General features: G+C 43.5%; 3 protein-coding genes and 2 long non-coding RNA genes across 16 annotated transcripts; 3 read left to right on the forward strand and 2 right to left on the reverse strand.

Annotated features, from left to right (window-relative positions):
• Positions 1-9,008: 9,008 nt before the first annotated feature.
• Positions 9,009-36,068, forward strand: SAMD13 (sterile alpha motif domain containing 13). 11 transcript variants are annotated; one of them, XM_081008835.1, is made up of 5 exons: positions 9,009-9,165; positions 11,181-11,268; positions 18,034-18,118; positions 27,133-27,244; positions 35,865-36,068. In XM_081008835.1, exons 2-5 carry the CDS (start codon positions 11,250-11,252, stop codon positions 36,006-36,008), a joined length of 360 nt encoding a protein of 119 aa, XP_080864961.1. In that variant the 5' UTR covers positions 9,009-9,165; positions 11,181-11,249; the 3' UTR covers positions 36,009-36,068. The 11 variants fall into 11 exon arrangements, with proteins under 11 accessions (XP_080864961.1, XP_080864962.1, XP_080864963.1 ...); XM_081008836.1 differs by lacking the exon at positions 11,181-11,268 and having other exon boundaries at positions 9,010-9,165; XM_081008837.1 differs by lacking the exons at positions 9,009-9,165; positions 11,181-11,268 and adding an exon at positions 9,986-10,100.
• Positions 28,173-30,915, reverse strand: LOC308478794. The gene is made up of 2 exons (XR_013987283.1): positions 29,779-30,915; positions 28,173-28,708 (listed from the first exon to the last, which is right to left on the reverse strand). It is a non-coding gene; the product is annotated as an uncharacterized lncRNA (long non-coding RNA).
• Positions 36,069-43,391: 7,323 nt separating the features above from the next.
• Positions 43,392-79,920, reverse strand: LOC308478729 (uricase-like). Its single transcript, XM_081008789.1, has 8 exons — positions 79,337-79,920; positions 50,738-50,956; positions 49,614-49,730; positions 49,286-49,364; positions 48,768-48,957; positions 47,822-47,945; positions 46,292-46,375; positions 43,392-45,103 (listed from the first exon to the last, which is right to left on the reverse strand). Exons 1-8 carry the CDS (start codon positions 79,382-79,384, stop codon positions 44,957-44,959), a joined length of 1,008 nt encoding a protein of 335 aa, XP_080864915.1. The 5' UTR covers positions 79,385-79,920; the 3' UTR covers positions 43,392-44,956.
• On the forward strand, positions 43,458-45,670 carry LOC308478771. Its single transcript, XR_013987249.1, has 2 exons — positions 43,458-43,598; positions 45,314-45,670. It is a non-coding gene; the product is annotated as an uncharacterized lncRNA (long non-coding RNA).
• On the forward strand, positions 58,634-75,014 carry DNASE2B (deoxyribonuclease 2 beta). 2 transcript variants are annotated; one of them, XM_081008772.1, is made up of 6 exons: positions 58,634-58,916; positions 62,506-62,683; positions 67,900-67,981; positions 69,240-69,401; positions 71,498-71,698; positions 72,414-75,014. In XM_081008772.1, the coding sequence occupies exons 2-6, from the start codon at positions 62,534-62,536 to the stop codon at positions 72,791-72,793; spliced, it is 975 nt and encodes a 324-aa protein (XP_080864898.1). In that variant the 5' UTR covers positions 58,634-58,916; positions 62,506-62,533; the 3' UTR covers positions 72,794-75,014. The 2 variants fall into 2 exon arrangements, with proteins under 2 accessions (XP_080864898.1, XP_080864897.1); XM_081008771.1 differs by having other exon boundaries at positions 58,761-58,903.
• Positions 79,921-122,587: the final 42,667 nt, after the last annotated feature.

Genomic DNA, 122,587 nt, shown 5'->3' on the forward strand with positions numbered 1-122,587 from the left:
TGGCCACCCAGCTATTCCAGCAATGTATTGTTACAAAGGGTGCAGTAAGCATTCTTCCTTTAGAAAGGGAGTAGAAGCAGGTGCACCAGATACTACAAAGGGGGAATCTTCACCTTGGATTTTGCCAGGTGGGTTAAACTACCTTTGATCACAAGCTGAATCATTGTCACCACATGTTTTTGCCATGAAGAAAGGATTCCTAAGGCGATTTCCTGCCACAGGACAGAAGCAGGTTTTCCTCCTGTAGCTATTCCTATGGATCAGCATAGCTCTAGGAGAGAGCTGTTGAGCTACCTTCCCTCTCCTGCTCCACTACGGCCATAGAAAGCCAGACAATAATGCCCCTCAGGCCATTGTAGCTTGCGAGCTCCTAGGTACACATCATTTCAACATTTCTCCAATGAAAATAGGGACGTCCTAAGGAAAAGTGGGACATTCCAGGATCAAATCGGAAACCGGGATGGCTTCTGTAAATCTCGGACTCTCCCTGGAAAATAGGGGCACTTGGAGGGTTTGAACTTGGACTTTCAACACTTTCAAAGGAATAGGTCCCATTGAACACAGAGGTATTTACATCTAAATAAGTATGCACAAGACTGGAGTGTGACAGTGCTTCAATTTTAAGTGCTTCTACTTAGAAGTATCAGTGGGTTCATGATCCTGACCTTTTCCCTCAATCCTAGGCAAACTTGCTTGCTAGGAACTTACACTGAGGTCACTAGCGCTTTGTTGTTGTTGTTTAGTCGTGTCTGACTCTTCGTGACCCCATGAACCAGAGCACGCCAGGCACTCTGTCTTCCACTGCCTCCTGCAGTTTGGTCAGACTCATGCTGGTAGCTTCGAGAACACTGTCCAACCATCTCGTCCTCTGTTGTCCCCTTCTCCTTGTGCCCTCCATCTTTCCCAACATCAGGGTATTTTCCAGGGAGTCTTCTCATGAGGTGGCCAAAGTATTGGAGCCTCAGCTTCAGGATCTGTCCTTCCAGTGAGCTCTCAGGGCTGATTTCCTTAAGAATGGATAGGTTTGATCTTGCAGTCCATGGGACTCTCAAGAGTCTCCTCCAGCACCATAATTCAAAAGCATCAATTCTTCGGCGATCAGCCTTCTTTATGGTCCAGCTCTCACTTCTATACATCACTACTGGGAAAACCATAGCTTCAACTATACGGACCTTTGTCGGCAAGGTGATGTCTCTGCTTTGTAAGATGCTGTCTAGGTTTATAATCGCTTTTCTCCAAAGAAGCAGGCGTCTTTTAATTTTGTGGCTGCTGTCACCATCTGCAGTGATCATGGAGCCCAAGAAAGTACCGTATTTTTCGCTCTATTGGACGCAGTTTTTCCTCTCCAAAAATTGAGAGGAAATGTGTGTGCGTCCTATAGAGCGAATGCAGGCTTGTGCCATAGCCGCGCGCAACCCCTCCGGCAGGGAGAGGCTGCACGGGGCTATGGCTTCTTTAGCCCTGCGCAGCGTCTCCCGGCAAGGAGAGGCTGCACGGGGCTAAAGGGGAAGCCAAAACAGCGAGTGGGATGGATCCCGCTCGCTGCCTTGCCTGCTTCCATAGCTGCGCGCAACCCCTCCGGCAAGGAGAGGCTGCACGGGGCTAAAGGGGAAGCCAAAGCAGTGAGCGGGATGGATCCCGCTCGCTGTCTTGCCTTCTTCCATAGCTGCGCGCAACCCCTCCGCAAGGAGAGGCTGCACGGGGCTATGGCTTCTTTAGCCCCACGCAGCCTCTCCCGGCAAGGAGAGGCTGCATGGGGCTAAAGGGGAAGGCAAAACAGCGAGCGGGATCCATCCCGCTTGCTGCCTTGCCTTCTTCCATAGCTGCGCGCAACCCCTCCACAAGGAGAGGCTGCACGGGGCTATGGCTTCTTTAGCCCCACGCAGCCTCTCCCGGCAAGGAGAGGCTGCATGGGGCTAAAGGGGAAGGCAAAACAGCGAGCGGGATCCATCCCGCTTGCTGCCTTGCCTTCTTCTTTAGCCCCACACAGCCTCTCCCTGCAAGGAGAGGCTGCACGGGGCTATGGCTTCTTTAGCCCCACGCAGCCTCTCCCGGCAAGGAGAGGCTGCACGGGGCTAAAGGGGAAGGCAAAACAGCGAGCGGGATCCATCCCGCTCGCTGCCTTGCCTTCTTCCATAGCTGCGCGCAACCCCTCCGCAAGGAGAGGCTGCACGGGGCTATGGCTTCTTTAGCCCCACGCAGCCTCTCCCGGCAAAGAGAGGCTGCATGGGGCTAAAGGGGAAGGCAAAACAGCGAGCGGGATCCATCCCGCTTGCTGCCTTGCCTTCTTCCATAGCTGCGCGCAACCCCTCCGCAAGGAGAGGCTGCACGGGGCTATGGCTTCTTTAGCCCCACGCAGCCTCTCCCTGCAAGGAGAGGCTGCACGGGGCTAAAGGGGAAGGCAAAACAGCGAGCGGGATCCATCCCGCTCGCTGCCTTGCCTTCTTCCATAGCTGCGCGCAACCCCTCCGCAAGGAGAGGCTGCACGGGGCTATGGCTTCTTTAGCCCCACGCAGCCTCTCCCGGCAAAGAGAGGCTGCATGGGGCTAAAGGGGAAGGCAAAACAGCGAGCGGGATCCATCCCGCTTGCTGCCTTGCCTTCTTCCATAGCTGCGCGCAACCCCTCCACAAGGAGAGGCTGCTCGGGGCTATGGCTTCTTTAGCCCCACGCAGCCTCTCCCGGCAAGGAGAGGCTGCATGGGGCTAAAGGGGAAGGCAAAACAGCGAGCGGGATCCATCCCGCTTGCTGCCTTGCCTTCTTCCATAGCTGCGCGCAACCCCTCCGCAAGGAGAGGCTGCACGGGGCTATGGCTTCTTTAGCCCCACGCAGCCTCTCCCTGCAAGGAGAGGCTGCACGGGGCTAAAGGGGAAGGCAAAACAGCGAGCGGGATCCATCCCGCTTGCTGCCTTGCCTTCTTCCATAGCTGCGCGCAACCCCACTGGCAGGGAGAGGTTGTGTGCAGCCTGTACGCTGCTCTTTGGGGCTGGGGGGGAAAAATATTTTTTTCCTTGATTTCCCCCCCTAAAAACTGGGTGCGCCCTATGGTCCGGTGCGCCCTATGGTGCGAAAAATACGGTAAAATGTCTCTCACTGCCTCCATTTCTTCCCCTTCTTTTTGCCAGGAGGTGATGGGACCAGTGGCCATGATCTTAGTTTATTTGATGTTGAGCTTCAGACCATATTTTGCGCTCTCCTCTTTCACCCTCATTAAAAGGTTCTTTAATTCCTCCTCACTTTCTGCCATCAAGGTTGTGTCATCTGCATATCTGAGGTTTACTAGGGCTTACTCCCTAGTAAAACTGAGTAGAACTGCAGCCGTAACCCCTGAATCCAAGCCAAAATATTTATTGCTCCACTAACTTTTTTCCCTGCATTCAGAATGGAATTCTGTTTGGTTTTTGCTTTATGCTTGAACCTTGCTCTTAGGCTTCTCTGCCTTAAATCTCTTACCTTTATCTGCCATGCTGCTGTTCAACATTACTTGTAATTATGGTCTGAACATCTGATGCATGGAAGGAACCCAGGCTTGTAGTTCCACCTTGTGGCTGTTGTACAGCATTGAGCAAAAACATCAAGGATGCTTCTGTCTTCCTCTGGTGCTTTGATCCGAAGCTGTTTTTCAGAAGCACTTTTGACGCTGATTGTTATATTAAAACTACACACTGCAATGAAAGTCCTAATGTTTTTCTGCAATTATATGAGAGGTTACTCCAGCACGTTCCCTGACTTCCAGGTCAGTTTGTCAGGTACAATAGCCTGGAAGTGGATGGAAGGCAGAGAGGAAGCTCATGCTTCAGCCAGGCACACAACTTCTGTGCATAGCGCATCTCTTTTTCATAAGAAGATTCTATTGAAGCTTTTCCATAAAACAGTACAATTAAAAAAACCAATCCAAAGGAAAACAATAACAAAGGAAAGGAAAAAAGAAAATGCAAAGTCCTCTCTCAAAGGTAGATCTTAAACCCTTCATCTCACACAGAAAGGGATGGAGCCATCATCACCTTCATGTTTGTATAATCCCAACAGTGACCCAGCGTAAAGGAGACACACACATAAGCAAAGAAATAAGATAAAAATAATACAAGTATTAAAGAAGAGATGAAAAAAGAGTGAGAGAAATAAAAGGGACTTCTGATTCTCCATCTATCAGTTACACTTAAAAAAAGATTTTTTCAAAGTATTCACTCCAACTTTTCCTCCTCCTGCTAAGCAATATTTTCTCCAAACTTCAGACCCAAACATCTCCAAATTCATTCATTTTCCCTTCCACACAAAAAGTCCAAAAGAGGTTCTCCAATTATCATTATCAATAAATGTCTGCAATAATCTTCCTCCAGTCCAACATAACAACTTTATCTCCAATAACTTCAACAACCATTCCTCCATGTTGAAGAATATTAAATCCTTTCATCTTTGCTCAAACAAGAGTCTCTCTACTGCAGTCATATATTATAAAACAATATTCTGTAGTTATTTGCTTATTATATATTCCTTCATTCACAACCCAGTTCCATATCTTCCAGTTCCATTACCTAAATAAAAAAATTCCTTCCTGTAGCACCTTAAAGACCAACTAAGTTAGTTCTTGGTGTAAGCTTTCGTGTGCATGCACACTTCTTCAGATACACTCTTCAGATACACTTTCGTGTGCATGCACACTTCTTCAGATACACTTCTTCAGATACACTTCTTCCATTACCTGTTGGCTGTGATTTCCAATTTCTTTAGATTCTGCCTAGGGTTAAGGCATTGCAGTGGATAACAATTACCTACTATCATTAGGAATATAAAAGACGTAGGATAGTCACCAATACTTTTGCTTAGGGTGGAGTTTTCAAAGGGTAAAGCGCTTGCATAGAAAACCATTGGCTGCTTCTCCCAACCCATGAACAGTATACTATTAGCACTTTCTAACCATGGCCTGCAACAGGGCTGGGAGGCCTTTTCTGGCATGGCAGTCCAGATCTAACATTGAAATGATGTTGTGTCCCACTCCCATGTCAAAGTTGACCTGTGGGTGTATGGCAAGTGGCGATTGAACTCTCAAATCATCAGCTGATGAGCAGAGAGTTCAATCCTGCTCTCTGTAGGGGCCTGAGCAGGATTAAAACCCCATGCTCATCAACTGAAAAACTGGGAGTTAAACAGTGTTGCTTTGGATGCATGTACAAGTTCCCTGCAAAATCGAACCCCCTGCTCATCAGCTGATGAAACCCATCAGAGTGACACCAGCTGATTTACAGGTAGCTGTGGTTTGGGGGAAATGGACACAGAAAGAACAACTGGAGGTTTCTCATTTGTTACATGAACACAGTGGTATTAGTACTATGTCCTGGGTCTGAATCTGATTGGCCATCTATTTGGGTTTTGGAAGAATCTTTGCTGAAGTCAGTAGCGTCTGGGGTTCCATAGCAGCTTTTTCTCACCTCCGTGAGACATTTGGAACTAATCTGCAGAAACTCTGGCTGAATACCAATGACCAATTTTATCACTGGGGAAGTGTTAGGAAGCATTACTATTTGACAAGACTCCTGTTTTTGCCACGACATGTTAGAATCTGTGGCAAGGAGAAGGAAATAATGCCATGACTGCAATAATGAAGACCACCAAAGAACCACAGGATAGAAAACCTTGACATGGGGGCAAGCTTTCTTGCCTGTACTCACTCTTGGTTTGAAATACAAACAACTTTCCAATTATGACACTCATTCTGATCTAGACTGCATAGGTGCATAAGTGTATCTTTTTTAAAAACTGTTTTAATTAAAGATTTTCTTGAGTTACAAACGTACATACAGTACACTGTCTCTGTTTTCAGATAATAAAGTTATTTCAACAGGTCAGTTATATTCAACGTCTACAACATTAATGTTGTAGACAGACAGTATAAGGTTGGGGGAGAAGGGAGGTGGGGAGAGAGATATCTGTGGGCATTGCAGCCTTTCCTTTAGGCAAAGAAAACCTCTGTGATACGGTTGATAGCAGTGTCTAGTGCCCATTGGGACTGGTAGGGCAGAAAGCAGGGAGGCCAACAGTAAGTGGCGCCATAACCAATGACGGTCTAATTCTAGTTTTGCCTCTCCCATAGGAGCCAACTCCTAGGGGCCAACGGGTCTTCTCCCCCCCCCCATAAAATATTTGAGGGGGGCTCAAAGCTGATGGGCATTGCCATTCAAATGGTGTGTGTGCACCGCATCATATGATTGATTACACAGGGCAGGGCTTCCCTGGGCACCCTAGGCTAGGGTTGCCATATTTCAAAAATTGACTTGCGTAAGATCCAGGACAAAGCACCATCTTTCAGAAATTCCCTCCAGACGTCAATTCTGCCTTTGAAATCCCAGTAATGTCTGGAAAAATCTGGATGTATGGCAGCCCTGACCCAGGGCCCTTCCTTGATGAGTTCTACAAAGGCAACGCTGAGACTTAAGCTATGTACAGTTTTGTGGAAAGTCCTCCCCAGGGAGGTTCGGCTAGTGCAGGGGTGCCCAAACTTTTTTCAAAGAGGGCCAGATTTGATGAAGTGAACATGCGTGAGGGCCAACTGCCACAGGGGCCGGATTAAACCGACCAGTGGGCTAAATTAGGCCCCCGAAATGGACTTTGTACATGCCTGGGCTAGTGCCTTCATTATGCACCTTTAGGCACCAGACAAAAACATTCTTCTTTAGCTAGGCCTTTGGCTGATTGACAGCTAATGCCCTTTTAAAATGTGTTGGGGGATTATTGGGTGGTTCTTGTTTTTATTTTTGTTATGTATCTTGTGATTTTATCTTGTGAACTGCCCTGAGACCTGCAGGTCTAGGGCAGTATACAATGTTAAACAGCAACAACAACAGCAACAACACAGTTAGCAGCATAGGGCTGCCATATATCCAGATCCCATTACTCGGATTTCAAAGGCAGAATTGAAATATAGCAACCCTAACTAACACATGAGGCTCCTCCTGCTGTGTTTCAAGTCACATTTTTACGTTTCCGGTGTACACAGTAGAATAAATGGGGATGTCTTTACTCAATGCACATTACCCGATTCTCTGCCCCCACCTATGCTGCTCCCTTGAACTACGATCCAATGAAGTTGTCATCTGCACATGCGCAATGGCTGTCTCATACGTACACACCTCAGTTTAGCAGCGGCTTACATTTTCAAATGAGATGGAAGCTGGTTTGAGAGAAAATGCCCCAAACAGCAGTATTTCTCAAGAAACTGCAGGATGCAGATGAATTGTGGCAAGCCAGTGGTGGAAGCGCACTGAAACTGGAGTAAGAAGAAACGTGTACACCGCCTAAGGAGGAGAACTCTGACAGACCTGGGGAATGGTTCTAAATAAAAAGGAAACTGGTCAGAGGAGACTGAGGCTGGTGAGGCAGTGTCCCATTTGCCCTAATGGAGCAGTCTCCTTTGGATAATAGTGTTATGATTCAGCTAAAGGTACCTGGACCAAATCCCCATTTAGCAATACAGTGGTACCTCGGTTTTCAAACAGCTTAGTTCCTGAACAGCTTGGAACTTGAACGCTGCAAACCCGGAAGTCAGTGTTCCAGTTTGCGAACTTTGCTTCGAAAGCAGAACATGCTCCGTTTTGAGTCCTCAGCTTCCGTTTTTTAGTGTTGCGCTTCTAATTTGCGCCCCCACATTGTAATTCAAGCCTTCCGTTTCTGATTGCAGTGCTCTGAGATGATATTTGGAGCTTATATTTGGTGCTTTTGTTTTTGCTATTTATTTTGTATTTTTTGTTTTTGAGGCTTTTTTGCTTAATTTGTTTTTGTGACTGTGTGGAACCCAGTTCAGCTACTGAGTGAGTGAGTGAGTGAGTGACTGTGGAAATGGATAAATGCCCCCCATCCAAACAATGACTATCATCAGTGCAGGTTAAGAAAAAATAATAATTTTAATTTTTATCATCTACAATACTGTTTTGTTTATTTTATAGTACAGTACATTGATTATTGCTTTCATTTTATGGATGAATAGTCTCGTTAGATAGTAAAATCCATGTTAAATTGCTGTTTTAGGGGTTGTTTTTAAAAGTCTGGAACGGATTAATCCATTTTGTATTACTTCCTATGGAAAAGCACGCCTTGGTTTTGGAATGGACTTCTGGAACGGATTAAGTTTGAGAACCAAGGTACCATTGTAAAGATAACTTTACTGTTTGAATCTATGAGTTGGATGTTTGCTGGGTTAGTTGCACTTCGTTCCTATTGAAGTCAATAGGGCTAAAGTTCATCACTACAAATATTCTGAACTGATTTCAGTGGGATTCAAGTACAAATTCATATGGACCCAATGCACTAGCTCAGCATTTTAGGCCTCTTTGATTCTATAAAACAGTAATAAACACTGATATATAATGGTAGCATACATGCGGGGGGGCAGACTCATGAAGACTTGTGCCAGCTCAGTAACCTACCATAAATTATTAGAATTGGTTGATACCACCCTTCAAGTCATGTGTTAACCTGGAGTTGGAAAATTCCTGCCCCAATTTGCAAAAGAACAAAGTTGGATATTTACATCTGATTAAAAAAAAACACAAAAGGTGTTGTTGTGGCTCAAAAAATAATTTCAAACTAAGAGGAAATATGTGACTCTTCTCTGATGGGTGGTGGACATAATAAAGGTTTGTAAGATTATTAACAGTGGAGACAAATGAGTTTTTCTTTCTCTGATAATACGATAAACCCAGCTCACCCAGTTAAATCGATTGGCTCAAGGCAAATCAATTTAATCAAGGCATATAAAATACAGGTTTTACTAACACACCTTTTCAAAATGGCCAAATTAGGTAGGAAAGTTAGTGGTTTTTTAAGTCAGGATAGCCCAACAGACCCTCCTAATAAAGGATCGTAGTGGGGACTGCACCCAGTGGGCAAGATCTGTAATTTCTACTTTTTGGCTCCCAGACAGGAGGAAATTACCGTAATTGGCTGGCGACTGTTGTGGCACAATGATAGGCAAGACAGAACCATCAGGCATCTCCTTCGATTCTTATGACCCCTCTTGGCCACTTTAGGAAGAGCAGCTCTGATTTTGGGGCAGAAGGACAGCGGCCTACCTGGTTTGAGAGAGGCAGGTGGCTGATTGTAATTCCGGGCGACGAAATTCCTTATGTCTTGAGCTGCTTGAAGCTGAAGCTTCGTGTAATCCATGGAGCCAGGTAAGGAGCAGGCTTCTGCTGACCTTAGGAGGCAGGTGGACGAGGAGAAAACGCCTTCTCCAGATTGGGTTTGGTTTGTCACGACTTCTCCCGGGTTTCCCTGGGATTTGCCTTCTATGGAGACCTTAGGGGTAAAGGGCGAGTAATGCATAACCACAGCATTTTTCTTTCTTTCTTTCACTTTCCAAAAAAGCAATGGTTCCTTAACTTCATTGCTTTCAAGTGTTTAGATAGAGCTCTACTTTATTTCTCACTCCTCCTTCAATGAGCTTTGAGCGCCCCCCCCCCCATTGCAGCAAAAGCAACGCCTCTTTTTAAGACATTCACAATGTTTTGTCCTCCAATTAAGTAGGTCATTAAAATCATGTTTTCAGACGTCCTAATAAGCAGGCTAGCAATGTTAAGAGTAGGAAAAGTTGTTTCAGGATAAATACTTTTTAAGTTCCTTGCTCAAGCCCAAACTTGCTTTCATTCAGCGCCCCCACCCATTTCACTTTTTCCACCCACCCACCCTCATTCCAGCGTTTAGCGTATTTATAAATGCGTGGTTTGTATATGTTGGATCACAAGCAACGGGTTTGCAGACTTTTTCCCTTTTCTTTTTAACGTCCTCGCTCTCAGCACGTTTATTTGGAAGCCGCTTCCACTGATTTCAGTGGAGCTTACTCCCGAGGAAGCGCGCTCAGCAGCTCCAAAGGCTCCCTCTCCTTATATAGCTCAAGAACCTTCGCATCGGGTCTATAAATACGATTCATTCCCCCAAAGCGGCAGGTTTCTGGAGTTCTGAACTACGGTTCCCAGCATGCCTCCCTCCATGACAGCTTCTTTCTGATTCGCTGCCCCGTGTTCTAGTTGGAACTCTGCATGTGGCTGCCGCTGTGCTGGGAGGAAGGCAGCCTTTTGCTGGCTATGTATGCATGTATAAATGAAAAAAGGTAAGTGAGCTCTGCTGTGTGCTCCGTTTGCAATGGGGTGTTGTTGTTGTTGTTTGGCCCACTCCTTTTAATTATTGCCTCCCCCTCTACCCCCAGTTCTTTGTTCCTGACCCAGTTAATGGTGAGCGCTTCCCTAAAAGCAGCTGCTTTTCAAAAAGGCATGTTTGATATTGGAATGTGTGTTTAGGAAGATTTAGCCAATCGAAAACTGGAAAAGCAAGACTTGGGGATGCACTGAGTATGATCCCGAAGGGATAAAGAAAATATGTTCAGGGAGGATTACTACACACTCGAGAGCTGTGAAAACACAAGTACTGTAGTGATTTCTACCCCCTCCCGTTTTATGGAAACACCAGCTATTTCTGTTCCTCCTTGAGAAGCTTTGATGTAGCCGAGCAGAAAAGTGGAGGAGCCCTGATGTGCGATATATATATATATATATATATATATATATAATCTTTCATTAAATGTTTCCTTTCAGGCAACTGATCCCCTCCAAAATCATTGCAGAGAGAAAGAAAGAAATGTTAGCGTTTGGTTTATTCCAAATCCCTTTTGAATTCTAGTTGCATTGCTGCATTATTTTTAAAGTTTGTTTTGCATGGTGTGTGGGAAGCTTCTTTTTCTTCCTCTCATCATAACATGGTGTTGGCACTTTGAAGGATGTTAAAAGCTTTGTAGCTTCTTGGTTAAAAGCTGTTTAGGGATTTAGGACTACACATTAGGTGAATGACTTCTTAGCAGGCTTACTTCTCTATCTGTGTGGGTTTTTGTTTTTTTTAAGAATAAAATAAAAACATTGTTTTGCTTGATTTTACTTCCAATTCTCACAACATTTCTGAGGATAGACTAGAGACAGAAAGCTTTTTTGGCACTAAAAGTTATGACACACCTACAAAAGCACCATGCCCAAACTTTACTCCCTTCCCACTCAGCTGTGTTTTTCAAAAGTATAAATTAAACAGCCTATGTTCAGGTGCACAATATAAAACAAGGAAAGTGACACTAAATTCTCCCTGTGCCTACTACGTACATTCATATTGCTGCTTTTAAGCGGTTGTTGTTGTTGTTGCATTAAAGGTAGAACACCCAGGCAGTCAGGGAACTTACTGGAAGGAAATTCACGGAGGATAATTGAGCAGCTTCAGAATGGAAAGAATGAGGGGGTGTGAGTAAAAAAGATGAATTCTCTTTATATCTAAAACAAACACATTAGATGCACCTAATATGGAAAACTTCTGAGATCCTGTTTTAAAACTCTGAACTCTTCTGTGTGGCAGTTGAGAATGAGGATTGTGTTAAGCTTGCTTGAGGTTATGACCACTTTGGAACGTGGGTCATGGTATTTCAGTGTTCTTTCTATACTAAAAAAGTTTATTTTTTAAAAAAAATACTTTTTAGGAAGTGTTCTGTGAATTCCAGGAAAGTGTAGTTAGGTTAAGAGCTTTAAGCCAATAGTTGTGTTCACTGACCATTCTCTTCCTGTAGGTATCTTCTGTTGCTCTTAAGTAGATATGTGTTTCTTTAGATACCTGTTTAGAAGGTTTATAGCCCACTATTTGATTAAATGAACCTCAAGGTGGCTTACAACATATTGTAATAACATGCACACGAGCACACAGGCACACACACCCCAACCAACCAACCCTGGGACTCTAGAGCTGAAAACCTTTGACCAGGACACCAAGATTTCACTTCATGCCTCTCAGGAAGAATGCCATGGCAATGGGGAAACCATCCTATCCAGTGCTTTTTCCCTAGAAAAATAGGTGCCGGTACTCACCATGAAGTTGTTACTATAAGTGCCACACCTTTTAACAACAACAAAAGAGGTGCTGGTACTGCGTATCTTTGAATACCCCCTGGGGGGGGGGAAGCACTGATCCTATCCCCATCCACCAGCTGGAGAAGGAGCAGCTGCACACAGTTTGCTCCCCACTCAGTGATGTAGGGCGAAAAGTTTTCCACTGCTAATTTACAGTGGTGCCCCGCAAGACGAATGCCTCGCAAGACGAAAAACTCGCTAGACGAAAGAGTTTTCCGTTTTTTGAGTCGTTCCGCAAGACGAATTTCCCTATGGGCTTGCTTCGCAAGACGAAACGTCTTGCGAGTTCTTGCGAGTTTGTTTCCTTTTTCTTAAAGCCGCTGAGCCGTTAATAGCCGCTAAGCTGCTAAGCCGCTAATAGCCGTGCTTCGCAAGACGAAAAAACCGCAAGACGAAGAGACTCGTGGAACGGATTAATTTCGTCTTGCGAGGCACCACTGTATTATTTGTGTGGAAAATGTTATGTTTAAGAAGAATGAATGGGTGCCAATTGCAGATACAGTATCAGGAAAACTTGGCAGTTTCAAGATTTTTAAGATACCGTAAGTGTGCTAAATCAGATTGTTTTCTGGTGCATCACAGTTCCCCCTCTCCCCGTCACTCTAGCCAGCAAGACTCTGAACTTCAGGGAAGTGCAAACTGCACCCCATCCATTGACCAGGGGACTTAAGGCTGCTGGGCTGTCTGGTTTTTAGGTGTATGCATAGGATCATACCCAAAGATGAGAGCCAGAATGGTGTAGTGGTTAGAATCTCAGACCAGCACTTGGGAGAACAAAGGTTCAAATCCCTACTCAGTCACAAACTCTAGGTGACCTTAGGCATGTCACCATCTGTCAATCCTCACATAAGTCAGGGTTGTTGTGAAGGTGAGATGGAGGTGGTTTGTGTGGAGAACCACATGTGCCACCTTGGAACTCCTCAGAGGAAAGCTGTGATATCTTGCCAGTTCCCTTGAGGATATAAAACCTATTAGTATATAAAGCCCTTAAGAAGTCGGGACCAGTTTACCTACGTGATCATAGAACTGGAAGGGGACCATAAGAGTCATCTAGTCCAGCCCTCTACAGTGCAGGAATCTTTTGCTTCACCACATTGCTCCACGTGTGTCCACTTGACTGCGTCAATTGATGGAATTAGCGCTGCTTACCCATTCCACATTTGTGAGAACTTGATCATTTTAATTTGGTAGCACTTACACTTTGGAACTCCCTGCCTATTGAGATCGAGCAGGTGCGTTCACTGTACTCTTTTTGGCACCTCCTTAAACGCTCATATTTAGATAAGCCTGCCCAGATGCTGAGGAAGCCGAGGTAATTTTAATCTGTTTTAATATTTTCACTTTTGTAAAGTACTGTTGTAATTTTCATTTTCTTGTTTTATCATTTCGTAAACTGCCTTGAAGGTTGTTTTCCCCCTCATTCAAGTGGTGTATACATTTTATGAAATAAAAATAAATCTGTGCTTCAAGATGCTGGCAAAATGAATTTCTCAGACAGAAGTAGACTTGGGGTCTTCTCCCATTTCATCAGTATATGCATACCCATAGAATTCCGTGTTCCTTGTCTCCCATTTTCTAAATGCATAGTCCTTTCCATACCTCAGCCTTTTGAACCCTCTTTTCCATATTACTCTGTTAAAAAGAAACCCAAAAAACCCAGTGCTTACTTCTCTAAATTTAACATAGTACAGCCAGAATTGACCCTGGGATTGCTCTCAAGAACAATTCACAACTGTTGGTGCATGGGAGCAAGGGGGAATGTGGAGTGTGTTTATATGTGCCTGTGTGTGTGTCTCAGGAGTTGAGCAGTTTGGGCAAATGCAGAGTTACTTACCTGCTTATTTATAAAGCTGAAGTTGAGATATTTCTCAGGATGGCTCCTGCTAATCAAAACAAATAAGAAGCAGACACTGAAAAATACAATCATACCTCAGGTTATGAACGCTGCGGGTTGTGCATTTTCGGGCTGCGGACCGCGCCGAACTCAGAAGTCCCGGAATGGGTTACTTCCAGGTTTCTGCGCTCGCGCATGTGTAGAAGCACAAAATAAAATCATGCGTGTGCGCAGACGCGACTCTTCAGGCTGCAAACGCTGCAGGTTGCGAACGTGCCTCCTGCACGGATCACGTTCGCAACCCGAGGTACGACTGCATATTGATAACCAGCAGGAAAGCAGTTTGAAAAAGAAAAGACCCCCAGAAAACTCCAAGCAGCATCAAATTTACTAAGACAAAAAGGCTTGGGCAAATTAAAAACCATTTTTAACCCTGCACCTTAAACCGGTGTTAAATTTGGTGCCCAGTGGGGAGCTCTGGGCAGAACATTCCAGAGTTTGGGTGTTACCACGGCAAAGATCTGGTTACCTCTAATGGTGAGATTACCTGTAAGAAGGACCTCTGATGAATGATCCTAACAAACCAACAGTCCCCTGCAGGAGCAGACAGCACTTTCAAAGCTTTGGAATCGCCACCAAGAAACCTCTGCTTTTCAATTCACACACCCGCCATAACAGCTTAGCTTCAATAAAGTCACAAGTGGCATTTAAACAGGTGTCGGTCATGCTAAGCCATGTTTTGAACAAGCTAAAAATGTTACCTTTCCCTAGGCTACAGCTATATAAATCTGCAAAACTATACAGAAGGGCTGGCCATGATTCTTGCTAATTTGGGGCCCTATGTCCAGTAATGTGTTTGAGCCTACAGAGAGCTGGGTAGAATCTCATATAGAATCTCATGCATCCTGCAAATCCAAACATATCCTGACCAGCTGTGGTGAGTTGAGTGGGTGGCAAATAACATCTCATAAGTACCCAAAGCACTGTCTGACCTGGTTGTTTAGGCATGCTTATGTCACAGAGTGTGACCTTGGTCAGTCAGTAGTGACCTGCTTCCCCAGCCGGACACCTCACTACTTCTTAGCTCGGGCCTCATTCTTAACATGTAATTTTGGTGCAATAAATGAATAAGAGAAAAGAAACATTTGATGTTAAACCATATGAGGAATGTGTATACAGTCATGGCTAACGGCCCATAGGGATGCCTGGACATGACTGGATTTCAAATCTTGTGGCAGGGAGGCAAATCTGTACCGAGGGACAATTACCCCGTACCTCTATAAAAACTAACAATTCATAATTGCCTTTTTTATTATTTTGCATCTGGCCATGGCTGGCTGGCTGGGAGTACTAATGGAATTCTGCACTGCCTTCATGAGGGAAAAGTAATCATTTGGTTTTATTTCATGCCCACAACAGCAAACGTTTGGTTATATCCTTAAATGAGAGATCTATCCAAATAAGCTGGTTTGGGATTAGACGTCTCTCCTGAGTTGCATAAACATATGCAAATCTTAAATACCTGGGGCTTCGTGCCTACTTTGAAAATACTGTACAGATGTAGAGAACCATGAAAAATGGTACCTTGAGTTTTCTCACTTCTATGAAAACCTTTTATTCTGTTCACAACGGTGGTAGTAGTAGTAGTAGTAGTAGTAGTAATATGGTCACAGCAAATATTTTTAAATGTTGTTTTCAAGATAAATCCGTCGTCACCTCTCTCTCCAAAGAGACTTAAAGGCAATCAAGAAACAACAAATAATCCTTAAGAAAAACCCAACATACACTCACATTAATAAGTTAACAATATCCCTAACTAATATTTCTGCCTTTGTCATAAAATCAGCGACTCAAAACAAACTCGCAGGTTTGAATTTCTCTCTCTGCTTTTTCAGTCAGGTTAACGATGGATAGCATTACTTGACCTCCCCACTTGCCAGGAAAACGTTTCCTTTTGCCTGTTTTTTTGTTGTTGTTTTTTTACATCACAGGAGTGGAGTAGCTATTTCTTCTTTCCTCAGCTGCCTTCTCTTGCCTTTTTACTGACCTCCCACCTAGAAAGGCTAGAAAACCCAGCTGCAAAACTTGCAAATCAGCCTTTCTGTGCTACAGCTCTGAGCAAGCTAGAAGGTCCCCCTTATCCTGACTTTTCCAGGCTTGCTAAAATGGCGGGAAAAGTGTCTTGTTTCTGCAGAGCTGCCAAGAAGCAGTCCATGTATACGCTTCTCCCTCACTTTAGAACTAATTGCCCCGATACCATCATGAGGACAAATCATCATGAAAGCTCAATGGAAAAAGACGTTTGAAGGAGCCCTGAGTGAATAAAGGATAGCAATTTCTGGCAAGGCAGCCAGTGTTGAAGGAATTGATTCCCTGATGAAATTGCCCCAGCTTCACTTCCCCCTCAGATGAGCCCCTCACTACTGCTGCCTTGAAGCAAAGAAGTCAGCTGTGAATCTCCATTTTTGTGTCTGTTTCAACTTAGTGTCCTTCCCTACCAGCCGTCTCCTCCTCTGGCATGGCCACAAAGAGGAACTGGAAGTGATTGCTTATATTTTTCATTAACCACAGCTTACTGTTCTGTCTGAACCCAAGAAACTGTGGATAACCTTAAGTATTGTTAATGTAAACATACCAAATTCAAACCACATTTTTTAAAAAAAGTAAAAGGCAGTTATACCAGAGGCCATAAATGAAGTCAGTTCTAAAGTCCACCCCCTGCTTTTTAAAAATTTAGCAAGGATGGTGTTCAGTGACACGAAAGGTCTTCTAGCTTGCAGTCATTGCTACCAAGATCATTTTGGCAGGAATGGGCAGAGAGAACATCTTTAAAAAGTTGGCTATAGCCCTGAAGACAGTTGCTGCAGCTTGTGTGTGTATTTCTTTTCCACAAATGTTGACATGGATAGAAATAAACACATGGATAAATTAAAATTACCTCACTAACTGGATCCCAAGAGAAATAACTTAATTGATATTCTATTCATTACTGATTAAAAAAAATAATTGCCCTAGAACTCCGGGAGATCCCAAAGAGTGTTTATGGAAAAGGTATTGGTCCTGGTTCAGTTGTACATAATAACATCACTGTGGAGGTGAGATGAATATTCCCATGCAAACCCAGCCAATTTCGTGGGGCCATAAGTATTGCCATACTGATAGGGATGTATATTGTCATATGTGTTGCTGATGCCAACTGTGAGAAACCTACCGTATTTTTCCATGTATAAGACTAGGTTTTCCCCCTAAAAAATAATGTCAAAAATTAGGGGGGCGTCTTATACACAAATATATCTCTCCTCCCCCCCATTTTCTTAAATCTGAGTCCCCCAAAATAGGGGGCGTCTTATACATGGGGGTGTCTTAGAGACGGGAAAATGTGATACTTTTCTCACAAGAGTTACCCAGCTGGGTTGAAGCAGTTGAAATTGGACTCAGTACACTATATTGATGCTTCACTTGTTGCATAAAGAACTCTATGATGTTTGGGAGTCAGGTTATTTGTGCTTCACCTGTGGAATGAGAAAAATACAGAGGATACTGTTTTTACACTTTTTTAATGTGAGGGTGGCAAGTAACTTGACTGGTGTTGGGGAGAAGAAATAGTGTAGCTGAGTATCATTTTTACTTTAGCAATTTGGTAGATTGTATCACACATTTCATTCCTCTCTGCACAACAATGATATTGTTTGTATTTCCACATTATTTATTACTGCATTTATATCCCACCTTCCCCCCACCCCCAGGAGCTCAAGGTGGTGTACATGATTCTTCCCCTCATTTAATCCCTACAACTCTATGAGGTACATTAGGCTGAGAGGCATCAACTGACCCAAGATCACCCAATGAGCCAAATGGGAATTTGAACTCTGGTCTCCCAGGTCCTATTCCGATGCTCTAACCACTATATCATACTGGGTCTTTGTAGATGGGGAACTGTGTCTGAGGGGAAACGTCTTACCCAAAGGCTGCCAAGTGCCCTTCTGAGCAAGCGGACCTAAAGTCTTTGTGCACAGTCCACGGCCAGAGGAACACACTTCATGCCGATTGACAATATGGCAATCTCATTTGTTGAAGCTTCAAACAGAATTTACCAAGTTTTCTTTTAGAGATAATGTAATTTGAAGACTCATGGGTGGGTGATGCTTCCCCACCACTTTTATCTGATTTTTTTCAAGGGAAAAATCAAAGTTTGATCTCCTCTGTTGAGGTACTCTTTAGCTATAGCTTCCAAGTCAGTGTAGCTTTCTTCTTTCTCATCTTTATTAATCTAGCTCCTGACATAAAAGACACTCCCGGCCTCCCCATGCTGTCCATTGACATGGAGAACAAAGAAAATGGATCTCTCGACACAGAAAAGTAAGTGGTTCCCTTGGGACAGTCATTTTGAGAACAGTCAGTGCCATTTCTTTCGAGAAAAGAGGTGCCGGAATTCACCACAAACACCTCCCTCATTCTCTTAGAGTGGCAATGGTGCCCACCTGAGAAGTGCCAGAACCCACCTGAAAGGGGCTCTAGTTAGAGAAAACATCCATCAATATAGCATCCCTCTTTTGTTGGGATTGAGGTCAGTGTATTGGCCCCTCATCTAGTCTGTCAGTAATCTCCAGGCACTTGATTCAGTATTTCTACCCACCACCAGCTGAACTGGATGAAAATGAGAAGTATAGTTTGGTGTAATCTGTTCAACTGACGGCATCTCATGCCAAATTACCTGGATGACCTCATTAAGTGGCTTCATGTAGATGTTTAGATACCATGGGGTAGGAAATATGACCCCTGCAGAAATGCATAGCCCCACAGCTGTGGGACTGCAGGAATCAACTCTCCTGGCAGGAGCAGAGCCACCTCAATCAGCTGTCTGAAAGGACACCATGTTTGTGGTTATTGAAAGACACAGAGGAGAATTAATAGGGTCACACACACACACACAGTTTCTTAGTTCATGAACCTGGTCCAAAATTGCGCCTAGCAACCCAGTTGGCATTAAAATGCCAGTATTTGCCCTCTGTGGTTTGTGTGTTGTGTCGTTTATCCATATCTTACTAGCAAAGCACATGCCATAGTGATTGTTCTTTCCTTTGATGTCTTAAATGCTTCAATGCAATAGTGTTGTTGTTATTTTAAGGCATTCTGCAGTGCAGATCGACAGTAATTCATAGTGTTAACTGTGGAAGACACGGAATATATCAAGAGAATGGTGGGAACTCATTTATTCCTCTTCTCTTCGCCATCCTTCTTGGTTTGAGAAGCCATTGGAGGATGAAATTTTGAATAAGGAATTGGCTCCTTTGAGTGCATTTGGAACTGCCTGCCGGTAGGTGGCACTGTAGCAACAGTCTCAGGGTGGAAGTCCCATCTGCAGCTTCATGAGCAGATTCCTGAAAGGGACATCAGATTGCATCTTGTAATCCTTGTTGGTAGTTTATCCAGATGCCACTTCTGTTGGTAAATGAGAAGTTTCTTTTGCATCGTGGACCTAGAAACAATAGGTTCATACTAGACAGAGACAAAATATTTTTGTCCTATAGTAAACAGTTGAGAGTTCGTCAGCAAGGATACAGTAGATGGTATTCCTTTGCTGACTCCCACAACCTGCTGATATTAAGACCACTGAGCTGTAGTTCAGTGGTGGAGTCCATACCTTGAAATAATCCAATCGGTTGCACTTGCTGCTAAAGGGTTTATATATAATATTTCGTAAGTGTTCTAATGTTCTTTGAAAGTGGCAGCTGAAGCTTTTCACAATCTCTGGCATAGCCAGGAGGAGGAGTTTGCAAGCTGCTTACTGGATAGCCATGCTGCACACACACTCCCAACAGAATTACGCTGGCTACTAATTAGCTGTCAAACCAGGTTTTTTGGATCTGACCTATAAAACCCTGAAAAGCTTAGGAGCAGGTTACTTGAAAGAGCACCTCTCCTTTACTGCTCTGCTCACCCTTTGTAATTAGCTGAGGAGGCTGCCCTAGTGGTGCTGCATTTTGGGGCCTTCTCTGTGGTGGCACCGTCTCAGTCGAAACATCTCTACCTTGAGCTCAGATAGGTGCCAACATTATTAGTATTTCAGCACCTGTTGAAGACATACTTACATACCGAGACTTTAGCCAGTGCTCAGTTCCAGAATTCAACGTCAATGTTTTGCTTTGTCTTGATCATTGCTGCCTTATGTCCTCTATTGTTGTAGAGGCTGTTGATATTTTAACGGTTTTTTCTTTTGTATTTTGCACTGCTTTTTGCTGCCATATGAAAGGTGGTATAAAAATGCTTAGTTCAATTAAACACTGTTTGAGGTTGCATCCAAACTTAATCTTAACTATGGTTTGTGAAAGAAGCTGGCTCCCTAAACCGCAACTTGCGAAGTTGCTTTGTATCAAACCAACTATAGTTACGATTAACAGTTTGTGAGGTCCAGGTGCCTGGATAGGCTGTGGTTAATCAAAAACAGAAGACAAACTTCCAAACTCTTTACAGTCACATCGGAGAAACAAGGGGGGTGCATACACACATTGGGGGAGCTGGTCTTATTCCTATCTGAACACACCTTGAAGTGAAGGCCCAAGACAGGTGTTGATCATCATGTGAGCTGCGCACAGGTGGTCTGAAGCGAGCTACCACCATTCCTGTGGAGCCTCCTTTTATTGAGACAAACATGCAAGCTAGGCAAATACATTTTGGGCTGTGACCTTTACACATCTTCCGTCCCGCGATTGTGGGGTGATACAAAACTATTTTGGCACCTGTTCCACAGCGTCATTTCCCCCTTGCACAGTGTATGACGTAGGAGACAAAAGGTCTCGGGGGAAAACTTACAGACAGGACACCGCTGACTTCTGAGACCGCAAAAGGTCAGACATAGGTGGAACGATGTACCAGACAGCTGTGGCTTGTCTGGGGGGGGGGAGGGTTTCCCTGCACCCCAAGGTCACACGTGCAGGCAGACTGTGGCTGCCTGCTGGCGGGGAAGTGTGCTCCCTCCGGACCCCACTCCCCGCTCTGCGATATCCCTACACACCTCGTATTTGCACATCAACATGATTTCTATTTGCTGGACTAATTTTTTTAGATATTAGCTTATAATACGATAGCATAGGTGGAAATTACATGTTGCATAATTTAAGCATCCATCAACCTTGGGGAAGGGGAACCTGTGGCCCTCCATATGTTCTTGGACTACAACTCCCATAATCCTTGACCACTGGCCATGCTCCGTGGGGCTGAAGGGAATTGTAGTTCAACAGCTCAGCTGGTTAAAGCATAGTGCTGAAATAATGCCAAGGTTGCAGTTTCGATCCCCGTATGGGACAACTGCATTGCAGGGGGTTGGACAAGACGATCCTCACGGTCCCTTCCAACTCCACAATCCTATGATTTTACGATTGGGACCCACCCCTTAAGGTTGATAAATGCATAACATAATGTATGGGCATAACCCTTGTTGGCTGTCATCCTGATGCTTGGGTTGCCAGTTTAGATGCACATGTTTTTCTGTCTTAGCTCTCTAGGCATTATGTTGATGAAGCTATGTTGTAATACCTAAGTACATATCTACATAGATGAAAAGGGTGGGTGGAAGCCACTTACTTCATGTAGTTACCACAAGATGGTGAAAGAGCATGTTCTCATTCCACCACGTTGTTTCGTAGGCTCCAGTCTTGGCAAGCATCTTCCATTAATTTTTAACTCCTGCTTGGAGATAACCAATGCAATCTGCTAATATGCAGTAAGTATCCATGTATTACAATTCTAAACACCCTCTTATAAATCCCTTTCAATTAGTAGCCTTGTATCAGGTTCACAGCAGAGGAAATCAAAACCAGACCAGCTTAGATTAAATCCTTTGCCCTTCGGCTCTTATGATTAGGAGTTGGATGCTAATGGAGTCATTTCTTTATTTTTATTTTTAAAAAAAGAAACTATGGGGAAGCATAATTAGCTAGTGCAGAAACTGAGTTTTAGATGTCTACATGTGATGTATGTCTTCCTCTATTAAGTATTTGTCACTTTGTGGCATGGATTACAAGTAGGATTTTAAAATGTTCTCAGTCCATGGTGGGGCGGATTGGGCTGTTGTTGTTTGAACGCTGCATTCACATGGCTGCTTTTTCCATTTCCCTTTCCCCTCAACTGTTAAGCTGCTCTGCATTATATTTGAGCTTTCACACGGCATAGAAGCCACTTCTGGAACTAGAGTTCCAAGTTCAGTGCTCATCTATGTGTTATTTGCTTCCGTGGGGTGTGTGTGTGTGTGTGTGTGTGTGTGTTTGTGTGTGTGTGTGTAGGGAATCCATGTGGAATCAACTGCTAAACTTGTGCTATTTTCCACTATAGTTCTAGAAGTGGCTTTTTATATCCTGTGAAAGCTGAAATATAATGTGAAAATTGAATAAACTGTCATGTGAATGCAGCCTAAGCAAGACTATTTACTACTGCAATGTGATGGCAATAGATGAGATGGAAGGAGAAGAAACTAGCAGGGTCCCCCGCCCGCCATGATTGCAGTTCTAACCAGCATAACAGCAGCATTGCATAAAGTTAATGTACTTGAACCGCCCCTTGCCAGGGTTTTGCTGAGGTTGCTGCTGCTGCTTCTGAAGCAACGAATCCCACCAGTGATTGCAAACCTATTCAACAGAACAGGCATAAAGCCCTGAGGAGAAGTCAGCAGTTCAGGGTTCCCTTCTCAATCCCGTGGCTGGTGCTCAGAGTGCCTTTTGCAAAGGTTGGGCTGTGGCTTTCAACTGTGCTAGAACAGAGGTTTTCAACCTTTTTGAGTCCACGGCTCCCATGACCAAGTACATTCTTTCTGCGGCACCCCTGTGGGGCTCAGGAGCCCAGTTATGTCACCCCTTGCTTGCAGAGCTGGCAGCTTCTCACCCTTTTTTGAACACCCTCCTTTGTGGAGTGTTCCCTCAGCCTCTTCTCCTCTCCCCTCTCCTCTCCTTGGGAGTCCTGCGGGCAACCGCTGCTGCCACCCCTGGTCTCTGACCTGCCCCAAAGAGAGGTGCCTCCTCACACTGCTCCACAGGGGCCTGGAAAGAGGATGCCCCCAGTATGAATGGCCAAGCGGAGACTGGCCAAAGGTGAATGTGAGGCCAGCACCTTACTCATCTTGGGTGGCAGCAGCGGGCGCTGCAGGGCCTGCATGGATAGGCTCCCTTTCCGCACTGGGCACTCGGCTCCCAAGCAGACATTGCACAACAAGCACAAGAAAGGCCAGCGTGGTGTCTGCCGGCCTGGCCTCCTACTTGTCTGTCCATTCCCAACAGCAAGGGCTGGTAGACTGGCCTGCTGGGTTCCCTTGCCCTCTTGCTTGCTTATTCCTGGCAGCCAGCACCCCTGGCCAGCCCCAGAGGCACCATTCACTTGCAGAGCTTTTAGCAGGGCTGCTGCAAGAAACAGCTGTGCAAGCCTTTGTGAGGCAGAGACGTGAGAGGGCATCAGAGGGAAGGGAGGGAAGGAAAGAGGGACAGAGGCCAGTGTTGGCCTGCGGCATCCCTGACCATCATTCAAGGCACCCCAGGGTGCCACAACACATTGGTTGAAAACCACTGAGCTGGGACAAAGTCCCTCTCTTTGGCATAATGGTTGTGGGCTGCTGCTGCTGCTGTTTTCCCAGGCAGTTTTGACTGGCTGGTTTCATCTCTCTCTCTCTCTCTCGACTGATTCTCGGCTTTGTGAGCACTCTCACAGCCACCGCAAGTATAGCATATACTGGGGGTGTGAACAACGTGTGTGTGTGTGTGTGTGTGTGTGTGTGTCTCCCCAAGTGTCCAATTTGCTGCATGTGTGAAAAGTTTCCAGTTTCCCTCAAGCTTCGCCTTCTTTGGTTTGTTTTATTTTATTTAAATGCCTCTGCAAACCATTTAATGGTTTAGAAATCCCCCTAAGTGCTGCACAACATAAAAACAATAAATAATTCCATTAAAACAAAAAAATGCAATATAAAACTAGTAAAACAGTAATATAAAAGCAGGATATTTTATGGAAAAGCATTTATAAACTGCCCTGCATCCACATAAGCATGAATGTGTGGGCCAGTTTAGCACGTCAGGAAATTGATATTTAGCTCGCCCATTCCATCTGCAGGGACCAGACTGATAATCTACAATATTTAATGTGCAACCATGGAGCGTGGAATGGTGCAGCCACCAACCCCATGATTATGCTAGACTGGCATCTACAGTATTTAGGATTGCAGCCGCTCCATGGGATTGACACATTCCTGCTTTCATGGGTGTGCTTTTGAGCTCTTCCCCCCAGGTCCCTGCAGCAGGAAAAGAAGATACTGTACAGCTTGCCAGTTTATGGTTCCGGTTCTGTTTGTTTCCTGTTGCATGCCGTTCTCAGTGCAAAATGACAAGGCTGAGGATGGGTAACTCAGCAGACCAGCCTTATTGCATTCCTGTAGTAGCTGGCTCATGTACATAAAGGACTGCATTTCAGATATAAGCATATACACAGTAGCGGAGTCAACAGGTTTGTGTAGTAATCTTTGTTACGCTTTTCCAAATTGCACTGAACATGCTACACTTGCATAGCCAGAACCTCCAGAACTCTGTCATGCCCTTCTGCTCATCTAGGTCAAGGCAGCGGCGTAGTGTGGGTTGTCAGCACCCGGGGCAAGGCAAGTAATTTGCGCCCCCTAACCCGGGGCAAGGCAAGTAATTTGCGCCCCCTAACCCCTAACCTGCCGCCGCTGCCAGCTTCTTCTTGATGCTGCCTGGTCTGGTCTGGTGTGGTTCTCTCCCGCGCTCAGCGCTGCGCTGGGCGGCCGCTGCACTGTCCCTCCCCCAGATAGTCCCTCGCCCTCTCTCCGCACCGCACACCTGGCACCCACCCCCTCCACAGTGGGCGGCGACCCAGCGGCTCAGATCGGATTCGCACAGCCAGCACTGCAGTGAGAGAGAGTGAGTGAGCCAGGTAGGGGCAGAGAGCTGCAAGTGCGAGCGCGCGCCCCCCCAGATGTTGCGCCCGGTGCGGACGGCCCCCCCTGCACCCCCCACGCTACGCCACTGGCTCAAGGGACCAGGCTGGCAATATTGCCTTTCCTTAACAGTGCCTGCGACTGAGGTCATGTGCGCCAAGTGTTTTTAATACTGAAAAGTGCTATAGAAATGCTAATGTACTATTACTTCATGGAGAGCCAGTGAGGCGTAGTGATTAGAGCATGGGTAGGCAAACTAAGGCGCGGGGGCCAGATCCGGCCCAATCGCCTTCCAAATCCAGCCCGCGGACGGTCCAGGAATCAGCATGTTTTTACATGAGTAGAATGTGTCCTTTTATTTAAAATGCATCTCTGGGTTATTTGTGGGGCCTGCCTGGTGTTTTTACATAAGTAAAATGTGTGCTTTTATTTAAAATTCATCTCTGGGTTATTTGTGGGGCATAGGACTTCATTCATATTTTTTTTTCAAAATATAGTCAGGCCCCCCCACAAGGTCTGAGCGACAGTGAACCGGCCCCCTGCTGAAAAAGTTTGCTGACCCCTGGATTAGAGTCTTGCCTTAAAAAAAATCAAATGGGTTTCCACTCCTTATGACTGTGACAATACTTGAAAGGGTGTGGTGAATCTCGGAGACTAAAGGAATGATGGATTAAAATTTCCAAGAAGCAGGAGCTCATTGATCCACACATCTCCTTAGTGAAGCAGATTAAATTATGCAGAATAATAAACATTGTACAACAAAGCATGCAAATTAACTCACACACAAATATTTGGTTGGGTATATAATTCAGCTTTTTGAGGTGCACAGTTTGGGTTAGCTTGGCATAAAACATCCATCTTAAAAAAAGAAACAAAAAATACCACTGTAAGCGACACTGTTTCTGCGATTGCAAGAGCCATGCACAGAAAATGGCTATTTTCATCATGAAGTTACGCAGGAAATGCCTTAGTTAAGCCCCTGGAGCCGCTTACTTGGGAAGAACGCTAAGAAGCCCCATATTTTGCCCAGCTGATATTCTCCCTAGAACCTCAGGATGGCTCCTGGATAATGTAAACAAGCCCTAGGTTGATGCATGTTCAGGGACACCTGCCTCAAGATAAGATCCCACGTACACAAGCTTGTTTATTGTTTATTTAAACAATTATATAATTCATTATACAGCTTTAGGTGCCAGGAAAAAATGTTCATTTTTAACTAGGCCTTTGGTTGATTTGATTGACATCCTATGCCCATTTAAAAGGTAGGTTTTTGGGGGAGCGGGTTATTGGGTTGCTGTTTTTATTTTGGTTATGTATTTTGTAGTTTTATATTTTGATTTTATTCTGTGAACCACCCTGAGATCTCCAGGTATAGGGCGGTATATAAATTCAATAAATAAGAAATAATAATAATAATTTATATACCACTTCACTACAATGAGTCTAAGTGGTTTAACAAAGATACTGTGTGTGTGTGTGTGTGTGTGTGTGTGTGTGTGTGTGTGTGTCATTTAAAACTATAACATCAGGCATCAATTGAAATAGCTGCTGGATTTTTTATTTTTTTTAAAGTCTTCATTAGGTGCTGGAAGTTCAACGGGATGAAAGCGCCTGTCTGACCTGAACTGGAATAGAGTTCCACAAATTCCAAAACCTTTAAATGTTATTGTAAGCCGTTCTTGAAAGAAGACCAAGACACTGTGCTTGCATTCTGCAAAGTAGCTGCAGGGGCATCTGCGTAGCGAGAACGAATCTTCACAGGAAATTTGACCACATGTCTCACATACGACTTCTGTACATAGTTTACATGTGCTGGGTGTGGCAGCTCTGTAGTGGGAAACCTGCGGCCCATGTGGTCCTGGGCCTAATTTCATGCAGCCCAAATTTCATGTGGCTTGCAAAGATGGGTTGGCATAGCAGGCATGGCCAAACTTGGCCCTCCAGCTGTTTTAGGACTACAACCCCCATCATTCCTAGCTAACAGGACCAGTGGTCAGGGATGATGGGAGTTGTAGTCCCAAAACATCTGGAGGGCCTAGTTTGCCTGTGCCTGGTCAACAGTGTGTTTGCTTTTGTTTGTGGAGGGACAGCAGTTGATTTTTTTGTATGGATCTCCTTCGCAAAGAGAAATGCTCTCTATCCCACTTGTAACGTAAGCCCAGCTGACTTTGGGTCTTTGGTGGAAAATCCCCTGACTTTGGGCCTTGGAAGCACAAGAAAGAAATCAGTTTGTTGGTTTAACCCAAGAAGAGCACAGGCTTAAATTCAGACCGGGTCTCTTGACTCAGCAAGGCATTTGTGAGGGTTAGAACGCAGGTGAGCTTGCCTTTCCTTCCTTAAGGTGAGTTTCCCTTCTCTCTTAGGGAGCATTAAGTTACTCAGCACCTGGTACATGTGTGCGATGCACAAATATTAACATTTGCTTGCATTTTTTAAAATTTCGTAGCTTGGTAGAGAATGGAAGACCACCTGATCCTGCTGACTGGGCGGTTACAGATGTGGTGAATTATTTCAGAACAGTGGGCTTTGAAGAACAGGCTCATGCTTTTCAAGAGCAGGTAAATCTGTTTGGACAATCCATCTTGTAACTGTTTGCCTATGCGCCTGGGGACACTCCTAAGAAGCAGTGTAGGCAATTGTCACAGAAGGATTAATTAGTTGAATTCTTTGCTTCTGTTCTAGAAGACCAACATGGCATAGTTGGAGGGGAGGGGCGTGTTTGTATGATTACACCTGTAAGGCTATGCACACTGTTTCTAAGAGTAAGCCCCAGTAAACGTAGCTGGACTTAACTTCTGAGCAGGCATGTCTAGGATTGCTTATTGGCAAAACTGCCTGGCTCTACCACATTTGTGAACTTGGGCATAACACTTAAGGCTGCAATTCCACCCAATTTAACAGTCTCAAACTTGCTGGCAGATCAAAACACAGCTCCCAATCTGATTACTCATTTTGCAATGCAGTTTAGGTGCGCAAAAGTATTGGGTGCAGAAAAATATGTGTTTTACCGTCTGGATGCTCATAAAATGCATGGGAAAGCATGGGGAAATGTGTATTTTGAGGGAAATGCATACAATATAAATGCAAATATTTTGGGCGTTCTTTTTTTAGAACAAAAAATCACACCAAACAGGATGGAACGGAGTGCCAACAAAAATGAAATGGGTGCATTTACAGTATAATCCAAACCCAAGATCCACCCGGATATTACTAAGCAAGTTAGTAATAGATGGGTCGTGAGCTGTCCCAGCTGAGCTGGTCTAGTTCCCTCCTTCTGGTTCAGCCAGGGATATGCTAGCATAAGTCCTTCATCCTGGCTGAGGTGAAGCTATGCTGGCTCAGCCAGGGCTCAGGTAGCAAATCTTTCACTGGTGTAACTCCCCAAGGATGACCGTGTTTCAGTTCGTGTACTGTTCTGTCAAGCAAGCACAAATTACATAGGCTTACCTTTAAACGTGAGCTGAATCACATTATTATTATTACTGTTTATTATTTTTATTTATTTTGTGCAGTCCTTGCATTTGCCAAATCCAACCCATGTGTGACTTCTGGTTTGTGGAAGAAACCCAGCAAGCTTCATTTGCTGCACTACCGCTCTGTTAGCAGTTCAACCTCCGCACATCCTTTTCATCTTCACTCTCAGTTGTAGTATGGATTTGGAGTTGTGCATGTGTTTGTTTCTGTGTGGAAGAAAACGATGGGCGGCTGGATTTCTCCAGCACCCAGGTGTGGGTAGGTGAGAGTGCTGAGCCTTTTATCCGAAATGGAGATTTAGAAAGGAATGAAGATCTTCTCGTAGGCAGGAGACTAGCCTTTCCCAGCCAAACGGACCCCCAGCCAAACTGGCGGGGCTGATGTGAATTGTGGTTGTTCGAAAACAAGTGGAGGATACCTGGTTAGGGGAAGCTGCGTCAAAACAACCACTCTCCTCCCTCCTGTTCGCTGGCCCAAAAGGAGATTGCTTCAAGCTGTAGCTGGGGACATCAGAAAGCCTGGCTGCCCCTATCCCCTATCCTCAGTTTCTAAAAAAAGAGAGGGGATAGGGTGTTGATTTGAAATCACATCCTCCGACCCCTGATGCTGGATGGATGAGGATGTTGTTACCTGAAATGTGTTCTGCCCGCGCTCAGCAGTGCACTTGGAATCTCCTGGGGCTTAAGTCCTGGTACCCAAAAATTGTTTGGGGCCGACCTAAACCCTGCCGCCAGCATGATGGCTGGGGTCGATCCACAGACCTGCTTTCAGACTGACTCTGTGATGCAGCTCACATTAAGTAATAACTTGGGGCGGGCGCTGCCAATAGGTTTTGCGTAACCATAGTACTACAGTTGTAAGTTGGTTAATTGTCGTGTTTGGATTAGCTGCCATGGCCGGGTGATGAAAACCCTGCTTACCCAGCAGGGTTTATTTACTCATCCGGACCTCTTATGTAAGGCATCCTCCAAGTTCTCCTGCCAAGGAAGCTTGGCTGGGAAGGCACAGCAGGACCATCAATTAGACTGGCATCAACTGCTAGCCTTGAAATCGCAGAGACCCTGGAGAGAGCTAGTGCTTGATTGGTGGTGTGTGCAGTTCCTTGAGAGAGCACTGCCCTGGCATGGGAGGATGTTCTGGCAGCAGCAATGATGAAGGTGACCTGAGGATGCCACAGTGATGAGGCCAGAGAGAGCGTTGGGGCCCATCCCTGTTTAGATCCGTGTCCTCGGCTCTGAAGCCCATTAGCTTCTTCTGGGCCAAATGTGCACAGCTACCTAGAGGGAGAGGGGGCAAGCAATGGGAAAGGCAGTGCTTTCCCTCCTTGGTGCTTGCATGTTCCGAGAGGACAGTGGAAACGGGCAATTGGAGCACAGCAAGGAGCAGGAGCCCAAGAGGCTCAGGGGTCAAGAGGGGGAGGGCCCTAGCAGAATTTTGAGCTTTGGCAAGGTGCCCAGAAATTCCTCCCTCTGGTGCAGAGGTGGGGAAAATACGGCATCTTCAGGAATTGCTGGTAGGAAGGCAGCTTTTAGCAATCCAGAACTCCCAGTTGAGGTTGCCAGCCTGTAACAGCAGCCTTACAAAGACAAAACATAACCCACACCATTCAGCCACACACCCTTTGCTGACTCTCTCAGGGCATACTCGTACTCCTGCCTTTTCCTTCAGGGGCTCTTCATTCATTACTGCAACGGTGTAGGAGTTGCTTTTCTACAACTTCATCTTACTTTGCTGCAGTAGTATTTTTACAAGACTGGCACAAACATGGCTGGGTTGATTGTGTTGGCTCATTCCGCCCAGTTGCTTCCCTCCCTTTCCGGCTGGGCACTAATTAGATGGGAAGGTCTGTTCTTTTATTACATTTATTTGCTGACCTTTTGTTTACCAATCACTTTGCCTTATTGCCATCACTGCAACCTAGCAACCCTGCTGAGTCAGTCAATGAACTTTCTGGATCCTCGTGACCTCGCTGGCAAGGAGGTCAAGCATAGGGAAATCAGCTACAAGACTATACACGAGGTTGAGGCAGGAGAGCAATTTCCCATGATCCTTCGCTTTAGCCAAACTTACCCTTTCTTCACTCCTGAAAATGAAATGGAGGTGAAAACCTCGTAACCAGGGGTTTGAACCTGGGTCTCCCTACTCTTAGTCCTAGAAAACTTAGTCCTACAAAACTTTGCAGCTGTTTAAATAGCCAGTCACTTTAATGGTTACTTGCATTTTCAGTTGTCTTCACCCCACCGCCCTGATATTTTTATGATACGGCTGTACAAAAATATTCTTAATAAGTAAACAAAACTGAAACAACACAGCACAGTTTAATAGTGAATTAATTTCAAAACGGCAAAATATCAACAAGGGTTTTTTTTTGAAAGGCTAGAGGGGATATTTACAACACCAAGAGCAAAAGCAATGAGCCCGGCTATCAAGGAACACTTGGTGATAAATAATGATTTTTAACATCTGTCTGAAGGAGTAAACAGAAATCGGCTACTCCCACAATGCTTGTGGGGTATGAAGTCTTCTCCCTATATATGGCTGGTTTGCGAGCAGTGTGTAGTCACCACAGCCGTAGAAAAACCGTGGGTGGAAGATTGTACCTTCCACTAGTAGTTGGTGAACAGATTCAGTGGGAGTGGAATCCATGTTGCTAAAGGGAGGTCCTGTAGGGAGGAGAATAAAGAGGAACGCAATTCAGGTGCTTGTTTATTGTGGATGAGTATAAGCACTTCTAACCCTGAGTTGTTCGCTAAAGCTCAAGATGCTGTTGGGATTCTGAATATGCAGGCAAGAAAAGTTCCCTGTTAATAGTCAAAGTGAAAATCAGCAAACCAGAAGATGTCAAAACTTTACTAAACAGCAGCAGAAGCCAGCCAGATACAAATGCAGGAGCCATTCATACTTGAAACATTCCTTTCAGATACCATCTGCTCTGCATGCTTCTAAAAACACCCCAACAACCTCAAAGGAAATTATACAATTTTAATTTTCATTATCTGAAGATAGTTCTTTCATTAAAATTATCCCAACAAGTTGCTAACATGCTGTGTTTACAGCTTTGCTATTATGTCTATTATGCCTATGAAAAACATATATCTTGGCAATGCAGCTGGCTACGTGGGTATATGAATAAATGCAGATCTTTTCATATCTTGTACTTTAGCAGAAAGTATAATCCCCTGGCCACTTTCCAAAATCAAAGTGCCTTACATCTGTGCTCATCCTTATATTGCCGTTATTCTCTGATGTCATCAAATTCTGAAGGGCAGGCATCCCACCCTCATAGCCAATGAAATTGCAATATGCAAATAAAAATGGCTGAAACCTAGCAGTTGGCTGATGTCATAGCGATGTCACAATTTCTCCCTGACAGTGGACTGTTTGAACCATTTTGAAATCAGTCGTTGGATGTTGAAGCAGCTTTCCCCCTGCCCCCAACCTGTTTGGCAGTGCCTCGGATATCGTTGTTAAAACCCTAAGCAACGCTGGTGCACACAAAGATATGTAGCGCTTCGTGTTATTTCAGGCCTGCCTTCTTTTGGAATGTGTACTAATAACCTTTCAACTCTGAGACTGACAAGGTGCCAGGACATAATCAGGATATTGTTCAGATATTTGCCAGGAACAGACGAAGCGGATATTTATGCTTAAGACGGTTGGAAAAAGATGGTGAATTATTACGAGGTTCTGGGAGTGCAAAAAACCGCGTCTGCGGATAACATTAAGAAAGCCTACCGGCAGTTGGCCTTAAAGGTGCACCCAGATAAAAACCCAGGGAACAGGGAAGCAGCAGAAAAGAAATTCATAGAGCTCTCTAAAGCGTACGAGGTCTTGTCTGATACTAAAAAGAGGGATGCCTATGACCGATCCCGCAAAGGAGACGGACATGAGAGAGGGTGGCATGAAAGAGGCAGAGGTACATGCAGACATGGTGGGTCTGGAGACAAGGAGAGAGACAAAGGGCATCTCGACGCCAAACCAAGTTTCCACAGATCCCCCCTGGATGTGCGCAAGGGGGTGGACACCTTTTCCCTAAATATCTTTGACGACCTGCTTGACGACATTTCCGGCGACCAGCGAGGCCACCATGGAAGAAGAAGAACCAGAAGCGACAGCAGCTTTTCTGTCTCTATCAGTGGGGTGTCCCCCATTGCAGGAACCGGCTTCACTTCCTTTGGCTCCGAGATCACCGGTGGCTGTTCCTGCACTGCTCTCCACAGTGGCAGGAAAGGAAGGTTCAAGTCCATCATTACCACCAGCAAGGTTGTGGACGGCAAAAAGGTTGTAACCAAGAGAATTGTGGTGGACGGCAAGGAACGCGTTGAAATTGAGGAGCAGCCCATCTGTTACTGAAGGGCTCCCAGCTGTAAATTGGTAAGGGGCAGCTGCTACGCTTGGGTACTGAGCCTATTAGGAACTTGTGCTGTGTTTCGCATTGTGTGATGGGCTGGTGGAAATGCTTTGTGGTGCTTGGTGGTTCGGGCAAACCTTTGGGCAGGCAACAGCTTATTAGAAAAGCTTCCCCCAGTCTCATTATGAGCTTTATTTAGGCATGCGTGAGGAGACTTCAGCCCACAAGTCACACTTGGCCTGCAAAGCTCTTTTTCTCTAGCCATGTCTACTGGCCCCGCTCATGACATCATATGAACCCCAACGGTTGCAGAAGTGCCAAAAAATAAAATAAAATAAAATTCAGGATTGGGGGATCCCTACTATGCAATGAGAACTGAGCATTCTCAGTGGCGATAGAATGCTGACTGACTGTTGGCCAGGGAACTGAAAACTCGGGAGGGAGGAGGAAGTGGAATGGAATTGGCTGGAATCCTGAATGGTACTACCCGGGCTGCAACATTTTGTTGTAGATCCCACTTGTATATACAGTGGTACCTTGTGTTAAGAACTCAATTCGTTCTGGCGGTCTGTTCTTAACCTGAAACTGTTCTTAACCTGAAACACCACTTTAGCTAATGGGGCCTCCTGCTGCTGCTGTGCCGCCGCTGCACGATTTCTGTTCTCATCCTGAAGCAAAGTTCTTAAGCCGAGGTAATATTTCTGGGTTAGCAGAGTCTGTAACCTAAGCATATGTAACCCGAGGTACCACTGTGTTTAAATGCGGTCTGGACACTCAGCCTCACAACAATGCATGTCTACAGCCCCTTTTTGTTGAATTCAATCTGAGGCCTGAGAATCTCACCCAATGAAAGCTCAGGTTTCCAAGTGGAGAGGTGAAGGTGTCTATAAAGTGCAATGGTGCCCACCTGAGAGGTGCTGGAACTGTGCTCTGGCAGAGAGAAAAAAACAAAGCACTGAGGATTAGTAACGATGTCTCCTGGTGAATACACCACCTGGTTCCCTAAGTCTGCATCCTTTCGTTTTTGTGAGATCAAACACAGGCACCTGCATGTGATCAGGCTTATGATGTTGACTCAGCATCATAAAATGGCACATCACTCTGTTGTGTCGCTTCTGCCCAAACCAAAAGGGTATGTATGAGGATTAGCTTATGCTAAAAGCTGAAAATTGTGTGCTGCTTGTGGACTAGCCAACAGGGTCAGAAGAGAGAGAAACATTGCAGGTGTCTGTCCACTAAGTGCTGGGAAGATGAAGTGCTTGCTTCCCAGCTCAAAAGTGGTACCTCATGTTTTTGGTTCAGTCAGCATTTTTCCCTGAATAAGTATTTGGGCAGCAGCTTCTGTGGCAGTAAGTTGTTATTATTCAGACCTTATTCAGCCTGCATTCTCCGCAGAAACAAATTGTGAATACCTATTCTTCCTAGAATGTTTTTGCATCTCCAGTCAACAAGCATTGATTGAATGGACCCAGAGATCTTTCATTCTCATTGAGTGGCAGCATTTGTGACCTCTATAGCTAAAAGCCATACATATTTATAATTGAAAAGGGTTCTGCGTATAGAATTTTTGTGGGTTATTGTAATTACAAATGTGGACATGCTTGTGGCTTTACTAATACTGGTTACATCTTCATGTATTTTGTTTGTAATGGCCTGAGAGCTTGAACAATAAATTTTATTCAATCGCAAGAATCTGACCACAGCAGAACAGGCAGGGAGGGATCCTAATTGGCATGTTAGACTCATAAAATACTGAATTCATAGATGCAAGTTTAGCTTGTCAACATCATTTTTGCCATGTGTGATTTATGCAAAGCGTAGTCTGTTAAAGTTAATTGAAAATAAAGTCAGGTATGTGTCATTAGTTACATTTTGAATGCTAAACTCTTATCAAGATTAAGTTTTATTTTAATATTAGCTGATGAATATTAACTTTCAGTCTAAGGTGTTGGGGATTGGGAACAAGTAACAGCACGGCCTTTTAATTAGCAGACCAATATAAGATGTAAATCACAAGTGTAAGGAATCTCAGATTGGTACAAATTGGCCAGTCAGTATACTGCCACTCCACACAGAATCTCATGGTGTGCCTTCCTCAAGCAAGCTATACACACAGCTTTTTGGTGTGACAGCTTTTTGGTGTGACAGTACTCACTGGTATCTAGTACCCTCACTGGTTTTTGACTGCCCACGGCAGCCATTTTGTGCTTGCACAGAGACCACACTTTTACCAAGATATGAGTATTGCAACCTCATTAAAAAAAAAAAAAGCACTTATATATGATTCTTTCTCATAACACTGCCCCTATACTTATATACTATACAGGCTGTCCAGGGGTAAGTGTTGTAAGTAAAGACACCATAGCAGTTTGAGGTTTGAGGCAGGTAAGAAAACTATACCCAATCCAATAACTGCCCTTAACAGTCACGTGTTTGGCTGCTCTCTGACAGCTGCTGTACCATAAGAGTAAATTTGGGTCAATCAAGGTTTCCTGCATGTGGCATCACCCGCTCCCAGTTCACTAGAGCTGCTTGTACACCAACTGGAGGTGCACAAGAGACAAGATTTTTTTATTAAAAAAGCTACCAGAAAGAAGCGTTCAGGAAATGGGCATATAAGAATGGAGGTGGTGAGGACTTTGGGGGAGTTGTGTGGAATGTGAGGGAGAATGGTGGTTGGAGACCAGTGGAAGGTTTTTTGTTTTCTTGGAGTTCCCATCCACTAAGGCAGACTATACCAAAAGAAAGAAGCTGGCAGGTGAAAGACCAGAAGCTACTGTTATACATGGGTTGCCCACTCACAGGAAGCTCTTCCTTTATGTGATTTCTCTCTTACTTTACACATTCTGGTCCTCTCTGAGAACCACCAGACCCATGATGGTTCCTCAGTGTGACGTAAGCCCAGGAATGACCTGGAAGTATTTGGACAGGAAGTGGAACTGTTTCTCAGGGACCACACTCATTCTCACATAATTCCTCTGGCTGGCATGGAACCTTAGTCTTGGTTTAGACCTAGCCCAGGCTTCCTCAAACTCGGCCCTCCAGATGTTTTTGGACTACAACTCCCATGATCCCTAGCTAGCAGGACCAGTGGTCATGGATGATGGGAATTGTAGTCTCAAAACATCTGGAGAGCTGAGTTTGAGGAAGCCTGACCTAGCCTGTTCAGAGGAAGGGGAAGTAGCATTTTCTGGATCTGAAGACCATGCTGGCCCCTTTGGCCACAGTACAGACCTGGGCTTGGTGATGACTCTGCAAGCTGTTCCAGTTTCCGGGTGCATTACTTTCTTGAGGTTTTGACACCCTTTTGCTTTCATAAATTGTCTGACATATTTATTGATTTCCACCCTTAGGAAATTGATGGGAAATCTTTACTGTTGATGACGAGGAATGATGTGCTGACTGGACTTTCATTAAAACTGGGACCTGCACTGAAGATCTATGAATATCACGTAAAGCCTCTACAGACACAGCATCTCAAGAACACTTCCCTATAGTGGACTGTCAGATGGGGACCATGTTGTGTCTCTGGTATTCAGAATAAATAAGCAACTTTGGTTTCTTGTTGATGGAACTTTGTAAAAAAAAAAAAAAAAGACTGTATGTGTACATAAAGAGTTTAAACCAAAATGGCACTGATATAAATATATATAAATATATATTTATAGATATATCCTATTGGATAGCTTTAGCAATATGCTGTATGGTGATTATTGAACTGATGGGAGGGATGAGTTTCTCACTGTTCCATCAAGTATACGACCAGCTCAATAGTTTTTCTTCAGTGAGATAAAAGGTAAGTAAAAACGGAAAAGGTACTTCTTAATGTGAAAGCTCGACAAAAAAAACACTGATTCTTAGAATTACTGTTTGAAAGGTAAGGATGCTATTCACCATAATTTTCTCTTGCATGTGACTCATTGGGCATAGCTTAGAGGGATGGAGCAAGCCTAGGTGAACCTCAAGCTTGTACGCTTCCTTCTTCCTAGTGCACCCACAAGAAGAAGCTGGGAAGCTTCCACTTTTGCTTTAACCACAGCCTGTTCTGTTTTCCCAGCTGACAAACTTTGGTTAATGTTGGCTATGGTTTGTGCCAGCTTGATCCAACCATAGTTAAGATTAACCACAGTTTCTCAGTTAGGAGTATGCAATAGGCTGCTGTGAAAAAAATGGAAGAAGAAGCTTTCCAACTCCTTGTGGCTGCACCAGAACAGGAGAGGGTTGGAGAAAGTTTGGTGCTTGGGCTCATATTAAGCTCTAGTTGCTGTGGCATCAAAACGTAGCCACTGAACCTCAGTAGTGCTGTTGCACAATTCCCTCTTGCTTCAGTGGTGCTTGCACAAAATTATTTCACGATGGATTGTGCTCGGATTTGAAAGTGGATCGGGAGGGTGTGGATCAGCGGAAGTTGACATTTCTTTTTAGAGTCACAGCTTCTTTGTAACACTAGCAAGAGGTTCCAAATTTGCCAAAACCACCCTTTTTTTGCAGAGGGGTCCTATTTTTGACCTTATTAAGGTTTGTTCATAGCATATTGTAATGTTTAACGCTGTGCATACCAGTAGCCTAGCACCTTTTGAGAGCGGAAGCAGCTGCGCAGAGGTGAAACTGGGTTGTAAAATTTCCTCTGTTGTTTCTCGTTTGTGCTAATGTTATTTGAATTTTAAAAGATGTTTTGTGAAAAGCAGGGTTTTTCCCCCAAAAAGAAATAACAGCAGTTTGTGTTGCTCTGTAAGACATACTTTGTTTTGTTCTTGTTCTAATTTATAACTTATTAACAGTTCTGCTGGGAAAGTGTTAAAAGCGACATCTCTTTCATATTTTTAAATATTGTATTCTGATGGTGCTGTAAAAAAAAAATTTGGCAACATGACTGGATTTATGAGCTGAACACCTCTATTTCCGAAAAGCAAAAGGATGTTGTCTTATTATTGTGAATTTCTGTTGAAGGACAACACTGTAGTTCAGTCTGTTTTGATCAGTTCCTTATTTTAACTGCAGACTTGTTAAGTCAACAAAGATGTTGCTTGTGTTTTGATTCAGTTTGGTGTTGAGCTTTCTTTTATTTCAAAGGGTTTATCTCTCATTGTGAACCACCACAATCCCTGGCTCCATATTGAAAGAAACCTTAATACTGCAACTTTCAGAACTGCAACCAACCTCACTTCAGCAAATGAAGATTTTCTATCTGCTGTTCTTCCATGTTGGGAGAAACTTCCGCTTCTGTGAAATCCATATTGGGATTTCTTCTACTTAGCATAGGAACTCCCAACAACAAAAAAGTGAGAGTGCTGCATCTTGATCCATCATGAAGATTTCCCAAAAAGTTTGATCAATGGATTATTGAGGACCTTCAGAGTATTACCTGAAGCCCCAACTGCTTACAGTTGCCAGCATTCAAATTGTGCAGAGCTATGAACTGCGGGTGGCACTGTGGATTAAACCACAGAGCCTAGGGCTTGCTGATCAGAAGGTTGGCGGTTCGGATCCCTGCGATGGGGTGAGCTCCTATTGCTCGGTCCCTGCTCCTGCCAACCTAGCAGTTCGAAAACACGTCAAAGTGCAAGTAGATAAATAGGTACCGCTCCGGCGGGAAGGAAAATGGCGTTTCCGTGCGCTGCTCTGGTTCGCGAGAAGCGGCTTAGTCACGCTGGACACATGACCTGGAAGGTGTACGCTGGCTCCCTCGGCCAGTAAAGTGAGATGAGCGCTGCAACCCCAGAGTCGTCCGCGACTGGACCTAATGGTCAGGGGTCCCTGTACCTTTTTTTAATGAACTGAGAAGGGCAATGGATTTCTGGTTTTGTTTCTGTGTAGTGGGGGGCGGAATCTATCCATTGGTTCTAGTCTAGTACTGCTACGAGACAATGGCTCTCAAACAGCTCTGCTGCTTGAGATAACAAGGGATTCACCCAACCTGCCCCACCAGCAGAAGCCCTATAGATGAACTTCTTCTTGCCCAACAGGGCCTTCCTCCCTCCTTCCATGCCCACACTGGAAATTGGCAGAGGTGTGTGTGTCAAGAAAACTCCCAGAACAGTGTGTAGGGTAGGGGAAGGGGGTATCATTCTGTCTAGCAAGCTGAAATGCGCAGATGCAACGATTGGAAGATCGGATTCCACTCAGCCTGAGACTTTGTACTCGGCTGAGCAAAATTGCATCATTCTGAAATGTATTCAAATTCATTCACAAGGGAGGTGAATAGATTTGTAATTGCAGCACCATATCAGTAATTTATCTATTCCTGTTTCTTCAGGAGTGTCCATACAATATAAAGGAAGGAGGGCGGTTGAAATTTGGATGTCTACCGTACTTTGATGAATTGCAGAAACGTGCCTGGCTGAGATGGAGCAATTCAGATATGACATGTTCCTCATTGATTGATTAAGGGTGCTGCTGCATCTTTTATAAATTAATTAACCGGTTGCCACATACTACATAGCAGCACTGCGTCACATTTCCAGAATTTTGAAAGTTCCCTTTGGAACGAGCAAACCACATTTCAAGAATGGGATTGAATTGCCTTAATAGAGAGATACCGATTTAACTACGCTTGTTGTGATGTTTAAATGGGCAATTAACCGGCTTCTAAGTAACACAGTAGTTACCCGAAGGCAGCAGCCTTTATGGGCTGCAGATCCATTTCCGGCCCTGTCAATCTAGGATTGTCCACCAAGGCTGAGGGTGTCTGTGTGGAGGAGCCATGTTTCAGAGGAATGCTGCAAGACCATCTTCCTGAAAAGCTGGATGTTTGGCAACCAAATGGTTTGGCATGTTATTTCTTAAAGGTTCCCAGTCTCTGCACAGAGCCTAAATTTTATTGATGTTCAGCTCCAGCCCTGTGCCCCATCTGGCTGCGCTCATTCCATTGCAGGAGGGGGCTGTGGATTTCAAGGAGGAAGACAGAAAATGCGGAAGTTTTTTTCTGCCCCAAACTGCAGCAGGGTTTTATGAATAACCGCCACCCCTGGTGGAGGAGACCCACCGGCTTTCCCGTCGCAAGACCCTGACACCGCAGGGCAATCGCTGCCAAAGCACATCTGGATGGCAACTGCCAAACTCAAACAGCATTTTAGGCATCTGATTTCCATACATGTCCAGAATTTTCAGATTTGTGCTTGCATAACACCAGTACAGAGAGAGAAAGTACCATGTGTCTGCCGTTTCCCCTTAGATAGCAGCAGGTTCTCGTGTTGATATATTCCACAGATACCTTCATTGTACAGTTTTTGATGTCTGCTTCAGGCAAACCTGCCCAGACATGTGATTTTATTATGTACCTTCTTCTGTTTTTTCCTGTTGATTTTCATCCATATTTTGATAAATTTTCTTACTGTTTTAAAGGCGGTTTTCATTGCTATTTTTTAAAATGATTTTACCATTTTGTGTAAACCACTTAGAGATTTATTTATTTTCCATTAACCAGTATATAAGCTAAGGGTTAGGATACATAAGTGTGACTGCAACAAAATGCCGCAGCGTGGAGCATGGGCCTGTTCCAGGATGCTGGTAACCCTAACCTTGTTTTTCTCCCCACCCGCAATAATCAGGCAGCGTTTTGTACCCACTGAGCCTATTTGGTCCCCATTGAGATGTTTGGGGAGGAAGTTCCCTTTATGGCTTTTAATTTGGGGTCGTTCTGCAAACCTTGGGGTTTCCCCTAGCCTGCTGATGCCTTCCTCTTGTGTGCAAAGTCCACTTACCCCCTTTTAGGGGCGCGGCGGCTTTGCGGGACGGCCAGCGCCTCCCCTCCTGCCGACGATGCAGGGCTGGGCTTCGGGGCCTGATCCTTGCCGGAGCGCGAGCTTCAGCTTGAAATCCTGCTCTGTGTCAGCCTGCCGAATTGGCCAATGGCAGGCTGGCGCGGAGAGCTGGGCTTGAGGGAACAATCAGGCTTCCCTGTCCTGTCAGCCCAGAAATAAATGCTTACCCAATGCCTATGCCAAACCACTGCATCTGTAGCCAATAAAGTTGTGGCCTGATTCAATCCCATTCAGCTGTGTTGGTCTCCTTTATTGGTAGCTCACCTGAGCCTGGCCCTGCAACAGTACTGCTTTGAGTACATAAGGACCCACGCTTGGATAATGACTTTGCTATTAACATACAGAGTAAGGTTGATAGGAGCACCAGGGCTGTGTCTTGGCTGCCACAGATTCAGTTCAACAAGAAGTGTTCTTAGGTGCACACAGACTTCGAAAACCACATGTGCAGTTCTTGGGTCAGCATACAATGTTGGGGGCCTTGGACTGAGTCAAGCTCTTGGTAACCCTGGAGACTGAAGTGATATGTTGTAGGCTTTTGCCCCTCGTAGACTTGTAACCCAGACTGCAGCTCAATTCACTCAAGGCCACACAATTTAATGGGTGTCACTGAGAACCAAGCCTGTGCCTACCTTGGATTCCATTTGCTGGTCACGTAAGAGTCCGATGACAAATTTGGAATCGGGATGCTATTATGACTCGTAAAACGCACAACACAATGATAGGAGCTGATGCAGCACAGGGCCTAAGATCAGAGAGCCCTGAACTGACATCTGTAAAATGGGGGATAATTATACTGACTTACAGGGTTGTTGCAAGGATTGCAATAGTACAGGGCATGTGAACTTCTTTGATCATTTAAAAACACTACACAGTGGTTAAGTAATGCCCTCATTATTATTAATAGTATCTGTGTGTGAGAGTACGTGCATAGAGGGCTTTCATTTGAGGCTGGAGTTGGGGTGTGTGCCTCTCAAAAGGGCAGAGTTCAAAGGAATGAATGGCACCAGCTTAACTTGTATTAAGTTGAATCCCATCGCCTCACTTTGTCATCGGTAAATATAATGTCTGCCACCCTGCATTCCATTAAGTGCACTTCCTTCCGTTGAAGTAAATGGTCTTGAGCTCATATTATTGGATTGATGTTGTGACTTGTACTAATAACACCATCTTGCCCTTCAGAGTTAGTGGGAGGCGGGTGGCGCTGTGGTCTAAACCACAGAGCCTAGGGCTTGCTGATCAGAAGGTCGGCGGTTCGAATCCCCATGACGGGGTGAGCTCGTGTTACTCAGTCCCTGCTCCTGCCAACCCAGCAGTTCAAAAACATGTCAAAGTGCAAGTAGATAAGTAGGTACCGCTCCAGCGGGAAGGTAAACTGCATTTCTGTGTGCTGCTCTGGTTCTCCAGAAGCAGCTTAGCCATGCTGGCCACATGACCCGGAAGCTGTACGCCGGCTCCCTCGGCCAATAAAGCGAGATGAGTGCCGCAACCCCAGAGTCGGCCACGACTGGACCTAACGGTCAGGGGTCCCTTTACCCTTCAGAGTTATATTTACATACAGCACCAGCATAAGGAAAGGTTGTGGCAAGACCATGCCCAGATGCAGATGCAGTCAGGGGTGGGGAACCACTGGCGTTCCAGTTGTTATAGAAATATGGAATTGTAGAGTTGGAAGGGACCGCAGGGGTCACCTAGTCCAACCCCCTGCAATGTAGGAATCTTTCACCCAAAGTGGGGCTCAAACTCATAACCCTGAAATTAAGAGTCTATCCACCTTTCCTGACATTGGCCGTGCTTGGCTTGGGCTGGTGGAAGTTGGACATCCACCAGCACTTGCAGGACCACAGGCTAGTCACCTCTGAAGTAAACTCCCTAAGTAGAAGGGACTAGTCCAAAGATGCTGGGGCCAGGTTAGACTGTAGTACTTCTCTAGGACTAGAGACATGGGTGGCGCTGTGGTTTAAACCACTGATCCTCTTGGTCTTGCCAATCAGAAGGTCAGTGGTTTGAATCCCTGCGATGGGGTGAGCTACTGTTACTCTGTCCCAGCTCCTGCCAACCTAGCAGTTCAAAAGCACACCAATGTGAGTAAATAGGTACTGCTGCGGCGGGAAGGTAAACAGCATTTCCGCGTGCTCTGGTTTCTGTCATGGTGTTCTGTTGTGCCAGAAGCAGTTTAGTCATGCTGGCCACATGACCCAGAAAGCTCGCTGTGGACAAATGCCAGCTCCCTCGGCCTTTCATTGGACTTAACCGTCCAGATGACCTTTACCTTTTACCTCTCTAGACCACGGCTGGGAACTTCAGTACAGGCCCAGATGTCCCACTGCATCCCTCCAAATGTGCACTACAACTCCCATAATCCCTAACAATTGACAGCGCTGGCTGTGGCTGAAGGGAGTTGCAGTCCACAATGTCTAGAAGTGTCCCAGCACGGCAGCTTTCCCTGGGTACTCCATGTCTCCTCTCATTTGTCCCTTCCTACTTTTTGACTTTTTGGGATGCGAATGGCGCTGTGGCTTAAATCACAGAGCCGAGGGCTTGCCAATCAGAAGGTCGGCGGTTTGAATCCCCGTGATGGGGTGAGCTCCCGTTGCTCAGTCCTTGCTCCTGCCACCCTAGCAGTTCAGAAGCACGTCAAAGTGCAAGTAGATAAATAGGTACTGCTCCGGCGGGAAGGTAAACGGCGTTTCCGTGCTCTGCTCTGGTTCGCCAGAAGCAGCTTAGTCATGCTGGCCACATGACCCGGAAGCTGTCTGCGGACAAACTCCGGCTCCCTCGGCCAATAAAGCGAGATGAGCGCTGCAACCCCAGAGTCGGCCACGACTGGACCTAATGGTCAGGGGTCCCTTTACCTTTATTACTTCTTGACTGAGGATCCCTCAAACCTTTGAGCTGACATTAAATGCTTGCAGCTCAGATGAATTGTGCACTACTGTGTGGCATCTTTTGCATTTTAAAAACCAATTCAGTACATCAGCCCAACCCCTGTTTGTTGTTGTTTTCACCTTTACAACACACGTAATGAAATACACGGGTCCAAAGTGGGGTATAATAATATAAGTTTTTATATTTTGACACCAACAAGGTTTCATGTTTCGTTCAATAAACAGATCAAACTGTTTTGTCGTTGCTCTTTATTCACCCATAATACAGATACATACTGAAACCTTGCAACCCATGAAGGCATAATATTTAAAGAAAAAGGAAATCTACAACTCCCTCAAGTGTTAGCAAGCAGCTTTCTGCATGGAAGACAGGATGGGACAAAGAATAAAAAAAATGCTGAAGTCCAAATTACTTAGTCAACTTTTGGCTAACATAAAGGTAAGTAACACCAGGTGATGTGAAGGAATCAATCTCTAGGTATAGTATTTCCAAGGCAGGACAAGTGCAGAGTCCCACTATACTTTTTTACGGGCGAAAGCCAAGGCTGTTTTCAAACTTTTTCCACCAGTATGTCAAATTTCCCCGCACATTGGAAATGTCCAAGGCTGCAAAGCAACCATCAAGTTTTTCATAAAGCTTGACTTGTAGCAAAAACCTGCCTCCTTGAAGGACCACAACAATGGCTGCTGAGGTAGTAACATCAGGGCAGCACTAGATTTAGGCTGGTGCATCCGGTCCCCCCCCCCCCCCGCAGGGTGCCAAGCCAAGAGGGCACAAAATAATAATAATAATAATAATAATAATAATAATAATAATAATAATGTTTTAAAACCAATTTTTATAAGGGCAAATACATGGATAAACTGAAGCAGAAGGAATTATTGTGAAATAATAAATATGGGGGGGGGAGGGGAGCAAATTGGGTCCTCTCTTAGGGTACCACATTGCCAAAGTCTGCCGCTGATCAGGGTAACCGTTCTTCAACTCCCCTCCTTTCCTCATGCGTGCAAACTGCTTGCTCAGAAATCAAAGCACTATCAGGAGAAGAAACCCAAAGACTGAGGATTATTAAAGATCTACATAACTCTATAAAGGTAGCTCAAGCATGTCTTAGGATTATATAAATAGACATAGTTATTTTCCTACTCACACATGTCCCAGGCTTTGTGTATCAGAGGAGCAAAATACAGCAGTAGGGGACTCAACATGTTACATGACTGCATCAATTAGTCAATGCTGACTTTGATACTTCTATGGCCAAACTAAGCGATATATGTCGGATGCAGTGTTTTTGCTTTATTTGCCGCATTTATGGGCTAAATTTATATAGCGAATGCAAACTTTGCTAAGTTGGGGGAAAGACGTCCAAATCTTCGGTTCGTGCAGCTTAGTGTCATGTGGCACCATTGGAAGTCAAGGGACCTGGCATGTAAGCTTGCACTTGTCTTGTTAATATAAAGGAAAAAAGAATATCTTAGTAGTTACTGCTTCGAAGTATCTACCAGCAGGCTTCCCACCTGTGAAATAAGCCCAGATTGTCTAATTCATATGGGAGGCCTGAAAATTCCTTGAACTCTAGGGGGCTGCTTTGAAAATTTTTGTTTTGATGTGATTTGATTTTCAAAAGAAGCAAAAAAGAAAATCATGGTGGTTTCAGCATTCAATTTCCTTTAGGCCACCTTGAAAATGTTGATCGCGTGTACACACACAAAGCTATGGAAAGTGTGGAGTAAATTAAGCAAGCTGATAGGAGATCAATTTTGCCGGATGTGATGATCTAGGAAGCCGCCGGCTGCTTAGTTCATCCCAACGCAGGACTTAAATCCAACGGAGTAACGAGGTTTACATGCGACAGGGCGTTGCTGGTATGTCCCTGGGCAGTCCTTCTTCCTGCGCAGCGTAGATGCACAAGCCCCAAAGGGTGTATCCTGAGGTGTCAAGATCTGTACATGGAAGACACTTGTGTTAATGGGTTTGCCTCCAGCAGGAGTACCTACTACTCGCTTGAGAGTCTATACACCACATGTTCATAGGAGTTTTCAGCAAAGAAATTGCTTCTACTAATAAGAACCATTAGTGGTTGGTGGGGTGGTCTCAGGGACTGGACTGAAGAGGAGCAGGAGTGGTGAAGATCACCTCCCCTTCTCCTGTAGCTTCCAGAGAAGGGGGACACAGTATTGAATTACAGCCGAACTTGGAAGGAGATAGCAGATCAGAGACAGGCGAACAGATGAGTTATGAGGTGTTTGAAGAGGAACGAGGGGAGGCAGAGCAGCCAGCTGAAACGTCTCTGGACAGCATCGATGAACCACCACCACCCCTAAAACTCAGCGTTAAGAATGCAAGAGCAATGGGACACAGAGGCATTTGATCTCGTGGGTCACCGTGGAGTCGGATGCTGTTGCAAAGAGAGGGGAGGGGGAGGAGCCCAGAGTGAGCAACTCCATCCTTGAGGGATGTCTGGATTCTTTGTCTCTCACCACGAGGACTAAATAAAAGCATAAGCAAAACCTTTCGTGTTTCCTCCCTGCTCCTTGAAGCCATCAAAGGAGGGAGAGAATTCCTCAAGCCTGACAGGTGGAGGTGCTCACCTGACCAGCTACTGGTGTTGCTTTTGCTGACTAGGAGGAAGAGGGGGTGGGGATGGGGAGCTTGGTGTGGTGCAAACACAAGCAGGACCACTGCTGGAGGTACGTTTGTACACCACCTTGCCCCTTCCTCTCCCAGTCAGTCACAGCTATCATGCCATAGCTCAGGGGCAGAGCATCTGCCTTACGTACAGAGGGTCCCAGGTTCAATTCTCAGCATCTCCAGGTAGGATGGGGAATGTTCCCCTTCTGAAAACCAAACCCAGGAGAGCAACAGCCAATCACTGAGGACAATACTGAGCTAGTTGGACCAATGATCTGACTTCTTATAAGGCAACTTTCTAAGTTTCTAAGAATCCTCTGTTGGAGAGCCCCAAGCCCAGCCTTTCCTCTCTGCGGAGAGGGAATGTCTTTGTAAATGGCTTCAATCTCCAGGGCGGATATGCTCGAAGACTCTGTTAAATTATCCTTCCTAGCCCTACCTCACTCCCATACAGCTCCACAGCAATTTATCCTGAAAAGAAGAAAAACACATTTCCTCACCTCCTTGTCGTTGCACAGTCCCAGTTTTTCTAGATCCGCCACAGAATAGTGGATGTTGGACATGATCACTTCCACTTCCTCAATCTGAAAGCATAAAAACATACGCATATTAGACCACAGGATGACCCTGTGCACTACAACTGCATTCACTCAAGTCTCCTTCCCCTGTTCTTGGCAGTGAGAGCAGAAGTCCGAGGTAACGGGAGCCAGGTATGTCATGGCCAGCCTGCCAATACTGTGAGAGGGGCTGAAGTCATTGGTAGACGGAGCCAGATCTTTCTTCCCGACACGCCCTTCTCTCTCCTCCTGTCTCACTCACCCTTTTCCTCCCTGCCCAGCAGGCTGCAAGAGGAACAAATTGCTTTTGTCGGAAATCTGAACGGATTGATTACACAAACGGGATTTGAATTGAGGTTGTGGGCCACAGGCATTCCTGGTCTTGTAAACAATGCATAACAGCTACATCTCCCTGTCTAAACTATGCATCTGCATGGGACACGGGTGGCACTGTGGTTTAAACCACTGAGCCTCTTTGGCTTGCCGATCAGAAGTTCAGCAGTTCGAATTCCAGTGACAGGATGAGCTCCCATTGCTCTGTCCCAGCTCCTGCCAACCTAGCAGTTTGAAAGCATGCCAGTGCAAGTAGATAAATAGGTACCACTGCGGTGGGAAAGTAAATGGCGTTTCTGTGCGCTCTGGTTTCCACCAGGGTGTTCCATTGCACCAGAAGCGGTTTAGTCATGCTGGCCACATGACCCGGAAAGCTCTCTGTGGTCAAACGCCAGCTCCCTCGGCCTGAAAGTGAGATGAGAGCCACAACCCCATAGTCACCTTTGACTGGATTTAATTGTCCAGGGGTCCTTTACCTTTTACCTTTACTATGTGTCATGGCCCTTGGCTACAAGAGCAGAGCAAGGCACTGCATGGTCATGTCACATCACGTGTTGGGTTTACAAGTACCAAAAAAAGGTACTGTTTTCACACGGAGAACCATACATTTGTCTCATCATTCCCTAACAGCGGGAATATGGAGAGGGGTTATTGCTGAGCGGTAGAAAGCCCTGTGCATTCCATATAGAAAACACACACACACACACACACACACACACACGAGTTTACATTCAGGGCAGCTCCAGTCATACTGGATCTGAAGTAGCAGGGCTAGAAAACACATCTCCCTGAAGCCAGAATTCCCAGATTCCATCCTTGGCAATTGCAGGTAAAGCTGAGAGAAAACGCTATCTAAAATCCTAGACGGCCACCCTGCCAGTCCTTGTAGACAACACTGGCTTGGTGTAAGGCTTCCTATGCTTTTAATTTCTTTATCTATCCACCTTATATTTATAATAGCCCAAGAGAAAGCAAAATATAAGCTTACATGATGATCCGTACATTGCCCCTCAAGTCTGAGTCACGGGCGTCCGAATTGGATTGGATTTGTGTTTTTGATGTAAAGCTCGGTTTCGTGAGACTATGGTTATTTGAAGCATATCGCATGTCGTGAGGACAAAGAGATACGACGAGACTGACCTGGGGGAGTCTATCCAGGATGTAGGTCTGGATGCAATTGACCGTCTTCTGGTAAGATGGCGAGTAGTGGCCTGTTTCAGGCGGCCCGGCAAAGGCATCGAGGGTACACTCGTGGGCAGTTCTCCTTCAAAGCAACATGTAGCCATTAGAATCAAATCTGTACTCTCTCTATAATTCAGCTCATGTGTGAACTTGCAAGGCCAATGTCCTGTGTTCAGCTTGCTTAGCTCTGTCCCTTGTTAAAGGTAAGGTCATAAATTTTAACAGTGCAGTCAGGAAAAGAAGAGGGAGAGAGAGAGAAAGAAAGAAATTTCCAATGTGGGGTGTGTGTCTAGGAATGAAGGGCTTTCCATGTGGTCGCATTAAGCCTGGCACAGGTGGTACCCAGAGAATGGTCTGGGACTGTGTGATGCTGCGACACTGCTAAAGGGACACATGGGTGCATCTGATCAATTCCTTGGATCAGTGGAGTAAGAGTGAGACAGAAGCAAAATAAATATTCCCCCCAATTAATAATACTCCATCCATCTGGCTGCGTTTTCCCAGCCACTGTAGGCGGCTTCCAGCATATACAGAAACATAATAAAACATCGAACATTAAAAACTTCCCTATACAGGGCTGTCTTCAGGTGTCTTCTAAAGGTTATATCTTCTAAAGGTTATCTCCTTGACATCTGGTGGGAGGGCATCACTACTGAGAAGGCCCTCTACCTGGTTCCCTGTAACTTCACTTCTCACTGTGAGGAAACAGGAGCTTGTTTCCACTGTAAATTGACAATGCACACACCCTTCCCCAATTTGGATATTTCTGATCGAAATATTTCCTTTTTTTCATCCATCACAGGGCTGTAATCATACTCAATATCAGCCATCTCTTCTACTGTGGACAAATTTCATGCGCCGTTAGACAAAAATGGGGTTGGTTTGGTTTGGTTTTTTACAGTACCATATGCAGTCGTAGTCAAGACAGTCTGCGCCTTCTCCATAACACCACTTGATCAGTGTTTCTATTGACAGCACTCGATCTCTTCTTTCTGGAAGTGTGGTGTATTTATCCTTGAAGAAGCCTTGAAATCCAGACTGGGTTGTTTTCATAAGCTTCAGATCCTTAATGCCAGAAAAAACAATCGGACTACCTGCAAGAGAGAGAGAATGGAAGAGAGAAAAAGTCAGTTCTTTTTACAATGAAATAATGAAATAATTTAAAATGAGAAAATCGATATATGCAGATAAATTAAAAAGCACCTTTTAACAGGGAAATCGAGTGGGGGCTCAGTGTGAATACCGTATTTCTCTTGCCTTCCGGGGCAAGGAAAACAGAAACACAAGAAATCCCACCTCTGTTTCTAACACCCACAAACGCTTCAATGGCCTTGACTGCTCCTACTTCTCTTCAACAGAGAATAATAAAAGGTGTTACGTTTCTGAGGATTTCTGTCAAAAGAATGAAATTTCGTGTCTTACCTTCCAGAGTCCGTTCCACTTCACAAAACCGAACCCCTTCTGAGCTATAGAGAAAAGCATGGACATGGGGGACACCATCCTAGAGATTGAAGAATATGGAAAATGCGTAAATAAATGTAGGCAAATTTAAAACACATGGGGAAGTAATAGAGCTGGTTTGGGAGGGAGGGAGTCTTATAAATGTTAAGGTGATTCAGTGCCCTATGAACCCTGCCCACATTTGGTCGCCCCTCCCTGCCTCCTTCTGACAACACCACTTTTCACTTGTTCCCACCTGTGTGCAGGGAGCAACCTAGTCAGATGGGTGGGGTGTATAAGCTCAGTATACCTTTTCTAGGCGTTGCCATGGTACTTCTTGGATGAAGGCATTGCAGTATATCACGTGGCAAAACGATGTAAGGAAGTGTTCACAGATGTCAAGGCCAAACTCCTCTATTGTTCTGATCTAGTAAGACAAACAGGGTCGTCAGACACCATCAGTTTCTGCCCTTAGATAAATATCGAGACACAACACTGTATTTTATTTTATTTTTTGCAATACGTTCATGTCATTGCAAACCTCTTGATTAAATGGGTGAAGCAGTCAAGCAGGCATTATGAAATGTATAGTTTATAAAATAAATGTCTTTATTGAGCCAATTGCCCGTAATACTCTGGAAAAAGGAAACCTGTGATTCTTCCAACTGCTAGCAAAAGTTAAAGACAAAATAAATCCCTGGGTTAGCTCATGACATTCAGCAGAAGATTCCTGCATTGATGACCTTCATGTTCCATCTCTGCAATTCTGGGAGTTTATGATTCTATGAAATAGATCTCTTCTGGCTTGTGCAAGATGCTTCCACTCAGTGGAAGCTTAGTGGAATCTGTTGGACTACAGTTCCCATCATCCTTGACCATGGACCATGCTGGCTGGGGCTGATGGGATTTGGAGCCAACAAATCTGGAGGACCACAGCTTCGCTATCCCTGCTGTACATGAATAATAGCTGTGCCAATCTTCATCGACTGAAAGGATTGTAAGACTGCACACTTACCACAATAATACTAGCAATCTTGTGTTTCCTCTTTGGAAAAAGCTTTTCTTAAGAATTTTGTTGTTCTTTTCCTTTGGAAAGGTGTTTACATTTACCTTTGCATCCAGATAAATCTGCCAGTCGTTGTTGGCTGACACTCCTAGCTCTCTTTAATAGTTATAATACCAAAAAGGAAAGGAAAGAGAAAGAGATTTGGCCACAGATGGGTCGTATCACATGATACGATCCATCTGTGGCCAAATCTCTCTCTCTCTCTGTTCCTTGCTCTTTGAATTGTCACAGACTCTCATTATTATTTTTGCCCGAGGACTGATTTTGCAATAGGAATGCAATTCATAAAAATGCAATTCATTAAGACAATATCTAGCTACACAAAGATTAAATAAAAAACAGTTGGAAGAGTGCTTTGCAAAACATACCCCTCGGCATTTGGCCAAAGCTTGGATTGTATTCTTTATGGTGTCTGTGGGGATCACTTGACTGTTGTCAGAATTCAAGAATTCGTTGACGGTGTTCAGCCTTATATGCACAGAGACTTCCAGTTCTTTGATACAGTGAGTCGTGCCCTCTCGTCTAATGTACAGCAGTCTCACTGCGTTCTTCCCATATTCAGAATTCACATATTCCACATCCTTATTCTGTAACGGGAGGAGAAAAGCAATTTTGCACAGCATAAGTCAGGGCTAGAAGTCTGAGGATGTGTTGGTTGGTACAAATGCCCTCGTGTGTATCCAAACCTGGTTAGAATTATCATATTGCTTTAACATGAATGTTTGCATGGGATGCGGGTGGCACTGTGGGTTAAACCACAGAGCCTAGGACTTGCCGATCAGAAGGTCGGTGGTTCGAATCCCCATGACAGGGTGAGCTCCCGTTGCTCGGTCCCTGCTCCTGCCAACCTAGCAGTTCGAAAGCACGTCAAAAGTGCAAGTAGATAAATAGGTACCACTCTGGCGGGAAGGTAAATGGTGTTTCTGTGCGCTGCTCTGGTTTGCCAGAAGCGGCTTAGCCATGCTGGCCACATGACCCGGAAGCTGTACGCCGGCTCCCTCGGCCAGTAAAGCGAGATGAGCGCCACAACCCCAGAGTCGGTCATGACTGGACCTAATGGTCAGGGGTCCCTTTACCTTTACCTTGCATGCAAAATGCACCAGATCTATAGACATCTATAGCATAGTGTTCCGTATGTCACCACCTTGAGTGCACTTTACCTACACATTCAGAATTTACTCTCATCTGTCTCGCACCTTGAGTTAGGCATATGGCACTGCAGGAAAACTACTCAATGCATACAGGTTTCCTGAATATTCTTTAGTAGGTCAAGCTCCCTGGGAAATAGTGGCTCACAGTGTTTATAGCACCTCACTGAACTTGTTTCTTGGTGAGACAACCTACCCCCCCAAAAAAACCACACGAAAGCTACATCCAGATGAAACTGATATAGTAACTTTTACTAAATCAAATGCCCAGGAAGGAGTGGAACATCTACCAGTGATAAGAATCAAATTTCCATAAGTCATTTTTCCACTGTCCGTCATCGCTATTAATGCTTTTCTTTCAGTTGTTAATTGTTTTTCAGCTGCAATGCTCAAAGAGATAAGCATCAGACACAACAACAAGGCAGTTAATGCATTAATGATCTATGCACAAAGGTAGCTTGCCTCCTAATAATTTTTGCACAATTGAATGTTGCCTGGCCTCCAGGCAGAATCATAGTTTAAAAAAAAACAACCCGCAGCATCAAATGTTGAGGAGTGACATGAAGCATCAACCTCATGCAAAAACGGAGCCCTTTCTTCCTTTTCAACAACTCTTTAAAATGTCAGATCTTGTCTGACAGGAGCATTTTAAAGGGACATTTTCATTACTCATCGTTTTTGCATCTATTGACAAAGAGAATGCTGGGAAAGTTCAATAGGGATTTTTGGGGATCTTTTTTTTTCCTTGATGAGAAATTCCTGAGGGAAATTTATTTTTCCACAAACCTCCATAATATAAAATTTCTTTTGAAGCCTTGAATGAATTTACCTTCACCCAGAGGAAATATTTGATTTAGTTTGTTTGTAGTCCAAGCAAACAACTAAAGTGTACCGGTTAGAGATTACCCTGAGTCTCTAGGATAGGATTAAAAATCAAATGAATGGATCAAATTAAATAACCCAAGAAGTTTAGATGAAATATATTGTTATTATCTTCTGATTACCAAGAATAAACAATGGACCACTTGGAGATTCTTTACTGATGTGAATTTTGTTGTTTTTGTTTAGTCGTTTAGTCGTGTCCGACTCTTCGTGACCCCATGGACCAGAGCACACCAGGCACACCTGTCTTCCACTGCCTCCCGCAGTTTGGTCAGATGTGAATTTAGGCTCGTTTTAAAAACACCTGCTTTATTAGAACTATTTTATTTTATTTTTGTCACTTGAAAAGTTGCTTCATCCTCATGAGCACTGGAGTTATCTTACTTTAGTGAGTGACTTTAGAGGCAAATTAATGGACGACAAGGCCATCAATGGCTACTTGCCACGATAGCTATATTCTACCTCCACTGTTAAAGGAATTTAGACAGGAGAGGATGGGTGGATGGCATCAGAACTACAACTGGAGACCCCTTGAATAGTTGGTAGCAAAGCTGCCAGGAAATCTTTTGTCAGGGAGATTTCTGGCTGGACCTCCCTTAAGTCTTCTGAAGGGCGCAAATCTCCTCTCCGCCCCTCAGCACTCTATGGCTGCCTGCAAAAGGAAATGAAAGACCAGGCAGGCCACCATTTTTGAGTGGGAAGCAGAAGAAGAGGTAGAGATTTGTGTTTGGGCTCTGTAAACATTGTTGGGAGCGAACTGTAGTTTACACCCTCACATAACTACAATTCCCAGAACCCTTAAAGTACAGTTCCCAGGATTCTTGAGGGGAAGCCGTGTGCACGTTGTGACCTTTGCCTCCAGTGATCTCCTTCCAAAAGAAAGCTGGATCTTCCCTCTGCCGAGAGAAACAGGGTGTAATTTGTGCCTATTTATAACCTGAAATATAAAGCGATGCTATTACTAAGATAACCAACTAGGGAAAAATAAAATAAAAGTCTGCTTTATGTTTTACAGATGCCTTCCTTTCCCGTTGTGTATACACACCAATAAAATCAGAAACCCTGTGCATCAGTATTGAACACTTCTGCCCAACTTAATTTAATTACCCATCTTAGTGAAATTTTACACAATACAGTGGACGCTCAGGTTGCGAACGTGATCCGTGTAGGAGGGACATTCACAACGCACAGCGTTCGTAACCCACAGCACTGTATCTACACACTCACGTGTTGTGATTTGGCGCTTCTGTGCATGCACAAAGCGCAATTTAGTGCTTCTGTGCATGCGCAAGCGCCGGAACCCGGAAGTAACCCGTTCCAGTACTTCCGGGTTCAGCGTGGTGCACAACCTGAAAACGTGCAAGCTGAAGCCTCTGTAACCCGAGGTATCACTGTATGTGTAAATGTGTGTTTTGTTTACATGAGCAGCTGCATTTGTCAGTGGCACACTCTGAAGAGGTTATTCGAGAGCTCCTTTTAGCTTTGTCGTTAAGTCCTATATATGTCAGCTCAGTTTCTTATAAAATGCTGACGATGCGCATAAAGGTCTCCAGGCAAGAATCATCATCTCTTGTACTACAGGTTTCTCTTCGAAAATTACATTGTGCCTCACCTGCCGGTCTAGCAGCTTCCCAAAGGCGACTTACCTCCCGAGGAGGCTGGACGGGGCTGACACCTCACCTTCAAGTAAGCTGGATTTCTTGGGATGCAGCCTCTGAGGTGACATTAAATGTTACAACTCTCTCCTGTGACAGCAGCCAAATTCTCATGGAGGTTGTAATTCAGGGATGAGGAACCTTTTTCATCCCGGGGGCCACATTCCTGGGTAAGTTTCCAGGACCACATGCCAGTGGCAGGCAAAGTAGGCACAGCGACTAAGGTGAATGTTACTTTTGTACGGTAATCTAGTTTCCACACACTTGTCCATCCCTCTCTATCTCCCATCTAAGTCAGCAAGAAACATGATTGGTATACAAAATATATGCCACACTTTCCAGTTCATGTGGGTTCAAGGACATGTTCCAGCAGAACAAAAAAAGTCTAGGAGGGTGCAAAGCATGGCCATTTGAGGGGTGTGATGGAAGGGGGTGTGGCCTGTGGAAGACTTCTGTGGGCCAGTTGCAGGAACCTGGAGGGTCATATTTAGGCTCTGGGTCTGAGGTTCCCCGTTCTTGTTGTAAATCTATGATTGGGCTGTACCACTTAAAACTGAAGGAGGTGGCGTTCATGGAAGTCATCTGGGGAAATTCTACTTGTAGCACCACACCCTACAGAATGTCAAAGGGCACTCAGCCAACGATGGTCTCTTGCCCGTTTACTATGGACAGCCCTTCCCTCTGCCTTTGCGAAGCTGCAACCATCAATTGCTTCAGACATCTTGTAAAGACATATCCCTGGCCCATGTTTTCTCTAGTCCCCGCTTTATGTGTTTGAATCCCCCTAATTACTGTTTTAATCAATTTTTATATGTGCCTATACTTTACCGCCTTTATATTGTGTTTTCATTTTTTCCATTTGTATTTAGTGAAAGATTTTCATGGATAACAAGGGCACCTACAACACCTCTGCTTCCAGTTCATAGAGCCTTTTCTACAGGTCAGCAACATTCGGTATGATGATATTGTCTTTTTATGTTGTGCACCACTTACAGATTGTGCAGTTTATAAATGCTTTTATATAAGGAAGGAAGGAAGAGGAAGGAGGGAAGGCATATCCTGTATTTATAACAACCAACAAAAATGGTGGTTTGATTCCTTGCTAGCCTTCACTAAGCTCAAGCTCAAAATCATATTTGGATTAATTATCCTTTAGCATGACATGCCATATTTACCATCAGGGTGTATGTAAAGTGTGGGTGAATCGCCTTTTCCACAGTTGGGTCAACCTATAGAACTCACTGGCAATAGAAATCCATTGGGCTGCTTCTCAGCCTTCTTCTCATGCACCTGAGATTCTTCATTCATTCATTCACTTATTTCTCAAAGCTTCTCAGAGCTATTTTCAGAACTAGCACACGATAGCCTTATGCAGAATAGGATCTTCCCATAATAGCAGGTGCAAAACCTGCCGACACATCACCTCCATAATAACTATTAAAATGCACATATAGCAACCATTTGAAATGCATGAAACTGAGACGTGGCCATCATACCATATAATCAAGCCTGCCAAATGCATTACAACAAAGACTTAAAAGCAGGTGTGAAGAAAAATTAGCCTGAAACAGAATGACCTCTCACTTCTCTCAAGATGAATCCCCTACCATTCGTCGGTTGGTGCATAAGCAGGTCCTACAAGGGACTTAGTACAATACCATTACAATATGTGGTTGAGATCTCGAATATAAAACCATATAAAACTTTTACACTGCAAAAGTAGGGGATGAAACAGAACCGACATTCGCATACGGTGGTCAGCCAAAAATCCTGGCTGGGGCTCCATTGTAGCCACTTTCCTTCTCAATTTGTCTGAGCAGCTGAACAAGCCAGGATTCAGCACATAGCTTCTCATTACATGCAGATTGAGAAGTCTTCTTCTTCTTCTTCAGAGATCACTCATAGCCAAGTAAGATTGTCTTACATGAATATGGTCTTAACAGTGAGTCCGTAAATGACTGTGGAGGCCAATTCTGGATCTGCACATCCTTCCACAGTGGGGACATAGGTTTCTGGGCAGGAGTTGATCACGGGAGGGTTTGCCTCCCTTTCTCTTAGCTCGTTTCTCCCTTTCGTCCTGAGTTTGTGCTTCTTCAAAGTCCATGACACTTATTGTAGAGGCTATTCTCCAATTGGAGCGCTCACAGGCCAGCGATTCCCAGTTGCTGGTGATTATACTACATTTTTAAAGATTTGCCTTGAGAGCATCTTTAAACCTCTTTTGTTGTCCACCAGCATTACGCTTTCCATTCTTAAGTTTGGAATAGAGTAGTTGCTTTGGAAGACAATAATCAGGCATCCAAACAACATGACCAGTCCAACGAAGTTGATGTTGAAGAATCACTGCTTCGACACTGGTGATCTTTGCTTCTTTCTATATGCTGGCATTAGTTCGCCTGTCTTCCCAAGTGATATGTACAATTTTTCGGAGACACAGTTGATAGAATCCTTCAAGAAGTTGGCATTTATAAGTGGTCCATGTTTCACAAGCATACAGTAAAGTTGGTAGTACAATAGCTTTGTAAACAAGCATTTTGGTTTCCCTGCAATTGAAGTCCTTAAACACTCATCACTTCAATTGGGAGAAAGCTTCACTTGACTGGGAAGTATGGTCAATGTCTTCCAACCAAGCCAGGACATTAAGCAGCCTCTAAACCATATGGCTTTGTATCCTGGCTTTTTGGAAGACAGGAACCATGGTTTCTGGCTTTGCATGTAATGGGAAGCTAAGGTTACGGGCTTCATCCTGGTTCTCCCAAAAAGGGAAGAATGAAGTGTCTGCAAAAGGGGTTGCATACCTTATTCATCCAAGATCTTTGGCTCAGTGTTGCTTGCAATCATGGCTGAAAACTCTAGGCTGATTCACGCACCCAAATCCATCACTCAACGCTAAGTGGTAGCAAGCACTTGTGATCCAACGCAGAAGTCACATATTACCTCACCCCCCAAAAAATACAGTGCCTTCTGTAAGAATGAGTTTGCACATTCAAATATGAGTCATCGAGCATTGAATATCGAAATAATGAGATATCAAAGGGTGGACTGGGCTCTCCAGGAACACCATGAGGTCCTGTCACCCTATGTGCGCTATTGTCAGCAGTGATGCCTTGATATGCTAATGTTTGTTTTTCTTTCCAGGAGTCTCAGACTGAAGACATTGCCTACTTCCTAGCACAGTCAGTCACGCTTTGTTCTGTATGCAAGCATAGAATTAACTCTACTGGAAGGTGAGCTCTAGGAATTTCAAAAGCAAACATGCTTTTTAAAAATAAAATAAGGTGGTCTAATAAAAAGTGTCACATTGCCTACTTTGTGAGCACAAAAAGGGTAAAGGACCCCTGGACAGTTAGGTCCAGTCGAATCTGACTATGGGGTGCGGTGCTCATCCCTGCTTTCAGGCCAAGGGAGCCAGTGTTTGTCTGCAGACAGCTTTCCAGGTCATGTGGCCAGCATGACTAAACAGCTTCTGGAGCAACGGGGCACCGTGACGAAAGCCAGAGTGCACAGAAATGCTGTTTACCTTCCCACTGCAGTGGTACCTATTTATCTACTCACGCTGGTATGCTTTCGAAGTGCTATGTTAGCAGGAGCTGGGACAAAGCAATGGGAGCTCACTCCATCACGGGGATTCAAACTTCTGACCTTATGATCAGCAAGCTCAGGAGGCTCAGTGGTTTAGACCACAGCACCACCCACATCCCTCTGTCAGCTACAAAGCTTTTTGAGTGACCTTGGAGGCTGGTCACTATCTCTCAGCCAAGCCTTCCTCACAGGGCTTTTGCAAGGATAAACAGATGTGGCTAAGATTCCCAGCTCCTAGGGTGAAATTCAGGTTATTAATGTAAAAAAATAAAATAATTTTCAATGCATTTTTGCTTTTCCCTTTCTGCTTCTATGCTCTAAATCAGGGATAGGGAAACGGGTTTGCCCAGTTGATCTCAGAATGGCTTGCAATGGATCAACAAGACCACCTGTCTTCCAACTCTTTAACGTTAGTTACAACTCAGATAATTCGTTAATCAGCTATAAGTGGCACTGGCTTGTTTATTTAAAGTACTGTACTCAGTTTGACCTTCTAGGCCAGTGTTGAATGTTAAATTTGTCACGGGTCTCGCTTTATTATTATTATTATTATTATTATTATTATTATTTACTGCACTCTTCTCCCAAAGAAGTCTGGGAACTGCAGTTTTCTGTTGCAGAACTATAACTCCCAGCAGCCTTAAGCAACAGTTCCTGGGATTACATGGGGGACATCATGTACTGTAAACATGTGTTGGATATGCATTAAATGGATGGTCTGAGTGTGCCCTACATCTCTTTATTTTTTTTCAGATGAAAACTTGAGGATTGGAAAACGAGGATTAGAGTTTTGTGTGAAAAGGCTGAGAGCACTCATTTCTGGTAATGGCGGGGAAATCCTGGACTAAGCATGACCCTTCTTTAATTCTAAGTGTATATCTCTATATACAAACACTTGGTCCCATTGGGTGGATCTTAGAGATCTAGTTAAAAAACGAACGAAAAGGTCGTTCGTTCTCACAAGCCTGCAGTCTGCCCGCTCATACTATATACTATACAGTGAGTGACAGTGTGCCAATTTTTGCTGTGGTAGTTTCACTGCTCTGGCGGCTGACTGTAAAACGAAACTGAATTGAATGGAAGGAGACCAGCGAGCTTCAGATAAGCTTAAATCGTCTTGCCAGCTTCCCCTTTTGCGATCTGCTGATGGAGCCAAGATGACTGTCAGAATTTTATGGAGCATATCTTTGCTGTTCTTTGGTACTGCCCTGCCCCTGTGGGCATCTCAAATTTCCTGCATAAATGATGACGGCAAGCCAGTGGACTGGTAAGTAAAACAGGTGGGTTTGAAGGAAGCCGAGGCAAGTCCATATTGTGTGTGTGTGTGTGTGTGTGTGTGTGTGTATGGGACAACACGAAGCTCCAACACTCAACTCTAAGAGAAAATAATTAGCAAATTAATATCAGAGGCTGTTAAAGTTGCCTTTGAACTATACCTCCAGAAAATGAAATGTAAGCTACTGAAATCTGATTAGTTTTCTGCGCAATTTATGCACATCATCGCATTATGACTAATTGCAAAACAGCCATTGATTCACAGAGGGCTTGTTTCTTTTGATCAAGAGAGAAAATGATTATGCATTACAATTCCAAGCCTCAGGGAAACATGAGCAGTAAGAATAGCACGTATGCCAAACTTGCATCTCATCGTGGAAGTGTTTCTCTTCCTTCTCCCTCCCTCTCTTACCCGGCAGTGCAGGGCTGACGAGGGAGGAGGCAGCAGGTAGCTATTTCATAATGTCTTCATTTCAATCTTGTTCTTCAGAAATATCTCTCGCATAACTATCTTGGGGAGTGAGCTGTCTCCTCGTATGACAGCCTTAGCACGGTGACACAATCTGGATCCCTGAAGCACATCATCTGCTTTGTTAATCAAGGCTCATTTTGCAGCTAGGCATATCAGTATGTGAAAGCTGACAGATAGGAGAAACGAGTTGCTTGTTCTACACCTGTGGAGACGGTACTGTCAACTGGTGCAGAAAGTCTTTCAGCAATGATTGCATGTGCTATTGAAATTCAGTCTCCAACGTTCATTTAAATCTGCTGACTCTAGGTCCACATTTGCAGATCCTTTTTTTTAAAAGACATGTTGTTACTCATACAGAGCCCAACTGGCAATGGGGGGATTTTCCTAACACAGTGGTACCTTGGTTCTCTAACTCCCTGGTACTCAAACAACTTGGAACCCAAACACTGCAAACCCGGAAATAAGTGTTTGCAAACCTTTTTTGGAAGCCAAACATGCTCCATTTTGAGTGTTACGCTTCTGATTTGAGTGCCGCACTTCCGTTTTGAGTGTTACACTGAGGTCTGTTCTGTTGTTACTATTTATTTTGCGTTTTTGTTTTTGCTGCTCTTTTTGTTTTGTTTTTGTGAGTGTGTGGAACCCAGTTCAGCTACTTATTGATTGATTGTGTGACTGCAGTACATTGTTTATTGCTTTCATTTTATGGATCAATGGTCTCGTTAGATAGTAAAATTCATGTTAAATGGCTGTTTTAGGGGTTGTTTTTAAAAGTCTGGAACGGATTAATCCATTTTGCATTACTTTCTATGGGAAAGCTCGCCTTGGTTTTGGAATGCTTTGGTTTTGGAACTGACTTCTGGAACAGATTAATTTTGAGAACCAAGGTACCACTGCACTAATTGAAATATGCAGGGGGTGGGAGTACCAGGATTGCTGTTGGAGAGGGAAGGTTTAACACTAAGCTCCCTGCACACCGCAGTGCCCACCCACCCCCCGGCCTAGTATTTAATATTTGAGAGCTCACAGTCTCATTGCTAACCAGGCATTGTAGTTAGGTTCTCAGCTAAGCTCCACTGACTTTGTGTACATCTATGCAAAGTAGGAGGACGAAACGGCCAAATTTTCTTTCAGTGTGACTTTTAAGTTTTGTAAAAACAAGAACAACCCACCACCACCATCTTGCAAAACAAAACACAATTAAAAATCCCAAGCCAGCTGTTTTAAACTGACAGTATTTATGGCTTCCACATTTGTGTGGTTTGAAGTAACGAGGGGCAGAGCAGAAGTGAAACTCTTGCATGAAAAACTACTGCTCCTTGCAGAAAAGCAAAGGGTGCATTCATTTCTGATGACAACTCTTAGCAGAAAGGTGAAATAAGTTTCAGCAGGTGCATTTCATAACTGCACTAATTATTCATCTGCTTGCATCCTCATTTAAAGCACGAACTATTGTGATGGGACATTGTTGTGATCCGGTAGGGTAGATTAAAAAAGAATGTTTCTCTGAGACCCATGAAAATTACAAGGTGAATTGACACGAACTCATTTTTATATACTGTATAAGAAATTGGTTCTTTAAAAATCTCAGAAATATTTAATGCACAATGTGATCTTGGTAGTTTTTAGTTTGCGTTCACAAAACAGCCTTGCAAATAAGTATACTATATACTAGCCCACACAAAAGTCTAACTCTCCTAACATGCCTAAATGCCCGTGGTATATAATTTTTTTAAAAAACAGCTACTGTAAAGAGTTTCTCTCTGGTCACTTGGAGATGACACTTACTTGCCACAGAACAAACAAGCTGCTATATATAGGCCACTTCTGGCCTAGAAAAGGTTTACTAGACTATTTGCTCATACACATCTGCATTAGGTATTTCTGATGTAGCCTTTAAAAGAAGGTATCTCTGCTTTACAAAAGCAACCTGGTAGCTTGGATGAATTTCTCATTTTCCATAGGTGACCAGTCTAGTGAATATTATGAAGGAGCTGACATAGCTTACTTGTACTCATAGGAGCCAACTCCTAGGGGCTGAAGAGACCTCTCTAAAATATTTAAGGGGGCCAGGCTCCCGCAAAGTTGATGGGCCTTGCCATTCAAATGGTGTGTGCCATGTCTTGTGATGGATTATGTGGGGTGGGGCTTACCTGCCCCACCCCAATATTTTATTAAAGTTGGCTTGTACTTCATATTATATTGAAACAAAGACAACTTTTATTTAGGCAAGTATTAAGTTTGGAAAGATAGGGTGCTTGCTGTCAGCTCTCTCCACTGCTCCCCACTTCCCCCATACTTAGCTGGAGAGACAGCAGCACATGGTTGGGAGATGTTTAGCAAAGACCACACCTTTTCAGCACCCTGATTCTTCTAATAATGCTCAGGTATTTGGGTTCTATTCAGCCAATGCAATTTATTCATCATGGCTAAATTAGTCATGTTGGTTCATTTCAATGGGTCTACTTTGAGTAGAATTTGCATCGAATTCCACCCACAGGGTAATGTTATTCCCAGTGGATCCCAGGTCATTTAATTAAGCAGAGGGGCATTTGGAACTGCATTTCCCTTGCTCTCTGGTGGCAGCTGGCACTTCTGACCTTTCTTGGAGTAATTCAGGAGTGTCTGAGACTTTTGCTGCAGTTAAAGCATCTCACACAAGCCCTCTGTGGTCCCTTCAAGGTCATAATTGGAATCAACTATATATAATAGCATGTAATGAAGGCACAACATAGCTATAATGGCCAGAGCACAACACAATTTTAATCTAACTGCGTGCAAACCAGGATGTCAAAATATAGGTCCGAACTTCCAGGGAAAATATAATTAATAGAAAAATAGGAAATATTGTAAGAACTGGCTTTCAACAGGCATTCAGACCATTAACTTGTCATCTGAATTTTAGCCATTCCCTTTCAAATGCAGTGATATACCTGAAGTTCAAGCAAGGTGCATCTGAAAAACTCATTTCAAGCTGGCGCGTTTACATAATTAGCTACTGACAATTTCCAGAGCTGACCATGTTTGCATCATTAGCTACAATTTGTTTTTAAGGTATAATTTTGATGCATAACAAACCTTTTCTTAAAGCACTCCCTATTTAACCCTACACATTTTTTCCCTAGGTATGTTCTTTACAAATTCCCTAAGCACATGAGTCACGATGTGGCTGGAACTGGGCTGGAATACATGTTTATGGATTCTTTGGCTCTGATTTGGAAACCAAGCAAATATTTCGTCAACATGACAGAAAGTGCTCTGGGGCAAACGCTGCAGCAGCTCTACCAAACGTACAAGTCCGAGGCAAGTGATAACTACAAAAGCAAATGAAGCAGACAGAAAGGCCCTAAAAAAAGTATTGAGGGAAATCTCAGTAAGAGTATTTAGGGCAGGGGTGTGGACCACAAGCAATATACCATATTTTTCGCTCTATAAGACGCACCAGACCACAAGACGCACCTAGTTGTTGGAGGAGGAAAACAAGAAAAAAAATATATTATTAATCTCAGAAGCCAGAACAGCAAGAGGAATCGCTACGCAGTGAAAGCAGCAATCCCTCTTGCTGTTCTGGCTTCTGGGATAGCTGTGCAGCCTGCATTCGCTCCATAAGACGCACACACATTTCCCCTTACTTTTTAGGAGGGAAAAAGTGAGTCTTATAGAGCAAAAAATACGGTATTTACTATAACCATTCTACAACCAACGAGAACCGAGCAAATAAGTTACAAAACAGGAAACACACATAAAAAATATCCATAATACATACTGCAACATTAAAATACACCAGTTAAAATTAACTTGAATCTTCATAATCCACATAGATTCTTGATAAACAGCCAGCAACTTTATTAGCACTTCCTTTTATATGAACTATGTCAAAATCAAAATCCAGAAGAGTGAGACTCCACCTTAAAAGGTTTTGGTTAGAATTTTTTACTCTGTCTAACCAACATAACGGGGAGTGATCTGTTTCGATCGTAAACCATTGACCCCAGAGGTAAGAGCATAATTTATCAAGGGCCTATACTACAGCCAAACACTCCTTCTCAACCGCAGCGTAATTGCGTTCTCTGGGCAATAACTTCTTACTGGTAAATACAACAGGACGTAGTTCACCTTCAACATCTTGTTGAAGCAGGACGGCACTAAGACCAGCTTCTGAAGCGTCAATCTGAACTATGAAAGGCTTATTTTGATCAGGTGCCGTTAACAACTGAGACTGCAGCAAAGCTTGCTTTAAGGCATTAAAAGCCTTAAAGGAGATATCGTTCCATACAATTGTCAGGTTGATATTTTTAACACAAATCAGCAAGTGGTATTGCAAAGTCAGTAATGAATCACCTATAAAACCCAATTAAGCCTAGGAAAGACAGGATTTGACATTTGGCCTTAGGTACTGACCAATCCTGAATACTTTGGGCTTTAGCCTCTAAAGGCTTAATATGACCTCTCCCCACAAGGTGTCCAAGATATCCCACCTCTCCTCAGGCAGATTGGCACTTCGAAACATTTGAAATTAGACTGGCATGTTGAATCTTGACCAAAACACTCTGTGCATGCTTCAAATGATCATCCCAGGAGTTACTAAAGACTGCAATATCATCTAAATAGGCACAAGCAAAGTTAGACATGCCATTGAGCAGAGAATTAATCAAGTCCCAGGAGCATTCCATAATCCAAAAGGCATGTTAATGAACTCATACAAGCCCATATGTGTAATAAATGCTGATTCAAAAGGTGTATCTTGATCCATATTAATTTGCCAATATCCTTGCCGTAGTCTGTGGCACTATCAACTGTCTTCTTGGCTCACACTCTGGGGCAGATTTCTTTGGAAAGAATTGTCTATAAAGCAACTCTTTCTCCCGCACTTCTACATACTTCCAAAGTTGGGTCCTTTCTTAAAGTCACAATCATGAAGGGGTGAAGGAGAAGGAGAACTCATGGTATTCTCACCAGACTTTGCCAAAGAAATTTCTGTTGACTCACAACCTTCATCAAACTGATTTGCATTTCCAGTGACAGTCTCCTCAACACATTGGCTAGCCAGCCTTTCTCAACCTGTGGGTCCCCAGACGTTGTTGAACTACAACTCCCATCAGCCCTAGCTAGCAACAACATCTGGGGACCCACAGGTTGAGAACCACTGGGCTAGACGATTCACTAGCCTGCTGAGCTAAATGCTGTCTAAAATGAGATTGTTGTCTATAAGGCAAGGTGTAAACATACCATTTTCATGTGCTAAAACTGGTAAGGACACTTTAAAATCTTTGTATTCACAATCCACCTGGGCTAGACTGGTTTTTACTGCTTGGCCCCCATAGGGAGTTACAATCAACTCTTTACCTCTTTACCTGAAGGAGCAGGAGCACAGCTTGGGAGTCATTTTGAACTCACAGCTCTCCAATGGAGGCACAGATCAATTCTATGTCCAGGGCAGCTGTCACCAGCTCCATCTGGTACGCAGGCTGAGATCCTATCTGCCCGTGGACTGTCTCGCCAGAGTGGTGCATGCTCTAGTTATCTCCTGCTTGGATTACTGCAATGCGCTCTACGTGGGGCTACCTTTGAAGGTGACCTGGAAACCACAACTAATCCAGAATGGCCTCGGCCCAGTATACCTGAAGGAGCGACTCCACCCCCATCGTTCAACCCAGATACTGAGATCCAGCACTGAGGGCCTTCTGGGGGTTCCCTCACTGTGAGAAGCGAAGTTACAGGGAACCAGGCAGAGGGCCTTCTCAGTAGTGGCGCCCGCCCTGTGTAACATCCTCCCATCAAATGTCAAGGAAATAAACAACTATCTGACTTTTAGAAGACATCTGAAGGCAGTCCTGTTTAGGGAAGTTTTTAATGACTGATGTTTTAATGTATTTTTAATCTTTTGTTGGAAGCCACCCAGAGTGGCTGGGGAAACCCAGCCAGATGGGTGGGGTATAAATAATAATAATAATAATAATAATAATAATAATAATAATAGTTTATTATTAACCTTCTAAAATTTGGCCAGGTTGTAATAGCCTCTTGGATGCTGAGGTAATATCAGCCCCTGTGTCCCATAACCCAACTAATAAGAAGTTATTAATTTTAATTTCCTCACTGAATTGCACCTGAGCCCATCTAGATTTACGTGGGTCAATTAATGCCATTCTCACAGTCTGTTGAACCGCATTCAACGCCTCTTCTGATGAACCATTTTCTGTTGAAGCACCTCTCCCCCAAAATGGAAATGTGACACACCCACACACGGTCAAAAGAGGACATATTTTTGCATAAGTTGTTCACATGCTAATTTACAGGTTATAGGTGCTAATTTAGAAATGATTGTAAAATAGAAATAGAAACGCAATATCTCACCGTAGTAGAGAAGAGTGTCCTTAAGTGACCTGTGTGCCTCTACTCCATCCTTGAAGTTCATTGCTGGACAACCAGATGGTCATTCAGTAGATGATGACCAAACAGAGGGTTGTCCTCTGAAATTGGTGCATATGGGTACCCTAGGTACTGTATAAGGGTGACTTGAGTGGCCATAGAAAAAAAACACCACACAGGTGAGTCCTCATTAGGGATTGCCAAATTTGTCCATTTTAGTTTCTCATCTTAAATCCTTCATTCATCATGTTTTTCTATCTTAAATTCAGTTCTCGGGATTTCTGCAGCAATTGGCGCACGCGGAGGGAGAGGAATTAAACCCTCGTGAAAATTTGTCAATTTTTTTTGGTACAGATTTCTCCTAATAAACTTATTTTTGTATGCCATTTTGACAAATATGCACATTTTTTGCAAGCAGTTTCCCCAAATATTTTTTGTATGTATGCATCTAATGAACATTCTCCCATAATACGTATGCATTGTTTGGTTGGAGAACTGTACTGGAAAAATTGTAGAAGTGCAAATTTTGAAGAATAACTCTGTTTTGGTTTGTGCATTGACTCGAGAAGTGCAAATTAGTTAGTGTTACATTAAAACACAAGCAAAACTGAATCCCCCCCCCCTTTAGTCTTCATATTTTTTAGATTCTTTAGGAGACCTTTTGCTATGAAAGAGCACTGAGAAGGCTAGGTTTGTGGTTGTCCTCCCAGAAACCTATGTCTACAGGCATTTAGCTATAGTATACCAGGTTTCTTTTTAATAATTAACAGGAAGGATTAGCATCACAGCTAATTTCCACTTTGTTTCGTCCCAAATCTGTGAGTGCTACTAAACCCTGAAACACACAGATGCACACACAAGTATCCATGTGTCAAAAAGAAGCTTTTCCTCTGGTCGAAATAGAAAAATTCCTTCCTGTAGCACCTTAAAGACCAACTAAGTTAGTTCTTGGTATAAGCTTTCGTGTGCAAGCACACTTCTTCAGATACACAGATAAACTTTTCCTCTGGTGTGTTGGGTGTGAGACAGAGAATTCACTCATCTTGGGGAGAATGCTGTCTGAAATGCTTAATGCAACTATGCTTGTTTCTCTAGCTTGGTAACTTTCTCAAAGAGCCAGGTGCAAGCTCTCTTTTGATTATCATAGGCAATGATTCTGCAAAATGTAAAGTCAGACAGACTACTAACTTGGTCTTTTGATGTGCACTTTGTTGAATGAGTTAATTTTCTTATCTGTTCTGATTTCAAGAACCGAATCTATGATTTTTTAAAAAGTGACCAATAAGCTATTAAATTTGCATTCTCTTAGGAGCTGTTTTCTAAATAGTGTGTATATTTAAATACGTAGTTAATGATTGATTGTTAGTATTCATTACAAATAACATCTTTTATTAAGAGTTTTTAATTATATTGAAATAAGTAGGCATTAATATATATTTTAAAAAGTTGGCCAGACTGCCAAGATTGTATTAGCTTCTTGCCATCTTTCCAGCAGCTACATTTAAATACAATTAAGTTTTTTTAAAACTAGAGCTATGCATCCACTTATAACACACAGGAGAAAATGCAATGTGAAAAGTTCACTCTGTACAAAGGGTAATTTTGTAGGAGGGTAATTTTAATAACATAGGCTATGGGCCAATGTGACTGCTCGCTAGGGGTGTAAGAATTTCTGCTTCAATTTCTGTTTTCTTTGATATTTCCCAGCATTGAGAGCCAGTGTGGTGCAGTGGTTAAGAGCGGTAGTCTCGTTATCTGGGGAACCGGGTTCGCGTCTCCGCTCCTCCACATGCAGCTGCTGGGTGACCTTGGGCTAGTCACACTTCTCTGAAGTCTCTCAGCCCCACTCACCTCACAGAGTGTTTGTTGCGGGGGAGGAAGGGAAAGGAGAATGTTAGCCGCTTTGAGACTCCTTCGGGTAGTGATAAAGCAGGATATCAAAGCCAAACTCTTCTTCTTCTTCTTCATCCCTACTTTTTACAGCACTAGAGGTGATTTAAAGCTGTGTATCTAGATTATGCCTTTGGCTTCAGACCAGTGGCGAAGGACCCTCTTGTTTCAATGATAAGGAGAGTGTTGCTTTTTAGAATCATGTTTCCTTAAATAACATATTTAATAGACTGGTGTCTGTTTGTCTGTCTGTTTAGGAAAACAGCACTGCCTATGTGATATATAATGATGGACCACCTAACAAAATGAATTACAGCTGGACACATGGACATTCTAAAGGTATTATCAAGTGACTTTGGGGCCTGTTTCCACCTGCTACAGATGAGTATGGGTCCAGAAAACCACACAATGCCCTGCACAACCTTCCTTGCTATGTGAGGGAGTTGAAGTGGGAAAGCAGTGTAATGGCCATTCTGAATGGGAAAGCACTTTCAAGGATGAAAACCTTCATCTCTACCACCCAAAAAATTATAAAAATTATATTCTTCTATTTTGTTCAACCTCCTGAACAAAATAGAAGAATATAAGCAAATGATTTGGTCATACTAAATGGGTAGGTGATCGATATCGCCCGAATATGAAATATGAATTTCTGGGCAGAGAGGGACTTCTGCACCCTCGTATCTGGGTGACCCCAGAGCAGAACTTGCCATCCATATGCCATTCTGGCGCTGAACTCTTTTGGGAAGCTGTTTGGCGGTAGCAGAAAGTTAAGTGTGCAGAATTTGGCAATCTGAACCTACACTGAGGAAATGGCTATTTCCCCACAGATTTAGTCTTGATGACTCCACGTCTAATTGCTCTATATCTAGCAACCCACATTTCTCCACATTTAAAAGGTCACACAAATCCTCCCCTTAAGGCACATGCTGAAATGCTTTCTGCAGTGAGGAAAGAAGATTTTTTAAAAAAACTATTCTAGAGAGGGATAATCAACTTCTGCAAAGTCATACGCTGGGATCTTGGCACCTGAAGGCCAAACTAGTCACAAAATGTGGAGAAATCCATGATTACAATGGCCAGTAGGCTGTTGCGGGTAGATTTTCAACTAATTAGTAGCTTCAACTATCAGGAGAGTAGCCCTTGGGAAGAAGGTGTTTAATGCATTCCTCTTTGAAGTTTTCTTGCTATTAGCTTTGGCCAGAAGTACAGGAGGAAAGGGTTAAGCACCCCTTTCCCCATTGGCCACTTCCCCAGTTAGAGATCCTGGTTGCTGAACTTTCACATCATGTCTAGTTTGACCCCAGAACTTTCAGGATCTGCTGAGAAAATGAGTGAGTTGCTGATCATGTACCCTTTTTCTAGGCAGACACTGTCACCGTTGACTGTGTGGAAGACATGTATGAGGCTGTGCTGGGTGAATAGAAGGATCCCGTGCTGGGAAAAGTGATTCCAAGCTACATTCCTGTGTATTAGTCAGACCATTAAATTATTTAACTGGGATAATGCAAATGGAGGGAGGCTTTTGACTTTTATGTTCACGAAAATTCCCACGATGACACAATTCCTTGCATTTTTCTTCCTTTATTAATGACAGGGTTTTTGCTCTTGGACCAGTCCCAAGGTTTCTGGGTTATACACAGTATTCCCGAATTCCCTCCATTTCCCGAGGACGGCTATGGATATCCACGCACGGGAAAGTACAATGGACAGATAGCAATCTGCATAACATTCCAATATGAGCAGTTTGCGGAAATAGGTAATGATAGCTTACTGTCTAGAAAGTGAGCGCAAACATGTCTAGATGAGTTTCTGGCTGCCGGTGTTTGTTACCTTAGATGTGTCTTATGTATGTATGGCTTGTTTTGAAACTTACAGGTCGGTCATCTTAAATCATAATTGGTAGCACTTCAAGTTTTGAATCAAGAATGTGAAACTTGCTAAGTGCCAAGGCTCATGTGCCGACACACATTGACCGCAGGCCTCAACGAATTTGGCATACCATTTTCATGCATGTGGCAAATTATAATTGTTAGCTGGGCATGCTGACTTGGAAGTAAGTCCCATTATATCAAATGGGCCTTGTCCCCTAGGAAGAGCTTTTGGAATGGCAGTCTGAATCTCAGGTCCAATGAAAAGAGTTACAAAATGGTTGTTCTAGGGCTGGAAAAAGTTTACAAAGGCTTAACGCTAAGAGCAATAATTGCTGTATGTCCAGAAATATAGATCTATTCAATGGTTGTGATTCATAGAATTGTACAGTTAGAAGGCACCCTGAGCATCATCTAGTCCAATCCGCTGCAAAGCAGAAATATACAGTTGACCTATACGGGGATCAAACCTGCAACCTTGGCATTATCAGTACCACGTTCTAACCAACTGAGTTATCCAGGCATAAGAACAAAGGGACACCCGGATATAAGGATGTAAGTCGAAGCACGCATATTAAGTGTCCCAGAAATGGAATGTTTTGCAACTGAATGTGTTTAGAGTTCAGAGATAAGCCGTTACCTTGATTTTTGAAGGACTAATGTGACTAATACACATCTGAACTGTAAGTGTGAGATTAAGGCTGCAATCCTAAAAGTTCAAGTATTGCCTTTTCTCTCAACTCAAAAACATATTCAGCTACAAAGAAACAGATTTCAGCAACGTAGCCACACTTAATATGTTTGCTTACGATTGCAACCTTTATCACAAACATTGAAATCATATGCGTTTCTGTTACATTGTTTTTGGCTTTAGGGACATAGACCTATTGCTCATTGGGTTTTCAAACTAGCCTTGGCAACCATAAAAGCTAGAACCTTTTTCAAGTCCCAGAGCAGCCATTGCAACACCGTTTTCTTATTTCCAGCATGCATGCATGCGTGCAGTTACTTTAAAAGGTGACTTTTTGAAAGGAAAGTTTTTCAGTGTTTTATATTTGCTGCTTCTCAATTCTGCATGGAATAAGGTGCATTTCTGCAAATCTAAGGTGTCTGTCTCAAACTGTTAACAGTTTTCCACTCAGATTCCTAAGTATGGAGATGTTATATTATTATTGTTATCATATAGATACCTACTGAGAAGTGAATAAGACTTACTCCCAGGTCAGTGTGTATGGAATTGCAGCTCAAAATTTGGTCTACATCTTTTCCAAGTTTATTCTGAATGAACATGCCTATGATTGGGCAACACAATCACCTGATCCTGGGTGAAGCACAGACCAGAAGCAGGATTTATGGCTAAAGATGAACCATATCTGCTCAAAGACTCTCAAGAGCATCAACTTTCACACAAGCACTAAGCAGGGGATGAGGAGAAATTTCCTTGATGTACCTGGGACAATGTCAGGGGAGAGGTCCATGTTGACATTTCTGCTAGGAGAGGTATAAGACTATGCTAGCTGTATGGGTTGCATGATCACACGAATCCGCTGTGCACAGGAACAAGGAATCAGTGGGCTGAAACTAGTGTTCACCCATGGAATATGATATGTTTATTTAAGTCTGCAAAGGATACATGATTGATTATACCCTTCTCTCAGTTTGCACCATGTTTTCGGTGCATTGAAGTGTATGGAGTGGAAAAAAGGAAAGACAAGGGAACAATAAGACAAATAACGTAGTTTTTGGCAGAGGACGAACTGCAGCAATGTGGAAACAGTGCTGCATGCAAAAATGTAAAGCAGAAAACAATTCCTTCTAGAAACTCAGGAATCAGATGGGTGTGTAATAGATCCTGCCTACCTCCTCTCACAAAAATTGCTTGTACCAATGCTGCTTACATATGTTCTTCAAAACTAGGACAGCATTTAGCACTTTCCCTGATTTTTTCTTTTAAACATAGCTTTTGTTTTTCCATTTTCTTCAGATAAACAATTGTTATTCTACAACCCAAATGTCTACAACTGTTCCATCCCAAAGCTCTTTCAAGCAGAGCTCCTCAACTTGCAAACAATGTGTGCAGGAGCCCAACTGCCTTCAGTTCCTTCAAATCAAAGCCTTGTCAAGCTTCAGTCAGCCCAGGGAGAAATTCTATTCAACTTTGCTAAAACACAGTATGATCACGAAGGTAAGAATATCTATCATGAAGTTATTACTTTTGTGGAAATGGGGGAGGAGGGGGCTTTGAGGGGATTCGTGACAGGAAACCTGATGCATCAACTACTGGAGGTCTTAGACACACTTAGCAGTATATCTATATATTTGCATATCCGTAATAACAAAGGGATGGATAATAATTCACCTCCCGTTGAGGGCAGAAAAATTGTGATAATGGCAATGAGGATGCAACCCAAACTCTGAACACTGAAACACCTCAATCAAAACTGAAAACCCGGCCCCTTAATCATTACAAACATCTAGGGGTCCTTCAAAAAATGTAATTCCCTCTAACAGGAAACTCCAGGGTCCCCTTGCGGACAAGACTGGAGCCACTGAGAATAAAACGGAACGAAACAAAATGAAATTGAAACCAAAGTGGGGTGGGGGTGACCTTTCTTCAAACTAGCCTAATGAGTACTGAGCATGCCCAATTCTCACAGAAAGCCATAAGATACTGAATGTCAGCTGAAGAAGAAAAAGAGACAGAGAAGCAGAGAGAGTTTATTTGCCACTTAAAAACTACAAAGCCATGCTGGATCAGACCAGAGGCCTGCCTAGTCCAGCATTCTCTTCCCTCAGTGGCAAACTAAAATGAAGTATACAAACATTAGCCCTAATGGAGTCAATTTAAGAAGCAAAGCCAATGATAATTTCTCATTTGCCCCCAACCCCTGATTTGCCAGATATCTACATAGCCTGGATGGCTCAGAAACTGCAAACAAACTTCCTGGTGGAATCCTGGCAGCGCAAGGGACACCGACTGCTCTCCAACTGCTCCCTTCCTTACCACGTCTACAATGTAAACCTTGTTGGCACACCATGGAACTCCTCATTCTCATCCTATTACGACCATTCTAAGTGGTGCGTTTCTTCACGGCCTGCAGACCGATGGACATGTGTCGGAGACCTAAATTATTCCCCTCAACAGGCTAAGAGAAGTGGTGGCTTCGTTTGCACCCAGAATCAGCATATTTACATGGCTTTCAGGGTGCTGGTTCTCCATTATTATGATTGCCGTGAGTTTCAGGAATTTACACATGCAGCACAGACCTCTGGCCTCTAGGTCCTTCCTGAAAAGTGCAATTTTCCCTTCTTTCTTAAGAAATGTTTCTGGTCCTCATGGCTTTGGAGAAACAAAAAGAGGCTTGGGCATGATTTCAGGAAACAGGATGGTTCATCGTGCCTGACCTGGAAGATCATATCTACTTTCTTTTTTTACTCCTACATTCTCCAGTCTTTTCTAAGGACTTTGTATTCTGTAAAATCCCCTAATATCAGAATTACAGATATTATGTAACTGCAAGCAGGCCTGCATGATTTAGGTAATTGGTTCTTAGCGTAAAATTGGAGGGATACTGTTAGTGAAGCATGTGGGCTTCCTTGGTATATAATTTGGGTTTGTTTTTAAGCTTGAAGTGACTAAAAACACAGGTTGGGTTCATGAACCTATCATGCCTACCAGTTATGTAAAAAAAAAGGAGGACAGCATTGTTTTAAGTGCAGTTTCAGAACTGCTTCTCACTCCTGAAAGAGAAAACCCGCTGAATAGGAAAGGGGGATAAAATTTGATTCAGTTTGCATTTAAAGGCCAAACTACCACATCCACACTTCCTGAAACAATACGAAAACTGAAACACAGCCATCTTTTGCAATTAGTAAGCGCCTGGATTTTGCAACACAGTTTCCCAGCCATATACTAGTGGGGGTGGGGAACGTACATGAATGCTTTATATCTGGCAAAATTACTTTGCAAAAATGTATGTATTCAGAGAAATCTACACTGAGGTGCTGATGAATTTTCAGGGTATATATATATGTATATGTATATGTATATGTATATGTATATGTATATGTATATCACAAACCGATGTGGAGATGTAGAAAACTGAATTTATATTGGAAAAATAAGAAACTGAGAGTGCTCAGAATTAACAGATTCTTCCACCCTTAAAGTGTATTTTAAAGGGGAATGTGGCCTAGTACCTATACTTAATAGTTCTTTTGTACCTGGGTCTTAGTACCCGTATTCTCAAGATGACTGAGGGGACCAAACGCAATGTCTTGAGGTAACATATGTGACGTCGCATGGAGCCAGGGGAGCGGGGCCAAACACCTTCTGAACACTGAGGGGGGCCAGACCCCTAAAAAACCAGGGTTGTGAAAGTACCTCAGCCCCTAAGAGCTGGTGCATGGTACCCCATATGATTTAGCAAAATGTTTTCTCAGTCTGGATGTTTGTCATCAATCAGAAGCAGGGCTTTTTCAGTGGTTTCCCCCGCAAATGATGGAATTATCTCCCCCTATAGGTCAAATTGGCACATTCTGGCCCTCTTCTGCTTTCTCGTCTGCTGTTTCCTCTTCTGCTTTCTCTTGTTGTGTAGTGTTAGTTGCAGCTTTCAAAGTAATTGTTGTTTTGACTGATATTACAACTGCTTTGTTATGATTATTGCGAGACACTTTATGAGCCACTAGGGTTGAAAAGCGATTTTTTAAAATCCAAACCAATAACGAAGATTGTAAGCCTATCTATACCTACTTAGCTGGGAGTAAGACTCATTAGATGTCTGATCAGGCGGGTAAAGGATTGCACTGAAAGAATCAGCACTCAGAAGATCTAGGTTCAACCAAGTCAACAGTTTGGGCTTCTGCTTCTAATATTGCAAATCACAAAGTATTAAGATGCCTGTAAATTTGGGTTAGCATATCCCCTGCAGCTGTGTCATGGATAAACTTGGGTTCCAATAGTTGCGCTGTACAGCATGTGCATGAATTAATTTCCTCTTGACAATGTCTCTACTTGGCGGGGGCAGGGGTGCTGGCAGGGTGGGAGAGAGGGAATTACAACAAAGTTGCACTCAGCAACTGCAAGGATTGAGCAAAGGCTTCCTCTTCCACTTTCAGAAATATTAAAGCAAGAGCAGAAAAGCATATCAGGAAGTTTTTAAGCTGAAGGTCTTCTTTGTATTGAGAGGTGGGATATCAGGGCTTATAACCACATCCCTGTATAATGTCCATATCCCTGTATAATGGGAAAGTATGGGTGGTTACTCTTGCTTCCCAATTAGTGATGAGGAAGATGATTCAATTCAGTTTGCATTGAAAGGCGATCCTGTCATTATCACATTTTCAGAAACATCCACTCTTTCTGAAATGCGAGAACTTAAACGCAGCCTGATCTTTGCACTGGAAGTTGGTTTTGGTAAACCACTCAGAAGCTTTCTTATAATCAAGTGGCATATATACGTTTTGTTAAATAAATTTTAAAAAAGATTGATCCTTTGGCATTTTGGTTGCATTTGTGTCTTATTGGTTTCAAACTTGGGAACTGCTAAGAGGACAAGCTTCAGTATGTGACGGTGATTGCTCTTTCCTTGGAGAAGCTGGTGGATGACTAATTGCAACCGTGATTAAGGTCCAGATCGTAGCTCCAAACTGGCTTCCGCAAAGAACAAAGCTTGGAGAGACAGGGTGAAAGGGATGAAATATTTGTTCCTAGAGTCAAGCAGCACATACAAACAGCTAACCTGAAGATTTGGTCAAAAACCTGGATGGAAATAAGCACTTTAGATAGGTTACGTTGACTCAAGCTAAGGTCACCAGGAGGCAACCCAGAGAATATTTGCCCTGTTGCAGGGAGGGCAGACAAGACCATAGGGGGAAGAACAGCAGCCTCACCTTCTGTTTGATCTGCATCTTTAAAGGTGGCTTCACGTTTTCCAATTGCAACGTGGCAGCCCCCACCCCAACTGAATCAGAGCAATGAACAAAGTAGACCATTGCAATAAAACAAAGGCTAGTAATTAGTAAAGATCTGAAGGCAGCGCTCTTGTTTGTTGCGCAATGTGTTTCAGAATAAATGCATCCTTGCCATAACTGTAAGTGGCAGGGAAGGAGGAGTCTGGCAGAATTCCTGCTTCCTCATTCACACCAGACTAATCTTGGCAAATTTTGAATAGGACGTGTAGCAAAAAGGCACAACTGAAGAGAACTTCTTGCCACTGCAAGTAGGCAGGTTATTTTGTCCACCCGTTTGGTTCCCTCTCTGGCAGTAGGCATTTAAGCAATGTCTTTCAGGAAAACAAAAAAGCAGCATCTGCACCCCTAATCCAACACACCAGCAGATGTTGGGCTTTTTGCTGTCTGTGATATATCCTCCTCTACAAACCAAAGAACATCTGCTTAAGAGTCTAGTGCTGCCACACTGGGTTAACTGTAGAATACAGTAGTACCTCTGGATGTGAATGGGATCCGTTCCAGAGCCCCGTTCGCATCCTGAGCAGAATGCAACCCACGTCTGCATGTGTTCGTGGGTTGTGATTCGCCGCTTCTGCACATGCGCATGGCATCATTTTGAGCGTCTGCGCATGTGCAAACGGTGAAACCCAGAAGTAACCCATTCCATTACTTCCGGGTCGCCGCGGAACGCAACCTGAAAACGCTCAACCTGAAGCGTATTTAACCCGAGGTATGACTATATTGCAAAGCAATGTCAACCATTCTCAGAATGACTACTACAAACAAGCATACAAAGCTAGATTTTCAAGGAAAAACTCATACCATATGCACAGTTTAAGAACTAAATTTCTGGTTAAGGTTGCAATTTTCAGAAAATGTTCCTGGCAGTAGATTCCCCCTGGCATGAGGACTAGGCTGTTAGGAGCTATAAATGACAATTGTGTGGTGTAATAAATTATTAGATTTACTTCTGGGATAATCCCTTTCCTGCCTGTCATGACAATCCCTGCTTCAGCCATAAACTCAGTGCATGATGTTGGACTGAGTTTGGACATTGTGATAAACAATGGTCTATCATGATGGAAATTAATCTAGTCTCTCTAGGACTCAGACACCCTCCTTCTCTGATCAGGCCATACAGAATTTAGGAGCATTTGTTTCCATTTTTGATTAGCCACAGTTTGTCCTATTGTTTAGCCTTGACAAACTGTGTTGTTGTTGCTTTCTTATCTTGAAACAAGACAGCTTCAAACCATCGTTTATGAAGGTGGGTTTAAATTAACCACAGTATAGGGTTTGGAAGTGGCCACGCACAAAACTGCTGTTCTGCTGTACTTGGTCAATCTGTCTATCTCTTAAAATAAAACCTGTAATACATGTTTCTTACAACTGATAACTTACCACTTTTACTGCAGCTTATACCTACACTTTTGAAACCAACACGCAGGTGAGGGTTCTATCAACATTTTATGCTGTAAAATTTGGAAGACTTACTGGAATTTTAAACAGCAAAAGGGGTGAGGAATTGGGCTTCGGCAAAGATTCCCCACATCTGGAAACTGTATTTACACAGAGGCCTTTCTCTTGCAGAGACCAGGTGAGACCGAGGACTGAATATGGTTCTACAAGTTTAGAAAATTACTAGATATTTCACAGGCACACCCTACATTCCAAAATCCATTTCATTTGAGGGCAACTCTTTTCCGTGCTTCCTTACCATCTTTCATAACAACAAATCTTGAGTCATATGCTAAACACCAGTTCCATTTTACACAGCTAAAATGTGATAGCTTATAGTCTCATAGCACATCTGACTTGGAGATTTGGAAATAAAACAGGGAGGGGAGGATCAACACACAGTGATACACAAAGCCTTCAACAAAATATTGAAATGAAGAGGGAGATTCTTGAACAGAAGCAGACAAAGATGTCTAAGAGGCAATGCCACATGCTTTTTTGCTGTGTATTCGATGGGAAAGCACACATTTTTAAATCTCTTCCAATCTCTGGGAAATGTCCGTGACATTCGCCTTTACTTATGCTTACCACTTGAGATCAACAGGACAATTACTGCTGAGTAAATGTGCTGAGGACGGCAACCTTAGAGAATGAAGAAATAACTCGGATAGCATATGATGATTGGAATTTTTTCCTGGTAGACTTGCATAACAGGAGTTGTACTGGATCAGATAATCTTACTACAGAAAGTTCCCCCAGTTGCTGCCCAGATTCTCTCAAGAAGCCCTTACAAGCTTTCCCGTTGTATGCACCCATCCTCTGATTTTCATAATTACACTGCCTCTGCTTTTGTACATAATAGTCATGGACAGACTTGTCCTCTGTGAAATAATTTAACCTGTTTTAAAATCAATCTAGTGTGGTGGCCAGCACCAAAAGTTAATTATACACTGAATGATACAGTACCCCCATTTGTCCTTTCTGAATCTACTCCCAATCCACTTCATTGGGTGACCCTGAGTTCTAGTACTAAGAGAAAGGGAGAAAAATATATCTGTCCCCTCAATCCATTGAATGCATAATTCTATTAACCATGTTGTCTTTTCCTCCCAAACATCATACACTGATCAAAATTTCACCATAGCTCAAACACTTAAATCTGTTCCAGAGAGCATTAGAGATAAAACACCTTGAAACTCATCCACCACAGTCCCTATTGCTATTCTGACATTTGTTATGTCTACAAAACACATCCTCCTTGCTGCGGATCACAATATAAAGTGAAAATTTCCCTCTGTCATGCACATCAGAGTGATGAGGTAGTTGCCTAGTTCTCCGAACACCATTTTACTCCAAAAACGGAAGTCAAAATATGCTCCCTGTCTCACTCCAAGCTTTCTCTTCTGACTGCATTTGACAATAAAAAGAAGGATCTCTTCTATCAAGTGTGTACTAATTCATAGCTGCTTGCAATGAACTAGACCACCAGTGGAAATTACCAGAATCAGTGCAGTCTTAGTACCTAACAATTAATGTTGTTAGAAAAGAGAACACGGCAAATGTTCCTATCCCATAGATTTGGTCAGAGCAGATTCCTCTCTGTCACATTTCACAGGTCAGTAAAGACTCTTTCCATACACATACTATCTAGCTAGTATGTTCGATATGCTTCAAACAAGTCTTAAAAACTCCTGCTGTGATCCTAACTTACTATGTTTCATCAAGATCTTTCAGTTGGTTACAGTTTTGTTTACACCGTCTTTGTAATCATGCTAAAAACGTTCAATAGAAACATTTTTAAGAAATATATCCGAAACTCCAGTGCATAGAAGCCAAACATTATGAACACAGAACATGAAACTAACACTGTTTTCATTAATTATCATGGTGTAAAAATACACTAGGTAAGAGATTGACAAGCTAGATAATCCATTAAAACCTCTGTAGTGTGAATTTAATTTCACAGGCATCTGTGGAACTTGAATGGAGAGTGTTCCAGTATAAGCAGTTTGGCATCATTAAGAAAGTACTACTCCAAACACTCTGCCTATGAAAGGCTCGGTCACTTGAAGACTAGGAAATAGAATTTTAGACATCAAGGAAATGTGTGTTTGGTGCCATAGCCTTTTTTCAAGCTGATGGCTACATTCACACATCTTTCATTTAGAACTTTCCTCAGTGGCATAAACAGAATTTCCCTTTTATTTAGAACTCCCCATTATCCCCAGTGCTTTCCCCAAAGATGTTTACATCCACACACACAAACACCACACACCACACACACCCCGTGATTCAAACACTGACTGTAAAATCTGCCTGCAATAGCATGTTCATCTATGTTCATCTGAGATGCCCGTCCTTAGCAATGTGCTAAGGCACAAAGCTTTATTTTTAAGAACGAGATCCGACTTACAGTAAGGTGGCACGAAGCAGGTCTCTGACACACTGTAGGTCTCTGCATTTTCGACTCTTGGAGATGGCTCAGGAAAGTAATAGCAACTCAAATTATCTTCTGGCTGCGGCAGCTGCTGCCGGTGCTTTATAAAAAGTGTCATCTTCATAATATGTAAGGTGGAGCGATGATTGAGGGGTTGGCTTGACAGATGTAAATATTGCAGCACTTATTCACTACCGCTGCATTTCTTCTTTTTTTCTGCCTCGGGCAGAAATTTTAATGAAGGAATCTATCCGTGACAACAAAGGGAGCAGAGAGGCAAAGGGTTGAATCCTGCTGCTTGTAGTTAAAACAATGGGAGTTTACCTTCAAACTTAATGGTAACAGGACTTCAAAGACTGAGCAATTCCGGATTGAAATAAATAAATAAATCCAAGGGCAAAATGCTAATTTAAAATCAATTGGCACTATACAACATAGCTAAAAGAAGGCCAATTTCCATATTATCGAGTCTAGGGTTGCCATGTTTTCTCAACAGTGGTTATGGGGCTGGGAGTGTCTTTTGCTACAGAAATTACCTTTACAAAAAAGTTGGTGCCAAGTAGCAGTGAGGGGTATATGGGTATGGAGCATAAGCAGTCTATCCATCAGTGTATATGCAGATCCTTCAAGTGCCCCTATTTTCCAGGGACAATCCCAGATCTACAGAAGCTGTCCTGGTTTCTGATTTGATCACAGAATGTCCCTATTTTCATCAGATAAATGTTGGAGGGTATGGAGTTATGTGTGACACACTCACACACACACAACCGAGCCAAGGAGATAAGTAACTACACAGCCTTTAGAAGACATCCGAAGGCAACCCTGTATAGGTAAGTTTTTAAATGTTTAATGTTTTATTATATTTTTATATATGTTGAAAACTGCCTGGAGTGACTGGGGCAACCCAGTCTGATGGATGGGGTATAAAAAAAGTTGTTATTATTATTATTATGGAACAGAACGTCCCTATTTTCACCAGAGAAATGTTGGAGGGTATGGCATGACACTTTACAAAATACCAAAGGAGAAGTCTGTGGCCTGAGACGCAGTATGACAGGATTAAGGCAGGATAAAAACCATCCTATATACTAATTCTTTCTTTCGGTAATGTGGCTTTAATTCATTTTCATATTTAAACTGTTTAACATAGTTGCATTGAGATATATCTTTGTTTACATTATAGCATATGGCATGCAAAAATTACATAAAAATAAAACAACAATAAACACTCAGATAAATGTCTCTGAATATATTCACAAAGTTGTGTCAAATTATATATACCCAAATGATTAGAGTCATTACAGATAGGAAATGATGTAAGTTGCATGTGTATTGCTCAAATTGGTGATCATAAGTAAAATGTATTTTGTGTTAATAACAATTAGAACATACAGGAATTTATAGGATGTGGGGAAGGAGGGGGGAGGAAAAAAATTATCACCTGTACTTCATGCACACCAGATTGTGCTGTAAACTATGAGTTCTGTTCTACTATATGACTCAATATTTGTGTAATCACTAAAGTCACACCAGTCTGCACAAAAAGTGTCGTGTTTCTTTTGACCTCTTGCAACTTTTAATTTATGTGTCAGTTTTTACAATTACGCTGTTTGCCATTACATCATTATGCCATTGCTCCATAGTTAATAAATGCAGTGATTTCCATGCCCTGCAATAGTTGCACTTGCAGCTGTTAATAGATGTGATATGATGCAAATTAGAAACAAAGAACTCATAACACGAATACAAGTTAAGTAGAGACAGTGCTGGGGGTCATGGGCACTGTCTGCCTTGTAATCAAAGATATATTTTTTGTAAATACATTTCCCCAGAACCTTTCTATTTTTGGACACTCCCACCACAGATGCTGATATTTCCCTATATACCAATTCTGAGTGTGGTTCCTTGTACAGTCAAAACAACAGCCCAAACACAAAAGGGAGGTATCAGTAGGCTTGAGGGAACCCAAAGTTTCGTCCACCTCCCAAACAAAATATTGGGAAGGGGACTAAGGGAATTTGGGGGCGGGGAGCCCAGTGCAGAAATGAGATTCCGACTAAACATTAGGAAGAACTTACTGACAGTAAGAGCTGTCTCTGTTATCAGAGCTTTTTAAACAGAGGGTGGATGGCCATCTGTCAGGGATTCTTTAGTTGTGATTCCTGTATTGCAGGGGATTGAATTATATGATCTTTGATGTCTCTTCCAGCTGTCCAATTCTATGATTCTACAATCATGCACCTCAGTGTAGGAGGAAATGTGGGCTAAGCGAGTGATTAACGGGAAGTCGTGTAAACACCCCGCAATATCAGGATGAATGCTCATCACCTTGTAAGTAAATCAGAATGCATGTTCAGTAAAGACCAGACATAGCCCAACCATGGTGTAAGCTTTGTGTATGCAGATCAGGATGAATGCTGAATAAACAGCTCACCTGGAGGAACCCATATACTAATATCGCCCACACACAAGAGAAGCGTATCAGCAGACTCAGGGAAATCTTGAGGGTGGTTTTTTTAGATAGTTCTGAGGTTTGCAGAAGTACAGTGGTACCTCAGGTTAAGTACTTAATTCGTTCCGGAGGTCTGTTCTTAACCTGAAACTGTTCTTAACCTGAAGCACCACTTTAGCTAATAGGGCCTCCCGCTGCCGCTGCCCCACCGGAGCACGATTTCTGTTCTCATCCTGAAGCAAAGTTCTTAACCTGAGGTAATATTTCTGGGTTAGCGAAGTCTGTAGCCTGAGGCGTATGTAACCTGAAGCGTATGTAACCCGAGGTACCACTGTACTCAAAAAATGCAACTTTCCCACAGGGCATTTGCAGAATGAGAGATCCAATTGCTGCTGCTATTAGTAACTGTTATTTAGTGATTTGCTGTTCTGTGTTTTAATGCAGTCTTTCCCAGCCTTGTGTCTTCAGCTGTTTTTGCACTACAGATCCCACCATCCCTAGCTAGCAAGACCAGTGGTCAGGAATGATAGGAGTTGTAGTTCCAAAAACAGCTGGAGACCCGAGGTTGGGAAACACTATTTTAATGGATTGTGCTTTTAATGGATTTAATGGATTCTTATTTGCATGTTTTAATCATACACCGCCCAATGGCTTGTGTAAAGGGCAGTACAGAAATCATCAAGATAATAGATAAATAGAAAACAGCTAAAAGTAGCCAGGTGAGGACTACCAGCCTCAGTGCGGACATGGAATGCTCCCAGACTGTTCAGGAATATAAAATGGAAAACTGAGTGAAAAGAGGAATTAGAGGAGTCACTCCTGGACGAAGGCATGGCTCTGATTCGGTATAAAGCAGTATCCTCTGTCCCAAGCATTTTGTTGCAAGTTCCACTTGTGGATTAGTTATGTTTGTGAAGCTGTTTTCTAGATTTCCTTTGTCCATAGTAAACAATGATAAAATGGCAGTGCGCTCTACTTTTTCAGGAGGGCAGTGATCACAACCTGCAACAGATTTAGGCACAAATTTGAAGCCATTGGTTTTTTAATGAACTTAAGTATGCCCAGTTCTGTGCCAGAAGATGTTTCTACAAGTTCTTCTTATCAAGCAAATTTTGTTTTATTAGATTACAAAGCTGTCTATCTCCAGAATACTGAAATTGCTAGGCAGTGGAGCCAGCCCTACCATTAGGCAGAATGAAGTGGCCACCTCAGGTAGCAGATGCAGATGGCAGAGGGGGGCAGCAAGCAATTGGTAGGCTGAACTGTGTGTACCTCACAGCCAGTGTTGTGCCCCCAAGTTAGCCATCTGCCTTCAGGTAAGGATGTTGCTCTGAAGTAAGATTCAGCTGGTCAGCATCTGTACATGGAATGTGGGGAGGCACCTTCTTGTCATTCACTTCAGGCAGTAAAATACCTTGAGCCAGTTCTGCTCAGAAGAGCCTCATTCTGAATTCCATCTTCTGGAAAAATTAAAACTGTTCCTGGTGGCAGAACAAGATTATGCAAGTCACATTTATATGTGCAGGCTTTGGCAGCGAAGGGAACAGTCAGGTTTGCCATGTGGTTTTTCTGTTTTCTCGCTTTTTTAATGGTTTTGTGGACTTTTCGGTGCGTACTACTTCTTATCATGTTTCAGGTGTAAAATGTGTGTGTGTGGATGTCTATGTGTGTTCATGTGTGTACACACACACATGCATACATACACACGGTTTTCAAAGCGGATAGACATAAAGAAATAAATCCTAAGGAATGAAGGTGATTGACTACATGGAACTGGCGGAAATGACTGGCAGAATCCGAGACCAGGGAGAAGAGTCGGTGAAAGAAGACTGGAAGAAATTTAAAGACTATTTACAGAAATATTGTAAAATTAAGGAATCTTAGAAGGATGTTGGATAGAAACTAAGAGCTTTTTAGCTGTAATGCTTTAAGAGATACGAAAAAAGGCTTACAATTGGGCAAAAGTTTAATGGTAAGGATTTGCTGAACTAACAAACTGAACTGGAATACAAAAAAGGGAGGTATGAGGAGGTCCGGGGAAATAAGTCTAGAGAAGATAGGTTTGGAAAATTAATGTCTTTTTAACTGTTTTATTTTGTATGTTTCTTTTTATCCTTTACTTTTTTTGTTATATTTTTAAAAAATTTACTCTTTTTTCTGTATTTTGTATTTCTTTTAGATTTTTTTTTCTAAATTTAGATTTTAGATTTTATTTTTTGTAACTTTAATAAATATCATTTTAAAAAAAAAAGAAATAAATCCTAAGGAAGAATGGATCCATACTATAATGCAGGCCCACTGGCTTGGCCCCGGGACCATGGGTGCCCAGGGGCGTGCATGCTGCGGGAAAGCGGGTGTCTGACGTCAACACGTCTATGGTGCGCGCTGATGTCACATGCCCAGGCACATTTTGGGTGCCCGCCCCCATGGCTCCCTCATTGGAAGCGGCAGATTTGCTCTTGGGTCAGGTCTGACCTGGGGCAGAGTGGAGGAGAGGAAGTGGTGTCAATGTTGCCACTCCTCTCCTGCACTGGGCTAGCTCATGATGGAGCAGCCAGCTCCCTCACACCCAGCCTCAGCTCTGTTTGGGTGGAGAGTTGCTGCAGCGCCCTCCCCTGCACTGGACAGAGAAGAGGAGGAGAGGCAACTTCCTTCCTACTCTTTCTGTGGTTCCTTAAATTTATTTTTATCATTTCTTGTATATTCTAAATTAACCTAACTTATTCTTTTATTCATCTACTTTAATTAGATACTCTTATGGAACTGCAGGTTATTACAATAATCCAATGTCCTTATCTGTTTATAATTTCTTTCTAAATATTCTACAAACCATTTCTATTCTTTTATAAAACGTTTGTTATCTTGATTTCTTATTTTTCCAATAAGTTTCACCACTTCTGCATAGTCCATAAGTTTTTGTATCCATTCTTCTTTCTCCGGAACTACTTTTTCTTTCCATTTTTGGGCAAATAACATTCTTGCCGCTGTAGTCGCGTACATGAATAAATTTCTATGCTGTTTAGGTAGTTCTACCCCTATAATTCCCAAAAGGAAAGCTTCTGCTTTTTTATGTTTACTAATGTTACTTTAAACATCTTTTTCAATTAATTATATATCATTTCCCAGTAAGCTTTAATCTTACCTCAAGTCCACCACCTTCTTTCTCTTTGCATTTCCAACACTTATTCAGTTTTGATTTATACAGTTTTGCCAATTTACTTGGTGTTAAATACCATCCATATAACATTTTCATGCAGTTTTCTCTTAAACCATAGCATGCTGTAAATTTTATATCCGTATTATATCCCTCCTTGGTGTGCATGAACTGGGCACAAAAAATTGTGGGGGCCTGGCCCCTTCATGGGAAATGTTGTGTGGGCTGGAGCACCCAGGCCCCCCTGCACCCAGCACCTATGCTAGAAGTTTCCTTCAAAATTGTTGTTTAGTCGTTTAGTCATGTCCAACTGAAGGTAGGAGTCTATCAATTGTTGAAGATGATCATCCAAATGTCATAGACCAAATGGAGCAAACAGCACGCAGACCTAGTGGTGGGAGGAAAAAATCCTTAAATAAGAGACACGGGGGAATGATTAATGGACTTCAATATCTGTACACTAATGCACAAAGCATGGGAAATAAACAAGATGAGCTTGAGCTCTTGGTACAGCAAACTAAATATGACATAATAGGCATCACTGAAACCTGGTGGGATGAGTCCCACGATTGGAATGTAATAATGGGGGATACAATCTATTTCAGAGAAACAGACCAGACAAGAAAGGAGGAGGAGTGGCGTTATATGTCAGGGATGTGTATACCTGTGAAGAGATCCAAGATTTAGAACCTCAAAGCCAAAGTGAGAGCATTTGGGTCAAAATTAAGGGAGAGAAGAATAACAGTGACCTCATTGTGGGAGTTTACTATAGATCCCCAAGCCAAACGGAGGACATAGATGATGCCTTCCTGGAACAGATGGCCAAGCATGCAAAAGGAAGGGAGATAGTAGTAATGGGGGACTTCAATTACCCGGATATTTGTTGCATGTCAAACTCAGCCAAGAGCATAAGGTCAAACAGATTCCTCACTGGCCTTGCAGACAACTTCATTGTCCAGAAAGTGGGAGAAGCAACAAGAGAAACAGCCATTTTAGATCTGGTCCTAACCAATGTTGATGACCTGGTTAGTGGGGTAGAAGTGGAAGGATCATTAGGCGCGAGTGATCATGCTCTTCTGAAGTTTACTATACAGCGGAAAAGAGCAGCCAAGCATACTAGGACTCAATTTCTTGACTTTAAGAAAGCCGACTTCATAAAACTTAGGGAAGTGCTGGGTGAGATCCCATGGACAGTAATACTAAAAGGAAAGGGAGTTCATGATGGCTGGGAGTTTGTTAAGAGGGAGATAGTAAAAGCACAACGTCAGGCAATACCAATGAGACAGAAACATGGAAGGTGCCTAAAGAAGCCAGGGTGGCTATCTAAAGAACTTTTAACTGAGTTAAGATTTTAAAAAGGATGTGTACAAAAAATGGAAAAGGGGGGAAACCACCAAAGAGGAATTCAAACAAATAGCTAGCACGTGTAGACACAAAGTCAGAAAAGCTAAAGCACAGAATGAACTCAGGCTTGCTAGAGAGGTTAAAAGCAACAAAAAAGGCTTTTATGGGTATGTTCGTAGCAAAAGGAAGAACAAAGAAACAGTGGGGTCACTCAGAGGAGAAGATGGTGAAATGCAAACTGGGGACACAGAAAGGGCTGAACTCCTCAATGCCTTCTTTGCCTCAGTCTTCTCCGATAAAGAAAACAATGCCCGACCTGAAGAATTTGAAGCAAATGATTCAGCAAAGGAAACACAGCCCAGAATAACTAAGGAGATAGTACAAGAATACTTGGCTAGTTTATTCAAGTCTCCAGGGCCAGATGAACTGCATCCAAGAGTATTAAAAGAACTGGCAGATGTGATCTCAGAACCACTGGTAGTCATCTTTGAGAATTCCTGGAGAACAGGCAAAGTCCCGGCAGACTGGAGGAGGGCAAATGTTGTCCCTATTTTCAAAAAGGGGAAAAGAGAGGACCCAAATAATTACCGCCCAGTCAGTCTGACATCAATACCAGGGAAGATTCTGGAGCAGATCATTAAGCAAACAGTCTGTGAGCACCTAGAAAGGAATGCTGTGATCACCAAGAGTCAGCATGGATTTCTGAAAAATAAGTCATGTCAGACTAACCTGATCTCGTTTTTTGACAGAATTACAAGCCTGGTAGATGAAGGGAACGCAGTGGATGTAGCCTACCTTGATTTCAGCAAGGCATTTGACAAGGTGCCCCATGATATTCTTGTAAAGAAGCTGGTAAAATGCGGTCTTGACTATGCTACCACTCAGTGGATTTGTAACTGGCTGACTGATCGAACCCAAAGGGTGCTCATCAATGGTTCCTCTTCATCCTGGAGAAGAGTGACTAGTGGGGTGCCACAGGGGTCTGCCTTGGGCCCGGTCTTATTCAACATCTTTATCAACGACTTGGATGATGGACTCAAGGGCATCCTGATCAAATTTGCAGATGACACCAAACTGGGAGAGGTGGCTAACACCCCAGAGGACAGGATCACACTTCAAAACGACCTTGACAGATTAGAGAACTGGGCAAAAACAAACAAGATGAATTTTAACAGGGAGAAATGTAAAGTATTGCACTTGGGCAAAAAAAATGAGAGGCACAAATACAAGATGGGTGACACCTGGCTTGAGAGCAGTACATGTGAAAAGGATCTAGGAGTCTTGGTTGACCACAAACTTGACATGAGCCAACAGTGTGACGCGGCAGCTAAAAAAGCCAATGTAATTCTGGGCCTCATCAATAGGAGTATAGCATCTAGATCAAGGGAAGTAATAGTGCCACTGTATTCTGCTCTGGTCAGACCTCACCTGGAGTACTGTGTCCAGTTCTGGGCACCACAGTTCAAGAAGGACACTGACAAACTGGAACGTGTCCAGAGGAGGGCAACCAAAATGGTCAAAGGCCTGGAAACGATGCCTTATGAGGAACGGCTAAGGGAGCTGGGCATGTTTAGCCTGGAGAAGAGGAGGTTAAGGGGTGATATGATAGCCATGTTCAAATATATAAAAGGATGTCACATAGAGGAGGGAGAAAGGTTGTTTTCTGCTGCTCCAGAGAAGCGGACACGGAGCAATGGATCCAAACTACAAGAAAGAAGATTCCACCTAAACATTAGGAAGAACTTCCTGACAGTAAGAGCTGTTCGACAGTGGAATTTGCTGCCAAGGAGTGTGGTGGAGTCTCCTTCTTTGGAGGTCTTTAAGCAGAGGCTTGACAACCATATGTCAGGAGTGCTCTGATGGTGTTTCCTGCTTGGCAGGGGGTTGGACTCGATGGCCCTTGTGGTCTCTTCCAACTCTATGATTCTATGATTCTATGATTCTATGACTTTTCGTCATGGAACAGAGCACGCCAGGCATTCCTGTCTTCCACTGCCTCCCACAGTTTGGTCAAACTCATGTTAGTAGCTTCGAGAACACTGTCCAACCATCTCGTCCTCTGTCGTCCCCTTCTCCTTGTGCCTTCACTCTTTCCCAATATCAGGGTCTTTTCCAGGGAGTCTTCTCTTCTCATGAGGTGGCCAAAGTATTGGAGCCTCAGCTTCAGGATCTGTCCTTCCAGTGAGCACTCAGGGCTGATTTCCTTCAGAATGGATAGGTTTGATCTTCTTGCAGTCCATGGGACTCTCAACAACAATAATTGTCCCTATTTTCATCAGAGAAATGTTGGAGGATATGGCTCTGCCTTTTCTGCAGAACCAGCAGGGGTGGGGTTCAGATTGCACTCTAAATCAGACTTTTGTTTTCCTCCCCCACCAAAAAAAAGATGGCATTGCTGTCGTGTCAACCAACTTTAGATCAGGCTGTGACACAGTAGTGTATTCCGGCCTAACATTTGAAAGCCAATGCAATAAATGATAAAGCACAAGAAACGATAAGGCAACAGGTAAAACTGGGTCACCTTGAAGGGGTTGGGTGGCAGAAGATATTACATAATCCATTATTCTTTCGATTTTGAGGGCTTATTCACACTTAACTTTTGCCCTGCTCTTGCCAAACACAGGTCCACGCTTAAAAGTTCCATGTTCAAGCGGTTTGTTTGTTTGTTTGTTTGTTTTTGCCCTGGAGCTTTCCCTGCTCAAATTGCCATTTGCTCTGATTGAGCTTTAAAGAGCAGGTTTTCACAGGGAAAGCTCTGGAGCAAGCAAAGGGGGAGCACTCAGACACAGAACTTTAAAGCAACAGACCATGCCTGGAAAGAGTGGGAGAAAGGTAAGTGTGGATAAGCCCTGAAATTGAAAGATCCCGTATTCGACTCATCCCAAGGCAGGGCTATACATACATACAGACAGACATACATACATACCTGCATAATAGAGATCAGCCTTTACCAGCATTCCTGAGAGGCCCATCTTTACTATCCTGACATCACCTGCCTCATTATGCCAACTAGTGCTACGCTGCAAAAACTGTTTGCTAACACACCATCTGATAAGACATCAGTTTCAGCAATAAATATTCAGCACAAAATTCTGCAGCACTATAGGTATCAACCTACACACAATGCAAATCAGTTTCCAGAGATATGCTTACATCCTGTCCTTTACTTCCTCCCAAAAGATCTTTTCTGCACATAATAACCACAAGCATAGGAGCCAATTCCTAGGGGCCAAGGGGACTTTGGGGTCCCCCATGAAATATTTGAGGATGGGGGCAGGCCCCTCCAAAGTTGATGGGCATTACCAGTCAAATGGTGGGCATACACCATGTCATGTGATTGATTATATGGGCATGGCTTACCTCCCCCACCCCCGATATTTTATTCAAGTTACTACCCCTGACCACAAGTCAGTCACACAGCTGATCCACCTGCCTCTCTACCTGCCCCGCACTTGATGTCATCCATGCAGCAGCAAATATGGCCCTCCTTTCTGCTACATAGGATTGCGCTGTTAGTAAACATGCCGTATCTGTTCTCCCCGTAACCATGCATCACCTCATGTGAACTTCTAATGTTGAGGAGAAACCTGTACATGCCTCTGCCGTTAAAAAAAAAAAAAGAAAGACCATATCTGTATTCCCTTCCTCCAGCTTATGAAATCTGGACTTGCACTCCCTTGGAAAAAAATGGGCTTAACTGTCAAAGCAATGCAGGAATCTCTGGTTTAGTCAGATATTCTTTGTGTTTTGTTTCCCACTTCATGTATACACTATCATTTAAAGAATGATTACTTAAGCTTTCGCAAGAGCCCAAAGGTAGAAATCAGGGTCATGGAGTACATTAAGAATCATGAATGGGCCAAAGATGAGGACACATTACCAGGCTGACATTTTGATTAAGTGCATTTTCTGGCAATGTCTTGTGCTGTCATCATGAAGGTGAGACTTTGTGAGCGTGAAAGAGGAGAGCGCAAAATATGGTCTGAAGCTCAACATAAAAAAAACTAAGATCATGGCCACTGGTCTCATCACCTCCTGGCAAACAGAAGGGGAAGAAATGGAGGCATTGAGAGATTTTACTTTTGTGGGCTCCATGATCACTGCAGATGATGGCAGCAGCCACGAAATTAAAAGACGCCTGCTTCTTGGGAGCAAAGCAATGACAAGCCTAGATAGCATCTTAAAAAGCAGAGACATCACCTTGCCGACAAAGGTCCATATAGTTAAAGCTATGGTTTTCCCAGTAGTGATGTATGTAAGTGAGAGCTGGACCATAAAGAAGGCTGATCGCTGAAGAATTGATGCTTTTGGACTGCAAGAAGATCAAACCTATCCATTCTGAAGGAAATCAGCCCTGAGTGCTCACTGGAAGGACAGATCCTGAAGCTGAGGCTCCAATACTTTGGCCACCTCATGAGAAGAGAAGACTCCCTGGAAAAGACCCTGATGTTGGGAAAGATGGAGGGCTCGAGTAGAAGGGGACAACAGAGGATGAGATGGTTGGACAGTGTTCTCGAAGCTACCAACATGAGTCTGACCAAACTGCAGGAGGCAGTGGAAGACAGGAGTGCTTGGCGTGCTCTGGTCCATGGGGTCACGAAGAGTCAGACATGACTAAATGACTAAACAACAACAATTGCTGCTGCTGCTGCTGCTGCTGTTATTGTTGTTATTATTATTGTTGTTGTTGTTGTTATATATACACCTCCCATCTGACTGGGTTGCCCCAACCACTCTGTGCGGCTTCCTATATATATAAAAACAAAGAAAACGTTAAACTTTTAAAACAACAACAACAACTTCCCTATAGAGGGCTGCCTTGAGATGTCTTCTAAAGGTTGTATACTTACTTATCTCCTTGGCTCGGGGGTCGCATCACTCCATACCCTCCAATGTTTCTTCAGTGAAAATAGGGGTGTCCTAAGGATCAAATGAGCTTCACTGAATGCCCATGTCATTTTGTGTTATGAGGCAGCAAAAAAAAAAAAAAAAAATTGTGCATAATTTTTTACACTCTGGCAGCCCTAGTTGCAGAGGATGCAGCTTCCAAATAGAAAAGGCTCAGCACATTTTATAAAATGATTGTTGTCTGAGCCTCCCAGTCCACAGCAACAGTTGGAGAAAGATGGCCAGGTTTTTTGTGCGGGGTGGAAGATGAGGAGAAAATATAGTTCTGCCCCCTGCCTGTCCCCTGCTGCCTTTGAGCGTTTGCAGGAGCAGCAGCCTGAAACGTCCCAAACTCCCTAAAACAGTAATGTGGGGGTGGTAGGGAGATGACAGCTACCTGCTCTCAGGTAATGCTTCCACCTCAGATTCCCACAGCCAAGCTCCCAGACATCCCAGGGAGTGGACATGGTTTAGGGGGTGGGGGTGAGAGAGTTTATGCTTCTCACCTGTACAGCATAATTACCCACAAGCTTCTTCTGTCCTGATGTGATCCACCTGTATTTTAGATGAATGATGAAAGAGGAATGAATCTGGAGGTGCGATTTGAACAATCACACCTGAGGAGAACTTCTTCCCTTCCTTTCCAGCTCCAAACCCTCCCCCAAACTGCTGCTTTCCATAACATTTAAGATAATTATTTCTAGTCGTTTTCAGCTTTGCGTTCCAAGATCCCAGCAGACTAGTTTTTGCCCCGTGTGCCTGGGTGACCCTCTTGGGTGGACTCTGGGTGGATTCCTCGTTGCTTGAAAAGAGAAAAAAACGAGTGGATTTCCCACTCCCATGAATTTAGTATTTAAGAATTAAATAATTTAAGAATTAATCTTTGTTTTCCACAAGAAAGGAGTGTGTTGTGTGTGTGTGCTGCCGTTATCACCCAGAGAGACTCGCCACCCCACTTCCCTGGCTGGGCTGCTGAGGAAAATGGCCGCCACACCAGGTTACATTCATTTCCCTGACTAGTGCAGCAAAGAGGAGCCCGGTTGGCAGCCCAGCTTCCTTAGCACATTCAATGAAACAACCTATTCTATTTCCCGCCCATATACATTTCACACATTGTCAGTCATAAGTCAAAGCCTGCATCAATCTGGATTTTTTTTTAATACACGAAAATTCACATTTCCCCTCACAAAATACATAACTGTGTACACATTTCATCCTAAAATATGCATTTTTAATACGTTTTAACCATATATACATTTTTGTATGCACTTTTTCCCCAGCTGAGGACTATATCACAGTATTTGGAAGTGTGCAAAAACAAAAACAAAAAATTGCAATCCAAACCGTGCATTAGATTGGGAAGTATGAATCAGGAAGTAGTGCCAACTTCTCTGCTACTTTGATCCTCTTCCTCTCTTTCCCTGTAAGCAGCGGAGACTTAGCTGCCGGGAGATAAATTGAGCACTGGCTTCCTATCATGCCATCCGCTACTGGAATCAGGCCAGTTTGCTTTAAAATGTGGTCTGAATGAACTCTCTGAGAGTCAGAGATTTCCTGGATGGCAGCAATGTTCCCACAGCAATGGTGGTCCATGACAAGTAGTGAGCAATGCTGCTGCTGCTGCTGCTGCAGTCATGGTGGCAGAGAAAAGGATGGGTAGACAGAGATGAGGAGCTATGCCAACTACCTGGGCCACTGCATTTGCCTGCAGTTGTGAAACCCAGGATGGTGGCAAGGTGAAGCTGTCACTCTGTTGGCCCATTCCAGCTGCCCACCAATGCTAGGACAGCCCAATGTCTACCTGCCAGCTCAGTTGGCTTACCCATCTTGGAACAGCACCCTCCAGGAATTAGGAAAGTGAGTGGTTTGCAGAGGTGGGTTTACCACAAACAGCAGCAAGACCATAGAATCATAGATTCATAGAATTGTAGAGTTGAAGGGACCCTGAGAGTCATCCAGACCAAGCCCTTGCAATGCAGGAATCTAAACTCAAGCATCCATGACAGATGACCATCCAACTGCTGCTTAAAAGCCTCTGAGGAAGGAGAGTCCACAACTTCCCAAGGGAGACTATTCCACTGTCGAACAGCTCTTGATGCCAGAAAGTTCTTCCTGATGTTGGACCAACTAGTAGAAGCCACTAGGTTAAGGTCCGTTTTCTGTGTTTGTACAATGCTGGTCCAATATATTTTGCTGTCTGAGGTAAAGGTCAAGATTCCCCCCTGCCCCAACAGAAGTTGACTGGATTTGGCTGTTGAAACTAACTTCTTCGCTGGTAGTGAGACATCCTTTTCCACTGTACCAGAGGGCAGCAGATTCCCTCAGAGGGCAAAAGCAAAAGCTGTTTTATACACATAGCTCTATCTTTCAGCACCTCACTGACACGCCTTGTCACTTCCATAGCAGCTGCCACCTGAGGCAGCTACTTCACTTTACCCAGTGGCAGGGCTGCTCCTACCACTGGAAAAGGAGAGGCATAATTGTGAGTATGCAATGTCACCAAGATGTTTTGCCACAGCATTGGTTAAATTAAGGGCAACTGGTTGTTGCTGGCTTCCATCAGTCTCAGGAGACAATGGAAGAGTGCATCTTTGGGAGTGAAGTCAAAGCAACGGAGAGTTACAGTGCCTGCTGTGGCTGTAGAGACCGATATGGGAGAGACATGATATGTTGCAGCTGGAGAGATGGTTTTAAGGGCAGCGCGACTGGTTCCCCCACACTGGGCACCGAGCAGAGATGCATCCCAAAAAGCACTTGCACAGCAATGGGAAGGAGGCATGAGGGCTCTGACATAGTCCCAGAGTCCTCCCACCTCCTTCCCAAAGTCTAATTAGCGCTTGCCCAGCTTTGGGAAGGAGGTGAGAGGATTTTAGGTTATACCAGATATACCATGGTGTTTCTTCTTTCTGCACGCCTCCCAGTGCTCATGCCTCCTCAGGTCACATTTGCAGACATCTTCGTAACACAGAATTGGTCTGCCAACAGGCCTGGTGCCGGAACCCAGAACATCCTTGGGGATCCTGCCATCTTCCAATCTGTGGGCATGGCCAAGCCAACGTAGACATCGCTGAGAGAGAAGTGCAAACGTGCTGAGAATGTGGGCTTGGGAGAGCACATCTTTTTTTGAAACTCTGTCCTACCACGTGATGCCCAAAATCATCTTGGCACAGTGCATGTGGAGCGCATTGAGGCATCGTTCCTGGTGGCTGAAGGTTGCCTGTGACTCACAACCATAAGGCAGTGTGTTGAACATGCAAACCTGGCAGACCTTCATCTTGGATGTTAGCATCACATTCTCTCTCTCCCTTCTGGAGAGAATAAAGTACAACTGATCAGAAATAAACACGACAGCCTTTTGCATCCAGACTGGGTTATTAGTGAGGCGAGTGAAGGTGGAATGTGGCCAAGGGCCTGAAAAAAAATAGAGGGAGGAAGAAATCATGCAAAAATGTGCTCTGCCAAATGAATGCATATTTGTACCATCCTGTCATGAGAAGAACATTGCTTCCTTTTACGTGGTAGGCGTAGCGAGAAACGCCTATTGGATAGATTAACAAAAAAACAAAACAAAACAAAAAAACCTTACTGATGCTGTTCTGTGGTCTCTTTAAATGAATAATTAGGAGTCTGGCGTCGATTTCGGATGATAACTACTGCTTTCTTAGTACAGCTTTCCGAAACCTGTGAGACTAGTTTGCTGAGAGAAAGAGAGAGGGAGACTCTCCAGCAAAGTTATTGTGCTACAAGCGTTACATCACCAGAAGGAACTGTTCGTGGCTAATCAGGGATCTCGAGGGCATCCCGCAGCTTCCTGGTACACACACACAGAGAGAGAGATTGAGCTCGACAAATTAATGCAGCGCATTTCAAGAGTTGCTTCTCAGATTAAGAAGAGGGGCAGAGACGCACAATTTTTATTTATTTGTTTGGTTTTGCTGCTGTTGTTGCTGAGGTTCTGTAGAGCAGAAGAACCATCGCCACATCCACACCCAGCCACTTGCAGAAGCAGGGGGAGCAGCAGGTGGATTGGGCCCGGTGGCACTGGCTGTGAGAGCAATTTAGGATCTAGTAGACCTTGGGCCAGCTGAGCCCCACCTTCAGGATGTTCCATTTCGGGGTTTTCCACCAAGCTGTGCTGGCAGGGAAACTGCCAGCGAGCCTTTCAGCTGCCCACAGACTCATTCTGTCAGCAGCAATTTGCAGGAAGCTGGCTGAGCCAGCAGAAGCAGAGAGACACTTCTGTTCTATCTGACACTCCCCTCCCCACAGCCCCCACATAAGGGGGTTTGGGCAGCAGCCCTAATCTGAAAATAAGTTATCTAATATGAATGTTGTTTATTTCCAAATGAATGTGCTTAGGATGGGAGCCTTAAAGCTCCTGCCCTCTTTATTGTTATGAGATTGTGGGTGACAGACACCCATAATCCCTGGATTTAGTAAGTGTTAGAATTCAATCCATGCTTGGAGAGTTAATCTGGAAGCCAGACTCTTAATAGCGGGACTCGGCTTCTAGGGTTCAGGAGAGTGCGTGAGAGATGGGCCATTAACAATGACTTCAGTGGTGCTGGACCATAAAGAAGGCTGAGCGCCGAAGAATTGATGCTTTTGAATTATGGTGCTGGAGGAGACTTTTAAGAGTCCCATGGACTGCAAGAAGATCAAACCGATCTGTAATAAATATAGGGGTTGCTCGTGCGTAAGTTGCCGCCACTCCTGGCTAGGTTGCCTGGTTAAACCTTTTCTGTCTGGACAGCCCTTCACTTCGTGGCTGTTTCAGTCGCTAGCAGAATCCGTCAGTGGGTGTTTCTTAAACCTTTTCCAGCATAAAAGCTGTTTGACGCCAAGTCTCCTCCTACTCTCCCTGCGCGGAAGTCTTCTGCGCAGGGAGGGTGTGGGTAGCGGAGGACCCGTGCTTTCCCCGCTGGTCTCCGGCGAGGAGTCCTGGAGCCCCCTCGCCGATTCCCCCATCTGCCCCCCTTTATCCCTGGTGTTACGCTGATTTCCGTCCCCAGCTGATGAGCTGCCTCTCTCCCTGCTGGGCCCTTCTCCAGCATCACTTGGGAGCCTTGCCTCCGCCTCTGGCTCCGATGTCAGTTCCCTGACACTATCCATTCTTAATGAAATCAGCCCTGAGTGCTCACTGGAAGCACAAATCCTGAAGCTGAGGCTCCAATACTTTGGCCACCTCATGAAAAGAGAAGACTCACTGGAAAAGACCCTGATTTTGGGAAAGATGGAGGACACAAGGAGAAGGGGACGACAGAGGACAAGATGGTTGGACAGTGTTGTCGAAGCTACCAGCATGAGTTTGACCAAACTGCGGGAGGCAGTGGAAGACAGGAGTGCCTGGCGTGCTCTGGTCCATGGGGTCACGAAGAGTCGGACATGACTAAACAACTAAACAACAACACAACAACAAGGGCTGGAAAAAGTTTACAAAGGCTTAACGCTAAGAGCAGTAAATGCTATATGTCCAGAAACACAGATCTATTCAATGGTTGTGATTCATAGAATTGTACAGCTGGAAGGGACCCTGAGCATCATCTAGTCCAATCCGCTGCAAAGCAGGAATATGCAGTTGTCCCATATGGGGATCGAACCTGCAACCTTGGCATTATCAGCACCATGTTCTAACCAACTGAGCTATCCAGGCATAAGAACAAAGCGACACCCGGATATAAGGATGTAAGTTGAAGCACGCATATTAAGTGTCCCAGAAATGGAATGTTTTGCAACTGAATGTGTTTAGAGTTCAAATATACGCCATTACCTTGATTTTTGAAGGACTAATGTGACTGCAAGAAAATCAAACCTATCCATTCTGAAGGAAATCAGCCCTGAGTGCTCACTGGAAGGACAGATCCTGAAGCTGAGGCTCCAATACTTTTGCCACCTCATGAGAAGAGAAGACTCCCTGGAAAAGACCCTGATGTTGGGAAAGATGGAGGGTACAAGGAGAAGGGGATGACAGAGGACGAGATGGTTGGACAGTGTCCTCAAAGATACAAACATGAGTCTGACCAAGCTGTGGGAGGCAGTGGAAGACAGGAGTGCCTGGCGTGCTCTGGTCCATGGGGTCACGAAGAGTCAGACACGACTAAACAACAACAACAAAGAATTTAACCCATGCTTGGAGAGTTAAGTCAGACACTCAACAGTGGGACTCAGCTTCTAGGGTTCAGGAATTGCCTGAGAGATGGGCCATTAACAATGGCTTCAGTGGCTGAATCTATCTTAATGTACCACCTCTGTTCTAGAGCCATATGCAAACATAGGAGATCGAAAGGCAAGCGGGGGAACACCAGGACAGGTGAACTCCACCCAGATGAAATAATCACAGAGCAGCAGCAGCTATGATAGGAATGTTAGTGTCATATTCAGAACGTTAGTTATTTAAATACTGCAAATTCTTCATTTTAAGGTGTATTGAAATCTTCCTAGGCTTAATTCCTTCACAGCAAAATGTTTGTCATGAGCATGGGTAGTGTTTATACATCTGCCCATTAATCCTTTATTCATCCCACACTTTTCAGTGTGTTCCCCTGCCACTTTCCAAACTGCAAAATGTCCATTTTTAAAAATAAAAGAGTGGATTTGTTGTGCTATGGCAAGGGAAATTCAATACAGGCTGGTGAGTCAGAGAACGAGAGAGGGGGTTTGCATGGGCCTGGTCTGGTGGAGTCATGGGAGAGAGAGTTTGAAGTCATTTCTGCACCAGGTAAAGTAATTTTATCCCCTGCTTCCCCCAATTCCCCTCCAACCTGTCCCCTATTTTCCCTGACCTGTCCTTTATTTTGCCCGACCAAAGGCGTCAACCCTGGAGTTGACCTATGTTTCCCCAGTGACAATGAAATTTGCAAAGAGCAAGTAGAACTCCGAGTTGAGATCTTCTCTTTGAAATGTTGTAGTTTGTGGGCTTGGGTGTCAACACTTACAAAATCCGTGAGGATCTGCTGTTAATCCGCACCCTCTCTCTTTGTTCAAGAAACAAGTGAAGCCATTCTGAAATAGGGTAATTGTGGATGTTCTTTCATGTCAAAAGTAATCCTGGCTCTTGAGCATAATCTGATAACACATGAACAAAAGGCTCTTCATAATGGTAGAAGACACAGATAAACTAGGCCTGAGTACAGAACAGTAATCCCGGTTGGGTAACCTATTTAATAGGGAATTAAATGAAATTAGATTTAAATGAAAGCTGCATAAAGGACTGGTAATAATCCTACAGAGGAGTGCTCAATCTTTGAAGTCGGGGATCAGAGTGGAAAAATTGAACACAAAAAACAACAACCCAGCACTATAGTCAACTTTAAGATTGTTCTTGGCTTCAGCTGCACATTTACGTGAACATTTAGTTTGGCTCAAAATCCGAATCTGTCCAGGTATTAGGGATGGGGAAGGAATTTCATTCAGCAAGGGCAAATATACCTCATTCGCACTTTCTGAAACAATACATGAACTGAAACATAGCCCTGCTTTGAAATCCACATTTCTCCAGGCCCCCTTTGAAATCCACATTCCTCCTGCATTTGATGTTGCAGTGCTCCATCCAGAGTAAATCATGCACAAAGATGCATATATGGGTAGCTATCTGTCATGGATGCTTTTGCTGAGATTCCTGCATTGCAGGCGGTTGGGTCCCTTCCAACTCTATAATTCTATGATTAGTGAAAATACATTATATTGGGGAGCAATGCTTTGAAGGATGTGCATATTAGGCGAAATTGCATCTGTATACGTAACAGATAATTGCATTGAAATACTGATGAATTTTAAAAAATAAGATAAAATAAAACTGCATGCTGATGTGGAAATGTGCAGAACTTGAATTTAAGATTGGAAAAACAAAAAGCAATGAAACCCAAACTGACAAATTCACTCATCCCTACTAGGTGTAAGAAGGAAATGTTCTCGGTCATCAGGAGCCCAGAAAACACTGATAACACTTGAATAACCACAGATAACCTGGTTTCCTTAGTACATGACGTCTAAGTAATGTCAACCATATACTACATAGAACAGAACAGAAAAGAAATGTTAGTCTTTATGGTACCATATTGTTTTTGCAGTCATATAGAAACCCAGTTCATCCGCTCCACTTCCCAGTGGGGAGGAGTTGCAGTGGACCGCGTGGCCACCCACTCCCCACCGGGGGCGGGGGACTTTGTCCCCCGTTGCCTGGGGGGATCCTGGCCACATCAGAGCCGGGCCAGCCAACCCGCTGGCTGGGGGGGCGTGGCCAGGGCCGTTTAAACGAAGGAGTGAGCCAGAGGACTTCCTCTTTGGCTTGCTTCCCAATCACATTCTGTAATTTTAATAAAGTTGTGGCCAAAATGTGCCCAATAACATAAACCTAATATCCGTGTCCTTGTGTGAGTTATTTCCAAAGAGGGGGTGGCTGCGGGGTCTCGACACGCAATTCATTTTGTCTGTCCCTAATCTTGTTGTATACACATGCCAGCAAAAAGATTATGGATCCATTGACTGTTTGGGTTCCTAACATAAATTCCAGTATTAATGTTTATCCTGCACCATTTATCCTGGTTCCCAGTTAGGGGGTCTGGGGACTTAGCTTGTTAATTGCACAATGAAAGCTACAATGATGATCCACTGATCACCCAGTCTCTGCTTGCTGGCGGGAGAAAACTTGTAAAAGAGTTGCTGGATGGCAAGGGAGTTGGAATTGGGCAAAAAACCTCTGACACAGTTCCTTGGGGCTCTTGCGATTGGAGGGGGCAGAGAGAGAGTGCAAATGGCTTGCTCCACAAGGTGGGTTCACATGCTTATCGTTTAAAAAATGTAAGAGGTCCCTTACCCTTGCTCTCTACTTTTTAACTGAAAATAACTTCTAATTGAAGAAGAAGAAGAGTTTGGATTTGATATCCTGCCTTTCACTCCCTTTAAGGAGTCTCAAGGCGGCTAACATTCTCCTTTCCCTTCCTCCCGCACAACAAACACTCTGTGAGGTGAGTGGGGCTGAGAGACTTCAAAGAAGTGTGACTGGCCCAAGCTCACCCAGCAGCTGCATGTGGAGGAGTGGAGACGCGAACCCGGTTCCCCAGATTACGAGACTACCGCTCTTAACCACTACACCACACTGGCTCTCCCCCCCCCCGTCAAAAAAAGTTGTGATCATTCAAGGGCTTTCAAGGGCTATCAAGTTGAGATGACTCCTGCACTGCTTGTAGGTAGGGTTTTCAGTGAATCTTGCCTTATGAGGTTGGTATTCATGTCTCATCTTGGAAGTCCAACAGGGGAAATAGCTAAGCAAATTGCCACTATGGTTAACACCACTCACCTTCTAATGATTTAGTTTAGTGCTAGGGCTGGGCGATAACTTCATTTTTTAACATCACAATGTATCAGCAGCCAAATACTGATGTATCATGATGACTGGAATTTATCTCGGCTGCTTCTTTCGAGATACATGGGCCTACATAATGCCTCTCAAGGTCAAGTCCAAGCTGAGGAGCATCGGGGCTTCGCTGAACTGCTCAGCTGAGGGGTGGAAGAGGCCTCCCACCCACCAGCTGAACAGCTCCAATGCCTCAGAAGGCATCCTAACCCCCAGCTGAGAGAGCCCCGATGCGTCTCCAGCTTGCATGCAAACAGGAGAAGCACCAGGACTCCCTGTAGCTGAGGTGGGAGGATTTTAAGGAGCCCACACCCCACAAGCCAGCAGCCGGCTGGGGGCTCTGTTAACTGCTCAATGGAGGGGAGCAGCAACTGCTCACCCTTCAAGTGGAGCAGTTTCAGGGAGCCCCCATCCCACCGCTGGCTCATGCAAGCTGTTGGCAGGACAGGGACTCCATACTGGTTGACTGAGGCAACCATGCGCTCCTCAGCTGAAAAGTTTAAATAAGCAGGTAAAGGTAAAGGGAAGCCTGACCATTAGGTCCAGTTGTGACCGACTCTGGGGTTGCGGCGCTCATCTCACTTTACTGGCTTCCGGGTCATGTGGCCAGCATGACTAAGCTGCTTCTGGCGAACCAGAGCAGCGCACGGAAAGGCCATTTACCTTCCCGCCGGTGCGGTACCTATTTATCTACTTGCACTTTGACTTGCTTTCGAACTGCTAGCTTGGCAGGAGCAGGGACCGAGCAACGGGAGCTCACCCTGTTGCGGGGATTCGAACTGCTGACCTTCTGATCAGCAAGCCCTAGGCTCTGTGGTTTAACCCACAGGAGCAAATTGTATTAGCACCTTGCCAATGCAGCTTGTTTCTCCCCGTGGTGGTAACGAGGGCAGAGCAGACTGCTGCTCCTGAGTCCCTCTGTTACCAGCGCCAGCTGGAGGGAGTCAAGTGCAGCAGCTGTTTCACTCGTGATATACTGCCGAGTGAAGCAGCCATCGCACTCTGCCCCTCATTCCAGTCCAGTCCTCATTCCCAGGCAGAGGCGAAGCAACCTGCTCCTGTTATGTATTGAAGCTCTCACCCTGGCCACCAGGGGTATTGTGTATATAGTTTTCACTCAGGTCCACATCAGTTAATTTAGGCAGGAAACCTTGGGCTGTTGTTGTTACAATGTTGACAGACGGCTGCGTATAAAAGCAGGCCGGCTGAGCTGTTTGATGTTCAGTTCAGTTCCAGCTTACTTATAAAGAACTACTTGGAGAAATCTCTGTGTCGTCTGCTATGTCCACCCACTATTTAATAGCTCTGGTATCCGGAGCGGGGCTCGTCCCAGGGGGCGTGGTGCGCTGCCCTCAGGCGCGCTCTGGGTACCGGAGCAGGTTGCTTTGCCTCTGGCGTGTGACGCGCTTCTCGGGGGGTGCCACTGATCGGAGGTCAGCATTTTGTCACACCCCCCCTTTGGAATGGCACCTGGGGCGGACCACCCCCCCATCCCCACCTCAGAACGCCCCTGTGCCCAGGCCTATTTAGTGCAAAAGGCAGACTGTGTGGTTTTGCTTCCCCCCCCTCCCATGCATGAAAAGAGCATAACCAACCAGGAGTTAAGCACACTTGCTCAGAGTATTTTTCCTTTTGCTTATCAAGGTTGGCAAAAAAATAATAAGGATAATTGCAGTTTGCTGAGAGTTGTGAAACCACATACACTCAGGAGGTTTCGTGTGTGTGTGTGTGTGTGTGTTTAGTAATCCATCAATGTTTATGCCCTTATAAATGTTTTTAAAAGAAGACGAAGAGGACCCCAGCGCCATTAAGATAGGGCCATCCCAGCCGTGAGACGCCGCAGTGACCTGGTGAGGGGTGCTAAACTCACCTTTATCCGTCCTTGACAGTGTGTGCACTGTTCCATACGAGCGACTGCTTCAAGGTGAGGAGAACGGGCAGAGAGATCAACAGGACTGGGGAGTTTTGAGGTATAAAAGCAGCCTTTCCACCCAGCGTAGCAAGCTGGAGAGGCTGTTCCTGAAAGCGTGAGAGAAAGCGGCAAAGCCTGCCCAAGACATTTTGCTGCCTGAGGTGGAACAGCAAAATAGTGACTCTCTGAAGTCAAGATACCAATGTCACCCAGGTTGTTTTTTTTCCTGTATGTACCTCACCTGCTCCCATGCCAACAGCAGAAACACAGCGGTAAGAAAATTAAATAACTAACCATTTGCAGCCTGAGCCTCCCTCTCTGCCTAATAGTAAGCCAGCTCTGCGGGGGGAGGGGGGGAGGCATATATTCTTCACAGAATGGAAATGTCAGCCATCACTTCCAAATTACTTGTTTATTAAACATCCATCTTTATTTGTTTGTGGAGTGGTTATATGATGCTGTGTAAATAATAATAATAATAATAATAATAATAATAATAATAATCACTTTCCTTACCACAAAGGGGGAAGCAGGTTTGGTTCCCTAGAGCGGCAAAAGCTTTTCATTGCCCAACCTAAATTTTCCAGTACTCAACTGAATCCCACCTAGATGTACCCAATGTATTTTATTTTATTTTTTTTATAAAAAAGGATGATCTTCCACTGGATTATCAGGAGATCTTGAAAGGGAGCAAACACAAATGGACTCACAGTTACCTTTGTTTGCATTGGAACCTAGAAAGGATCATAGGCTTTTTAAAAAAAGGTTATCAGTGCTATCAGCATAATCAGGAATCTGTTCTGTATTTCTTGGTACATGCAGAAGAAAAGGATATCATTAGCATTTGCAGTTTTATAATAAGCAATTTTTGTACAGGCTCCAGGGTGCTTTAGGAAAACCTTCAACCTCTTCCTCATCCCTTTGTCACCCTGCTTCTCTCTGTGACCTGAGATCAATAATGTAATTTCTGCAAGTTGTGTAATCTAATAATGACATATTCCGGAGGCTATTAGGTGGAGGTGGTTGGTGGATTGTATAGGTATGTGTGTCAATCCTACCACCTACACACGGGTGAAAGAAAATAATTAGCTTTCTGTGATGGTACAAACTGTCAATGCAACAAGATGATTTTGTTTTAAGCAATCTTAGTTAGCAACACAGCCCCTTATTTAAACAGAGTCAGCTGCTGAAGGAGAACTGTCTCCACTTGTTGATTGCAGGTTAAGGATGAACTCTTTGAAGATCGTCACTCAGTTTTGAAAAAGTTTCTATACCAGAGCAACAATTCAGCACAGAGTTAAATATGTTTAAGCTCCTTGAAAGCACGAGGCTTTAGTGCAATTAACATTCTTAAATCCACCAGCCTAACACCTTTTAGCGTTATTCATTGAATACAGAAAGCGGAAACGATCCATTCGAAAATCAGTTGCATATTCTAATCTATGCCTTTGTAAAATGTATAATTATAGGAAATTACAAGGTGTGTTTCTAGGGTTCCTTATAAAACCACACTCTTCCTCAAGGAACATCTAGACTTCCTCTTCCCAACCAGGGAAAACTAAACACAGTTTATTGGTAATGAGTTGTTTTGGTGCGGCCAGCTAAATGCGATTTTCTAAAGGACAATTCATACTTTATGCTGCTGCAGGTATATCATTTGCATGTACACAGGCCTCTATCATAGCAAGCAGGACTGAACTGGGATATTTTTTTGCCTGAGGTTAAGGACAAGATGGCACCCCTCCCTCATCCCCATACATTTAAAGCACAAGGCTTTCTCCCAAAGAATCTTGGGGAACTGTTATTTATTATGGGTGCTGGGAACTGTAGTTCGGTGAGGAGCAAATTACAGCTCCCAATATTCTTTGAGGGAAAATCATGTGCTTTGAATGTATGGTGACGATAATCAGATGAGACTTGCGGTCAAATCTCATTTCAGCACAGGCAAAGGGACAATATTTTCTGTTGTGGCTGTGGGGAACAGGATAGCTTAGGAGGAGCAGAGCAGATGGGCTCGTGGGACTCTGAGTGGAGACTTCTTGTTTCCTGACATCTGCCACCCGAGGTAGCTGCCTCACTCGGTCTAACAGTAGGGCCAGTCCTAATAGTGGACACCATAAATTACAAAGGGGGAGTGCAGCTATAAGTTTGCAATTGACAGTTACACGCCAGTGAGGTAGTTATGATCTTAGTCATGTCTTTTGAGAACAACAGGCTACATACAGGTGGTGTTAATTCTCTTTTTTCACAGAAGATCTGCTTGGGAAAATGAGGCTCGGTCAAATTTTGACTGTAGGTTACATTATGCCATATTCTGGCATTAATTATGTGTAGGGGCAACAAAGGGAATGCGGGGCCTCTAAATAGGTGGCATTATGTAGGGTGGAGGCTTGAGAGCAGTGCCTTTACTGGAAGGATGCGGAACGAGCTGTAAATTACATACTTAAATGGTTTGCTTTAGAAGATCAAATGCTTCAGAGAAAGTGTCTCCCTGAACAGACAGGACAACCTGCCCTCAAGACTCCTGGTTTACAGTAAAGAATAGCTTCCTGTAATAGTTCAGCCTGTCTACATGGTGCTGGTCATGTTGTTTGGTGTGGCATAGGTAATTTAAAAAAGAGCTAAATGGCTGGCGTGGGATTGGTGCTGTTGCATGGGGCAGAAAGGAAGAGGACTTTAAGTTTGCCCATGCAATCAGAATTGGGCTCCCCGCATACTGCAGACTCTCCAAGTGCCCCCATGTTCCAGGGACAGTCCTGGATTTACAGAAGCCATTCCGGCTTCTGACTGGATCCCGGAATGTCCTGCTTTTCCTTAGGACGACCCTATTTTTTCATTGGATAAATGTTGAGTGGGGGTATGGAGTTATGCGACTCCTGAGCCAAGGGAATAAGTGACTATAACAACCTATAGAAGACATCTGAAGGCAGTCCTGTATGGGGAAGTTTTTTTTTAAATGTTTAATGTTTTATTATGTTTATATATATGTTGGAAAGTGTTCAGAGTGGCTGCGGCAACCCAGTCAGATGGGTGGGGTGTAAATAAATAATAAATAATATTTTTTTTTTTTATACCCCGCCCTTCCCGGTTCAGAAAACCAGGCTTGGGGCGGCTAACAACAAATTTAAAACACTTAACTGATGCAACAAAAAACAACGTGAATAACAATAAATTCAGAATTCAAAAATCAATTTAGGGGGGGAAATCCATCCAATAAACATTAGATGATCACCAGGACTAGCTGGCTAAATTAGTCCTATTTGGGCCAGTGAGGAGACCAGGGAAGAATTAGCTGTGGGATCCCAGAGCGGGTAATCTTCATAAAAAGGGGAAGGGGAGGGAAGGAAGGGGAATAGATCAGGCTAAGTTCAAATTGAAAGCCAGGCGGAATAGCTCTGTCTTACAGGCCCTGCGGAAGGAAGTTAAATCCTGCATGACGCTGGTCTCATGAGAACAGAGCATTCCACCAGGTCGGAGCCATCACTGAGAAGGCCTTGGCCCTGGTGGAGGATAATCTGACTTCCTTAGGGCCCGGGACCTCTAAACTATAATTATTCATGGACCTTAAGGTCCTCTGCAGGGCATACCAGGAGAGGCGGATAAAATTACCATTATTAATAATATTATTATGGAATAGGACATGCTTATTTTCATCGGAGAAATGTTGGAGGGTATGATACTATGGCTGCTATGGGCGTAGCCGGGGGGGAAGGGAGGGGCAGCTGCCCACACTAAATCAATAAAAATACATAGCAAACTGAGGTTCTGCCCCCCACCCTAACAAAAGGCATGCCCCTCCGAACAAAAATCCTGGCTACCCCCATGGACTGGCTGCTTTTCACAATGAGAGGAGAGCAGTGAGGAGAGGGATTTTGAGCAGGGAAATGGTCTAAAGGAGAGAGTGAAGCCTTCTTTCCCCACTGCTGTTGGAATACCATTGACCGCGGCTCTAGTGCACACCCTCCCAATGGTCTTCAAAACCAACTACACATGTAGTTGGCCATAATCCATAGACTTCTTGAGAAATACTCCTTTTTGATGGGTTTTCTCTCAAATCAGCTTCCATCCCATTTGAAAACAGAAGGCCACAGTTAAACTGAGGTGTGTACAGTTCAGGCGGCCATTGTGCACGCACAAATGGTGGGCACACATTGGAGTTTGGGGCTGGAGATTCAAGTCCAGGGAAACAAATCAGGTAATCAGCCCCTGATGCTAGTACTCACCACTGTCTGGTGTGTACATTAAGTGCAAACGTGACGTGAAACCCAGCAGTGGGCGCGGGAAAACCCTGCTGCGTTTTAAAATGCTAATCCTTACACAACCATAAAGAGAACTCTGAAGGTTTTGGGAGCGGAGAATTACAGTTGCCCAAAAACACTATAAAACAGAAGCAAAGCTTCCCGGAAGAATACGAGAGCAATTCCTCAGGGAGTTTCCTGGGTTCGCTGGAAGGCAGGTGCGGTTTTGTATGTTGGAGGTAAATGCCAACCTTTCTGCTAGTGGCAATTAGATATGGCTTAAACATCATTAATAAAATATACATTCGTGCACAGAAGAAAATTGCTTATCAAGTGCTGGCAGTACTGCAAATAGCAAGCTTTATTCTTTACAGGGAACCGATTAGGTTCACTTTTGTCCTTTGCAATCTGTGCTTCTCCCAGCCTGTCTACTTTTGCTAATGCTGTTACTCACATATGTTGAGTAACAGTGGCTGGATTCCAACAAGCTGCTCAGAGAAGAATCCCCATAGAGGCTTTTTCTTCTTCTTTTTTGCGGGGAGGAGAATCTGGGACATTTTGACATGCTGTGAGATTTTACTTTAGGAGTGGCAGCATAAAATGTTGAATGAATAATCCTCCTCAGCCTCAAAAGAAATCTCACTAGCCTTATCAAAGTCTCTCACTCTTCCCCCCCCCCATCGAAATTCTTCAAATATTTCGTGCAAATGTCGCTTTTGCTTAATTGCACAGGGACATCCTGGGCACCTCCAGATCCTCGCTGTTCAAGCACTTATCAAATTTTAGTGACTTGCCCACATTAATCTGCATTTTTGTGGTTTGGCTTAAACCAGAAGAGTCCACACCCGCACATAGTTGAATTTGTATATGAGGAGCATCTTTCTCATTCATACCAGTAGGCTTTACTTTTGGTGTTATTCCCTTCCTTCTAATCTTCCAATTTTATTGTACCTATCAAGTACTGACAGGGCATAGCTGTGCACATACCTTTAAAATAAAAAATCCCTACACAGGAAGCTGGCAAAAGTACACAGTCAGGCAATACTAATTACAGTGGTACCTTGGTTTATGAACTTAATCCGTTCCAGAAGTCCGTTCTTAAACCAAAGCATTCTTAAACCAAGGTGTGCTTTCCCATAGCAGCAGGGGAAACTCAATTTACAAATGGAACACACTCGACAGGAAGCGGAACATGTTCTGCTTCCAAGGCAAAGTTCACAGACCAAAACACCTACTTCTGGGTTTGCAGCGTTCTTAATCCAAGTTGTTCATAAACTAAGCTATTCTGAAACCAAGGTACCACTGTACTCAGCACAGGATTTTTTTAATGTGGTTTGCTTGTGCAGTTTTCAGATTTTGTGCAAATCTGAAGGATCAGAAGAAACATACAGTGGCACCTCAGTTTTTGACCATAATCCATTCTGGAAGACCATTTGAGTTCTGAAACATTCGAAAACTGAGACGCAAAAGGTGGTCTGCAAATTTAATAGAGAAAATTGAGAAAAATGCAGTGGTACCTCAGTGGAAGCCATTTGACTTCCGAGGTGCATTAAAAAATGGAAGCATTTACTTCTGGGTTTACGGCGTTCAAGTTCTGAAACGTTTGTCAACAGAGACATTCGAAAACTGAGATACCACCGTATATGGAAATGGATGCTAGATTTCCATTTCTCAGTCTCAGATATGCTTCCAGAAGTGTACAGATGGTAGAATGCTCTGATGAAGAGCTGCCACATAAAAATCACGCCCCACAATCCCAGATGGGAGGCTAGTTGTCAAGCAGTGAGTGTCTGAATTTGGGCCTCTGCATTTCTACACTTCAAATTGCTATTGGGATTATGGCAACGTAAATTTCACAGCTCTTACTCCAAAGAATCCTGGAAACTGTAGTTTAGTAAGAATGCTGGCAATTCTCTGTTAGAAATCCTCATCCTTCTCCTCAATGCCTACAGGAAAATACTATTTTTTTAATAATAATTTTTATTAGTTTTCAATTACAGTCCAATAATAGCCTCATGATAACAATGCCAATTTATAATACAATTATTAATACCAATCGTTCAAATACTGAATTATATAATTTAGATAAAGTGCCCCCCCCACATGCTAGATTTGGTGATTTGATTATTTTCTTTATTTCTGCGTTCCAAAATCTTATTAATTTCCATTACATTCAGATCATAAAAATAATCCCTTATACAACAACTGCAATATGAATAACTTCTATTCATGTTGACACATTAAATGATTTATAAAACTACAAGTGAGGAACTCAAACTATATCCTTGTTCTTCCTGTGTGTGGCAATTATTCTGTCCATGGTGGAAATTACTATTAAACCAGTGTAAGTTTTTGGTCCTCTGTCAAACAATTCGGAGTAAGTCTTGTTGAACTTAATGGGAAATATTTCTGAGCAGACATGTTAGGGCTGTACTATAATTGCTTGGAAGATTTTTTTAAAAAAACAATCAAGCTATCTCTCTCTCTATATCATGAAATAAATAAATCTGTTGCACAGATAAATTGTAGAGTACCCTTCCAAACTTACGTTTACTGTCTGAACACATACTGAACCATCAAAAGGCTTGAATACATATGGAACTCTGCTTTGAGATCCCTGAGAAACAGCACATTTTTTAAGGTTGTTTGGAAACCCAGCAACTTAGATGCTCAGAATTTGGTTGTACAGTGGTACCTCGGGTTACATATGCTTCAGGTTACATACGCTTCAGGTTACAGACTCCACTAACCCAGAAATAGTACCTCGGGTTAAGAACTTTGCTTCAGGATGAGAACAGAAATCGTGCTCTGGCAGCGCGGCAGCAGCAGGAGGCCCCATTAGCTAAAGTGGTGCTTCAGGTTCGGAACAGTTTCAGGTTAAGAACGGAGCTCCAGAATGAATTAAGTACTTAACCCGAAGTACCACTGTAGTTTCTAAATGCAAGTGGGGGAAGGACACTCTACATCTCCCTTGGAGTGTTCTCTGCTTTATTACTACTGATGTTTCTGGTCTGATAACTTGCATTAAGGTTGACAGCCCTTGTTCAGATTGAGACCTAGCTGTATGCTTCAGAAATTCTCCACTTTCCATTATTGGATAAATAACCAACAGACGGCTAGCTAGAAGTCCCTTTTTATCTACAGGTATTTCCTTCTTTTCTATCTCTCCTTCTTTTGGTAGTCTATTATTATTACTTTTCTCATTCTCTCTTATTGTATTTGGGTGAAGGTGAATGATTCTTTGAAGGGCCCTTTGTGAGAGGAGGGGAAGAGGGGATTTCACAGGCTATGAGAAGAGAGGGATGCGACTTCCGGGGGCGGCGCGAACGGCAATGGCGGTCCTCTTCTGAACGGGAGAGGAGGCTCCACAGACAACGGGTCGTCCGCTACGGCGAAGCGGAGACCCACTTCGGAAAACCACAGGCAGCAAGAGCCTGTGGTCTTGAGGCTCGGTGGGCGCCTTAAGCGACCCTCCAAACGCTGAAGGAACCCCGTAAGGGGCTCCGGAGCGTGGAGGGGGGTTGCGGCGCTGAGAGCTGTTTCACAGTCTGCGGAGCGAAGCCGCGCTGCTGCTGCCGGTGAGCGCTGATCCCTTTTCCTGTCAAAATTCGGATTCGGACGAAAAGCAACTTATTCGTGAGTAAAGACTGAATCACTTGAAATTAGAGACTTTAAATGAAAAATCTCAATTTGCTTGAACTTGGTTGAAAGCGGAGAGACGTGGAAACAGGAAGTCCGTCTTCCGCTGCCATTGAACTTGAAAAAAGCAACTAGTTGAAGGAGTGGAGGCTGAAAGAAAGAGATTTTAAACTTTACAGATCTAAGCATCCACTGAACTTGCAACCTAAAGTAAAGACTCTAAGTTAAAGATTTGGAATTATTACTTGCACTTGACTTTCCTCCTTTTATTGGATTACAATTAAAAGGTGAAACCCAGGGTCCGGAGCTGCCTGAGCATTGAGAGATTGAGCTGTCAGTACTGCAGATTTGGATATTGTATATTGGAACTTGCAACAATCTGAGGGTATTGAGACCTTTTAAATTTGAAACATTCTTTTTGGAGACAAATAAGCACCGTCTGTAACAAAGTGACTATTTATCAACTCTGCTAAACATTTGTATCTGAAGGTTCTTGGATACTAAATTAGACTCTGAAAGACATTTTAAGCTCCCTCTAGAGGATTGGATTAAAACAGTGACTTTACATTTACATTTACTTTCGATTCCCTTGTTGTTTGCTTGCTCTGGGCCTTTCTATTCCCATGGGAATAACTCAGTGTGACCTTGACTGATAGATAACGTTGGAATGAGTGGCACAAGAAAAAGAGGGAGAGTTAGACAAACAACTTTAACAACTCTAACCTCAGCCTCGCAGACACGCAGATCATCTGTACCTACTTTGCCCTCAGAAGTAGAAGTTGAAGAAGTTGCCTTGTCACAGGCAAAAGAGGGAGAGGGTGAAGCAGAGCAGTTACAATTGGAAGATATGGCCTCAGGAGCATCTGTTTCTGTTCTAGACAAAATCTTTGAAAAATTGGAAGCTTTGGACAAGAAAGTAGATGTACAATCAGCAAAGATTGACAAAAATACAGAATGTCTAAATAAATTAACTATACAAATGGTACAGAATACACAAGCAATTGGACAGTTAACGGAGGCCTCAGCAGAAAATCGGAAATTGGCTGAGGATACCAGACAAAAATTGGAAAATTTAGAGCAAGAGGTAAGACCACTCACCAAACAAGTTGGGGAACATCAGATTTATCTTTCTATGATAGAACTGCGAAATCGTGAGAATAATTTGAGGATTAGATCACTACAAGAGGCAGAAGAAGGAAATCTAACTGAGTTTTTGACCAAAGAATTCTCCAAGTTCTGGAATTTGGAAGAAAAGGATTTTAAAATTGTGTCAGCTTTCAGACTTGGAAGATTCACAAAGAAGGAGAGGCCCAGAGACTGTCTGATAACATTGAGATCAAAGGAGGAAAGGGACAAGATTTTGGGCCTACACTACGGAAAGTCACTGGAGGTTTTGGATAGAAGAATTGAAATTTACAAAGATATTCCAAGACAGCTGTTGGATCTTAGAGCCGCCTACTCTGAACTTGCTAAACTACTAAGGAGCCACGCAATTCCATTTAGGTGGGAATTTCCCCAAGGAATATCTTTTACCTTTAGAGGGAGAAAGGTCAAAATTAGAACATTGGAAGAGAGAGACAAATTTTTGGCTACACACGGAGAGGACCTTCAAAAAGGAATTGAATTACCTTCTGGGCCTGGGGCAACGCCAGCATCAACACCAGCACCTGGGGAACCTGAAGATCCAGAGAAGATACCACCCCTGGAGAAATAACCAGATTAATTCAGGATGTCTCTGCAATTGCTGAGTTGGAATATTAATGGTTGTAACATTCCGGAAAAAAGGAAGAAAATATTTCACATATTAAAAAAAGAACAATTGGACATTATCTGTCTACAAGAAACACATGTGACGAGGCTCCACAGAAAAGTGTTAATAAATAAAAGATTGGGCCAGGAATTTGTATCGTCGGATAAAGTCAAGAAGAGAGGCGTGGTGATATATGCAAAAGAGAGCCTGTCACCCAAATTCTTATTTAAAGATGAACATGGAAGAATTTTGGCTATTGAGATACAATATCAAGGAGAGAAACTGTTGATATTAGGAATCTATGCACCTAATGAAGGGAAATCGGAATTTTACAAGAAGCTGCAGGAGACAATGCTGGATTATCTGGACTACAACAACATCATAATGATGGGAGATATGAATGGGGTCGTATCAACTAACATGGACAAGTCACAAAGTCAAAATGTTACAAAAGACGGCAGACTACCTAAAACCTTTTTTGAAATGATAGACAATATGGATTTGATTGATGTTTGGAGGACAAAGAACCCACTAGGAAGAGAGGGAACATTCTTTTCTGAAGCCCAACTGACCTGGACAAGAATCGACCAAATATGGATTTCTAGAGGCCTGGCACCTAAGGTCAGAAAAGTGGAAATCTGCCCAAAGACCTCTTCCGACCATAATGCAGTAAAGATGGATATGACATTACTACCAACTGGATCCTTTAGATGGAAGATGAATGACAATTTGTTCAGAGATCAGGAAATTACTAAGAAGGCCCAAAAAGTTTTGAAGGATTATTTTGAGATAAATATGAATACTACGGTGGAAAAAAGAATCGTCTGGGACGCAAGCAAAGCTGTAATGAGGGGATTCTTGATACAACAGAATGCAGTAAAGAAAAGAACACAAAATGAGAAAAAAGATAAGATCTTGGATAAAATAAAAGAATTAGAGAAGAAATTAAGAGTGAATCCGAAGTCACAGCCAACTCTGAGAGAAATTAAACTTTATCAAACACAATATTCTAAACTGATAAATCAGGAAATCGAATGGAAGGTTAAATTAATGAAACAAAAAACGTTTGAGTCGGCGAATAAATGTGGAAAACTGCTAGCCTGGCAGTTGAAGAGAAGACAAAGATTAAATACGGTAACAAACTTAGAGGTTGATGGAAAAAACATTCAGAATCCAGTGGACATTAGAAAGTGTTTCCAGAGATACTTCAAAAAACTATACACCCAAGGGCCGCAAGACGAAGTTGAGATTAAACAATTTTTGGCAAGAAATGGACTATCTAAATTGTCACAAGAAAATAGGACAATCCTGAATTCTAAAATAACACGACAGGAGATTGAACAAGCCATTCAGAACATGCAACTCGGCAAATCTCCAGGGCCAGATGGGCTGACTTCCAAGTACTATAAGACATTAAAAGACTATTTGATACAACCTTTGATGGAGGTCAGCAATGAAATTATGGAGGGGAAGAGGGCACCGGAGTCGTGGAAGGAAGCGTTTATCACATTAATACCAAAGTCGGAAGCTGAAAAGACACAACTTAAGAACTACCGTCCCATCTCCCTTCTAAATGTGGATTACAAAATATTTGCAGACATTTTGGCAAGTAGATTTAAAAAAGTTTTAAATGAAGTAATTCATAAGGACCAGGCCGGCTTTCTCCCAGGTAGACATCTGTTTGCTAATACAAGGAACATTATTGACATTTTGGAACTTTTGCAAACAGATATAAATACAAAAGCAGTTCTAATTTTTATAGATGCGGAGAAGGCCTTTGACAATATCTCCTGGAAATTTATGATGGGAAATTTAAAAGAGATGGGAGTGGGACGGGGTTTTGAGAATGGGATTGAGGCGATATATTCAGAACAGAAAGCTAAATTGATAGTTAATAATGTGGTTACAGAAGAGTTCAAAATTGAAAAAGGGACACGACAAGGTTGCCCTATCTCCCCTTTGTTATTCATTTCGGTTCTGGAAGTGCTATTGAACATGATTAGAGGGGATCGGTTGGTGGAAGGAATTCAGGTCGGACAGAAACAATACAAATTAAAAGCTTTTGCAGATGACCTGGTTTTGACCCTGCAGAAGCCAGAGCCTAGTACGAAAAGAGTATTACAATTGATTAATGACTTTGGTCGGGTGGCTGGATTTAAATTAAATAAACAGAAAACTAAGGTCTTGGGGGAAAATTTGAATGATACAGAGTCAGAACGGTTTCAGAATGAGACGGAACTTAATGTGGTTAAAAAAGTAAAATACCTAGGGGTAAACATAACAGCAAAAAATCTAAGTCTATTTAAGGACAACTATGAAAAATGCTGGACAGAAATTAAGAGAGACTTAGATAGTTGGTCAAAATTGAAACTTTCTTTGTTAGGCCGAATTGCTGCTATCAAGATGAATGTATTGCCAAGGATGTTGTTTTTATTTCAAACACTTCAGGTTTTGGACAAAAAGGAGTGCTTTCAGAAGTGGCAGAGAGATATTTCTAAGTTTGTCTGGCAGGGCAAAAAGCCCAGAATTAAGTTTAAGATACTAACTGACGCAAAACAAAGAGGGGGCTTTGCCCTGCCAGACCTAAAGTTGTATTATGAAGCCGCAGCGTTCTGCTGGCTAAAAGACTGGCTACTTCTTGAAGACACTGATGTGTTAGATCTGGAAGGGTTCAACAATGCTTTTGGATGGCATGCATATTTATGGTATGACAAGGTTAAAGCAAATAAGGCCTTTAAGAACCATATTGTCAGAAAATCACTGTTTAATGTCTGGACAAAATATAAAGACTTGCTGGAAAATAAAACACCAAGGTGGCTTTCACCTTTGGAAGCTAAGGCCCGAAAAAGACCCAATATGGAGGCTAAATGGCCAAAATATTGGGAAATACTAGAAAAGGATGGAGATAATTGGAAATTGCAGAGTTTGGAGAAAATGAAAGACAAAGTGCGAGACTGGTTACATTACGCTCAGATTAAAGAAGTTTTTAAAAATGATAAGAAACTAGGGTTCCAGGTGGAGAAATCGAAACTAGAAACAGAATTGTTAGAACCAAAGATTAAGGTACTTTCAAGGATGTATAACTTGCTGTTAAAATGGAATACACAAGATGAAACGGTTAAATCGGCTATGATAAGGTGGGCACAGGACATTGGGTATAATATCATGTTTGAGGACTGGGAAAGGTTGTGGAGTAATGGATTGAAATTTACTGCATGTAACGCTTTGAAAGAAAATGTAATGAAAATGATTTATAGATGGTATATGACCCCAGTCAAACTTGCAAAAATTTATCACCTGTCTGATAATAAGTGTTGGAAATGTAAAGAGTGTGAGGGAACGTTCTTCCACCTCTGGTGGACTTGCCCTAAAGTGAAGGCGTTCTGGGAAATGATTTATAATGAATTGAAAAAGGTATTTAAATATACCTTCACTAAGAAACCAGAGGCTTTCCTTTTGGGTATTGTCGGCCAAGGGGTGGTAAAGAAGGACCAGACATTTTTTATGTATGCAACAACAGCAGCAAGGATACTTTTCGCAAAACACTGGAAAACTCAAGATCTACCCACACTGGAAGAATGGCAGATGCAACTGATAGACTACATGGAACTGGCTGAAATGACCGGCAGAATTCGTGACCTGGGAGAAGAGAGGATTGAGGAGGACTGGAAGAAATTTAAGAATTATTTACAAAAACATTGTAATTTGAGTGAATGCTAAATAAGATGCTAGACCAAAATAACTGAGCACCACTAAATTTAGAGGTTTTTAAGAAAATAAGTAAGATTGTGAAAATTTAACTCCTTTTGAGAACTATAAGAATTTGAAACATAGAAGGGATATAAGAATGTAAATAAGATGATAAATTGCTGACAAAATGTTATAACGAGGAAAGTGGGAGCGGGAGATGTGAGGAAGTCCAAAGAAAATGTGAAATTATGTTAAGACAAATGTTATATTGTTTATTATGTTTATTTCTATTGTAAAACCCAATAAATTGTTTAAAAAAAAAAAAATATGAGAAGAGAGGGATGCTTACAGGTGAGAGCCGGGAAAGCTCACCTTTTTCTGTATGGGATAAAAGTTAAGATATAGCGGGGAGAGAGGATTTTGTAGTTTTCAATTTCTTTTTATCACTTCTAGTTTCTCTCTTGTTAGTATTCTTTGTAGATTAGCTCTTTCTTCTTGTTGTATCATTAAAAAATTCAATAAAACTTTTCAGGGGGAAAGAAGTTCTCCATCTTACAAAGCAATGTACAATTAACAGCATGATATTGTTGCCCGTTTATTGCCTCAGATCTGACAAGGTCATCTTTTCCTCCCAGGAGATGTGAGAGCCTGCTTGTCTCACATGCCAATCTGTGCAGACAATCAGCTGTCTGATAGGATGCCAGGATTGAATTGATTCCTGGGATAACGTAGGAAAACGCTGATTCCGGCAGACGAGGAACAAGAAGATCCTTATTTGTGGTAGCCGTTTCCCATAGTTTTACTACGGCAATTAAATTAAAACATTTTACTGCTCTCAAACCAGCCTCCTGTCTGGGGCAGTTGGTTTTGATGTGGGTATGATTTTCACAAGGTAGCACATTCCAGCTAGCGCCTCCTTATCTGCAGAGTGAAGTGCTACAGTCCCATGAGAGGACTCTACCACCTAAAACAGTGGCCATCTCCCAACAGCTCATAATCAGGGAATTATGCCCTCTGTACACTTGTGAAAAGTGCATTATTTTTCTCGATTTGTAAGCCACCCTCAGAGCTTTTGCAACTGATTAGCAGAGTATAAACACTTCGAACAAATGATTGTTCATGCTGCTGAAGGTTCAGTATAACCTTAGCATTATGCCAGCTTCTTTTGCAAATTCGGATATATAACAACTTCTTTTGCACATTCGGTTATATAACAACCAGGAACCAGGCGCAAAGTAAGACTGAAGATGACAGTATCTCTGTGTCTGTTAAGAGTGCTCTTCTCTCACCACAGGCCCACACATTTGGGTTTAAAGCGAAGGGATTTCAGGACTCATAATTTGTCAAAGTGACCTCCCCAACATAGTAATCTCAGGAACAAAGTTCTGAATCCATGTTTAAAATAACTACTTAGACTTATGCATGGGGGCATGCGCTAATCCAGTGGAATCTTCATGGGGGGGGGGTGTGGAAAATGGCATGATCAAGTTTTTCAGAAGATAAGAGCCAAAGCAATCAAAAAACTTAAGATTTAGAAGCAAAGGGCTTGCTCCTGAATGGTGGGAGTTTGTAGGGACTTTGTGCATTGGTGCAATAATAGTGTATTAGTGGTGCATTTACACAGGACTGCCCACACAAGAATCCACTTCATTAGTTGTTCTGTAATGTCTCCCCTGTTGCACTATTTCCCCTTAGGGAAGTTTTTAATGATTGATGTTTTATCGTGTTTTTAATATTCTATTGGGAGCCACCCAGAGTGGCTGGGGAAACCCAGCCAGATGGGCGGGGTATGTATAAATAAATAAATAAATAAATAAATAAATAAATAAATTATTAGAAAGGGTGCTTTTGTACTACAGTGTAACAAAAAGTAGGCCAAAGAAACAAACTGGAACATTTGTAGTATCAAAAAGAATAGGATTTGAGCAGGAAATTATGGGCAATGTCTTCTGAAATAAAAGAGGCCCCATCAGTGTTGGCATTCTGCCGGCTCCTAATGTCACACCTGTTTCTCTGACCAGTTTCATCTGATTTTATTGTCTCAGCTGTTTTTAAACTGATTTAATTGTCGTGCTTTTTAAATTGCTCATTAAATTGCATTTTTTAATTAAGGATGTTTTAACGTCCCAATGGAACGGTTATTGTGTATTTTATTTACAGTATTCATTGACTGTAAACTGCTTCAAAGCAATTTTGGCATAAAAGCGGTATATACCGGTAAGCAAATAAATAAACAATTCTCTCCAGGCTCCCAGGGAGAGGCCTTTTCCCATAATCTGTTACCTGTCAGTGGGAGATTCCAGGAACTGAACTTGGGACGTTTTGTGTGTGAAACACATTTTCTGCCGTTCAGCTGTGGTCTCTCCCCAAATTTATCTACTTTGCCGGCACAATGCATTTCTGAAATGGTGAACAATAAGATCTAGGCAATGAGCTAATTTAATACAGTAATCTCAGTTTCCTGGAAAACAGGTGTGCCTCTCCAAGATGCATAGGAGGTAAACACCAATGATTTTATTTTGCTAGTTGGAACTACGCTACTGAAACCTACCGATCTTTTTTGAACAATGGAAAGAGCCTATCTAGCAAAGAGAACATTATCGTTTCTTTCGCGTTCGTAAGTAGAGGTACCACTGTACACAGAATGCATTGCTTTCTATCTTTCTATTTCTTTATGCTGCACTCCCATCCTGCATGTAGAGCTAATGACTCCCCCTTCCTCCCCCTCCGAATCCTGGGAACTGTAGTTTGTTAAGGGGGCTTGGAATTGTACCCCTGTGTAGGGCATGGGTAGGCAAACTAAGGCCCAGGGGCCGGATCCAGCCCAATTGCCTTCTAAATCTGGCTTGCGGACGGTCTGGGAATCAGCGTGTTTTTACATGAGTAGAATGTGTCCTTTTATTTAAAATGCATCTCTGGGTTATTTGTGGGGCATAGGAATTTGTTCATCCCCCCCCCCCCAATATAGTCCGGCCCCCCACAAGGTCTGAGGGACAGTGGACCGGCCCCTTGCTGAAAACGTTTGCTGACCCCTGGTGTAGGGCTTCTCTGCCTTTGCTGCATGACAAACAGAAATTGAAAGTTACAGGTAGGGAGCCGTGTTGGTCTGCCGTAGTCGAAACAAAATAAAAAAAATTCCTTCCAGTATGTTATGTGCTGAGTTGAACTAAGTTTGTTATTGGTATGAGCTTTTGTGTGCATGCACACTTCTACAGATTGAAGGGTTATATGGTGGTGGAAGCTGGGCCCTGAGGATGAGTTGCTGTGTGAGGCAGCTGTTAAAGGCACAGGAACCATCCAGAATAAAGGAGGCACCCACACCCTTTGTTGAATGTGTAATAGGGCAAATGTGCTTGCACAAAGTAGGCACCTATAGTCCACTGAGATCTTAGCCAACTTTGCAAGAAATGGTTGGGTCTCTTTTGAGGAAGCCAACATTTTCTCTGTCTCACTTCCTCTTAGCATGGAAACACCCATGCCCATGTTACATGAGGACAAATAAAAAGCTGGCGGTGATACACTTTGCATATTAAAAGACATTATGGAGCTGGTTATTGCTATTTAACATCCATATTGTGCCAGCTGTGGGTACAGGCACAGGGAAGTGAGGAAGTCCTTGCTCAATGGGTTGTAACCTACATTAGTGCCAAGAGCAAATTCCTCAATGATTGCCCAAGGTTATTCACCAGAAGCAGTCAAAGAAGAAAAAGAGTTTGGATTTGATATCCTGCTGTATCACTACCCTGAGGAGTCTCAAAGCAGCTAACAATCTCCTTTTCCCTTCCTCCCCCACAACAAACACTCTATGAGTGAGACTGAGAGACTTCAGAGAAGTGTGACTAGCCCAAGGTCACCCAGCAGCTGCATGTGGAGGAGCGGAGACGCGAACCCGGTTCACCAGATTACAAGTCCACCGCTCTTAACCACTACACCACGCTGTCTACCTTTTACTGAGTCATATCATGGGATGCATCCAGCTCAGTATTCCATACTCTGATGGGCAGTGACTCTCAAGGATCTCAGACAGGAGTTTCTCCCAGGCCTACCAAGTGACACGAGGGATTGGACCTGGGACTTTCTGCATGAAAAGGATGCAGTCAACAACAGAGATGAGGTGTATCCTAAAGACTGCTTGTGGATTCTGTGCTGAAATTTTAAGGACTTCCTGAGGGCTTTAAGGACTTCCTGAGGGTGCCAGGAAGTGGTTCCTCAACTGGCCGCTGAATAAGAGCCAGTTCACACCGGTTCACACTGGAACAATTCTGAACTGAGGGACATTAATTACATATCAGTACACTAAGATAAGGGACGCGGGTGGCACTGTGGTCTAAACCACAGAGCCTAGGGCTTGCTGATCAGGTCGGCGGTTCGAATCCCCATGACGAGGTGAGCTCCTGTTGCTCGGTTCCTTCTCCTGCCAACCTAGCAGTTTGAAAGCACGTCAAAGTACAAGTAGATAAATAAGTACTGCTGCAGCGGGAAGGTAAACGGCGTTTCTGTGCGCTGCTCTGGTTCGCCAGAAGCGGCTTAGTCATGCTGGCCACATGACCCGGAAGCTGTACACCAGCTTCCTCAGCCAATAAAGTAAAATGAGCGCTGCAACCCTAGAGCCATTTGCGACTGGACCTAACGGTCAGGGGTCCCTTTACCTTTACACTAAGGTGAGGTAAAAGGTAAAGGACCCTGGGTGGTTAAGTCCAGTCAAAGGCAACTATGGGCTGCAGCACTCATCTCGTTTTCAGGCTGAGGGAACCGGCGCTTGTCCACAGACAGCTTTCCGGGTCATGTGGCCAGCATGACTAAACCACTTCTGGGGCAACAGAACACCATGACGGAATCCAGAGCGCACAGAATTGCTGTTTACCTTCCGGCCGCAGCGGTACCTATTTATCTACTTGCACTAGTGTGCTTTCGAACTGCTACGTTGGCAGGTGCTGGGACAGAGCAACTGGAGCTCACCCTGTTGCAGGGATACGAACCGCCTACTTTCTGATCGGCAAGCCCAAGAGGCTCAGTGACTTAGATCACAGCGCCAACCGCATCCCTATATCAGTACACTAGCCACATTTGGATAGCTGTTATGCCTAATAATCATCAGTAGACCTTTTTGTCCAATTAATGCTGGGAATTTGTTCTTGGAATGCTTCTTCATTCTCTGTAGGAAACCACCTCTGCAGTGTTCCTTCATTAAATATCTGCGCATTCTCAGTCTGAAGGATTCCTCATTGCTTGATTTGGAGATCAGAAACACTCAAACACTCTCAGCAATAAGAGTTATCCAATGTTCCTTGTGTACTGCATATACCTTGGGTAGTCTGTGACCTTAGTTTACTTATAAGTAAGGGATGTCCCTTAGTTTAGACACCACACTTGCCATGACTTTTGATGCCAACGCCTTCCTGTTGAAACAACTCGCCTTGGTTAATTCGCCTGCAAACCACAATGCCATAGGTTTTGTCGCTTCCCAGTTGATGGGAAGTTACCACACAGGGAAAAATGAGGCTTATGCATAGGGCTACCACCCAGCCTTAATTTTACCAGCCTGTGCAGAATTGGATCGTCTTGGCCAGGTGCCCAAATTGGAAGATGCAATGCAAGCCAGGGGGAAAAAATATCAGCTGAATCATTTTTGCAATTTCCCCCCAGGAAAACCAGCTCTTTGCCGCTGAATCGGAGCAAACATCAATCAGGCTTTCAGCAGATGTTGGCTCTGATTCAGCACTAGCAAGTAGGTTTACTAGGGGACAGCGGCATGGCGAATAGAAAACCACTCAGACATCTGCCTAAAATGCACAGGACAAGTGGAAATCTGCTCGGATCTGTGCTCTCAAGGCTCGGGGCAAGTGGAAGTGTTAATGCCCATAGTCTAACCAGCCTGTAAGATTTGTGCAAGCAAATCAGGATGAGGGCCAAAGAAACAGGTCTTCTGGAGGAGCCCAGAAACTGGAAGCAAAGAAGCCCAGGACTAGAGGAGGAGCTCCAATGGGCTGGATATTTCTGAGCTTAGGAGAACTCTAAAGCAAAACCAAATGCAAGAATCATGCAAGTTTCTTCCATTAACACTTGTGAAAACTGAACCTATTGCAGGGGGTTCCAGTCATGGCTGCTCATCAATAACCTATAGAAAGGTGAGGAAGTATTACCTTCGCAAAGAAAAGTCATTTTATGTATTTTTGCTTAGGATTTAAAAAAAGAAAGAAAGCAATAAGTGGCTTAAATATAAGAGGTGGCTGTCACCTAACTCTTCAACATTTTCATTGAAAGTAACTCCCATTCATTTTGTGGTGGGGAGGAAAATGTGCTTAGGGTTGGTTTGTAAGTCAATGGTTCCACTAAAAATATCCATTAGGGGACATGTGACTTGACTTTGAACTTCCCTTTGATTTAATTATTGTCCCCCAGCAGTACCCATAGACATTGTTTCCAACACCCATTACTGTTTATCTGCAAAGCACTTTCCAGTCACAGTGCTCTGTTTGCAAATAACCAAATTAGTCTGGATGTCATCTGAGGGGGTCTCTTACAGCACTGCAATTCTTAGTTGCAAGACAGATTTGGAGGAGGTTAATGGAACCAAGACTGCCTTGGTTTTCTTAAGGCATGTCAGTTGATTGATGGACTAAATGGGAAGAAGAGAGCCATTTGGGAATCAGGGTCTGATTCCCACCCTCCCCTGGGTGGAGATGGCCTCACAGGCTACGTACACACTATCCCAGACCTTCCAAGTGTGCCAATTTTCCAGGGACAGTCCCGGATTTACAAAAGCCATCCTGGTTTCTGATTTGATCCCATAATGTCCCACTTTT

This window comes from Podarcis pityusensis (assembly GCF_964106645.2).
Source record: "Podarcis pityusensis genome assembly, chromosome: 6".
Classification (NCBI taxonomy): domain Eukaryota; kingdom Metazoa; phylum Chordata; class Lepidosauria; order Squamata; family Lacertidae; genus Podarcis; species Podarcis pityusensis.

What these genes read in the sequence shown, in the direction of transcription:
- LOC308478729 (XM_081008789.1), bottom strand. Translation starts at nt 79,384, where the DNA reads ATGCAGAGACCTACAGTGTGTCAGAGACCTGCTTCGTGCCACCTTACT. An exon ending in CTTTGGCCAAATGCCGAGGG is followed by an intron (nt 49,731 to 50,737) that starts GTATGTTTTGCA and finishes TTGTCTTACTAG; the next exon opens with ATCAGAACAATAGAGGAGTT. An exon ending in GACTGTGCAACGACAAGGAG is followed by an intron (nt 45,104 to 46,291) that starts GTGAGGAAATGT and finishes TTCCATGTACAG; the next exon opens with ATCTTGACACCTCAGGATAC.
- DNASE2B (XM_081008771.1), top strand. Translation starts at nt 58,794, where the DNA reads ATGACTGTCAGAATTTTATGGAGCATATCTTTGCTGTTCTTTGGTACT. An exon ending in GACACATGGACATTCTAAAG is followed by an intron (nt 67,982 to 69,239) that starts GTATTATCAAGT and finishes TATTAATGACAG; the next exon opens with GGTTTTTGCTCTTGGACCAG. An exon ending in AACACAGTATGATCACGAAG is followed by an intron (nt 71,699 to 72,413) that starts GTAAGAATATCT and finishes CTGATTTGCCAG; the next exon opens with ATATCTACATAGCCTGGATG.
- SAMD13 (XM_081008832.1), top strand. Translation starts at nt 31,827, where the DNA reads ATGGTGAATTATTACGAGGTTCTGGGAGTGCAAAAAACCGCGTCTGCG.